The sequence below is a fragment of the Cherax quadricarinatus genome, chromosome 39 (assembly GCF_038502225.1).
Source record: "Cherax quadricarinatus isolate ZL_2023a chromosome 39, ASM3850222v1, whole genome shotgun sequence".
Classification (NCBI taxonomy): Eukaryota; Metazoa; Arthropoda; class Malacostraca; order Decapoda; family Parastacidae; genus Cherax; species Cherax quadricarinatus.
In genome coordinates, this window is record NC_091330.1 from 14624051 (window position 1) to 14758757 (window position 134707).

Consider the following 134707-nt stretch of genomic DNA (forward strand, 5'->3'; position numbering starts at 1 on the left):
TAAGACCTTGACAATAAAGCAACAGTAAAGAAGACTTACTGACCAATGCTAGGCAGGTTCTACTCACACTCAGTAATTCCTATTTCACGTATTTGTGAAATCCATTTTTAAGCTATTTAAATTATTAATTTCAATAATGCTACTTGGATTTTTTTGTAATCTCTGCAGACGGAGGACCGAACCTGCACAGCTCCTTGTACTGAAGGACCTGTACAGGTTAAGAATTTTACTTACAACTTCTATATTGTTCCAGTCACCTACAGATCTACAGGAAGAATTTATTTGTATTGAATCCATTACTGTAAGTCATGTCTTACCTAGAGTATACCTGGAGGGGGTTTCGGAGATCGCTGCGTCCACGGCCCGGTCTGTGACCAGGTCTCCTGGTGGATCAGGGTCTGATCAACCAGGCTGTTAGTGCTGGTCATGAAGACCAACGTACAAACCACAGCATGGCTTATCAGGCCTATCATGGCCTATCCTGTTTTGGTTTGATATTTACAGTATGTATTTAGTGTTCCATTATTTAATCGCATTTTTCCTTAGCATACTTCACTCATATCTCTCAGTTCTGTCTGTCTAGAGAATGTCAGTTCGGTGATGTGATTAACGTCAGTTAATTGACCAGTCTAGCACGGGCCAGTAGGCCTACTGCAGTGTTTCTGTATTCTTGGGTTTACTTTCCTTCCCAATATATATATATATATATATATATATATATATATATATATATATATATATATATATATATATATATATTACTTTAACGGTATATTAATTAGCCAAAAACCTTTTTTTTCAGCCTCCTTCCCCTGGCAGGATATTCCTTGATAATCCCTAATAAGAAGCACAACAATAAAATAATCTCCCTGGGTAGGTATTAAACTTGCGTGCAGCTGCAAGTCTTAATGACCTTACCTCTTTAGAGGTGTTGTGGCCCCTCCCACTCAAGCCTGGGTCAACGTGTGAACTTGTATCGTCGTGAGACGCCAAGCTGTCTGCCAGGTCTTCCTTTATCCTCACTGCCGCACCTCCCTTTCCCTCCTTCCCTCCTTTACCCGTCTTCCCCCTCTCCCTCCCTTCCATATCTTCCCACCAACCACCTTACCCCTCCATCCCTTCTACCCTCTCCCATCTATGACCTTTCAATTCCCCGCGGAATACCTCGCACAGCTGAAGTCACACTTGTAACCCCCTGAGCATAATGATAAGTGAGAAAAACATCTCAGTGTGAAATCAGCATGTGAGTGTATGGTGGTAGCGAGGAGGGAAGCAGTCAGTGGTGACACCACACACCACGAGCCTCACACTTCCAGTGTTGACACCATACACCACGAGCCTCACACTTCCAGTGTTGACACCACACACCACAAGACTCACACTTCCAGTGTTGACACCACACACCACGAGCCTCACACTTCCAGTGTTGACACCACACACCACGAGCCTCACACTTCCAGTGTTGACACCACACACCACGAGCCTCACACTTCCAGTGGTGACACCACACACCACGAGCCTCACACTTCGAGTGGTGACACCACACACCACGAGCCTCACACTTCCAGTGGTGACACCACACACCACGAGCCTCACACTTCCAGTGTTGACACCACACACCACGAGCCTCACACTTCCAGTGTTGACACCACACACCACGAGCCTCACACTTCCAGTGTTGACACCACACACCACGAGCCTCACACTTCCAGTGGTGACACCACACACCACGAGCCTCACACTTCCAGTGGTGACACCACACACCACGAGCCTCACACTTCCAGTGGTGACACCACACACCACGAGCCTCACACTTCCAGTGTTGACACCACACACCACGAGCCTCACACTTCGAGTGGTGACACCACACACCACGAGCCTCACACTTCCAGTGGTGACACCACACACCACGAGCCTCACACTTCCAGTGGTGACACCACACACCACGAGCCTCACACTTCCAACACATTATAAACTCCCGAGTATTTTAATGCTGTATTAATATTGGTAGAATTACCTAAAACAAGCTAAGTAAAAGGACACAAGTGCAACAATTGTAACATTTTATTGTGGCAACTTTTCGCTCTCCAGGAGCTTTATCAAGCCGTTACCTTGATAAAGCTCCTGGAGAGCGAAACATTACCACAATAAAATGTCACATTAGTTGCATTTGAGTCCTTTTACTTAACATATTTTAATACTGTAAATGAATAAGACACGTGTGCAACACTTAGGTATCTTGTCATTGCTCAATAATAACATATATGGAGACAGAAACTCAGATTTATCTGTATATTACGACCCTCTTTTGGGATCCTCTTCTGAGTTTCTGTCTTTGTGTGGGTTACTATTGAGAATTTAGGTATCTTGATTACTGAGAGCTTTAGCCTGCGCAGCGGGCTTCTTCAGTCAAATAGAGAGGTGACTAATATACTGGAGATCATTGATGAAGTGGAGATTTTGGGGTGTTTAGTCCCCCAAGCTAGAGAGAAAGTCTTCAGTTCCATAACTCAATGCTAGATACAAATAGATGGGTGGGAATAGTTGGTTTTGAGAAGGAACTGCCTTGTATGGGCCAGTAGGTTTGCTGTAGTGTTCCTTCATTTTTATGTTCCCAAGTGAACACACTATGCCAAGGGACTGAACACCTCAGGATGACTTCTCCACGGTGATAAATAAGACACATGTGCAACATTTGGGTATCATTATTCTGGAAGATGAGGAGTTTAAGGTAATTAGTCCCTCAGCCTCGAGTTGATGTAATCAGTCCAACAATCTTGAAAAGATTGATGGACTGATTACCTCAAACTCCTCCTGTTCTTCACCATTCTACTTTGTATAGACTGATGAAGCCACTGTGTGGCGAAACGTTTCCTCATTAAAGATACCCAAGTGTTGCACATGTGTCTAATTTGTCTTATTCATGTATTAGTCGATACTGTATATAACATCTGAGTGAACACTGTATATAACATCTGAGTGAACACTGTATATAACATCTGAGTGAACACTGTATATAACATCTGAGTGAACACTGTATATAACATCTGAGTGAACACTGTAATAATGTTTGAAGATCCAGCTGAATTACAGGGGTCAGGTGAGTTACAGGGGTCAGGTGAGTTACAGGGGTCAGGCTGATGCATGCAGGGGATGAGATGAAAAGCTGTAAGCCTTCTCCCTGAAAGCTGGCTGCCTTGGATCAAAGTCTAGCGCAAGCTGAACTCCAATGTGGGTAGATTGATAAAGCACTGCGTACATTATTCCAAGGTTCGTAGGTTCGAGTCTCCTTCAGCCAGAGATCAGTGTTTGTGTATATATATATATATATATATATATATATATATATATATATATATATATATATATATATATATATATATATATATATATATATATATATATATATATATATATATATATATATATATATATATATATATATATATATATATATATATATATTGGTGCTGCTGGCATCTTTCACGCGGTTCGAGCCAGGAGTGTTGTTAGCGACGCTTGTAGCTGTGTTGTCTAGACTTGTGTCTAACTAAACTAGTGGTTCTAACTGCTGCTGGATCTCCTTCCTAGTACTGAACGTTTAGAGGGTCTTACATGACAGTTCGAGAAGCTTGTGAACTACAGTTGTCTATGATAACTAAATATTGGCGCCAGAGTCACACTTGTCGCCACAACATTGTCTGCCACAACTTTCGATTAAGCTTTCGAGTGTCCTTGATGCTTAATAATGTACAATTTCTGAAGCACACGCCTGTACTCGCTTAATTTACCTTTGTCATATATATATATATATATATATATATATATATATATATATATATATATATGGTGTAGCCCATCTGGAAGTAATTTTGTATTATTAATGGAGTATGTAGGTGAAAATCTGGTAATTTTATATTTAAAATGGTTTTATTTTTGCAGTGGTGATGTGTGTAATTATGGGCTCGGTAGATGACAACTGTACTGAAGTCTTAGAAAAATTAAATACTGGCTATCATACGTTATTTACTCAATACTTCATGTTAATAATTTAAAGATTTCAAAGTCTATAACTTGATATTTCAATTTATAATCGCCTTCAAACAACTTAGTACTGGAGAATTATTGGTCTCTGTGCAATAGCTAGAGAATACCTCTTTCGATTGGCTTTAAACTTTCAAAACTTTTTAACCTTACTTACGGATGGTTTGAATTGCTTAAGGGATAAGTAGGTCATAATCTGCTATTTTCGTTGAAAAAAAATTATATATTAATTTCCATGTGTTAACTTGTGACTAGTTGGCTTCTAGTTGGCTATTTAACTGCATTAGAAATTTATGCCAGGATCTGCACCAATTCTATTGCGTGCTTTCAGGTAGAGGTGGCTAGGCTTATGGGACACGGGGATACTTTTTTTTCGGATCAATAACGTAGACAATTTGCCCCCCCCCCCTCCTCCATCGTGGCCTGGCTGGTGAAGCTGTCACTTCACACATGAACGGCCCAGGTTCGATTCCAGGCGGGGTGGAAACATTTCGAAGTGTTTCCTTACACCCGTTGTCCTGCTCACCTAGCAAGCAAGTAGGTACCTGGGTGTTACTCGACTGGTGTGGGTCGCATCCTGGGGGACAAGATTGCAGACCCCAATGGAAATAAGACACAGTCCTTGATGACGCACTACGTTATCCTTGGTGGCTAGCCCTCCGGGGTTAAAAATCCGAAGAAAATCTTATCTATCTTATCTTAGAGGGGGGGATGGCTGGGCTTATGGAATACGGGAGAAGCGTTTTTTTTTAAATCAAGCAGCGGCCGATACATATTTAATTTGTAATGTATAAACCTTGGTTATTAATACCGAGAAATTAATTTAAAACGATACATTAGCAAAAACCAAGATATATATATTAGAAAACGCTTCGGTCCCAGGACCTTCCTCGTAAGGGCCAGTAGGCCTTCTGCAGTGTTCCTCAGTTCTTATGTTCTTATATGATGTAGCAATTATTGCCGTAACTGCCCGGTTTTTACCGGATATCAATTTATCTGAACCATTTATCTACATCATTTCATCTCTCAGCAGTGGGTGTGACCTGGACCTGCCTATTATGGGCCAGTAGGCTTGTTGCAGTGCTCCTTCTTTCTTACGTTTCTATGTACTTACTCTATCTTAACAAAAATATATAGAATATATGTAAGAATATATATGAACCCTCCGCTAAAACTTCTCCTTTATAACTACAACAGAACACAGTCACAATACAAGGCAGAAGACACACTTTAACATCCCTCGTGTCACTCTCACAGTGTAAAAATGAAATGCACATAAAGGGCATCCTGTCACTTCAACTCCATATTGTTTCAGACTATGGAACAATACTCTTCTCCAGACTGAGGGACTGACTACCTCAAAACTTCAAGGGTGATGGACTGATTACATCGTCTTCAAGTATCTTCTGCTTCTATCAACTTTTCTGTACTCGACTGAAGAAGCCTACTGTGTAGGCGAAACGTTTCGAAATAAAGATACCTAACTGTTACATATGTGTCTTACCTAACAACCTGTCGGTATTTTATACCATTTTAATGTTCACACACATAAAGGACCCAAAGATCTGGAACTCACTACCTGAACCGGTAAAGGATCCCCTGACTACTTATAAATTTAGGGTTATGCTTAAAAATCATCTCATCTCTCAATACTAACCAAACCAACCAAAATAACTTCTAATCAGTTTGAAGCAACTCTCACAAATATTATATTATCTGTCAATCCATAAAATACTACTGTTTGAACCATTAATTATAATACTGTTGTTATGTGCGACTTCAAGATTACATTTACAAACCTCCACCTTGACTACCTCACATTAGTATTAAGATAAAATAACGATTTATTAAAGCGTTAAGCAGTTATTATGTACTAGGATTAGTCTGTTAGGTAAGACACATATGCAACAGTTAGACAACTTTATTCCGAAACGTTTCGCCTATACAGTAGGCTTCTTCAGTCGAATACAGAAAGTAGGCAGGAACAGTAGAGATGTGAAGACGATGTAATCAGTCCATCACCCTTGTAGTCGTAGAATTTGAGGTTGTCAGTCCCTCGGCCTGGAGAAGTTCAGTTCCATAGTCAGGAACTATCAGATAGTTCCTGACTATGGAACTGAACTTCTCCAGGCCGAAGGACTGACAACCTCAAATTCTACGACTACAAGGGTGATGGACTGATTACATCGTCTTCACATCTCTACTGTTCCTGCCTACTTTCTGTATTCGACTGAAGAAGCCTACTGTATAGGCGAAACGTTTCTGAATAAAGTTGTCTAACTGTTGCATATGTGTCTTACCTAACAACCTGTCGGTAATGTATACCATTTTGATAGGATTAGTCTGCCTGAAATGCCCCGGCGTGATAGTGACTTTCTTTGTATTTTAGAAATCAAAATTGTAATTACGCATTGTAACCTTTGGAAAGAAATAAAATCTTTATTCTTTATTTATTTATTCTTTATTCTTTAGGTTAGAAAAGGTTTGAACATAAATATATTGTAATACAAATATAATTATCGGATATTCAGAGGTTAGGTAAGGTTTGTTAGGAAACAGGACAAGTGTTTCCTGACGAGGGTCTTAGATGATGACCCTCCGTTGGAACTTTTGGTCATTTGACCGAGACATTCCGCTGGCTTACCGGTCCCCCCTTTAAAAATTATGGTAATGTTTATAACCATTTAGTTCATTTGTGGGAAATTCAGAGATATGTATTCCATATCAACCTCAGGTAGGCTAATATCGACTGGGATTAATTTAGGCCTAGTTACTGGGTCACACCTTCCCCCCAGCTAGCAGAAATCACATTTCCTGTGCCTAGTACATGCATCACCAAAACCTACGGAGAACAGGAACAGTAACGAAACTCTGGTAACGAATCTATACCCAGTTATAGAGCAGCTGGGAGACGAGAGACAGATGTGATCTGAGAAGATAAGATAAGATAAGATTTCGTTCGGATTTTTAACCCCGGAGGGTTAGCCACCCAGGATAACCTAAGAAAGTCAGTGCGTCATCGAGGACTGTCTAACTTATTTCCATTGGGGTCCTTAATCTTGTCCCCCAGGATGCGACCCACACCAGTCGACTAACACCCAGGTACCTATTTGCTGCTAGGTGAACAGGACAACAGGTGTAAGGAAACGTGTCGAAATGTTTCCACCCGCCGGGAATCGAACCCGGGCCCTCCGTGTGTGAAGCGGGAGCTTTAGCCACCAGGCCACCGGGCCACCTGAACGGGGAACGGTAGCTGCAGTTCTCTGAATCAAGAGTCCTTTGCAAGCATCACGGCACCTCTTGTGAAGGCTGTAAATATATATAAATGATTCAGAAACCGATAAGGTGATAGATTAGATACTTGGGTATCTTTATTGTAGAAACATTTCGCCAACCAGTGGCTTCCTCAGTGCAGTACAGAGGACGCCACTAGTTGGCGAAACGTTTTCACAGTAAAAATACTCAAGTGTTGCACGAGTATCTAATTCATTATCAAAGCTGTAAATGTTAATAATCTCCTGGTGGGAAGGTAGCAAGCGGAGACTATTATCTCAGCGGTGGGAAAGCAGCACCTGGGGAAGATTAAAAAAAAATAGAGAACCAAATCTGCACTGACAGCCACAAACAAATCCAACTGAGAACATAAACTCCAGCTGAGAAAAATTTCAGGGTGACATGTACTTAACTAGTTGATATATCAACCATCAACAGCTGCCTTCTTCGTTTCTCAAAACGCCGAACCTTGTTTTTTTTTTTTTTTTGGCTCTCGTTTATCTTAAAGAATGTCCCCTTACCACATACATTAACGAGCGTGGGAGAATATTGGCCAGTAGATTGTCTTCATCTTGCCAGAAGTTACTACCTGTCTTCTCTCCTCGGTCAGTTCATGTTAGTAACTTTACTTAGGTACAGAAATACATGATACAGTTACTCAAACTATCATGCATAGTAACATATGTGTGAATTACCTAGGATAACCCTCACCTACAAAAAAAAAGAAGTCAGGCAAGTGACGTATTTCCATTGGGGTCTGAAATTTAGTTGTAGATAGGTCGAGTGACTGTGTCTTACTCTTCTACATTACCACCACGTCAACTATAACAAATATGTGATTGACGTAATATACTATAATGTACTGCTACAGTATTCTCTATTAGTTAATTCGTGGGAACATCCGTAGTGTGCTGTTACACTATTCAGTGTGATTAGTTACAAAGTAGGAACACCAGCAGTGTGTTGCTGTATTATTCTATTTAATAGTTACACAGTGGCAACACCCACAGTCTGCTGCTACACTATTTTATGATAGTTATACAGTGGAAACAGATGTTTCATATAACATAGTGGAGACGGACAGGGCCGGATTACCGCATAGGCAAATTAGGCATTTGCCTAGGGCCCCACGGTCCAAGGGGTTCAGGGGCTCATCCAAGACTGCGCACATGGTGCAAGTGCAAAGGGGTCCCTACCTAAAAAGTTCAAGTGTTTGGAGAGTAAAATTGATTTTTAAAAATTAATCAAAACAAAAATAAATAATGAAATACTTCGTCATTCTGGATTCACTGATTACAGAATTGGTGAAAAGAAAAGAAATCTACCAGAATCTCAATGACAAGTTTGGATTTCTGTTCAAAATTACTATGCCAGATGCAGAATTGAGAGAAGCTGCATTAAAGTTGCAACAACACCTTTCAGCAGATGTTCAGGACACATTTGTTGAAGAAATAGTTCATTTTTCTGGGTATATGAATCAGATTAAAGCTCCACCTGAAAAATGTGCGCCCTCAGCTGCTTTGAAACATTTAAGAAATGCAGGTATCTCAGAAACCTTCCCTAATGTTGACATAGTGTATCGCCAGCTACTAACTGTGAAGGAGAACGTTCATTTTCTGTTTTGAAAAGAGTGAAAAACCAGCTCCGTTCAACAATGAGCCAAGACAAATTGTGTAACCTAGCCTTGTTGACCATTGAGTCTGATCTAACAAGAAATAGGCAAATTAGGCATTTGCCTAGGGCCCCACGGTCCAAGGGGTTCAGGGGCTCATCCAAGACTGCGCACATGGTGCAAGTGCAAAGGGGTCCCTACCTAAAAAGTTCAAGTGTTTGGAGAGTAAAATTGATTTTTAAAAATTAATCAAAACAAAAATAAATAATGAAATACTTCGTCATTCTGGATTCACTGATTACAGAATTGGTGAAAAGAAAAGAAATCTACCAGAATCTCAATGACAAGTTTGGATTTCTGTTCAAAATTACTATGCCAGATGCAGAATTGAGAGAAGCTGCATTAAAGTTGCAACAACACCTTTCAGCAGATGTTCAGGACACATTTGTTGAAGAAATAGTTCATTTTTCTGGGTATATGAATCAGATTAAAGCTCCACCTGAAAAATGTGCGCCCTCAGCTGCTTTGAAACATTTAAGAAATGCAGGTATCTCAGAAACCTTCCCTAATGTTGACATAGTGTATCGCCTTTACCTAACACTTCCAGCTACTAACTGTGAAGGAGAACGTTCATTTTCTGTTTTGAAAAGAGTGAAAAACCAGCTCCGTTCAACAATGAGCCAAGACAAATTGTGTAACCTAGCCTTGTTGACCATTGAGTCTGATCTAACAAGAAATATTAATTTTCAGAATATAATTGATGATTTTGCCAATATGAAATCCAGAAAAAAGTTTATTTAAGAAGTGCCTGTGAATATAAACAATTCTTTACTTTCTTGAGTTTATATGATTTGATAGTCTTATGCATGATGCAATGATAACAATAATGGTCAGTGATTTATAAAGGGAATAATAGTGCTGTAGTGGTTATGCTGAAAATAATAGGTAGGCTTTAATAGCCTAATCTAGTAATACTATGCTGTCTTGAGTTTATTCTCTTTAAAATGCATGATTTAATAAGATAGTTATAATGGCTGTTGGTAAATGGTTTTGGTTGTCTTGATGTATTTTCCCTATTAAATTTAATTTAAATAGCCAGAATGTATTTAATTAGACCTTAAACAGGCTCACACCGATCCCCCCCCCCACCCCCAAGCTGGAAGGGGTCGCTTCGCTTACCCGTAACTCAAAGGGGCCCCCCCAATCTGAATAGCCTAGGGCCCGGAGACTTCTTAATCTGGCCCTGGAGACGGATGTTTCCACTATGTTGTATGATAGTTACGTAGTGGGAACAACCACAGTGTGCTGCTACACTGCTTTGTGTGTGGACTGGGTGTTTACAGTGAAACTTATAAGTGAACAGTATTTAGATAAGGCTAAAGAGGTTTTTGTGACATTTATGGATTTGGAAAAGGCGTATGACAGGGTGGATAGGGGGGCAATGTGGAAGATGTTGCAGGTGTTTGGTATAGGAGGTAGGTTACTGACAGCAGTGAAGAGTTTTTACGAGGATAGTGAAGCTCAAGTTAGAGTAAGTAGGAAAGAGGGAGATTATTTCCCAGTAAAAGTAGGCCTTAGACAAGGATGTGTGATGTCACCGTGGTTGTTTAATATATTTATAGATGGGACTGTAAGAGAAGTAAATGCGAGGGTCTTGGCAAGAGGCGTGCAGTTAAAAGATAAAGAATCACACATAAAGTGAGAGTTGTCACAGTTGCTCTTTGCTGATGACACTGTGCTCTTGGGAGAGTCTGAAGAGCAGTTGCAGAGGTTGGTGGACGAATTTGGTAGGGTATGTAAAAGAAGAAAATTAAAAAATACAGGAAAGAGTAAGGTTATGAGGATAACAAAAAGATTAGGTGATGAAAGATTGGATATCAGATTGGAGGGAGAGAGTATAGAGGAGGTGAATGTATTCAGATATTTGGGAGTGGACGTGTCAGCAGATGGGTCTATGAAAGATGAGGTGAATCATAGAATTGATGAGGGGAAAAGGGTGAGTGGTGCACTTAGGAGTCTGTGGAGACAAACAACTTTGTCCTTGGAGGCAAAGAGGGGAATGTATGAGAGTATAGTTTTACCAACGCTCTTATATGGGTGTGAAGCATGGGTGATGAATGTTGCAACGAGGAGAAGGCTGGAGGCAGTGGAGATGTTTTGTCTGAGGGCAATGTGTGGTGTGAATATAATGCAGAGAATTCGTAGTTTGGAAGTTAGGAGGAGGTGCAGGATTGCTAAAACTGTTGTCCAGAGGGCTGAGGAAGGGTTGTTGAGGTGGTTTGGACATGTAGAGAGAATGGAACGAAACAGAATGACTTCAAGAGTGTATCAGTCTGTAGTGGAAGGAAGGCGGGGTAGGGGTCGGCCTAGGAAAGGTTGGAGGGAGGGGGTAAAGGAGGTTTTGTGTGCGAGGGGCTTGGACTTCCAGCGGGCATGCGTGAGCGTGTTTGATAGGAGTGAATGGAGACAAATGGTTTTTAATACTTGACGTGCTGTTGGAGTGTGAGCAAAGCAACATTTATGAAGGGATTCAGGGAAACCGGCAGGCCGGACTTGAGTCCTGGAGATGGGAAGTACAGTGCCTGCACTCTGAAGGAGGGGTGTTAATGTTGCAGTTTAAAAACTGTAGTGTAAAGCACCCTTCTGGCAAGACAGTGATGGAGTGAATGATGGTGAAAATTTTTCTTTTTTGGGCCACCCTGCCTTGGTGGGAATCGGCCAGTGTGTTAATAAAATAATAATAATAATAATAATAATAATAATAATAATAATAATAATAATAATAATAATAATAATAATAATAACTGTTAGAAGACAAAGATGAAGCTTAACAAGAAGATACATTATGTGGAAATTTTTTACATAATTTCCTAAATGTAAAACATATAAATGAATAATATAATAATTATATAATAAAATGTGATGCTATTTGGACCCTTCGAGAAATTTTAAGTGAAAGGGGATGTGGAAGATCTGGAGAGTGATGCGGACAGAGACGCCATATTGAATTTAATATGTGAACATTGGACCTCGTTGTGCAATGTGATCGGGTGTTCTCGAAGGTCAGTTGGGACAGGAAATTTGCGGGACCTCAAGAATTATGTGTGGATGGCAGAAGAATAGGGAAGTACACCATTAGTCCTTGCATTTAGATTTCTAGCTGGCCAATGTAAGGTCTACATTTTAGGCAGGTGTTGTGGTGTGATCCATTACAGTAATTAAATGGTAAGTGGTAATACCAATTATATTTTGTGTACCCAGCAAGCCAAATCACACACAGTCCACAACTTTAATTTACTAGAGTAGCTGGTTTTAGTATTGCAATTGTTAATTTAATGTCAGGTCTAGCTCTTTGTGAGAGTGATGAGGAAGTGGGCATCGAGGGAGTAACAGTTCAGTGTCCTGCTGTGACTAAAGTCCCACGTATCTCACCCAAATTATTTGCACGTAATAATTCAGGTAATGCCCTGTAAACCTCATCCAGGTAATTTGCTCACATAATATTTTTCACACATGTTCATAATTAGAATATTTGCATTTTTATCTCGCAAAACTCAGAAATTATAATTTTATATAACAGTCAAGCCATGCGGGTTATTTGTGTATCGTTCCAGTCACGGTATTGTGCCTTTTTGTTATCCATATAGCTCTAATAAACATATTTAACTAATTCGTGTATTTATTTTTTATTTATTCGCCGGTACTGTCCCGGCCCGGGTCTTTTCCAAGAGTGGTGACCCGGCCTTGGCTCCCTGTCTGGGGAGTATCTCGAGACCTAATTCGTGTATGTGTTTTTACTGGGTACAGACACATGACTGCACACAAGCTAAGGAAAATTACACAAAAATTTTGCTAGAGTCATCTTAAATCAGCCAAAATTTTATAAATAGCTGCCAGACGCACAATCGAAATAAAAAAAAAAAGAAATCTTTAGCTGATTTCTGAATTGATGGATCATTAGTGAGCATTAGTATGCAGGATTTAGTGTTCTTTATTCTTGTGTATATATTTTTAGGGGGTGAAACGTAGCGCATAATGTTATGTACGAGATGTATACGAGGTGTTGGGAGGCAGGTGGTGGCAGCGACAACAAGAGCAGCTGCGGGTGGAACTGCGTCTCCTCTCCTCAGGTATATATCACTTATTCTTTTTTATTACTATATGACAACAATGTTTTACCAACTCAGTGATGTTGTGACAATAGCTTTCATGATTACAATCAGTTTTCAAGATGTTTCATTAATGGGGCACGTAATTAATATTATATATATATATATATATATATATATATATATATATATATATATATATATATATATATATATATATATATATATATATATATATATTAACAACACTGCTCTAGCACACACCATTTTTTTTTTACCAATAGGTATATTTTATTACATAATATGGTACAAAAGATTTAAGGGGTATATTGTTGATGTGAAGATGGCATACACAGTACATGAGGTGTGAGAGATGCATGTCTAGTACATATTGTTACGTGTTTGTCACTGATTATATTGCGAAAATCTCATCCAGCTCCTCAGAGCTATGGTGCGTGCCCAAAATACAGCAGGCATTACCCCTCTGAACAGCAGAGCTGAGTCGCTGGAACAGATAACTAGCTGCCATGGCATCCCTAGTTACCCTGTTGAGTCTTTTGCCTAGTTCCTTGAGGAACTTAGATGCACTCTTTTCCCATGAGCCAGGGGTCTCTGAGCCTATGGGAACAAACATATAATGATGGGCAAGTTCTCTGTATTTTCTCTACTTTTGGGACTCCCAGAAGCTGGCAGCTGCCCCTCCTTCCTCCCTGGTGTATTGGAGATAGGTATCAGCCAAGGTAGATGCACATGTGTAGTCTCACACCACTTGCTTGCCATATGTCCAGGCTTGAAGGGTGATACCACCTGGATGCTTTGGGCTCCCATCAGATCTGCATAGTTGGGGTGACTCCCTTATTGCTGGGCATCTGGCTGTTGTGAGGCTCCTCTTGATAATGTTATTAACCTCTTCATGTCTTGCAATCTTTCCCTTGGATTTACGACACGCAAGACCATGGTACCCGAATCGGTCTGCAGTTTCACTGCCGCAAATACACCTGTGTTTGGCAAGCGTAGGGGCAGCAAGTCAAAGGGCATCACCAATGTAGATGGTCTGTGGGTTGAGGTGTGTGCTAAGGCTGGAGTTGGAAACAGCCAAGAGAAAGTCCCCTGCATGAGGACCTCTCACTGCCAGGAGGTGGGCTCTATACTTCCTTGACAGACCCTGAAGCATACTTGAGTCTATATTCTCCACTATTGGGCCATCCCAGTGTGACTGTTTGTAGTTGTTGGGGGGAAATAAGAAAAATATAGGGAGGTACCACCTCTGGAACTGGGCTGGGGACCCTCATCCTCAGAGAAAAGAATAAACTTACTTCAGGGAAAACGTAAGGTTCTCCATGGAGGTCTTTGAATATTGTTTTCTCCTACCACCCCCTATGTCCTGTATTCTATGTAGACTTTATTTAAAGACAAAATACATAGACAAAAATACAATAGGGAGTAGAACAACATAGATAGCATCTCAGAGCTACATCTCGAATACTTTGTCCAGCTCCCTGGCGGTGGGGTGAGAGCCCACAATGATGCAAGCATTTCCCCTCTGGATTGCAACACTGAGTCTCTGAAAGAGGAAGCTGGCTGCCCTGTGTTCCTTGTTTTCTATGATGAGTTTTTCACCCAGATAGGAGTGAATGGAGACGAATGGTACTTGGGACCTGACGATCTGTTGGAGTGTGAGCAGGGTAATATTTAGTGAAGGGATTCAGGGAAACCGGTTATTTTCATATAGTCGGACTTGAGTCCTGGAAATGGGAAGTACAATGCCTGCACTTTAAAGGAGGGGTTTGGGATATTGGCAGTTTGGAGGGATATGTTGTGTATCTTTATATGTGTATGCTTCTAGACTGTTGTATTCTGAGCACCTCTGCAAAAACAGTGATAATGTGCGAGTGTGGTGAAAGTGTTGAATGATGATGAAAGTATTTTCTTTTTGGGGATTTTCTTTCTTTTTTGGGTCACCCTGCCTCGGTGGGAGACGGCCGACTTGTTGAAAAATATATATATATATATATATATATATATATATATATATATATATATATATATATATAATTATTTATTAATTCTACATCTAAAAAGGACTTTGTGGACACTTCATATGCTGCAGTTCCTAATATCTATCAGTTAGTTTAATATGTTTATTATGCACCCCATACCCATCCTGTGGGTAATATCTATAGATACTGATAGATAATATCTATCAGATATGTTAATAAGACACAATATATTGTTTTATGATATTAAGATAGTTTCAACCTTCAGGTACTATTGTATTAATAGTCCCTAGTAGACAGAATGTCTTCTCAATAAAATGCCATAAATAGTAAACTATCATTGGAAATAAGTTACTTTGTCAAACTTTTTTTTTGGTTATCCTGGGTAATCTACACATATGCTACTATGTATGATAATTTATGTAACTGTATTTATGTGTACCTGTACCTGAATAAACTTACTTAATAATGTTAACTTACTGTTATCTATTGTCTGTCATTACAGTAATTGCCATACTGTACATTCAGGATTGTTTTCAAGTAAACTTAATTTTCTAATATTATGTAGCTTATCAATTACCTTTTCTCTAATAAATAAAGTAATCTTTTGTTCCATAGGATGGAGGTGCCTAAGCCAAAATGTCTGGAACATCCCATAAATGTTCCCACCAAACTGTTGATGGGTCCTGGTCCAGTCAATATGCCTCTGCGCGTTCATAATGCCATGATGAAGCCAATGCTAGGTCATCTACATCCAGAATTTACTCAGGTTCGTCTTTTTTTCTTTGGGATGGTTAAAAAGAAATTATATATACTATAATCACTGTTGTAGCTAATTTTTTTCTATTGTTGCAAATAAATTTTGCATTAGATTGGTTTGTCAAATAGTCATCATCAAGCTTATTGTCCATACAGTTTTACTCCTGATTAATAACTCGGGAAAAGTGCCACTATTAACTAATAAATTTTTTTTTCAGATATGGGTATTTTAACTTGTTTGTATACTACTAATAATAATGATAATAATCTTTATTTCTACAAGTACATATACAAGGTATACAGGCCTAGCTGATATCAGTGACATGCTATCATATACAAATCCCCTTCTTATGCAGAACATTTCGGGAAAATTAGATCACTTTTGTATCCAGGATACGACCCACACCAGTCGACTAACACCTAGGTATTTATTTTTTACCGATAGGTGAGCATGGGCAGCAGGTGTCTTAACCCTTTGACTGTTTCAGGCCCCTCTCTGAAACTGTCATTCTATGTCGCTCAATTTTTGAAAAAAAAAAATTATTTTTTCTTATGAAATGATAGAGAATCTTTTCCCGATGGTAATGACACCAAAAGTTCGAAATTTGGTCGAAAACTCGTGGAATTATGGTCCCGCGAAGTTAGCGGTCTCGGCGACATATGCGTATCGGCGATTTCGCCGACTTTGAGCCCAATTTTCAGCCAATTCCATTGTTCCAGTTGACCAAACTCATAGCTATTTCTTTAGAACTCCATTTTATCTATCAGCTGAGTACAAGAAACCTCCCATTTACTAATTTGGACTACCCAATATGGTGGTCAGAAATTGGCAATTTGGCCAATTTCACGCAAAATAAAAAAGATGCCAATTTCAAAATAGGGTCCAGAATAAACAAGGTAGACATTCGTGGCACTAAAATAACATATGCTCTGTTCATTAGTCACATCTCTAGGCCCCTCTTATATTATTATTGCTTTCTATTTTGATTTTTTATTCATACAAAAAAATACAAAATTTACTGTTATGCAGACGACTGCATTATTGTAAAAATGGTATAAATAATATCAGTGCACTAGTGAAAGAATATTAGACTCCCTAGTTGACGTGTATTGGACGTGTGGTGTGATTTATTTACTCTTCAACATTGGTAAAAATCGAACATTTTCGCTACTTTGAGCTTAGTTTCAAGGTCGTTTTCATCGTAAAAGTAATGAAAATCATCTCTATTTCTGTAATATGTTTTCCATTTTATCACCTAAGACCATGAAAACGCGAATACAATGATAAATACTATACGAAAATACACCTCAAAGTCGGCGTTTTATTCCAAAAAAACGATCAGAGTTTTTTTTTCTCATTACGCAATGTGTGCTGCAGGATTTTTTTTATGTGGTGCACACTGACCACACAGACCCATTCTCTCACATGTGGGCCTACCAGCTTTCTCCCACTTGATTTGAAGCCGCTAGAATTATTGAGTATATATACGTCAGAAACATTGGCTCGTAAGACGTATTTACACGTCGAAAACAGTCAAAGGGTTAAGGAAACACGTCCTAATATTTTTCACCCATACCGGGGATTGACCCCTGGACCTCAGTGTGTGAGCCGAGTGTGCTAGCAATCAACCTACAGAACACAACTTCATTGGCAGTCCTATGTCAGATTGAAAGTTTGTCTTGGTACCCAGTTAACGAAACTGTCTCGTCCAGTTCTTTTTACTGAAGGACAGCATGGAACAAAATAATAATGATTTAGCTGTTAATATCTATAACTTCACTGAGGAATTACCCAGAAGTATTTACATGCATTCATATTCCATGCTGCTCTAACACTGTAATAGTTACCAGTTTCCTTTCCAAATGTAAATTTGGATAATAAAAATTAATTTGTTTAAAGCTCTTTAATTTTATAACATAAGTAGTAATTAGCCATTTTATGCATGCATTGGCTATATCAATATGTAAATCTCCTATTGATACCTGGAAAATTGGTGCATAGTTGTCAACACTTCTAGGAATACAGCCTCTCCTCACTTAACGACAGAGTTCCGTTCCTAAGACCATATTGTTAAATGAATTCATCGCTAAGTGAGGAACATACTATAATGGTAGTGGGTTTGTGTCAACCATCTTTGATATTGTTTTAATGTCACCTTTGCACCATTTATGGAATATTTTTAAATGTTTATACAGTAGTGTATTGTATATTGAAATAAACAGAATAGAGAAAATCAGCTCTAATGTAAATTATTGAAGTATAAAGAGTGGTCAGAGAACCCGTCGTAAGTCCGAGGTGTCAGTAAACGAGGATGTCGCTAAGTGAGGAGAGGCTGTAATTCACACCAACCAAGTTGTTTATTGAGTATTGTTTTTACCATCCTCCTATCCAAGTAACATATTTTTACATGTCTCCTTTATCCTTTCTGCATCACTGTAGTTAGTGACCTATTTTTTTTATTTTGAGGGAACCCCCAGTTCAGTTAAAATAAGTTGTCTGACTCCAAGGAAAACATCAGTTATCTGGCCATGCAGAAGTCATGAGGTGGGAATCCCAATTGCTCTGTGATAGTTTAATGTATTGTCTGACTTAGCTGATCTGCCATACCTTATGTCCTATTGGGGTTAGATAATAAGTGAATGAGTGAATTTTTTTTTTTCTGGCTTGGTTTCTCTGAAATAATTGGCTTATATATACTAAGCAGTTACTTTACCTTTGGATCCTTGCCTACAGCCTTTTACCCTAGTTTTGTTTTCATTGTTTTCATAGGTGATGTGTATTTTTTTTATACTGTACATGAGCATTATTTGTTTGATTTAATATTAGATATGTATTACCAGATTCTGATTACAACACAACTGCATACAAATAAAAATATTTTATTTCTCTTCTGCAGTATACAGATAATGTAGGTTATATGTAATAAAATATTGTTAAGCACAAAAGAAAACCACTAGCATGTGGTGTATTTTGGGCAGTTGTCTACAATGGGTTTAATTTAATTTTACTCTTTTTCAGGTAATGGATGAAGTAAAAGAAGGCCTAAAGTATATTTTTCAAACTACTGCTGAAGTTGTGTGTTGTGTGAGTGGGACAGGACATGCTGGAATGGAGGCAACCATGTGTAATCTTTTGGAACCCAATGATGTCATTCTGATTGCACAGAATGGTATATGGGGTGAACGTGCTGCTGACATGGCTCGCAGACATGGTGAGTGGAGACTTCATTCATATGCAGTTGCACTCTTTGGTTGCTTCTATGCTGCATTATGCTGATTGTTTCTTTAATCTTTTTGTTGCATTTTTAAAGCAGTATTATGTCAAAGTATTATTTTACTACTTGGTTTATTTGATTTTTCTATTTTCCTTTTTAAATTTGAAACCAATTATAACTAAAGAAAAATTATGCTATCTCTTACAAAAGATGCTGATGTGCGCCTGATAAAGAAACCTCCAGGTGATGTCTGTAGTCTGAATGAGCTTGAGTCAGCATTATTAAAACACAGGCCAGCCGTTCTTTTCTTGGTTCAAGGAGAGTCATCCACAGGAGCATTACAACCTTTAGAAGGTGTTGGAGCTCTTTGTAGAAAGTAAGAAACTATTCTAATTTTTCACTTTCTTTTTCTTAAATCTAAATTGCTGAAGGTCCCCCCCATGATCTTTGTAAGGATCACATTCTCGACTAGGAATATAGCACAAGTCACACAGCTCTGTAACTCATTTCAGTAACTTGCAAGCCCAATTATAAGATTAATTGATATCACACGATTATCACTTCTCATTTCATAAGCCCTGATCTGTAGTAAGAATTCTGTATTTGTTCTATTTTTAAGTCTGACCTTTTTTTCTAATTCCCTATTGAGTGAACTGTACATTGTATGGGTAATACAGTCAAATAGCACACATTGAGTTACCCACATTACCCATACAGTGTATAGTTTACTCAGTGTGTGTAATTTGTGTATTGTTGAATAATTACTTATGTATGTAAAGTTAAAGCTTGTATACCACACAAATGCTTATCTTATTTTAGCTGTATTGTATAACAACTTTTAATCATTTACGTTATATTCTACAAATATGCCACATTATGTTGTTATAGCTACCTATCATAAATATTATTTTTTTAAGAAACCTTACTGTATTAACATCACCTTCCTTACAGATAAAACTGAAACTCTGTAAAACCTTTTTCATTCAGTTTTACTTTGAGTTTAGATCTACTCACAATGCTGTGCATAATAATGAATTTCCCTGTAACCAACAGTGCATACTTGAACCAGACTTGAGTCCTGGAGGTGGGAATACAGTGCCTGCACTCTAAAGGAGGGGTTTGGGATATAGTTCCTTTATATAAAGGGAAGGGGGACAAAAGAGATTGTAAATATTATAGGGGAATAAGTTTACTGAGTAAAACAAAAACCTGTGATTGTTTTACATGATGGTAGGATTGCTGGTGTCCTTTTTTCTGTCTCATAAACATGCAAGATTTCAGGTACGTCTTGCTACTTCTACTTATACATAGGTCACACTACACGTACATGTACAAGCATATATATACACACCCCTCTGGGTTTTCTTCTATTTTCTTTCTAGTTCTTGTTCTTGTTTATTTCCTCTTATCTCCATGGGGAAGTGGAACAGAATTCTTCTCCGTAAGCCATGCTTGTCGTAAGAGGCGACTGAAATGCCGAGGGCAAGGGGCTAGTAACCCCTTCTCTTGTATAAATTACTAAATTTAAAAAGAGAAACTTGCGTTTTTCTTTTTGGGCCACCCTGCCTTGGTGGGATACGGCCTGTTTGTTAAAAAAAAAAAAAAGTTTACTGAGTATACCAGGTAAAGTGTATGGTAGGGTTATTATTGAAAGAATTAGAGGTAAGACAGAGAGTAGGATTGCAGATGAGCAAGGAGGCTTTAGAGTGGGTAGGGGATGTGTAGATCAAGTGTTTACATTAAAGCACATATGTGAACAATATTTAGATAAAGGTAGGAAGTTTTCATTGCATTTATGGATTTAGAAAAGACATATGATAGAGTGGATAGGGGAGCAATGTGGCAGATGTTACAAGTGTATGGAGTAGGTAGTAAGTTACTAAATGCTGTAAAGAGTTTTTATGAGGATAGTGAAGCTCAGGTTAGGGTGTATAGGAGAGAGGGAGATACTTCCCTGTAAAAGTAGGTCTTAGACAGGGATGTGTAATGTCACCATGGTGGTTTAATATATTTATAGATGGGGTTGTGAAAGAAAAAAATGCTAGGGTGTTCAGGAGAGGGGTGGGATTAAATTATAGGGAATCAGGTACAAAATGGGAGTTGACACAGTTACTTTTTGCTGATGATACTGTGCTTATGGGAGATTCTAAAGAAAAGTTGCAAAGGTTAGTGAATGAGTTTGGGAGTGTGTGTAAAGGTAGAAAGTTGAAAGTGAACATGTATAAAAGTAAGGTGATGAGGATATCAAATGATTTAGATAAAGAAAAACTGATTATCACATTGGAGAGAGGGAGCATGGAAGATGTGATTGTTTTCAGATGTATGGGAGTTGACGTGTCAGCAGATGGGTTTATGAAGGTTGAGGTTAATCATAGAATTGATGAAGGAAACAAGGTGAGTGGTGCATTGAGGTACTTGTGGAGACAAAAAATGATATCCATGGAGGCAAAGAAGGGAATGTATGAAAGTATAGTGGCACCAACACTCTTATATGGGTGTGAAGCTTGGGTTGTAAATGCTGCAGCAAGGAGGATGCTGGAGGCAGTGGAGATGTCCTGTCTAAGGGCAATGTGTAATGTAAATATTATGCAGAGAATTCAGTGTGTGGAAATTAGGAGAAGGTGTGGAGTTAATAAAAGTATTAGTCAGAGGGCTGAAGAGGGGTTGTTGAGGTGGTTTTGTCATTTAGAGAGAATGGATCAAAGTAAAATGACTTAGCATATAAATCTGTAGGGGAAAGAAAGGTGGGGTAGGGGTCATCCTCAAAAAAGTTGGAGGGAGGGGGTAAAGGAGATTTTGTGGGCGAGGGGCTTGGATTTCCAGCAAGCATGTGTGAACATGTTAGATAGGAGTGAATGGAGACTAATGGTTTTTGGGACATGACGATCTGTTGGAGTGTGAGCAGGGAAATATTTAGTGAAGGGATTCAGGGAAACTGTTTTTTTTTGTATAGCCGTACTTGAGTACTGGAAATGGGAAGTATAATGCCTGCACTTTACAGGAGGGGTTTGGGATATTGGGAGCTTGGAGGGATATGTTATATATCTTTATATGTGCTTCTAAACTGTTGTATCTGGGTGCCTCTGCAAAGACAGTGATTATGTGTGAGTGAGGTGAAAGTGTTGAATGATGATGAAAGTACTTTCTTTTTGGGGATTTTCTTTCTTTTTGGGTCACCCTGCCTCGGTGGGAGATGGCCAACTTGTTGAAAAAAAAATATATTATATTTGGTTTCAGGCATGGAGTTTTGCTTGCAGTAGACACTGTGGCATCCCTTGGAGGTGTACCATTCTTCATGGATTCTTGGGAAATTGATGTTGTATATACAGGTTCTCAAAAAGTCATTTCTGCACCACCATCAGTGGCTCCAATTGCTTTCAATGACCGTGCCATGTGAGTAATGCTAACAATTTTTTTGCTTAGAAATAATGTTTGGTTCTAGTAATATTGTGTATTGTTTCACAACAAGCCCAAAAAGTAGAAGTGAAAACTGAGCATTGGTTTGACTTAGATCATTATTGGGCCCACAGTGGGTAGAAAAATAGTTTATAGTATGTGAATATTCTGCATACCTGATTGTCCATTAAAGTATCTTTGTTTCCTGTTACTGTGCTTCAGAGAGTGCAGTGCATTGAAACACATGTCAAATAATTCTCTTTATAGTGTAAGTAGTCGAGCAGCAGTGAAAAAAGTCAATCTTGTTGACTCAGTATTAGATTTCATTCAGGTGCATCAAGTACCGCAAGATGTTTACTTTATAAAATGGAACTTTACTGAAAAATAACAAATAAAAGCACTCCCTTTCCTGCAGTGATCATCGTTCTAAAATAACCCAGCATAAAGATTACTAAGGAACTGACATAATAGGGTTCGTGCCAGATCATATCTGAAAATAAGATTATATATAGAAAGTTCCACTACTTTTAATATCTGATAAATATGAGCTAAATATATGTAGATTTATCAATTGAAACAACTGACCATAATGTTTTGTCTTTTACAGGGAGAAAGTTCGCACTCGCAAAACACCCATACGAAGTTTCTACTTGGACATAACGTGGCTGGCAAACTACTGGGGGTGTGATGGATTGCCTCGCAAGTAAGTTTAGTAGAATTGATTAAGATATGATGTGCCTACTTTGTACAGTACCTAATGAAAATTCTATTTTTTTTTTCTCACCAGTATTTAGCTTATAAGATCCTGTCTAGTGTTGATATTTATATTGATGAGCTCTCACTCACATCTGTTCTCTTCTATATAAATTACGATACAAAAGTGTCCTTGAATTACATACAGCATGGATGTGATAAAACAGTATGCTTTGTAAGCTAATAATATACATATTGTTTTGAAGGCTTTATCTACCTGGGACAAGTAATAGATCTGATAGTAACAGTAAATAATTTCAGAGTATTTGGTTGGTGTGTGAAATCAATGTGAATAGAGGTGTTCAGTGGTGAAGTACAGAAATCTACTGTTGAGTTCAAATAAATACAGTATATGGGATGTGTTATTGATAAAGAAAGAATTTTTCCAAGAAAATCCAGTGCAGATAAGGCACAAAAAGAAAACGACTTTCAAAGTACATTGGCTATAATAAGATAGGACGGAAATCAACTAGAGGGCCGAATGGAATGATCAATCTATCTATAATATGTGAATGGAAAACAGTTAGTGTAACATGGACATGAAAAATATAAGAGTTAGAACAGTAGTAGTAGACAATGTGCATTACTGGTAGGTAACCAGATAAAATGAAGATTTGGACATGACGACCTGACTCATAATATTAGGGAGTGAACTCCATAATGGGAAGGTAAGAAAGTGTATATGAGTGAGTTTCAGGGCAGAGAGAGAGAGGAAGGCTGTTTTGAAGGGTGGCAAATATGGAGTTTGAATGAGTGTAATGTACATACTTTTATACGTACTGTAGTGTATATAGTGTATGAAGTGATTGCAATGCTTCTCTGGATATTTATCTATTGTATGTGGTGCTGTATCACCCATATGAGTTTAGTGCTTGTTTTGAAAATAATAATACAGTGGGCCCCCGGTTAACGATATTTTTTCATTTCAGAAGTATGTTCAGGTGCCAGTACTGACTGAATTTGTTCCCATAAGGAATATTGTGAAGTAGATTAGTCCATTTCAGACCCCCAAACATACACGTACAAATGCACTTACATAAATACACTTACATAATTGGTTGCATTGGGAGGTGATCATTAAGTGGGGGTCCACTGTATATGTAGGTAATAGTTTCCTGTGATACAAACTTTCCAAAATTCTATGATAGGTTGGTTGCCAATGTTTATTTTTTCCACAGATATCACCATACAGGACCTGTTAGCTCTGTATATGCATTGCGAGAAGCTTTGTCCATGGTGAGTGAGGAAGGCCTCCATGCCCTCTGGTCCCGCCACTCCTCTTGTGCCCAAAGACTGTACAGTGGTTTAGAAGCTCTTGGCTTGAGGTTGTTTATCGCTGATCCTGCCAAACGAACACCAACTGTTACCACTATTTGCATCCCAGAGGGTGTTGACTGGATGAAGGTGACCAAATACTTTATGTCCAAGTTAGTATGAAATCCTGTTTTTCATACTTGCATATTTTGGTTATCATACTTGTAATTTAAAGGCATTATGTATAGTATTATCAGCCTTCCCTTCTTCATACTTGCATATTTTGGTTATCATACTTGTAATTTAAAGGCATTATGTATAGTATTATCAGCCTTCCCTTCTGTTTTTCACTTATTAAATTAAATGTTTCTTTTCATTTTACCAATTTATTCTTCGAAGTAGGAATGTATGATGCATAGAAGAAATGGAACTAGCATGAAAAGTACATTCAAACAAAGTTGCCTTCAACCTATACTTTCATGGTCATTCCCTTCAATGGAGGTTTGTGAAACGAATGAGGCATTGGAGGTATAAAAACATTTGATCCCAGTAGTAATAGATTTGATTTATTAAGTCAGTGTGACTTCAGTTTGTAGATATTTCTTTGATGAATGATGGTACAGTGGACCCCTGCCCAACGGTGACATCAAGTAACGACAAATTCGTCTAACAGCGCTCTTTGGCGTAAAAAAATGGCTTTACCAACGGCAAAAAACTCGTCTAATGGCGTTCGGCCTGAGTGGGCCCAGCCACTCCAAGACTCAGTGTGCCATTGTTTTCAAGCCGTTGTGGTCGATTCCACGTGTACCTGCGATATATTTTGTTTATTCCAGTGTTTTCAGTGCTTGTAACTGCTAAATAAGCCACCATGGGCCCCAAGAAAGCTTCTAGTGCCAAGCCTGTGGTAAAAAGGGTGATAATTACGATGGAAATGAAGAAAGAAATCGTTGAAAAATACAAAAGTGGAGTGCGTATGTCCGAGTTGGAAAGGCTATACAACAAATCCCATTCAACCATCGGTACTATATTGGACCTGCAAGAGCCTCAGGTGCAACAGCAACAGATCACATCTCAGGAATGTTCTTCAGAGCAGGAGGAAGAGAGACAGAGGAAGATGACTTCGTCAAGGATTAGGGAAATGTGTACACTGTTTACAAAGGTGCAAGCATGTATCGATGAATTTTATCCTGTCATAACTGTTGCAAGTCATATTGGCAACATGTACAATGACACTCTTGTGTCCCATTTTAGGGAAATCCTAAGGGCACATGAGAAACAGAGCTCTCTGGACAGATTTTTGGTGCGACAGGGGTCCAGTGACTCTCAAGCTGGTCCTAGTGGCATTAAAACACCAAGAAGGGAGGTAACCCCACCAAAGGACTTAGTACAGTACTTGAAGTCTGCATCATCTGCGTCATCTGCCCTCCTACCGTCTCATCACTCATCAACAACTCCACAATAAAGGTAAGTGGCATTTAATTGTTTATTTTGCATGTCCCATTTGTTTTTGTGTAGGGAAATGTATATTTCATTTAAAAATTATTTTGTTTAATACTTTTGGGTGTCTGGAATGGATTAATTCTATTTCCATTATTTCTTATAGGGAAAATTAATTCGACTGATGGCAAGTTCGACTAACAGCTAGCTCTCTGGAACGGATTAATGCCGTTGGTCAATTCAATTCAATTCAATTCAATTCAGGTTTATTCTCTATAATGGTTACAATGTGGGGTTTACAGGTTTTGGGAATTTTGTGGTTTACATGTTATAAAATACTAATTACAGAGGGGGCCACTAGGACATCTAGCATGGCTAGGCATTTCGAACAGACTTAGATTAATTCTTAACATTAAATCCTTACAGATTATAGTATTAAGGCTAAGTGACTACATCATAATTTGTGAGTTTAGCAATGTGAATGCTTTTGTTTTGGCACAATACAAGGTGTCTATATTGGAGTATCATAGGTAAACTTACGACTAGTTAGGATTTATTATTTTTAGATTAAGATTAGTATTTCTGGGTTTATAGTCAGTGGGTGAGTGAGTGTAATTTTGAACCACCAGGTGGTTATCATGTAGTTAGTTGTCGGGGTGGATCAGGGAGATAAGATGTTTTCTAACTGTAGTTTTGAAAGTGATGAATGTGTCTGCAGTTCTAGAGTTTTCAGGTAGGGTGTTCCAGATTTTAGTTCCTTTGAAATACATAGAATTTTTGTAAAGGTTTAGTCGAACACAGGGAATATCATAGAGATGTTTGTGTCTGGTGTTATGCCTGTGGATCCTGTCACAACTATCAAGAAAGCATTTTAGGTCAAGGTTAATATTGGAATTGAAGGTCCTGTAGATATAGATTGCACAGTAGTAAGTGTGGATGTTCTGAACAGGGAGTAAGTTTAGATCTATGAAGAGTGGGGGGGGGGGGGTGTTGCCAGGGATGGGATTTAGTTATTATTCTTACTGTGGCTTTTTGTTGGGTTATTATTGGCTTTAGGTGTGTTGCTGCAGTTGAACCCCAAGCACAGATAGCATAGGTGAGGTATGGATATATAAGTGAATGGTATAGTGTGAGAAGGGCAGTTTGCGGTACGTAGTATCGTATCTTGCAGAGGATCCCCACCATTTTGGATACTTTTTTTGTTATGTGTTGGATATGGGTGCTGAAATTTAGGTTGTTGTCGAGGTATAGGCCAAGGAATTTGCCCTCATTATGTCTGGCAATTAGAGTGTTGTCGATCTTAATGCTAAGTTGCGCAACACCTGCTCTGCTACCAAACATAATATGTATAGTAGGGTTTGCCAGTGTTAAGTGTAAGTTTATTGGCTGTCATCCAAGTCGATATTTTGATCAGCTCCTTGTTAACAATGGTGTTGAGGGTGGCAAGATTAGGGTGGGAGATGACATAAGTCGTGTCGTCAGCAAAGAGAATGGGTTTCAGGTGTTGGGATATGTTTGGAAGATCATTGATGTAAATGAGGAAGAGCAGGGGTCCAAGGACACTTCCCTGCGGAACTCCAGTATCAAGTGGCCGTATTGATGAGGCTGTGTCTTTAATGGTGACATACTGATACCTATTAGAAAGGTAGGATTTAAAATATGCAAGTGCATGGCCTCTTATACCATAGTGGTCAAGTTTGTGGAGTAGGATGCCGTGGTCTGCTGTGTCAAACGCTTTTCTTAGGTCAATAAAAATTCCTAGTGGATATTCCTTATTTTCCAATGCTGTGTAAAGCAGGTCTAGCATTTTTATAATTGCATCATTAGTGCTTTTATTTTTCCTGAATCCAAATTGGCAGGGGTTGAGTATGTTTTGTGACGTTATAAATGAATATAGTCTCCTGTGCACAAGTTTCTCGAAGATTTTGGATAGCAATGGTAAGTTTGATATTTGCCTATAGTTGTTAACATCTGTAGGGTCACCACCTTTATGTATTGGTGTAACCCTTGCTGTCTTGAGTAGTGTCGGGAAAGTGCTAGTTTCTAGTGACTTGTTAAAAAGTAATGTATATGTCTTAAAGCATTAGTAATCAGTCAAGTATTTTCTTCTGCTTAAGTATTTTTCCCTAGGCAACTCTAAAGAACTGGGTAAATTGGAAGTTGATGGGAATGTTGTAAATCTATCCTTATTTTTTATTTTTATTATTAACGCACTGGCCGATTCCCACCAAGGCAGGGTGGCCCGAAAAAGAAAAAGTTTCACCATCATTCACTCCATCACTGTCTTGCCAGAAGGGTGCTTTACACTACAGTTTTTAAACTGCAACATTAACACCCCTCCTTCAGAGTGCAGGCACTGTACTTCCCATCTCCAGGACTCAAGTCCGGCCTGCCGGTTTCCCTGAATCCCTTCATAAATGTTACTTTGCTCACACTCCAACAGCACGTCAAGTATTAAAAACCATTTGTCTCCATTCACTCCTATCAAACACGCTCACGCATGCCTGCTGGAAGTCCAAGCCCCTCACACACAAAACCTCCTTTACCCCCTCCCTCCAACCTTTCCTAGGCTGACCCTTACCCCGCCTTCCTTCCACTACAGACTGATACACTCTTGAAGTCATTGTTTCGCTCCATTCTCTCTACATGTCCGAACCACTTCAACAACCCTTCCTCAGCCCTCTGGACAACAGTTTTGGTAATCCCACACCTCCTCCTAACTTCCAAACTACAAATTCTCTGCATTATATTCACACCACACATTGCCCTCAGACATGACATCTCCACTGCCTGCAGCCTTCTCCTCACTGCAACATTCATCACCCATGCTTCACACCCATATAAGAGCCTTGGTAAAACTATACTCTCATACATTCCCCTCTTTGCCTCCAAGGACAAAGTTCTTTGTCTCCACAGACTCCTAAGTGCACCGCTCACCCTTTTCCCTTCATCAATTCTATGATTCACCTCATCTTTCATAGACCCATCCGCTGACACGTCCACTCCCAAATATCTGAATACGTTCACCTCCTCTATACTCTCTCCCTCCAATCTGATAACCAATCTTTCATCACCTAATCTTTTTGTTATCCTCATAACCTTACTCTTTCCTATATTTACTTTTAATTTTCTTCTTTTACATACCCTACCAAATTCATCCACCAACCTCTGCAACTTCTCTTCAGAATCTCCCAAGAGCACAGTGTCATCAGCAAAGAGCAACTGTGACAACTCCCACTTTATGTGTGATTCTTTATCTTTTAACTCCATGCCTCTTGCCAAGACCCTTGCATTTACTTCTCTTACAACCCCATCTATAAATATATTTCTTATTTCTCTCCAAAAAATTCGATCTTGCAAAAATAAGAAAATACAGTAACTTCAAACTTTATTTTGAAGTCACTGGTGAAGTAATGTGGCATTGTAGATATGACCCTTAAAACTTTATGAAACTAACATTTTACTTATAATTTGCTTATGTATATTTGAATAACAAAATATTGTTTAGATTTTATTCTAATTAAAACTGTCTAACTTTACTGTTGGTCAGTATATGTTAGCACTTTTTAATATCTCATTTATCATTGCATGTCAACCTGCATAAACTGCATAGAATGATTTTTAAACTTTAATATATTTGTAATTAATGATTACTGTACAGTGGACCCCCGGTTAACGATTTTAATCCGTGCAAGAGGGATAATTGTTATGCGAAATAATCGTTATGCGAATGAATTTTCCCCATAAGAAATAATGGAAATAAAATTAATCCGTGCAAGACGCCCAAAAGTATGAAAAAATTTTTTTTTTACCACATGAAATGTTAATTTTAATACACACAAACTGAAAAAGGCATGCACAATTACACGACACTTACTTTTATTGAAGATCTGGTGATGATTGATGGGATGGGAGGAGGGGAGAGCATTATCTTCTTACTGTTTAGAAGGGGAATCCCCTTCCATTACGACTTGAGGTAGCAAGTCCTTTTCCGGGGTTACTTCCCTTCTTCTTTTAATGCCACTAGGACCAGCTTGAGAGTCACTGGACCTCTGTCGCACAACAAATCTGTCCATAGAGCTCTGTACCTCCCGTTCCTTTACGATTTGTCTAAAATGGGCCACAACATTGTCATTGAAATAGTCACCAGCACGGCTTGCAACAGCTGTGTCAGGGTGATTTTCATCTATAAAGGTTTGCAGTTCAACCCACTGTGCACACATTTCCTTAATCTTTGAAGTAAGCACAATGGATTCCACAACTGGCATAGGCTTCTCAGGGTTAGCCCCAAATCCTTCAAAATCTTTCTTAATTTCCATACTAATTCTCACCCTTTTTACCACAGGGTTGGCACTAGAAGCTTTCTTGGGGCCCATGGTCACTTATTTTCCAGAAACAGCACCGAAAACACTGTAATAATACGAAATATTCCGAGTGTATGCTTGGATGTTACCGCGGAGGCTGGCTGGTAAACAATGGGACGGCCGGCACATGTGAGGCTGGCTGAGGGCACATTGGACGCGTCTCGGACGAAAATCGGTAAGCGGGTTTTTAATCGGTATGCGCGGCAAAAATTTTGCGATAAAAGTAATCGGTATGCGGAAAAATCGCTATGTGATGCCATCGTTATGCGGGGGTCCACTGTATTTCCTTACTGTATATATTTCTGTAATGCACCTGAGAATGCACTTGTGGCAAGATCTGTATTGAAATGTTGCAGCAATTACTGTCTTTAGTAACATTAAATGAACCACATTATTCACACAGGTACCAGGTGGAAGTAAGTGGTGGTTTGGGACCTACTGCGGGCAAAGTGTGGAGAATTGGCCTCATGGGTTATAATTGCATCCCAGAAAATGTGGACAAGGTACTGAAGATTATGAAAGAAGCTTTAGCAAATGAACCATTATTAAAAAGCAATTTGTAATGTCAGGCTTTTAATTAGGATCATAAGGACTTTGTGGTGTTCCACAAAGGAACTGATGGTGTATGTTTCAAAGTGAATAATACATTTGCAGTAAATCAACAGATTCCCATAAAGATTATTTTTTTTTTTTTTTTACAGTAACTTGGACCAATATTTGGACAATATAATTTCTTCTGGCTGTCTGACCAGTCTTAATATATGCGATAATTAGATAACTAAAGATTATTTTAAACTTGGTTCATGCAATGATACTTTTCCTTGACTACACATATGTGTGGTACAGTGTGTTTAATTAAGTATAGAATGGAAGCTAGAAGGGGCAAGGGTTATTCCAGAATGGTTGGAAGGAAAGGGTGAGAAAAAGTGGCTTTTGAGTTTTAGGAACCTGGCCATCTGGCAGGCTTGTACGAGTATACTATATAGAAGTTTAATGGACTTGCTGTTGGTTTGAGAGCAAGGTAATTATTCTGAAGGTATTTAGGAAATGCCAGTTAACCAGACTTAAGGGTCCAGGAAATGGGAAGAGGAGTACCCGCACTCTGAAGGAGGGCTGATGATGTTGCAGTCAAAGGGAAATCGGAATTGTGACATCACACTTTTGGAAAGGGTGATTGAATGAATGATGGTGCATACATTTTCTTATTTGGGTCACACCACCTTGACAGAAAACAGCACTTGGGATAAAGAAAAAAAAAGCATATTTGTTTTCAGCTTAATGCAGCACTGTATGACCCTTATGGGTTTAGCTCTTAGTTATGATTATAATAATTTGAGGTTAATAATAGGGGTCTTTCATGTTTATTATTAGGTTATTATTATAGTTTTACATATTAAAACTTATACAATAGGTAAGTTGTCAAACTGCATTATTGTATAGAAATGTTAATTTTCTCATTTTACTACTTAAAATATATCCAGTTTCATATATTTAGTAAAATTTATGTATAACATTAAAAATCTAGTCACATTACTATTTACATAAAAAATTCTAATTATTTTAAAGATCTGAGTGATCAGAGTTAAAAACATCAGACTAATCAAATACTTTTAAAATTTTGATTCCTAAGCTTTCTATAACTACACTATTTATGGAGTTTCTTAAAGAGTGATACTTTACTAAAAATGTATTAAGCACTAACATGTAAGAATAGTGAACTAATTGGGTTTAAATCCCCATGGAAGCACACCCACAAAAGTAATGAAATGGCATTACAGTATTATTACAATGATTTTTTTTTTCAAGTCGGCCGTCTCCCACCGAAGCAGGGTGATAATAATAATACGTAATTAATAATATATAATCAATAATAATAATAATACATAATTAATAATATGTAATTAATAATAATCCGAGGGAAGCACTAAACTTTTAGGGTCGTACAGCACACAGGAAATCAGAGGCAATCAGGTTTGATTTAAGGGAGTATAGGTCCACTTCCATGGATCAAGAGCTCCCTCACTAGTATCAAGGCATCTCAAGGGAATAAAATGGCATAAAAAAAAGCATAGGTGTTCAAAATTTGGTACAAAGCAAGAGTGATGGGTCATTTAAAGGTGGTTTGATGTTAACAACTTTTGCCCTTAAAGGGCGGTATCTCGATATCAGTGATGACCCCTTGATGCAAAGAACTGGACCCCTCTTAAATTTCCTTGAATCAAACCTAATTCTCTCCTATTTCCCCAGGTGCTGTATGATCCCTAAGTAAAATAATAGTATAATTTAGAGTTTATACTATTTATAAATATATGGTTTAAACGTAATGTCTATGTGTCAAAAATTATTAGTAAAATATTTATATGACAATGAAGCTGGGAAATTTAAGAGAGGCTTAGTCTGTTAACATTAACACTTTGCCAAAGCTCAATAAATATTACATATCAAGAGGAAATAATTTCATACCAGGAATGATTAAGTTACTTACTGTATTATGAATTTTATTATATACTGCACTATATTATGTAAACTGTAACTAAGTAATGGTGAATTAATTAATTACCACATTGTGTAGTGTGCAATTTAATTACCTTGAGAACTACAAATTTCTAAGAACTTTTGTGATCTCTCAATTGCATTCTCAAGGACTATACTTGGAAAGCATGACTGAGGGAACATGAAAGTGCTTGGAATTTAATGCCTTTTCAACATGATTAAATTGCATATTAAAATATCACTTGTTTCTTGTGATTTGATTATATCATGTACAGTAAAAATTATGAAGTGCAATTACAATACAAGTTGATATAACCTATCAACAGTATTTTGGTCTGTATGTACACTGCAGATAAGCAGGAGTGGGATGGGAGATTTTATAGTCTTGATTCACCCCAGTATACATGAAAGAAAATACATAGTACACTATCAGCTGCAACTCATTTCAGTTACACACAATCATGTGAATAAAATCTATATTGTACTGTTGTATTTTTACACAAACATTCACAAGCAAATTAATAAAAATGTTTACCCTGCTTAACTGACTGATACTTCTATCCTTGTTCATGTGTCAATGAATCTTGCCTAGGTTAACTAGAAAAAAACAGATACACTATCAACCCTTGAAAGGTGGTGTGGTGCCTTCATGCTGGTGAAGGGCTCCTAATCTTTCCTTGGATCAAATCTGATTACCTCATTTTCCAGGCACTGTATGAACTTGTAGGTTTAGTACTTTCCCATTAGTATAATAATACAGTATCAATACTGTACCAAGAAACAGTTTAAAATTACTTAAAGGATGAATTCAAATTAGCATGTAAAAATTGGATGGAGGTGGCAATTCAATGTACAGTATACTAGACACCCAGCTAAAAAATATTAAGTTATTAATAATAATGCAAAAAGAGTATTGTGTCAGACTGTCACATTTATGAGAGAGGGTGAGAGAGAGTATTAGAGAAGGGAGTGAGACAAATAAATGTAGTAATCTGTGTATTATATATCAGAGCATTAAAAACAGAGTACAGTAAAATGAACTAGTAATACTGTATATTTAACCCTTTGACTGTTTTCGACGTATAAATACGTCTTACGAGCCAATGTTTCTGACGTATATATACTCAATAATTCTAGCGGCTTCAAATCAAGTGGGAGAAAGCTGGTAGGCCCACATGTGAGAGAATGGGTCTGTGTGGTCAGTGTGCACCACATAAAAAAAATCCTGCAGCACACATTGCGTAATGAGAAAAAAAAAACTGATCGTTTTTTTTTGGAATAAAACGCCGACTTTGAGGTATATTTTCGTATAGTATTTATCGTTGTATTCACGTTTTCATGGTCTTAGGTGATAAAATGGAAAACATATTACAGAAATAGAGATGATTTTCATTACTTTTATGATGAAAACGACCTTGAAACTGAGCTCAAAGTAGCAGAAATGTTCGATTTTTACCAATGTTCAAGAGTAAATAAATCACACCACACGTCAAATACACGTCAACTGGGGAGTCTAATATTCTTTCACTAGTGCACTGATATTATTTATACCATTTTTACAATAATGCAGTCGTCTGCATAACAGTAAATTTTGTATTTTTTTGTATGAATAAAAAATCAAAATAGAAAGCAATAATAATATAAGAGGGGCCTAGAGATGTGACTAATGAACAGAGCATATGTTATTTTAGTGCCACGAATGTCTACCTTGTTTATTCTGGACCCTATTTTCAAATTGGCATCTTTTTTATTTTGCGTGAAATTGGCCAAATTGCCAATTTCTGACCACCATATTGGGTAGTCCAAATTAGTAAATGGGAGGTTTCTTGTACTCAGCTGATAGATAAAATGGAGTTCTAAAGAAATAGCTATGAGTTTGGTCAACTGGAACAATGGAATTGGCTGAAAATTGGGCTCAAAGTCGGCGAAATCGCCGATACGCATATGTCGCCGAGACCGCTAACTTCGCGGGAGCATAATTCCACGAGTTTTCGACCAAATTTCGAACTTTTGGTGTCATTACCATCGGGAAAAGATTCTCTATCATTTCATAAGAAAAAATAATTTTTTTTTTTTTTCAAAAATTGAGCGACATAGAATGACAGTTTCAGAGAGGGGCCTGAAACAGTCAAAGGGTTAAAACCAGCTGGTGAGACTGATCCAGAAAATATTACACTTATGATTAAAAGTAAGATGTCATGGAAACAAAGTGAGGTAATCAAAATGGAATGTGAAATTACACAGTAATGGGTATCTGGTAATATTATGCCATTTCCAATAAGCTGGAAAAATACATCATGAGCTACATGGCTAACTAAATTAATGTAAGTGTGGCATTATAAAATCTTATTACCCCATGCACTAAGCTGAAAACCCTATGACCAAACCCTAAAAAATGATTGCTAGTACAAACAATTGCATTATAATTCAGATTTTCTCGTTTTCTCAGAGTCTCCTTTCTTCCTTTTGTCATTTCTTTTTGTCTCTTTGTGGCCTTCACTGGAATTGCTGTCAATGTCTTCCCCAAAGGGCTGAGAGAGACAATTCCTTTCTTCAAGAATTTTCAAACAAACAGCTTCTTGAAGACTGGTCTCTTGATCTCCAAAATACCAATCACTAATGTCTTCCTCGTAATCCTCAATGAAACCCTCACACTGAAAAAACAAACTGTTAAATGTCTAAAAAAAAAAAAAAAAAATGACATTCACAAAATAATGTATAGTTGTATGTACAACTGTATTAGTTTAAGTATACCTCATCTAACTGCTAAATTCTTATTTAACACTTGAACAAATGAGAGTATCCAACTGCTAATACTTCAGATGCTCACCTGAGTCTTCAAATGCGCTACTTCTGCTGAAGGTTCATCCCATAGCTCCTGAGGAATTCCAAGGTCAACTTTCACACCCTTGTTTCTGTAATATAAAAGTAGCAGTTCTGTATACAAACTACTGTTAATGTGCACTTTGTTAATGGATACGTTTATTTTAATCGGAAAAGTGCTAAACCAAAGGGGTCAAACCACCTGGGGTAAGGGAGATATCAGCTTTGATCCAAGAAGGAAAAAAAAAAAAAAAAAAAAAAAAAAAAAAAAAAAAAAAAAAAAAAAGAGTCCAGTTCCTTGAATCAACAGCCTCCTCACTGGCATCAGAATGTTCCCCTTGAAGGAATAAAAATGCATAAACTGTCAAAAATGGCATTATGTCAAGTCATAAAACTTTGACTTGCAAGAACTGATGATGACCAGTGAGGCAGGTTATGGCTATAGTATTCAATACAAGATGATAAATAAAAAATTGCAATTAATCACCATTATATTATGAACAAGCATGAAAATTAGTCAATAATTACACAAGACTGTGAAGTGTCTGGAAGGTTTGACTCATCTTCTTGGCCCAACGAGTGGAATCTTTCCGCTCCTTGTGAACCCGGTAATCGAGCATACCTTCGCACACCTCCTCTAGCGTTTCCACCAGCCTCAGCTCTCTGTGTATATAATTCCCAGTGTTAGCTTATGATACAGTAGTTCACGTGCGCTAAGTACAATAATTCAAAATTATAAGTACAGCCTCTTCTCACTTAACGACATAGTTCCGTTGCTAAAACCACATTGGTAAGTGAGGAGCATACTAATGGCAGTGGGTTTGTGTCAACTATCTTTGATATTGTTTTAGTGTCACCTTTGCACCATTTGTAACATTCTGGTATATTTTTAAATGTTTATACAGTAGTGTACTGTATATTGTAATTAACAGTATAGAAGAAATCAGCTCTAATATACATTATTTAGGCATGCATACTGGTCAGAGAGCCTGTCATAAGTCTGAGGAGTCAATAAACGAGTACATCGCTAAGTAAGGAGAGGCTGTATTTCCATTTCCATACATGCATACCATATTGTGCCAAAAGATACTGAAGTTTACCACAAGTGATGTGAGAGGAAAAAACAACTGAGTCATGTATGAGGAATTATTTCAACTTCATTCTCATGTGCACAAAGGTTATAATACTTACAGCGAAACCTCGGTACTTGAACTTAATTCATTCCAGAAGGCTGTTTGAGTTCTGAACAAATTTTTCCCACAAGGAATAATGTAAATTAGATTAATCCATTTCAGACCCTCAAAAATACACTTACAGCGATTTTGCAGTGTAGTTTTGTATGGTATTTATAATCGTATTCTCATTTTATTGGTCTCGTCTGATAGAATGAAAGATATATTACAGAAATATAGATGATTTTGAATGGTTTACAGAATAAAAGTACTTTCAAATTGAGCTCAAAGTAGTGGAAATGTTCGATTTTTGTTGATGTTCAAGAAATACAATGTTGTGTAATTATGCTAATATTAGTAATAGAGGTTATTTATCTATCAAATTTATTCCAACTTGATATCAAAAACACGATAGATAACCTAGAAGCACAATAAAGACACTGAAATTAATAATAAAAGCCATATATATGGAGAGGCGAAGGTGGTGTTTACATGAGGGTAAACATGCTCTAAGCAATATTATTTTTGGTTGGCTGTTATCACTAATCTTTTTAGGCCCCATGGTGACTTATTTATACAAATATAAAAGAACACCAAAAAATGCAAAGAAATACAAAATAGTTTACAGTGAAGTTCAGCAGAGTTTTGGACTGAGCGACAGCTGCAGGGAGATTGACGCACATGTTCTGGCAGGTCATGTTCATTTTGTTGTGTACCAAGCAAACAGTCGACTACTGAGCAATTTCTTTAACCAAACAAAGCGTTCGAGTACCAAATTGTTCAAGTACAGAGCTGTTTGAGTACCGAGGTTCCACTGTACACCCCCTCAAGGAAGGCTCCTTGACGCTGGTGAGGGGCTCTTGATCTAGGGAATTGGATCTGTGCTCCAGTTCCCTGAATTAAGCCTGAATGCCTTCCATCCCCCCATAGGCGCTGTATAATCCTACGGGTTTAGTGCTTCCCCCTTGATTATAATAATAATCCACTGTACACTGTGCTGAGTATTTTGCACTAAACACGTTATTTTATATTATCCAACTAGAAATAACATAACAGTATCCTGTAATAAAAAAAAATGTGGTCTTGACAAATAAAACTTATATAATCTGACATGCAAAGTAAATAAACAATTACCATTTCTATTTTTTGCTAAGCTGAGAAAAAATGCTCTGCAATAAACCCTTGATTTAGCAAACTTATAGGGAGGAGTTGGTGGCTGGTAATGACAACTGTGGTGGATAGATAAGTTTTATTATCATGACTTGAACAATAATGAAAATTTTTATAACCAACAAAGTCCACTGGTTAAAGAAGTCCAGAAAACAATGGACTTTGTTGTTTTCGAATTAGTTGACCCAGTGGATTTTGTGTATTTCCAAAGTCCATTAAACCAAGGTTCACTAAATCAGCAGATTACTGTACTTTGCTACCCTGTCAAGGAATATTCCTCGATCAAGGAATTCGACCTGACCTACATTTCCTTGGTTCAAACCTGATTGCTTCAATCATCACTGCTGATCAATGACATTCAACAGAGGAGATCTTCACTATGGCTGTCACATACAGTAGTTCCTATAAGTGTATTATTGGTACATTTGTTGCTTGAATCCCCCAGGTGCCGTATGACTCCTTACAAATTTAGTGCTAGCCCCCTCCATGAATGAATGATAGTATGCTTTACATAAAACAAAATATGCAAAATGTATATGGGAAGCTGACAAGGGACAATGTTTATATTTGAATAGGTCACAGTAAAGGCAAGGTTGTATTCTATATAAAACAATACTTTATCAACAAAAACTGAATATTATATTAGTTATTTGCCAAAGATAACTTGACAGATATTTCATTAGGTAATGAATATAAAATGTGATAAAGTATCGTAGTTTGCTTCATATAGCATAATGATTATGGAGTGAAAAATTAAACATGACAGCTACAAAGAGACTGAATGGAACTTATTAAATACACAATATACATGCTTCATGTGAAGGCTACTGTAAAATACTTTTATTGTATAATTCTGAAATCTCTCCGAATGTTTTTTATTAATCGGGAATAAAATTGAAAAATATGAAATTAGCACCATTGTAATAATGGTGCCCAGAGGAGATATGACTTTGATCACTGCAATACAAGCTTCATTAAATACAATACGATAATGGGCATAAACAATTAAATTATGTAAACAGTAAAACAAAAAAGAACCTGGAAAAAATTAAGGGTAAATTTTAACAAATATGAACCATAAAATAGATACTTTATATTACATCAGTGATACCTATTACAAGGAAAAAGTCATTATTGACACTACTGTACTTACGATTTGTTATATTTTGTTTTCTTTTTCTTGGCGTCTATATTATATCCTGTTTCTATAACCCCAGATGAGTCTTTAGCTTCCAGTCTCTCACCAACCTCCTTAGCCACCAGTTTACACACTGCAAAAATAATTATATGTAATGTATGATTTGTATGTACAGTTCACCAATTTTTTTAAACATAAGTACAATACAGTAAACCCTATCACAGCATGAAGTTTCCTATAAATTGATTGTACCATAAAACTGTTACCTGACATGAAGAAAATATGGGAAAAGTAGGGTGCATTACGGAAATATTGCTACAGTAGCACTTTGGCTCCTCAAGGAGGGCGCTGTATAGTCCTTGTGGCTTAGCGCTTCTTTTTTGATTATAATAATAATAATCCTCAAGGAGGGTTTCCTGGATGCTGGTGAGGGGGTCTTGATACAGGGAATTGGACTTGTCCTTCCGTTTCTTAGACCAAACTTGTCTCTCATTCCCCAGGTACTATATCCCCTGTGAGTTTAGCATTTCCCTATGAAATAATAACAATAATACTGTAATAATAATAATATAGTTTTTCTTGAAATGGAAGAGTGTGGAGGGGGTTGATATGAGTCTACTTGGTTAAGGTTCCTGTGTTAATGTGGATGCAGAATTGTCAGTAGTTAATGGTTAAATTGGATGCTCAAGTCTTATGTGATGCACCTCAGATATGTTTTACCCTGTTGCACTTTGTGGAGCTAGCAGGAAAGCTTAATGCTGTGAAGAAGACTATGCTTTTTAAAATCTTAAAAACATCCAGTACAAAACATACACTCTTGTAAAAGATGTCTTTCCTTCTCACACACACACACACACACACATACATACACACACACATAGTTGGACAGGACTTTGTTAAGTTTATTTAGGTACAGGTCCACATAAATAAAATTATCATACATAGTAACATATGTGTAAATTGCCTAGGATAACCCCCAAAAAAGTCAAAGTGACTTATTTCCATTGACAGCTAAACAAAATTCTTACAGTGCTAGACCATAAACTATATAAGGCCCAATCCAATTTTTTAATTAAGCAAATGAAATTGCTCAAATTAAAAACAAATGAATCCTGGAGTATACCTGGAGTACTAATTCAGTGAAATATCTGGGAATCCCCTTTGATCCAAGCCTGTCAGGAGAACTAATAGGGAACAGTGTCTACCTACTGAAGCTCGAAGGACCCTTTGTCTAGCTCTCATACAATGTATTATAGACTACTCTTCCTGTTCATGGTACTCTACCTTAGCAAATAAACTGAAAGATAAGCTACAAATCACCCAGAACAAAATGGTAAGATTCATTCTGGACCTGGATCCAAGACAACATTGAGGACAGAATGAATTACAACTGGATATGGTGAATGTTGAAGACAGTAAAATAACTGAAATTATATTACATTTATAAAATTGCTCACAACCAGTATCCCCAGTATCTTACTGCCGGGAACCAAAGCAATTATAGTACTAGGTTAAGTGAGAACAACTTTGTAGTACCCACAGTCAGTAGTCAGGCTTCAAGGACATTTTATTGTACAACAATAAAGGAATGGAATAGACTACCTGTACATGTTGAAGCCTCTCAGTATGAGCCAGTTCAAGACAGCCAAAATGTACCTAATGAATATGGCTACAGAAACAGAGGAGAGTGATTTCTTCTATATTTAACATACATGTATAATGATCTGATACTATATTTAATGTCAATGTAAGTATCTGATTTTTACCTTACCCCTACTGTTCACATCATTAAGAGACTTATCTTTTTTAACCTTTAAATACAATTAATACTTATCGCAAGGACCTCAATGGAAATAAGTCACCCTGTCTGACTTTCTTGGGTTATCCTAGATAATCTACACATATGCTGCTATGTATGATAATTTATTTAACTTCGTAGCTTAGGCTGGTTGGTGGCTTGGACCTGCCTAGCATGGGCCAGTAGGCCTGCTGCAGTGCTCCTTCCTTATGTTAATTTACGTGTACCTGTATCTGAATAAACTTACCTACAGTGCCTGGGGGAATTGGAGGCATTCAGGCTCGATCCAAGGAAGGAAAGAGCAGGTCCAATTCCTTGGATCAAGAGCCCCTTAACGGCATCAAGAAGCTTCCCGTGAAGGAACTAGAGCCCAGTCCTTGGGCACACCCACCTTCACAGTCGGTAGCAAATTTGACGCCATAATCCTCTTCCTCGATGTTCCTGCCACAGGAGGCCACCTGCACCAGTGCCACCAGTGCCACCATACACACTCTCACCTCCATCACTACCTTATCCACCTCGTTATTTTGTAATTTTTGCAAATGAGTGAAGGCGGGGACTATACAAAAGGACTACAATTAAAAAAATCGTATACAGGCTGCCGTCATAGCCTTGTTCTACAGTGGCTGGTATATCAGGCTTCAGCCTGCACGTGGACCTCAGACACAGGCATTGGAGACTATTTTTATAATCAGGGAAGCTGGGAACTGTTATTGTTGTTGTCGTTGGAGTGAAGGGTTGCGACGGTCTTAGAACCGTTAGTAAGTAAGTAAGTTTATTCAGGTATACACAAACACTGCCACCGCAGTATATAAGCCACCTCTCTGGCCCTGTGCTGCACTTCCTACAAGAGTGATGGACTGAACACATCGATTCCAGGTTGAAGGACTGATTACCTCAAACTTCTACTCTCCTTAGCCATTTCTACTTTGTATTGGACTGATGAAGCCACGGTGTGGCGAAACGTTTCTTCAATAAAGATTCCCATGTGTTGCATAAGTGTCTCAATTCTTCATAATGCTCCAGTGCATGACCCTGTTTCTGTCCACACACTTTGTATTTTATGTCATTGACATCGTCATACAAACCGAACTGTCAGGGATATTTATAACCTAGTCTTAGTCTAGCAGCAACATCTTGCAATTTACTGACTGTAAAGTTAGGATAGGTAAGGTTTGTCAGGAAACAGACAAGAGTTTCCTGACGCGGGTCTTTGTCATACGATGACCCGCCGCTGGAGCTTTTGGCCATCTGACTAAGGCCTTCCACTGGCTTACCGGTCCACCTCTTTAAAAATTAATAGTTATTATTATTATTATAACTACTTGCTACTTACTATATTACTTTCTCCGTATATATGTTTAACTTGACATATTTCATTATGATGGATAATGGACTACTGGTTAAGATCATAAGAAAGAACGCTGTAGCAAGCCTACTGGCCAATGAACATCAAAATGGTATACAATACCGACAGGTTGTTAGGTAAGACACATATGCAACAGTTAGACAACTTTATTCCGAAACGTTTCGCCTACACAGTAGGCTTCTTCAGTCGAATACAGAAAGTAGGCAGGAACAGTAGAGATGTGAAGACGATGTAATCAGTCCATCACCCTTAAAGTCGTAGAATTTGAGGTTGTCAGTCCCTCGGCCTGGAGAAGTTCAGTTCCTGACTATGGAACTGAACTTCTCCAGGCCGAGGGACTGACAACCTCAAATTCTACGACTTTAAGGGTGATGGACTGATTACATCGTCTTCACATCTCTACTGTTCCTGCCTACTTTCTGTATTCGACTGAAGAAGCCTACTGTGTAGGCGAAACGTTTCGGAATAAAGTTGTCTAACTGTTGCATATGTGTCTTACCTAACTACTGGCCAATGTGAAGCAGGTCCAAGTCATCTACTGGCATATGCCACTGACCCAACCTAGTCAGGTCCAGGTCACACCCACTTAAGGAAGAAGCACGGCATCATACCTACTAGCACAAGCTAGTCATGTCCAACTCACACCCACCCACACCCACTAACCTATTTTTAAAACTACACAATGTTTTAGCTTCTATGAGATGAGCTTTTATGAGAGAGCCACAGAATTTGGTTAACACAAGCCTATCTGATGTTATCCTGACGCCAAATGACTTCGAACAGGCGATAAATGACATGCCCATGCACTCTGCCCCAGGGCCAGACTCATGGAACTCCGCGTTCATCAAGAACTGCAAGAAGCCCCAGGGAGCATGGACACGGGGGTCGTCCCACAGTTACTAAAAACAACAGACATAGCCCCACTCCACAAAGGGGGCAGTAAAGCAATAGCAAAGAACCACAGACCGATAGCACTAACATCCCATATCATAAAAATCTTTGAAAGGGTCCTAAGAAGCAAGATCACCACCCATCTAGAAACCCATCAATTACACAACCCAGGGCAACATGGGTTTAGAACAGGTCGCTCCTGTCTGTCTCAACTATTGGATCACCACGACAAGGTCCTAGATGCACTAGAAGACAAAAAGAATGCAGATGTAATATATACAGACTTTGCAAAAGCCTTCGACAAGTGTGACCATGGCGTAATAGCGCACAAAATGCGTGCTAAAGGAATAACAGGAAAAGTTGGTCGATGGATCTATAATTTCCTCACTAACAGAACACAGAGAGTAGTAGTCAACAGAGTAAAGTCCTAGGCAGCTACGGTAAAAAGCTCTGTTCCACAAGACACAGTACTCGCTCCCATCTTGTTCCTCATCCTCATATCTGACATAGACAAGGATGTCAGCCACAGCACCGTGTCTTCCTTTGCAGATGACACCCGAATCTGCATGACAGTGTCTTCCATTGCAGACACTGCCAGGCTCCAGGCGGACATCAACCAAATCTTTCAGTGGGCTGCAGAAAACAATATGAAGTTCAACGATGAGAAATTTCAATTGCTCAGATATGGTAAACACGAGGAAATTAAATCTTCATCAGAGTACAAAACAAATTCTGGCCACAAAATAGAGCGAAACACCAACGTCAAAGACCTGGGAGTGATCATGTCGGAGGATCTCACCTTCAAGGACCATAACATTGTATCAATCGCATCTGCTAGAAAAATGACAGGGTGGATAATGAGAACCTTCAAAACTAGGGATGAACATTAAAATGGTATAAAATACCGACAGATTGTTAGGTAAGACACATATGCAACAGTTAGGTATCTTTATTCCGAAACGTTTCGCCTACACAGTAGGCTTCTTCAGTCGAGTACAGAAAAGTTGATAGAAGCAGAAGATACTTGAAGACGATGTAATCAGTCCATCACCCTTAAAGTTTTGAGGTGGTCAGTCCCTCAGTCTGGAGAAGAGCATTGTTCCGTTGTCTCAGACAACGGAGATAAAACACCTCAATTACTGGGAGCGCTTGAGGTTCCTGAACCTGTATTCCCTGGAATGCAGGCGGGAGAGATACATGATTATATACACCTGGAAAATCCTAGAGGGACTAGTACCGAACTTGCACACGAAAATCACTCACTACGAAAGCAAAAGACTTGGCAGACGATGCAACATCCCCTCAATGAAAAGCAGGGGTGTCACTAGCACGTTAAGAGACCATACAATAAGTGTCAGGGGCCCGAGACTGTTCAACTGCCTCCCAGCATACATAAGGGGGATTACCAACAGACCCCTGGCAGTCTTCAAGCTGGCACTGGACAAGCACCTAAAGTCGGTACCTGACCAGCCGGGCTGTGGCTCGTACGTTGATTTGCGTGCAGCCAGCAGTAACAGCCTGGTTGACCAGGCTCTGATCCACCAGGAGGCCTGGTCACAGACCGGGCCTCGGGGGCATTGACCCCCGGAACTCTCTCCAGGTAAACTCCAGGTACTGTATTATTCGACAAGCTCGTTTGCTAGTTGCTTTCTGACAATGCTTGTTATAATGCTTGTTTAGCTAATCCATCAGTTTGTGATGCTCCTGGGGGCTATGTGAGAGGGAATCCACAAAAGCTGTACTGTAATACAGAGGTGTCTTAGTATTAATAACTTGGCTTCCACCTTACTGAGCAGTAAGCCATACTTATTGCTCTCAAACTTGTGGAAACTACCAAATTAGTGTAATTGTAACTGGCTGTTTCTTCTCATTACTTGTTCTAAATAGCCTGAGACCAGAATGTTGCATGCTTGCGGGTGAAGCTAGGCACAGAGGTACATGAAATATTAAGAAAGGGATTACCGTTAATCATTGTGGCCAGGGTTTGTGTTTTCCTGCATTTTTGTCACTGCTATCACAAGTTATATACACTGATGGATCTAAATAGGAGTCTTCTGGCAGGGCTGCATCTGCTCTTGTTGCCACCTCCCTAGTTAAGAACGATAATAAATTTGTTGAGTTAGGCATAAGAATTAACAACTGGGCGTCTACACTGCAAACTGAATTGTTTGCAATCCTAATGGCGCTAAAGCTAACCTATGACACTGAGCTTGACTCTATCATCATTACTGATTCTATGTCATCATTGAAGGCTCTTGACTCATATAATGACTCCAACAACATGCTCATTGGAGAAGCCAGGTATAGATACTCAAAAATTAGGGACAAAGGAATTAATGTACAATTGCTATGGATCCCATCACACATTGGATTACTCCTTCATGACAAAGTTGATATGTTAGCCAAGAAGAGTACCCAGAAGGAGAATGTAGAATATAACTTTGGTATAACTGTGTCTAGCATTAGGAATAATATTAGGAGAGAAGTAAATAATGAAAATGATTGTTATAGGAATGCAGTTAGAAGCCTGAGTAGATCTATAACCCACTATGATAACATGAACATAGATAAGTATGTTTATGGAGCAACTTGCAATGTGAACAGACTGACTGATGTTGTAGTGGCTAGGCTTAGGCTTGGTTACAAGTACTTCTGGCAGTTTGGGAGACACGCAGATGATGATCACATTAAATGTAAATTATGTGATCAGGCATATGGTCACTCTCTTGAACACTATGTGCTTAATTGTCCACTTATTGAGGAATGCAGAGACAGACAGTATAATAACCTATGTGACATGTCAAGATATCTTATTAATGAAAATAAGATACCAGATATATTAAGCAAATTTCCTAAATTTGCTTGCAACAGATAAGTGAACTATAGATATGTAGATATAAATCTATATGTATTCCTGTTAACCCTTTGGGGCCTAGTTCCTAGGCCTTTTGTGTATCCATATGCTCTCGCGCTACCGTCCACAGGATGGATAAGGGGTGCACAGTAAACTAGCCACTTCGGTGGCAAAATCTAATCTAATCACAGGATGAGTTGTGGTTACTCAGTAAACTAGTTGGTGAGTATGCAGCACAAATTAGAAATAAATTCAGTCTCCAAATGTGACACAGAATGATAGGGGGAAACCATGGAGGTTGTAGAAGGATGGTAATCACAGATAAAGCTATCTGTTGAACAATGAATAATCAGGGCCTTTCCAAAAAATATATAATAATAATAATCCTTATTTCTACAAGTACATGTACAAAGTATACAGTCCTAGCTGACATCAATGTCATACTACGGTATAAAAAGCCGCTTGTTATGTAGAGCATTTCTGGCAAATTAGGTCAGTCGATTAACAAACAGGTAGCTATTCGACGGTCTGGAGTTTTGAGACTCTCTGACCGCGGGTTCAAATCCCGCCCGTGGTATGGTTTGACAGCAGGTATCTTAAGGAAACACGACCTAATGTTTCCATCCGTACCGGGGATCGACCCCCTGACCTCAGTGTGTGTGAGCTGACGGTGCTAGCAAACCTGGACTCCAATATAATGTAGTTGCCAGAATTGTTTTCTTTTATAAATTAAAATTAAAATTCTTTATTTCTCTATTGATATTACAATGTGGAGTTTACATCTTATAAAATATTATTGCATATTAAAAAATTATTTATCACAAAGGCCACTAGTATGCCTAGGTAGGTTCAGGCAGATTAATACTCTTTCTTACTCTATATTGACACAGGTTATGGATCATACTGGTATTAAAGTGAGGTAGTTGATAACTAGACAATGCCTTGTCCGATAGGGTTTGTATTTTCAGCATTGGTCTGTAATTAGGGGAAAGGTTATTGCAACTATTGCCATGTCCAGGTGAACACTGCTTAACCTTATGTAGATCCTTCTTGAATTGGTTTCGTGCTATAGCTTGAGACAGCATGTTGCACAAATATATTATCTCCATAATGATTTGCGTATTTCCTGCATAAACTTTATCTATTTTATCTTTAGGTAAACATTCTACTTTGGGTTCACTGGCTACTACTGTTGAACATGATGAAAAGTAGGTTAATTTTGATTTAAATTTCGTGCATACGTTATTTTTTCACATTGGTATTAAGATTTATTTTTCTTGGGCTTTTTATCCCCGAAGGTTAGCCACCCAGGATAATTTAATAAAGTTAATGCGTCAGTGGGAACTGTATCTTATTTCCACTGGTGTTTCCACTGGGGTATTAAATGGCCATCATGTAGAAATTAACCTAGGACAACCCAATAAAGTTAAACACAGCCATATTTATTTAAGTCAGCGATAACGACATGAACGGGAAACATTATTCAGGAACCAGGTTCTCCAAAGTACAAAAGATTCCACCGGATAATGGCCGCTGCTTCAAAAAAACGACAACAAAAGTTTTAACAGGATTTAAAGACCCGGAAGTATGTCAAGAATTGTGTGGCTGCCCTTTAAAAATGATCCACAAACCCGTTGTCACCTGCTTTATTTCCCACACTGAGCCTCTTATAGCCATCTTCGTGACACAGATTTATAGAATGACTTTAATAATATGTGTCGGGGTTTATCTAATTAAATATTTAGAGAGAGAAATAGGTGAAAATGTTCGATATTTACCATAAACGGCAACACAAAAGCGCGGGAAATCTTAGCGGTGAAGGTGGCGTGGAGGTACCTAAAGCTGCAGCTTATTTAGCTTTATTTAACTGCTATAGTGACTCTAAGCTTGGTAACCTTCGGTATTTAGGTTCCCTGTGAGCCAAGGTTTTATTCTGCAGTGACTGCTTGTACCAAGGTATGGCAGAGCAAGGTGTTTCTGGCAAGATATTAGAGACGGTGGAGGAGAGACTCCCGGGTGGAGAGGTGATGGAGGCGGCATCAGGACTTTAATTATTTTCTTTGCCCCTCCAGCGGGGTGCCTTGATGCCAGGGAATGACTTTTGATCCGAGGAATTGGAGTAGCCTTCCTCTAACTTGGATCAAAGTTGCTTACCTCTTATTCTCAGCGATAAACAACCTCCTGAAATACGAGAGCTTCTCAGTAATATAATTTATTTTGGTCAATAATCTGGGCTGAAAGATTAAGCTTTTTGAATAATTGAATTATGCATATTTATTCACAGCACAATATCAATATTTTCCTGGTATATAGCTGAGGCAGACAGGTGCTTTCTTGTGACTTTATATTTTAAGTCATATAAATAGAATTACTATAACTATATACCCCTCAAGGAAGGTTCCTTGATGTTGGTGAGGGGCTCTTGATTTAGGGAATTGGATCTGTGCTCCAGTTCCCCGAATTAAGCCTGAATGCCTTCCACATCCCCCCCCAGGCGCTGTATAATCCTCCGGGTTTAGCGCTTCCCCTTGATTAACATAACATATAACTATATAGCTTTATGAACCAAACATATTTAGTTTATAATGTGTAGACATAAAAAAAATTATATAGGCTCCCTACATAAAACCCAGACTAGTTTATAATAATAATAATAATAATAATAATAATAATAATAATAATAATAATAATAATTTATTTCAGCATGATACAATGTTTGTACAGAGATGGAGTAACATTTAGCTGTGCATGAAGAAAGCATAGGTTATACATAGGTTTTTATACAGTTGACTGTGATATTCCTACAGACTACTTCAAATCCTGTATAACTAAAGCACAACAGCACATTGTCAAAAGTGTCACTTCCTCAATTGCCTCACGAATTAATTTAGGTGTTCCCAAGGTGGGCTTGTGGGCCCCTCTTCACTTTGCCTGACTTTTATGGGTTATCCTAGATAATTTACATATATGTTACTATATATGATAATTGTACTGATATGGACCTGTACCTAAACTTACTTATATCAATGATTTGCTGAATCTTACCCATAAGCTTAGGTACCTATAAAAGTACCAGAACACAGGTATCACACCTGAAACAAATACTTCTTTGATATTCCTCATGTTCACCTTAATCTCTGTAGAAACTCTATGCCAGATACAAAGGGCATAAATGTGGAATAATTTGCCAAATGAATAAAATTATTGTAGCCCAGTAAATTCAAACAAAAGCCAAAAAAAAATTCTGTTTTGTGTATTTCCCTGAGATTACTTTTTATTGTAGGCAATTCCTGATGTGCCATTAAACTTTTACTTTCGGGTTAAAATTTACACCATGTTCATTCATTTGTTTAAACAAAATCTTATCTCTCTAACCATTTTGCAACAATACTTTTTTAATTTGATTTAAGTTAAATTTCAGTTAAATAATAACTTTTAATATTTCTTACCAAATGCTCAGTTTTCACTAAGATTTTGTTATTTATATATTTAGTGTGTGTTACATATATTTATTATTTAAATATGTCTAGCATATTTTTTAGTATTCTATTGTTAGTGTTTGTCATAGTTTAAGTCTTCAAAATACTATATAACTAATGCACAACAGCACATTGTCAAAAGTGTCACTTCCTCAATTGCCTCACGAATAAATTTAGGTGTTCCCAAGGTGGGCTTGTGGGGCCCTCTTCACTTTGTCTGACTTTTATGGGTTATCCTAGATAATTTACATGTATGTTACTATATATGATAATTGTACTGATATGGACCTGTACCTAAACCTACTTATATCAATGATTTGCTGAATCTTACCCAGAAGCTTAGGTACCTATGAAAGTACCAGAACACAGGTATCACACCTGAAACAAATACTTCTTTGGTATTTCTTGTAAGAAATATACACCTTCTATTAACTAATACTGTATATTCTCTTGGGAAATAAAGCAATCAATATTGTAACATATTAAAATAGGTATACATTTGTAGTAAATTATGTGTAATAATTTACCCGAGGATAACCCCTCCCCCCCCAAAAAAAAAAAAAACTGGTTGGTTAGATTAATTATCAGTGGCTGTGGTCAGTTACTGGATAGGTGATCATAGGTACACCATCACTTTAGGTCAGTGTGATTCTGATAATCCTTCGTCTTACTGATTCCAGCAGGGCTTTCCATGCCTTAAGTTTTTTTAGAGGCATTCATAACCATTACTTGAATGCATGCTTAAAATATTTGTTTATTATAATAATTTATACAAATGTTATTTTATAAAGGTATGTATGTTGTTGCTTCCTATATACACACTATGCACTGTGATTTATTTTTTTTTAATACGGTTAAGAACTCTTTATCCAAAATGCTTGGTGCGGAAGTGTTTTCGATCTCGGATTTTTTCGGATTTTGGAATACAGTGGAACCTCAAAAATCGAACTGCTCCCAACACGACCAATTATGTAAGTGTATTTTTGTAAGTGCTTTTATAAGTGTATTTTTGAGGGTCTGAAATGAACTAATCTAATTTACATTATTCTTGATGGGAATAAATTCATTCGGTAAAGGCACTCGAACAGCCTTCTGGACCGAAGAAAGTTCGATATTTGAGGTTCCACTGTAATTTTATATTTGTGAAACCAATTAGAAAAGATGTCCCTGGTGATCCAAGGCATTTTGTTAGCATAATATGGGCTGGTAAGTTATTCACATGTTTAAAACAGTGAGGACACAGGCTTTTGGAGTCAACAGCAAGTTAACACTTATACATACCTGCTGCATTAGTATATCCCAGCACAGTTAATCTCTCTTTGACATCCTTAACTCCTGTAGGAGCTCTCTCATCAGCTATAATTAATGTTTTTCTGGGGGTAATAATGCCAGAACAGTGATGTCTCATAAACATTGTAGATTTGTTCTACTGTTTTCATGAACTTCTGTTCATCACTTTCAGTATAGAACTTCAACAATTTGTCCTTCTGTTTCTTTAGGTTGAAGATAGTGGTTATTATAGTGCCAGACTCCTCAGTCAGATGCTCACACTTACACCACTGTCAAGTTTTTCCAGCAGCTTGACTTTCTGTGATATAGATAAACACAAATGCTTCCTCTGTTTTTTTGTCAATCTTACCCATAGGCCTTTTTAACATTTTCGACAATATCTTCATACTGCAGAGTACAAAACAGGCAGTAATTAGTGAGAAATTGCTGCTGCTCCACCAAGTCTTACTCCGAACGATCCATTTGTGGTGCATCATGCCAACCATCAATAGATTTTGGAGGTTTTCAGACTTTGGAATTTCAGATAAAGTGTTCTCTACTGTATCAACCGAGTGGATACCTGAAGGCTGTTTCCAGGGGTCAACACCCTCATGGTTTGGTCCTAGACCAAACTGGTGCCTTTTTTTTTATATTACAGCCTCTCCTCACTTAGCGACGTACTCGTTTACCGACACCTCGGACTTAAGATGGGGCTCTGATCAGTATTCATACCTAAATAATGTATATTAGAGCTGATTTCCTCTGTTCTGTTTATTTCAGTATACAGTACACTACTATATAAACATTTTAAAAATATACCAGAAATGTTATAAATGTTGCAAAGGTGACATTAAAACAATATCAGAGATGGTTGACACAAACTCGCTACCATTATAGTATGTTCCTCACTTAGTGACAAATTTGTTTAATGATGTGGTCTCGGGAACGGAACTCTGTCATTAAGTGAGGAGAGGCTGTATTCTTAAGGGATTAGCTCTTCCCCATGAATGTAATTCAAATAATCATTTGTTCTCTAGCACATCTGGTTTTAGGTACTGTACAGTGCATCACTTCAAAGCAGTGTAGGTATAAGTAATTAAAATAATTACATTTTGTTTTGTATGTAGTGTTGGAGAAAAACTCCCAGACGTGTCAAGATGCTGCGTGCTCAAGATTTGAGTGATTATGAGCTCCTACGTGAGAAGAATATTCAGGACAGGCAACAGATGGTGAGCCCATTAATAAACATGTGTCATTTAAAGTCTTCTAATAGTCATCTATGAAACAGTGTTCTCATTAGTGCCCCAGATGTTACAATAACAGATAATGTACAACTGCTGTACTGTTATCATAATGCATATACAAAAAAATTTATGCATTTTTAGTTTATTTCATATTTAATGATTTTTTATAGGGGCTTGAGGCACTGAGTATAAGCTTGTACATATTTGAATAGTTTGAGATATTAAATTTCAGGATTTTTACAAACTATTTCGGCACTGCAAAAATGCATGGAATTTGAAATTTTTGTTTTGATAAATGGCAGATATTGGAGATTCTCTATTTTGTGATGCCAGTTGCATATACATGTACAGTGGACCCTCGGTTATTGGCTGTAATCCATTCCAGAAGCTTGTCCTAAAACCGAAATGGCCAAAAACTGAAATATTTCCCATCAGAATTAATGTAAATACAATTAATCTGTTTCTGACAAAAATATTCACAAAAAATTATTTCTTTTTAACAATTAAATCAGTATTACATACCTTAATTGAAGACTAATGCTGGCTTTTGGAAGATTGGGCGGAGGAAAGAGGGAGTTAATGTTTGGAAGGGGAATCCCCCTCTATAAAGACTTCAGGTAGGAAAGCCATCTCTGGGGTTACTTTCCTCCTTTGTCTTTTAATGCCACTAGGACCAGCTTGAGTGTCACTGGACCCCTGTCGCACATCATATCTGTCCAGAGTGCTTTGTTTCTGGCATCTCTTTATGATTTCCCTGAAGTGAGACAAGATTTTGTCACTAAACATGTTGCAGATATTGCTTGTTTCAGCTTGGTCAGGGTGGTATTTTTCCATGAAACAAGTTCCAGCACCCTCATACCACTCATGTTTTTCAGTCATTTCTCGCTTAAATTTCATGGTGTTTCTCACTTTCTTTACCACAGGAACTTTACTAGGAACTTTCTTTGGAGCCAGGGTTACTTATTTCACAGTTGCACTGACAAAAAAACGCCAAAAACAATGGAAAACAAACGAAATGTTTTGATGAATGAGCAGAAGCTTCCTTATGCACTGAGAGAGAGAGCCAAACTGATGCGCAAGCGGCCCCAGCTGGCAGACAGACGCGTCCCATATGGCCCATAACCGAAATAATGGCTGATAACCGGTAGCCGAAAAACCGGCCGAGAACCAAGTTGGCCGATAACAGGAATGGCCCATAACCGAGGGTCCACTGTATTCACAGCTATACACTCACCTGTCTCAATGAAAGAATTAGTATGAACGTTATAAAAAACTCAAGATAGCAGAAGAGCCTTTTCTTTCATATAGAGGTACACCATATTTTGTTTACATTCTAAAGCGAGTCTTAAGAAATCAGAGACGTGCTCATATATGTAGTAGAGATGAGGGTAGTGAGTCAGGTGAGGGTGAAGTGGCCAGTGCATTTCAGCATGAAAGGGTGGGTAGGCCGTCTGCATGTGAGGATTCAGCTAGACAAGTGTGTTAGCCTGATGTTGCTCTTATTCTTGAGTATAATGTGGGTGAGGGGCAATACTGAATTGGAAACCCCTTTGCTTTGAGGAATTGTAGTTTGTAGTCATTAGTACTGCTTTTAACACTTGCATCTGGAGGATCATCTGAGCTGTGATGTCAGCACATTTCTGGCAGGATAGCAATCAAATGAGTGTTGCTTAACCCTTAAACGGTCCAAACAGATCAATGTTCAAATTCGTAGTGCTACAAAAGTAGATTACTTTTTTTTACATATTTTCAAATATAACAACAAAAAAAAGGTAGATAAAAGTTTTTTTACACGTTTTCAAATGTAAAACAAAAAAGATCTACATTTTTTACATACTTTCAGATGTTGAAAAAACGTATATGTACGTTTGGACCATTTAAGGGTTAATATGTTAACATATTTTTTGGGTCACTGTACCTTAGTAGGAGATGGCTGATAAGGTAAAAAATAAATAAATAAATAAATTAAATAAATATGCATGTATGTATATATATCTTTTTTTTAACACGTCGGCCATTTCCCATTTAGAGAGGATGGAATGAAATAGAATGACTTGGAGAGCATGGGTTGTAAATGCTGCAGCGAGGAGTCTGCTGGAGGCAGTGGACACGTCGTGTCGAAGGGCAATGTGTGGTGTAAATATTATGCAGAGAATTTGTAGTGTAGAAATTAGAAGATGTGGAGTTACTAAAAGTATTAGTCAGAGGGCTGAACAGGGGTTGTTTAGATGGTTTGGTCATTTAGAGAGAATTGAACAAAGTAGGATGACTTAAAGAGCATATAAACCTGGAGGGGAAGGAAGGCAGGGTAGGAGTCCTCCTTGAAAAGGTTGGAGGGAAGAAGTAAAGGAAGTTCTGTGGGAGAGGGGCTTGGATTTCCAGCAAGCATGTGTGAGTGTGTTAGATAAGAGTGAACGGAGATGAATGATTTTTGGGGCCTGACGAGCTGTGGAAGTGTGAGCAGGGTAATATTTTGTGAAGGGATTCAGGGAAACTGGTTAGCCAGATTTGAGTTCTGGAAATGGGAAGTACAATGCCTGCACTTTGAAGGAGGGGTTTGGAATATTGGCAGTTTGGTGGGATATCTAAACTGTTTTTTTCTTTCTTTTTGAGTCACCCTGCCTTGATGGGAAATGGCTGACATAAATATATATATACGGTGGGAGACGGCCGACTTGTTGAAAAAAAATATATATATATATATATATATAATATAATATTTATTTATTTTAGGAGTCTATAAAAGGTTAAAAAAGATGTGGTGGTTTCACCGAATATGTAGCTCTAAAATTTCTACTGTTGTTTTCCAAAGATTTTCATAATTTATTTTTTAAATACCATGTTGGCTGTGCTATGCAGTATGTGATTATTCTACTTATGATATTTTATATCAAATCCTTTGCCTCTTTTGTAGTTCTCGTTTGGAGAAAAAATGCATACGGAACTCTGAAGGACTAAGTATTGCAACGTATTTATAGATAACTGATGTACCATTGTGGTCTGTATATTATTAGAATGTGTATTTCAGATTGCTGCTCTTATGAAGGACTTTCAGGACTTCAAAGCCTCAGTAGTACCTACTAAATCTCCATTATATAAGCCAAAAGCTAAAAAGGCAGAAGTCAAAGATGACTGGTCGCCACCGAAGCGTGAATACAGGAGGAAAAACCGTTTCCAGCCATACCATTCCCCGCCCCGAACGAGGTATTGATTTTTTTTTAGGGCTTGATTTCTAGTCTGTGTGTTAGCTAATGAAACTGCCAAAGGAGATATTATTTTGCTTAATTGGTAAAATTGTTGTATTAATTTTGCAAAGTAATACCATACTCGGTCAGCTCAAGATGCATTAGAGAGCATCTAGCATCTTGGTTTCTCTGGGCTTTGATAAATCTATGGACCAGACTGTGTAGATAACTATGCTTAATTTTGTAACAAACAATTTAATCTATGTTTCAGGGACAATCATAATGAAAGGAAATGTTAAAATAAATAAATATAGGAAAGGATGGAGAGAGGGGGTAAAAGAGGTTTTGTGTGCAAGGCGCTTGGACATACAGCAGGCATGTGTGAGCATGTTAGATAGGAGTGAGTGGAGACGAATGATTTTTGGGACTTGATGAGCTGTTGGAGTGTCAGCAGGGTAATATTTTGTGAAGAAATTCAGGGAAACCAGTTAGCCAGATTTGAGCCCTGGAGGTGGGACGTATAATGCTAGCACTTTAAAGGAGGGGTTTGGGATATTTGCTGTTTGGAGGGACGTCTGAACTGTCATATTTGTACGCTTCTGCAAAGACAGTGATTGTGTGAATAATGGTGAAAGTGTTTTTCTTTTTGGGTCACCTTGCCTCAGTGGGAGATACCCAGTGTGTTAAAAAAAATAGAATTACCTCTTAATTCTTTCAGTAATAACTCTACCATACACGTTATCTGGTATACTCTGTAAACTTTTTTATTATTCTTGACAAGTCGGCCGTCTCCCACTGAAGCAGGGTGACCCAAAAAGAAAGAAAATCCCCTAAAAGAAAATACTTTCATAATCATTCAACACTTTCACCTTGCTCATACATAACTGTCTTTGTAGAGGCACCCAAATACAACAGTTTAGAAGCATATGTATAAAGATATATAACATATCCCTCCAAACTGCCAGTACATGTATCCCAAACCCCTCCTTTAACCCTTGAACTGTCCAAACGTAGATCTACATTCACTTGCGTAGCTCTCCGAACATAGATCTATGTTTTTTTTTACATATGAAAGCACGTAAAATAAAATGTAGATCTACGTTCGGAGTGCTACGCATGTGAACGTAGATCTACGTTTGGATAGTTTAAGGGTTAAAGTGCAGGTATTGTACTTTCCATAAACTTATTCCCGTATAATTTTTATTTATTTATTTTTTAACACGGGCATTTCCCACCGAGGCAGGGTGACCCAGAAAGAAAGAAGAAAAAAAAGTGGAACAGAATTCTTCCTTCGTAAGTCATGCGTGTCATAAGAGGTGACTAAAATGCGGGGAGCAAGGGGCTAGTAACTTGTGTTTTTCTTTTTGGGCCTCCCTGCCTCGGTGGGATACGGCCGGTTTGTTGAAAGAATAGACTTGAAGGAAAGCTTTAAAACTCTCAAAAGTAGGCTGTACTTTGATTGATTATGAATGTAATTTTTTTCATTTTACAACAGATCACGAAGAGTAAGTATTAGTTCATCTACTGTGAGTAGCCCACCATCTGACTGGCAACAGCTCGAGGATGATGAACAACTGGAATCCCGTCCAATATTTCTCAGGTTTCGCTTCAAAAAGGTTCAAGAGATTCTGAGTAGCCTTTCTGATGCAGAGGAATCTGATGAAGATGATGTTAAATGTTATGTTGAGGTGAGTATAAATATATTAAATACTATTTTTGTTGCTTAATGCAGTTTTCTTAAAACTGTGATTTAACAAAAAATTAAATATTGAATGTCATTATTGTCTCTACCTCACATCTAACTTTCATGGGCTTGGGAGATATGTATTTAGTACAATAAAAGTTACTACAGGTCAACCATCACTAATCCAGCATCATTTGGACCTGTAGTGTGCCAGATTAGTGAGTTTGCTGGATTACAGAGTGGTTAGGTTAGAATACACTTAATTAACCTATCAGTAGAGAGAGTTTCTGCTACATCTTCCTCATTTTCATCACTGCTTTCTCCTCCACTGGCTTGCTGCTGTGGATTTACAACCATCTGCACAATTTCTGAGTCGGTATAATGATGAAATTTGAAATTATGCTTGCCAAAATTAGTGCTGGATTACTGATGGAACTGGATAACTGATTGCCAGATTAGTAATAGACAACCTGAATACAGAAATGGTTAAAAGATATTCCATGACACTTGACATTACTTACTGTCTTGATAATCATTTGCATCCTGGAAAATTAGGACCACTGTACTAACAAAACATCTATTGCAGTATTTCTTATTTTGCAGATATGTGTAAAATTACACACTTGAATTGTCACAAAAAATTAATCGATCATACTAGTCTAGCAAATTGCTATTGCTGTCTTGTTTTTTGCACATGGGTACTGCAATTTCATTAATTTTTATATCTGCCCACTGTATAATTTGCTTTTCTCTCATCTTTCTACCCTCTAATTGCTTTGTACTGTATACTTCTTTTCATTGTTATTTATGTGAATATAAAAATTTTGTTGGTAGTTCTTAATATTTTTTTTTTTAACATGCTGGCTGTCTCTCAGTGATGCAGGGTGACCTTGGTAGTAGACAGCCAGAATGATAAAAAGAGAAATTGTATATTAGTGACATGTCGTTTACTATTTCTTACATTTCTAGGATATGGATGTGGAAAAAATGCAACGAATTACCCGCAATCTGTCATCCTCGTTTACTCTGTCCCCTGTCAAGCGTACAAGTACCGGGAGTGCTGATAATTCTGGGAGTGGGCGCAGAACTAATAGTATTTTTGATCCTAATGTAAACATCACAATGCCAGAGGACATTACCCAGGCGGATCTGAGAAATGTTGCTGATCGCAGTGGAGGAAAAATATATAATACTAGTATTGGAACCACATGTCATCAGTGCAGGTACAGTATATTAAACTATGGTAATGAATTATAGTACTGACACCTTAAAGCTAGGGTGTCAGTCTGTGGGGAAGTTTAAAAAATCATAAGTAATCATCTTTTAAAACCATAGGATTTTCAGTATATATACATGTGAAATTTCTTGCTCTTATGCTTTATTAGTACGTAGCTGGTTAACATAATGGTGAAATTAGACATTTGAAAAATAAAAAAGTATATTTGCGACTGGGGCTGTACCTCCCTTGGCTTTCCCTCCTCCATAGCTGTGCAATTGGAGGCATAGCCCTTAATTGAAAAATGAACTTGAGCAGTCGGTGAAAGAATCTCTGCCATTCATTGTAAGCGAAGATTACCCAAGAAAAGTGTAGGAAACAGCTTTGTTTGATCCATATTGCACCTTATGGATGGGGCTGGGTAAGTAATGCATCAGCTACTTGTCCATTTGTGTAATTATTGTTCATAGTGTAATGTACTTAAGGAATATAGTCTTCCTTGGGCTTTACTTCACTTATGTTCATTTACTAAAATTAAGTAATTCCATGATCATAAATTATTTATACTGTACAGTAAACCCTCAATATTATGGACCTCTGATATAACAGACTTTTTAAAATTATGGGCAAAATCCACTGGGTAAATTTTACTTTTAACTTATTTATTTTTAATGTTTATTGCAGTGTATCTGTAAATTGTATGTTAAGTATACATTAGAATGTAAATTGTATGTTAGGTATACATTGCAATACTTTAGTTCATTTTATTGCTCTTTTTTAACATTATTCTGATATTAACTGGCACCCCCATTAGTCTGTTACATCAAGGGTTTACTGGATTTGAGTATGTCTGCATCTTGTTAATAATTTTTCAATGCAATTCAACCCCATCATTCATGGAGGTTAGGTTCCTGGAGGTGCCTTAATTCCTGAACCTACTTATAATAGAAAATTTTATATATACTAGTTCTTTCTGTTTTTCAACGTACCAGCCATATCCCACTGAGGTGGGGGGGGGGGGCCCAAAAGGAAAAACAAAAGTTTCTCCTTTTAAATTTAATAATATATACAGGAGAAGGGATTACTAGCCCCTTGCTCCCGGCATTTTAGTCGCCTCTTATGACACACATGGCTTATGGAGGAAGAATTCTGTTCCACATTCCCATGGAGATAAGAGGAAATAAACAAGAACTAGAAAGAAACTAGAAGAAAACCCAGAGGGGTATGTATATATATGCATGTACGTGTATGTGTAGTATGACCTAAGTGTAAGTAGAAGTAGCAAGATGTACCTGAAATCTTGCATGTTTAAGAGACAGAAAAAAGGACACCAGCAATCCTACCATCATGTAAAACAATTACAGGCTTTCGTTTTACACTCACTTGGCAGGACGGTAGTACCTGCCTGGGCGGTTGCTGTCTACCAACCTACTACCTAGAATATATACTAGTTATTAAAAAAAAAAAAAAAGTCATACAATGGAACCTCTGCTTACAAATTTAATCCGTTTTGTGACCTTGTTTGTATCCTGATTTGTTTGTATGGTGGGTTAATTTTCCTCATTTAATTGAAATGCCATTAATTCGTTCCAGGGGAATTCCTGCTGTCAGGAGGCATGACAAAATAGTACTACGATATGACGCTAATATCAGCTCTATGGGTTATTTATCTATCACAATTCATCTAATATGACATAAACAATATAAATAACATAAAAACCTGATCTACACTCTAGAATGAATAAAATATGTATGCCATTACGTATGTGGTGGTGGGCATTCTCGCTCAGCTATGAAAACATCTTCCCATTCTTTCCTTCTTCACACATGTTAGTGTAAGAGAAAATGGAGTTTGTGAGACTAACTGCATTAGATCACTCCTTTCATAAGAAAACCATAACATAGAAATGAACTGGTGTATGTACACCATTTTCATACCTTGCAGAAGATAGGCAGAGTGGCATATGCTGTCAGGAGTTTATTTTGTTTTGTCCTTTTTCTATTGCTTAATTGCTACACTCATAATGCTGCATTTTATCACTGAGCTTAACTGGTTTATACTTCACATCTTGCACCTGTGCTGGCATGCAGGTACACATTAAAATCACTAAGAGTGTGTTATTAGTCTTGAAGATGCCACATTAATAATGATAATAATAACACAGTAACAATCACTGAGGGTCATGTATAAAACATTAATATGGACATTTTGCGTTAACCATCTATGATATTTTTTTCAAAATTATATAATAAACATGCTACATAACATATAAATTAACATAAGTATGAGATGTTTTTCCAGTCAATTTGATGGAGTGAACAAAAATCATTTGTGTCCGGGCTGGTAACAACAACTGGTTTGTTTAAAAAACTCACAAACCTACTACACTCTCATGTAACTCATTCTCTATCTCATTTAATCTTGTTTACACACCTCTCACTCTGCATTAAGACTACAGATATTTTAAGTAATGAGTGTACTGTATGTGCATTTTATTGCCCCAGGGCACTTTAAAAGCCTAGTATATAATGTGTGATTGGGGTAGCCAGATAGGGGTTACATACCTACCACACTTTGATACTTACCTTACCTGCCTTACTATTCACTTTGCACCCTGTATTAAGACTATGAAGATGACAAATGTTTTAAGGTAAATAATGAGTGTACACTACTATTATATTATGTGTGAGCAGGGTAATATTTAGTGAAGGGATTCAGGGAAACTGGTTATTTTTATATAGCCGGACTTGAGTCTGGTTTGGGATATTGGCAGTTTGGAGGGATGTGTTGCGTATCTTTATACATATATGCTTCTAAACTGTTGTATTCTAAGCACCTCTGCAAAAACATTGATTATGTGTGAGTGAGGTGAAAGTGTTTAGTGATGAAAGTATTTTCTTTCTGGGGACTTTCTTTTTGGGTCACCCTGCTTCGGTGGGAGACTGCTGACTTGTTAAAAAAAAAAAAAAATATTAGTAGTACATACATATTGTAATAATAATAATAATGGTTGCTTAATGTATTTATAGATGGGGTTGTAAAAGAAGTAAATGCTAGGATGCTGGGGAGAGGGGTGAGATTAAATTATGGGGAATCAAATGCAAAATGGGAGTTCACACAGTTACTTTTTTGCTGATGATACTGTGCTGATGGGAGATTCTTAAGAAAAGTTGCAAAGGTTAGTGGACGAGTTTGGGAGGGTGTGTAAAGGTAGAAAGTTGAAAGCGAACATAGGTAAGAGTAAGGTGATGAGGGTATCAAATGATTTAGATAAAAATTGGATATCACATTGGAGAGAAGGAGTATGGAAGAAGTGAATGTTTTCAGATATTTGGAGTTGACTTGTCAGCAGATGGGTTTATGAAGGATGAAGTTAACCATAGAATTGATGAAGGAAAAAAGATGAGTGGGGCATTGAGGTATCTGTGGAGACCAAAAACATTATCCAAGAAGGGAATGTACGATAGTATAGTGGTACCAACACTCTTATATGGGTGTGATGCTTGGGTTGTAAATACTGCAGCGAGGAGGCGGCTGGAGGCAGTGGAGATGCCCTGTCTAAGGGCAACATGTGGTGTAAATATTATGCAGAGAATTCGGAGTGTGGAAATTAGGAGGAGGTGTGGAGTTACTAAAAGTATTAGTCAGAGGGCTGAAGAGGGGTTGTTGAAGTGGTTTGGTCATTTAGAGAGAATGGATTGAAGTAGAATGACTTTGAGAGTGTATAAATCTGTAAGGGAAGGAAGGCAGGGTAGGGCTCATCCTCAAAAAGATTGGAGGGAGGGGGTAAAGGTGGTTTTGTGGGCAAGGGGCTTGGACTTTCCAGCAAGCATGTGTTAGCGTGTTAGATAGGAGTGAATGAAGATGAATGGCTTTTGGGACCTGAGGAGCTGTTGTAGTGTGAGCAGGGTAATATTTAGTGAAGGGATTCAGGGAAACAGGTTATTTTTATATAGCCATACTTGAGTACTGGAAATGGGAAGTACAGTGCCTGCACTTTGAAGGAAGGGTTTGGGATATTGGCAGTTTGGAGGGGTATGTTATATATACTTCTAAACTGTTGTACAGTGGACCCCCACCTTACGAACACATCGCCTTACGTTAAATCTGCCACACGAAGCATTTGAACGTAAAAATTTTGCCTCGCCTCACAATAAAAAACTTGCCTTACGTGATTCATCCGGGACGCGTCCCACGCGTGGCCTCAGCTGTCCCGTGAGTGCCAGTGTTTACAAGCCAGCCAGTGCGGTCACATCTAAGCATACATTTGGTACATTTCATATTATCACAGTGTTTTTAGTGCTTGTAGCTGCAAAATAAGTCACCATGGGCCCCAAGAAAGCTTCTAGTGCCAACCCTGTGGTAAAAAGGGTGAAAATTACTATGGAAATGAAGAGAGATAATTACTAAGTACGAAAGTGGAGTGTGTGTCTCGGAGCTGGCCAGGTTGTATACCAAACCCCAATCAACCATCGCTACTATCTTGGCCAACAAAACGGCAATCAAGGAAGCTGTTCTTGCAAAAGGTGCAAGTTTGTTTTCGAAACAGAGATCGCAAGTGATAGAAGATGTTGAGAGACTGTTATTGGTGTGGGTAAACGAGAAAACAGATAGCAGGAGATAGCATCTCTCAAGTGATCATATGTGAAAAGGCTAGGAAGTTGCATGACGATTTAATTAGAAAAATGCCTGCAACTATTGGTGATGTGAGTGAATTTAAGGCCAGCAAAGGTTGGTTTGAGAGATTTAAGAATCGTAGTAGCATACATAGTGTGATAAGGCATGGCGAGGCTGCCAGTATGGACCAAAAAGCAGCTGAAAAATATGTGAAGGAATTCAAGGAGTACATAGACAATGAAGAATTGAAACCTGAACAAGTGTTTAATTGCAATGAAACAGGCCTGTTTTGGAAGAAAACTCACCAAATTACTTTCACTAGACGCTCTGTTATCTCCGATCATCCTTTGTATCTCTATGGCTCCCGTATCCCCGAACGTGATACAGTCAGGTTTCTAGGCCTTCTCTTTGACCGTAGGTTATCCTGGAAACCTCACATTACCTCTCTGAAGGCAACTTGCCACAGCCGGCTAAACCTTCTTAAAACCCTTGCTCATCTTTCCTGGGGAGCTGATCGTCGAACTCTGCTTCGCCTACATTCAGCCCTCGTTTTATCGAAACTCGATTTTGGTGACCAGATTTATTCCGCGGCCTCTCCTGCTACTCTCTCTAGCCTTAACTCTATCCATCACCAAGGATTATGTTTGTGCCTTGGTGCTTTTCGCTCTTCCCCTGTTGAGAGCCTCTATGCAGAAGCGAATGTTCCATCCTTGTCTGATCGCCGTGATGCCCATTGCCTTCGCTACTATGTACGCTCTCACGATCTACACAATCCTTCCATTTATAGAATGGTCACCGATATTAGTAGACATTCTTTATTCGTTCGCCGCCCCTGTTTGCTCCGTCCCTTTTCTCTTCGCCTACATTCACTCTTGTCTTCCCTTCAGTTACCACCTTTATATGTTCATGTAGCATCTCACTTTTCCCTACCCCCCTGGGAAGTTCCAGCTGTTCGGGTCTGTTCTTTCTCACTCCCTTGCTCGAAAGCTCAACTGCCTACGGTGGCTTCCCGCTCTCTTTTTCTTGATCACTTCCACTCCCATTCTCATGCCACCGCTGTGTACACAGATGGCTCTAAGTCTTCAGACGGCGTCGGATTCACAGCAGTGTTTCTGGACAGCGTCGTGCAGGGGCATTTACTATCTTCAGCAAGCATTTTTACTGCTGAACTGTATGCCATTCTTGCAGCACTTATTCGTATCGCATCTATGCCTGTGTCATCATTTGTAGTAGTCTCAGACTCCCTTAGTGCTCTACAGGCTATACGAAAATTTGATACATCTCATCCCCTAGTTCTCCGTATCCAACTTTGGCTATGCCGTATCTCTACCAAACATAAAGATATTGTTGTTTGTTGGGTCCCTGGTCATGTCGACGTACAGGGCAATGAACAGGCAGACACTGCTGCGCGGTCAGCAGTACATGACCTACCAATTTCCTATAGAGGTGTTCCATTTCTGGACTATTTTGCTGCAATAGCTACCCACCTTCGCACCCGTTGGCAACAACGTTGGTCAACTCTGCTCGGTAACAAACTTCATTCTATTAAACCGAGCATAGGTTACTGGCCGTCTTCTTGTCATCAATGCCGAGGTTGGGAGACCACTCTCTCCCGCCTTCGCATTGACCACACTCATCTTACTCATGGGTATCTCATGGAGAGGCACCCTGTTCCTCTCTGTGAGCAGTGTCAAGTTCCAGTATCGATTAGCCACATTCTGTTAGACTGCCCTCTCTATCAACGAGCACGCAGAATTTACCTCCGTCGTCGTCTTCGTTCTACTACTCTCTCTTTACCTTCCCTTCTTGCTGATGGACCCTCCTTTAATCCTGACTCTCTCATTGACTTCTTGACAACGACTGATTTACTCCACAAACTCTGATGATACTTTTCGCACTCCCCTCAGCCCTTTCTAGTTCAGTCTCTTGCTGCCCTTTACCCTTTCACCATCCACTACCCCGCTGTTATCCGTAACCTATTACTCATCCATCTCCCTTTTGCCACCTGATGCCCTCGCTTCCTTCCTGCCCTGCAGCGCTGTATAGTCCTTGTGGCTTAGCGCTTCTTTTTGATTATAATAATAATAAATAATACCACTGCACATTTAAGTTAGGGCTACTGAAGCATATTGTTAAGGTCTTGGACAGAGATGGCAGTTGCTTCAAATACATTTGTAGATCATTCCCTATACTAAATATGGAAAAACAAAGCTGGAATCTTTGATAGTCCTCAAATTTGAAAGCTTCTCAAGGATTCTAATTTCACAAAATGTATGAATGGTGTTGAAGTTTCTTCATGGTGCAGTTATGTATCAGTTGTCAAGAACTTCTTGGGTAATCACAAAGCAGACATAAAGAACTGGTGCAAAGGATGCTCACGAGCTTTAAGAAATTAGGTACTAATATGAGCATAAAAGCACACTTTCTCCATAGCCACCTAGACAGATTTCCACATAATCTTGGTGAGGTCAGTGAGGAACAAGGGGAGAGGTTCCATCAAGATAAAAAGATGATGGAGGAAAGTATCAAGGCAGATGGGACACAATGATGACAGACTATTGCTGGAGCCTCCAGTGGGACTGTGCTGATGACCAAAATAAAAGAAAATAGTACAGACAATATTTTCATATGCAGTAATTAGTGGTATCTGAATTATCTTACTATGTTAATGTGTTGTTATATGTTATAAAATGCAGTATCCATAAAATATAGACATCTCCAGAGAATACTAGAAGGTCAACTTATTGATCCCCCTCTAGCATCAAGCCTGTTCCTAGTTTTGTAACAGTTTGTCAGAATAAGATCAAGTCCAGTTATCCCTTAAGTTGAGTGAAATATTAATATTGCTTTGAGATTCCAACTGGATGATAATAAACCAAAGAAAAGAAAATTTGAGATCTTTCAATATAAAAAGGTGTCTAGGTTGACATTATTAGAGAAATTTAATGTAATTTAGGATATAAGCTCCTACACTCCTGATATTATTTGTGTATTTATTAATTGCAATGTTAAATTGTACATATGGTACTACAGTGCTGAGTGCACATTTCGTATCAATATGACTCACAAGTACTGTCTGGTATATAGCTATGATGAGCTATACTCAAATGATAAATAACAATGTACAAGTGTGTGTGTGTGCTCAAAAGTGCTCATTATGTCTCAGTAAGACTAAACTCAACTTAGGCTTAAACAATGACTGAATAAACATCCACAAATAATCTAACTTCTTGACCAACAAGGCAATCAAAACAGCTGGCTTGAACAATATGACAAACCATTTGCTGAACAGCAAAAGCTTAAAAAGCAGCAGCATGGCATCAGGAACATAAGACAAAATAATGACCCCAACTGGGGACCATCAGGAGATCCTCCATAAAAGGCATAAATCTCCCTTAATGCTGGATCTAAGTTCAGCATAACCAAATCCCCGACCACAACAGTGCATAGATGCCACACAATGTAGGTCAGAAGCTTCAGCTTGGGACCAGGGTTGAATAGTGTGTCTCAGCAACACACAACCTCAGCAAAACGTCAAAAATAGCCAAGTCTGAACAATGCCCTGTGAACAGAGTTACAAGAAGTATGTTTTGACTCGCCAACAAAATCATACTCTACCAAAACAGTCTAAATCACGAACAAATGGCCAGAAATGAGAGACGAGCTTCTAGGACAAGAAGCAGATCTAGAGAGCAGTGCTTGTCATGTGATGACCAGCTATGGAAAGACTCCATGAGGTAGGGAGGGCAGTCTCCAACCTCAGGTGTGATCACTTGACTAGCCAGTGCTACTCCCACAACGCCACCAGGTAAACAAGCGAGCCAGTAGTTAGCAAGGCAGTATGCAGGAGTGGACAGCCAGTCACAACTCTCCAACAGCGAGCACAGTGAAGTGTAAATGTAACATCCTACCTAATGATATAGCTAAGATAATAAGTCTAATAATTATATAGTGTCGGCCAGGCTGTAAGATGGTCTGCTAAAATTGTTTTACCCTCGCCTTGGTGGCCAAGTTGGGTGGCAGCTTATTCTCGTCTAGCTGGCCTAATGTTTGCAGCTGTCTTGGTGGGTGTAATTACAGAACACAGTTTTCTGTGTATCCTCTCCTGTAATTACATATTATATATAAATACGTTTATACTACAGTATATAAATGAGAGAGTGGGTGAGATGTTATCAACAAATTTTGTTGAAAAAGTTTTGGAGTGAGATTAATAAGTTGAGGAAGCCTAGGGAACAAATGGATATGACAGTTAAAAATATGAGAGGAGAGTTATTAAATAGAGAGTTAGAGGTATCGGGAAGATGGAGGGAATATTTTGAGGAATTGTTAAATATTGATGAAGATAGGGAAGCTGTGGTTTCGTGTATAGGGCAAGGAAGAATAACATCTTGTAGGAGTGAGGAAGAGCTAGTTGTGAGTGTAGGGGAAGTTCATGAGGCAGTGGGAAGAAGGAAAGGGGGTAAGGCAGCTGGGATTGATGGGATAAAGATAGAAATGTTGAAAGCAGGTGGGGATACAGTTTTGGAGTGGTTTGTACTATTATTTAATAAATGTATGGAAGAAGGTAAAGTAACTAGGGATTGGCAGAGAGCATGCGTAGTTTCTTTGTATAAAGGCAAAGGGGATAAAAGAGTGCAAAAATTATAGGGGAATAAGTCTGTTGAGTATACCTGATAAAGTGTATGGTAGAGTTATTGAAAGAATTAACCCTTAGAGGGTCGACAGGCCCTCTCTGAGACTCGTTCTCAGGGTCGGCCAAATTTAAAAAAAAAAAAAAAAAAAATTCTGAAAAGATAGAGAATCTTTTCCCGATCATAATAACACCAAAAGTATGAAATTTGATGGAAAACTTACAGAATTATGCTCTCGCGAAGTTAGCGGTCTTGGCGATGTTTACGCATCGGCAATTTTGCCCACTTTGAGCCCCATTTTCGGCCAATTCCACTGTACTAGTCGACAAAAAACATAAATATTTCGCTAGAACTCCATTTTTTCTATCGAATGAGTGCAAGAAACCACCCATTTACCAATTTCAACTATCCAGTACAGTGGTCAGAATTTAGCAATTTTGCCAATTTCACACAAATTTCAAAAGATGCCAATTTCCGAATAGGGTCCAGAATAAACAAGAAAGACATTCCTGGCACTAAAATGACATTTCTTCTGTTCATTAATCACGTCTCAAGGCCCCTTTTACATTCTTTTGCTTTCCACTTTGAATTTTTATTCTCACAAAAAATAGAAGATTTACTGTTATGCAGACTACTGCATTAGTGTAAAAAATAGTATAAATAATATTGGCGCACTTGCAAAAGAATATTAGACTCACCAGTTGATGTGTATTGGACGCTTGGCATGATTTGTTTACTTTTGAACTTCGGTAAAAATCGAACATTTCTGCTACTTAGAGCTCAATTTCAAGGTACTTTTCATTGTAAAACCAGTCAAAATCATCTCAATTTCTGTAATAAGTCTTCCATTCTATAAAATGAGACCAAGAAAACTAGAATACAACAATAAATACCATACGAAAATACAGTGCAAAGTCGCTGTTTTATTCCAAAAAAACGGTCAAACTTTTTTTTTTTCTCATTATGCACTGTGTGCAGCAGGATTTTTTTTATACTGTGCACACTGACCACATAGACCCATTCTTTCATATGTAGGCCTACCAGCTTTTTCCCACTAGATTTGAGGGCACTAGAATTTAGGCGTACAAGTACGTCAAAAACCCTGGGACGTAAGCCGTACTAGTACGGCCGAAACCCTCAAAGGGTTAAGAGTAAGACAGAGAGTAGGATAGCAGATGAACAAGGAGGCTGTAGGAAAGGTAGGGGGTGTGTAGACCAAGTTTTTACAGTGAAACATATAGGTGAACAGTATTTAGATAAGGCTAAAGAGGTTTTTGTGGCATTTATGGATTTGGAAAAGGCATATGACAAGGTGGATAGGGGGGCAATGTGGCAGATGTTACAGGTGTATGGTATAGGAGGTACGTTACTGAAAGCAGTGAAGAGTTTTTACGAGGATAGTGAGGCTCAGGTTAGAGTATGTAGGAGATTATTTCCCAGTAAAAGTAGGCCTTAGACAAGGATGTGTGATGTCACCATGGCTGTTCAATATATTTATAGATGGGGTTGTAAGAGAAGTGAATGCGAAGGGCAAAAGGTGTGGAGTTAAAAGATAAAGAATCAAACATAAAGTGGGAGTTGTCACAGTTGCTCTTTGCTGATGACACTCTGCTTTTGGGAGATTTTGAGGAGAAGTTGCAGAGGTTGGTGGATGAATTTGGTAGGGTATGTAAAAGAAGAAAATTAAAAGTGAATATAGGAAAGAGTAAGGTAATGAGGATAACAAAAAGGTTAGGTGATGAAAAATTGGAGGGAGTGAGTATGGAGGAGGTGAATGTATTCAGATATTTAGGAGTGGACTTGTCAGCAGATGGGTCTATGAAGGATGAGGGGAAAAGGGTGAGTGGTGCACTTTGAAGTCTGTTGAGACAAAGAACTTTGTCCATGGTGGAGATGTCATGTCTGAGGGCAGTGTGTGGTGTGAATATAATGCAGAGAATTCGTAGCTTGGAAATTAGGAGAAAGTGCAGGATTACCAAAACTATTATCCAGAGGGCTGAGGAGGGGTTGTTGAGGTGGTTTGGACATGTAGAGAGAATGGAACAAAGCAGGATGATTTTGAGAGTGTATAAATCTGTAGTGGAGGGAAGGTGGGGTAGGGGTTGGCCTAGGAAGGATTGGAAGGAGGGGGTAAAGGAGGTTTTGTGTGCAAGGGGGTTGGACTTTCAGCAAGCATGTGTGAGCATATTTGATAGGAGTGAATGGAGTCAAATGGTGTGCTGTTGGAGTGTGAACAAAGTAACATTTACGAAGGGATTCAGGGAAACCAGCAGCCTGGGCTTGAGTCCTGGAGATGGGAAGTGCAGTGTCTGCACTCTGAAGGAGGGGTGTGTTAATGTTGCAGTTTCATAACTGTAGGGTAAAGCACCTCTCTGGCAAGACAGTGATGGAGTGAATGATGAAAGTTTTTCTTTTTCGGGCCACCTTGTCTTGGTGGGAATCGGCCAGTGTGTTAATAAAATAAAAATAAAAATATCATAGGTAGTAGGCTGGTAGACAGCAACCGTTCAGGGAGGTACTACCATTCTCTCAAGTGAGTGTAAAATGGACACCTATAATTGTTTTACATGATGGTAGGATTGCTGGTGTCTTTTTTCTGTCTCATAAACATGTAAGGCTTCAGGTATGTCTTGGTACTTCTACTTACACTTAGGTCTCACTACACATGCATGTACAAGCATATATATACACACCTCTCTGGATTTTCTCCTATTTTTCTTACTAGTTCTTGTCCTTGTTTATTTCCTCTTAATCTCTATGGAGAAGCAGAATAGAATTCTTCCTCTGTAAGCCATGCGTGTTTTAAGAGGCGACTAAAATACTGGGAGCAAGAGGCTAGTAACCCCTTCTTCTATATATATTACTAAAGTTAAGAGAAACTTTTGTTTTTCTTTTTTGGGCCACCTTGCCTTGGTAGAATACGGCCGGTGCGTTGAAAGAAGATTTTCATTTTAGCTATTAATGAAAATATCGGCAATATAAAATTATATGCAACATTATATATAATATAGTGCTAGTATGTATGACATGATTTGACTTTTGTATGATCTAAATAATAATTGCAATGTGATTTTTAAGCTAGCTCTGCCTGATTGATATATTTTTTGTCATGTTTTTCAATGGGATACCAAATATATTAAAAACTAGAGTCAGTCAAGCAAAACTGATGACATTCAGAATCAGCACCAAAAATTTGTCCTAAAATCGGTGTAATATCATTGACCAGAAAATGGGTGTCGATGAGTGAAAGCTATTCAGGGGTTCGACTCAGTGTGTCTATGTAAGTAATTATGTACAGGCAGGCCCCGCTTATGCAGCAGGTTAGGTTCTGGGCTGCTGCTGTAAAGCAAAAATTCACTGTAAAGTAAAACCACCTTTTTACACTTTCAAATGCATATAAAAGACTGATAATTTTTATCATATTAAGTTACCAGTAGAGCTAGGCCTAAAAAATGAATATACAGTACACACATTACTTGCCTTGAAATATTTTTATAGTTACCTTATAGTGAGTGGTGAATATATTTATTGTAGGAAGTCTGAATAAATGAAGAATGAGGATAACTGAAAACCACTGCATTAGTGAAATGCTGTAAAGCGGGGCCCTCCTTCATATAAATATTTTTCTTAACTATATCATTTAATCAGTATACAGAACCTGTTTATAAATTAGCATATTGAATTTTGCAAAATGTATGAGTGGATATCTTTAATTATATAGAATGTCTGGATCTAAAATGTTATTCTATAATTTCAAAATTTATATTCTAGACAGAAGACAATTGATACAAAGACCATTTGTCGGTCTGGTGAATGCTCAGGAGTACGTGGGATGTTCTGCGGGCCATGTCTCAAGAACAGATATGGAGAAGATGTTAGAGAAGCTCTTCTTAATGCTGTAAGTATATATTTTGCTACAATCGTATGGTTTACTGTTTGTGATTGTATTTGTTGAAATTCAGTTCATCTGCAAGGAACAATTTTTTTTTTTTTTAACATGTTGGCTGTTTCCCACTGAGGCAAGGTGACCCAAAAAGAAAGAAAAAAACTATCATCATTCAACACTTTCACCATCTTTCATACATAATCACTGTTTTTGCAGAGGAGCTCAGATCTGACAGTTTAGATGTCACTCCAAACAGCCAATATCCCAAAGCCCTTCTTTAAAGTGCAGGCATTGTACTTTCCACCTCCAGGACTCAGATCTGGCTAACCGGTTTCCCTGAATCCCTCCATAAAACATTACCCTGCTCACACTCCAACAGCTTGTCAGGTCCCAAAAACCATTCGTCACCATTCCCTCCTATCTAACATGCTCACGCACGCTTGCTGGAAGTCCAAGCCCCTCTCTCATGAAACCTCCTTTACCCCCTCCCTCCAACCTTTTCGAGGACGACCCCTACCCTTCCTTCCTTACCCTACAGATTTATATGCTTTCCAAGCCATTCTATTTTGTTCAAGCATCTCTAAATGGCCAAATCACCTCAACAACCCCTCTTCAGCCCTCTGACTAATAGATTTAGTAACTCCACACCTATTCCTGTTTTCCACACTATGAATTCTCTGCATAGTATTTGCACCACACATACTCTCGTATATTCCCTTCTTTGTCTCCATGGATAACATTTTTTTTTTGTCTCCACAGATACCTCAAAGCACCACTCATTTTTTTTCCTTCATCAATGCTATAGTTAACCTCATCCTTCATAAACCCATCTGTTGTCAAGTCAACTCCCAAATATCTGAACATGGTCACTTCTACCATACTCCCTCCCTCCAGTGTGATATCTAATTTTTCTTTATCAAAATTGTTTGATACCCTCATCTAAGTTCTCTTTAAACTTTCTACGTTTACACAGTTCTACCTTTACATAATTTCTACATAATTTTTACACAATTTCTACCCTTCTATAATTCTGGTAGTAAATTGTTTATTGTGGATGCGTATGGAAATGCTACCCTACTATGTCTTATGGTTTCAGGATCAGATATTAAGCACTAGCTAATATAGGTTTAGTAGGTTTGAACTGAATTGTATTGTATAATTTTTAAGGTTAGCTGAGGTTGCTGAATTAGTTTTAGTGCAAAATAAAAAAAAAATATATGTAATTCATGTGACTTTCCATAAGAAAATATATGCAGTAGTTTTAAGAAAATTTGGCTGGACTTCTCCATTAAACAAGTATTGTTATAATGAAATTGTTATAAAAGCTCTAAAAGGCAGGACTCAGCTTCAAGGTCATGCTGACTTGGCATACTACACACTGGTTTTTATCTTGACAAAATATTTTACTTTTAGCTTGATACCTCTGTTTTCATCCTTAGCTCATATTTTTATACTGTGCAGTATCTAGAGGATTTCTAATGAGGATTATTTCAGCTTCTATAAACAACACACAGTATTTGTTGGTTTACAGACATTCCTGTTGATTTATTCACTGAAAAAAGTTCTGAACAGTGGTTTTTCCTGCAATTTAAGCATATTTTTAAAATTTAAGATGCTCCAATTGAGAGTATAGTATAGTATATATTGTCAAATATTTGCAAACCTTGTACAGGCCATATAAATATCACATTATATTAAATTTGTAGAGGTTGTAATATGTTTTAGATAAAATTACAGTACTTTTTTTTTTCATGCAATCTCTGGAATGGGTGTTGGTTATATTGCAAAGCCTTCCACTTGTATTTAAAAAAAAATATGTAGAACAGCTTGCTCCCCTTAGCATTTAAAGGTAATGTAATATTTTTGGGAAGATTTCTGTTGGGTAACTACCTTAGGGATGGGGAGAGTTACCAGAGGAAACATGGCTTCACAGCTAGAGGAAAAACCTTGATGAAATGGACTTATCACAATATTTTTAATCTTCAGTGAGTATAGTCTTGTGATAGGCAGATAGAGAGGATCAAGCCTCTGGCACCTTTAGGTGAATAAGAACATAAGAAAGAAGGAACACTGCAACAGGCCTACTGACCCACGTGGAACAGGTCCATGTCCCCCCCCCCCCCCGGATTAGACCAATTACCCACCCCCCCAGATTATACCAATGACCCACCCAGTCTGGTCATCCTCACTCAAGGATGGAGCACTGTACCAGACCCAGCAGCAAAGCTAGTCAGGTCCAACTCACACCCACTCATGTATTTATCTAACTTATTTTTTGGTTATAGTTTATAATTGTTAGGTTCTCATTCTTTACCCTTTTTTTTTTTTTTTTTTTAATATTGCTTTATATAAAGATTATTTTCATAATCAGCTATCCTCTTTTAGAATTAGAAAAACTTGATTTTGAAAGCCTTGAATTATTACTCTAAAGTGCTGTACAAGATTTTAGTGTTGCCTTAATATTTTTTAATCTTTTTCTATGACAAAAGTACTTACCAATTTATTTGGCATAGGGATATTGACCCTTTATATACAAATTGTCTTCAGTCTAACTTGACTGTTTTTTTTTTTATGTTCAACAAATTTCAAGATTATCTAAGGCAAGAAGATGCCATTTTTCATATAGATGTCACCTTAATTTAAGTATGATGGTACTGGGTTTTTATCAAACAATTTTATACACTAAGGGATTAAAATTTCTTTAACTTTTATTAATTTTCTTATGTATACACGCATGTGTTTGTTTTAATTGTACAGTATTTCGTAACCTGTTTAATCTTTCGAGTAATCTATATTTTGTAATGAAGTTAAATGCTTTGAGCTTGCAAAGATCTTTGTTATATTTACAGAAGTGGATGTGTCCTCCATGTCGTGGTTTGTGCAACTGCTCCATATGCCGTAACAGGAGTGGGAAGAGTGCCACGGGAATCCTCATCAACATTGCTAAGGCTAGAGGATTTGACAACGTGAAAGATTATCTTGAAAGCTTGATTAAGTAGCAAAGTTTATTTTGTGAAGAAAGTAAATGAAAAAAAATTGATGGTAGTTTTTTAGATTTGCTTTTATATTTTCCAGTACAGTAATTGCATTTGGAAATATGTTTGCTGTTAGATATATGTTAATATATTGTACTTTCATCAAATTTTACAGTTTTCTTGCTAATTTCTCTTATGATGTTTTCCTTTTTCTGTTTTAATTCTTTTTGTATTGGTATTTTACTTTTTTTTTTTAAGACTTTATGGCAAATGATCTTATGACCAGTGATACTTTTGTTACTTTTTACCAGCTTTAGTTCTGCCAAAATTCTGCATTTCTCTAGCTGTGGTATTCTGCAGGGTTATGTTCTATTTTTAACATACAGTATTTTATTATTCATTTATGATCTTCAATACATTCATTGCTATTCATTCTTAAGCTGATGACTTCACTTTGCACTTTTTCCTCATACTTGACATGTTACTCCTGCAGCACTGTAGGGGGCACAAATAGCTTTTTTAAAATTAATATTTTTGTGCATTATATTGAAGCATACCTTATTTTATCTTAATTTTTTTTCCATTTCATTGAAGCACATCTTATTTTTGCAGAGAACAAGCATTACTTTAAATATTATCTCATTGTTTATTACTGGGTATTATAATCATTTAAAGAAAAAGTCACATTATCATGATAGGAACAACTTGTAACCAACCCAGAATTTGGAGAGGGAACTTGTTTCATCTCCAGTTTGAGAGTTAGTGGCGAGTTAAAATTATTTGTTTTGAAACCCTTGTATGTCTGCAGTTGCAATGAGTACCTCCAAACATTTGGGATTTCTGTTTAGATTCAGAATATATTTATTTGCCATTGCTACTTTTCAGTTACTCTAATCTTGTCTTCCACGAGTCTTATATTTTTGTTTCTTTAAACTGTAAATCGGAGTTCACTTCTGAACAATGGCTGATTTTCTTAAAAAAATTTCCATTTGCAAAGCATTAATAAGTGACTTCGCCTTTAGACTGGAAATCTGGTTAGTTTCATTTATCCTACCTCTTAAGATGGAAAATGACTAGTATTTCATAATGCTAAATTACCTTTTGACATGACAGGTGGATACAGTACTTACCTAAGTGGTTTATTATGTACTAAGTACTAGTGCCTGTCAGACCAGTATGTGGATGAGTTTGTAAAGTTTACAGTACTGTGTTATGAATGAACCAAAGAGTATTCAACACTGAAGATATTTTTCTTTAGATATTATCAGCATTAATTACTTTGAATAGACCTAAATTAATGTGGTTGGAAATATGTTGCATGTTTGTTACCCCGGCACACAAGGAACTAGTCAGTGTTTCACCTTGTGTTTGTAATGAGAATGATAAGTTCTGTGTCTGTCATCTGCATATGTTAGCTCATAAGACTTATCCTATGATAAAAATGCATGAGGAATGACAAGCATTAATGGTTAATTTGTGACAGATGTACATTACTTCATGCATACCAAAATAGGCCATGCTTATAGTATGTGTACTGCAAGTATTTTGAATGCATAAAGTACTATTGTTAATTTGTAGATAGTGGTTGATTTTTACCATATAGTTATAATAAGATAGTGCCATACAACCCTTAATGCTTATAAAGACTAGAATATTAGAGGCTAAGGTATATATGTAACTACTGTATATTTTTTTACTTGTACTGTAGGTTTTCATGGCCTAGCAACACTGCCATTATATGTTATCGTCACTAGTTAGTTAATTTCCATTCAAGTTAATGTATCATACTCATAAGAATTATTCTGAATACACTGTACAGTCTGCTGCGGTATTTGCACAATTCAATATTAACTACTGCTTGCTGTACTGTAGTATTTTCATTGAATTTTGATAAAAGCTGGCTTGTTTCTGCGTACTGTAGTATACTGAGGACACCATGACCTGCACAGAATTGTACAAAGGGCTCTGTGCTTGGTCTGTTAAATTCGCTTGTGAAACTCGCACCATTTCACCCTTACCCAAGTTCTGGAGTTCATCAAACCACTCCATTTTACTTTTAGTAATAAAACAAAACTCTACCACCTCTCCAGAATCTATTTCAAGAAATTTGAGAATGGCTCTTCCTCAAATGCTCCACGCTAAATAACGCCTACAACTGAGCTGCCTCTGTTGTTCCCACATGCAACCAAGTCTGCTCCAAGCTACCCAAGAATCAAGACTTCCTCCAACTAAGAACGATGCATTCTTGTCCTCAGACTACCCTTCCTGCTTCTCCAGTCCGCCCCACAAGCGCTTAACTGCTGGGTTAAGCCCTGGCACTATCTCTCCTACTCATAACCTTCCTCTCACCAATCTACTCTTTCCCTATCCCCACTTACCCTCTCACCCCACAAGGATCTTACCTATATTCTCTTGATCTTGATGTGTGTAAATATTGTTATTTTAAATCAAGGTCCTCTTCAAGGGGGCCTCCTTGGCATGGTGAAGAGGCTCTTGGTCTGAGGAATTAGACCTGTTGGTCTACTTCCTCAGACCGAACCTAATTACCCCCCAATCCCCCGTTCCCTATTCCATCCTCCCCTTTTTCCTTTCCTCCTCCTCCTCCCCACCCCTCCCTTTTGCCCTTCCTTTTTGGCCTTTTTTTTTTTTTTTTTTTTTTCCACAGGCACGCTAGTTCCTAGGTAGGGGAAAGGGTACCGGGGTCCATCCCATTCCGTTGAGGTTCTTGGCGGTGGCGTAGTTTGCCGTGGAATCTGGATTGCCTGGGGATGTCCTGATCCCTCTCCAGTATCCCGGAGGGTGGCTTTGGGTGTCTCTCGGGCGACGGGTGTATCTCTGGAAGCCACCTTTCGGATTCCGGGGGTGGTGGCCGAAGGAGGTATGCTTTGTGGCGGATTTCCGGCCGCCCTCTCTTTTGTCCACCGAGGTAGCTCGGCAGATGTGAGGTTGCTATCCCGGATTGCCGGTTTACTGGCATGATGGGTAGGGTATGGCACGGGTTCCATGCTGCATCTGCACTACTTGCAGTGCTGAGGTCCTCTTGGGCGCGGAGGGAAATTTCTGGCCCTTTCATTCCTCCTAGGAACTATCCCTCCCCGGTCCCCCCTTTTTTTATTCTTTTTTTTTATTTTATTTTCTTTCTTTTTTTTTTCTTAAAAACAAAAAGAAAGAAGTAACCTAACCATGGCAGCCCTAGTCCATGAACCTGCTACCCCCGGGCCCCTTCTTGATACCGCACCCCGTTCTGACCCCGCCTCGTCTTTGGACCACTCTTCGGACACTCCTCATGCCTCTGTACCTCTTGCCGGTGCTGTTTCACCCGCTTCAGGTACTGAGGCCTCGACTGACTCCTTCGATTTATCTGACCTTCGCTCTCCTCTGACTATGCTTCCGGCCTCTCCCTCTATGGTGCGGCAATTTTCGAATCGCCGGCCCGTTCCACGTCGGACCAACTCTGGTCCCACGCCTAAACGACAACGACAATTACCTGCTGATGATACTTCTCCACCTTCTCGTTCTTCTCAGAAAAGATCGACACATCCTTCACTACCTTTCCACGCTCAGTTTCAGACTGCACAATGGATTAAATTCTTCACTTTACGACCGACTTCCTCTACTGCCTATCTTTCTGACCACAGTATTGGCAAGGCACTCCTACGCCATGTTGGTAAAGATATTTCTTTTCATGCTCTTAAGAGCGGTACTCTCATCGTCACCGTACAGAATGCTACCCAGGCTCATGAGCTTTCTCGTCTTTCCCATATTGATACTGTTCCTGTAACTATTGAAAAGCATCATTCCCTCAATTCTTGTAGTGGTACCGTCATTCTGCCCCATACCATAGTTCAACAAAATTTCCAGACATGTGGCACTGACATTCTTGAACAGCTGGAACTCCAAGATCTCCCAATCCTCAAGGTAGACACTTACGTTCTTCCTGCCCGCGGGCGGAGACGATACCCTAGCAATGTGGCTCGTTTAACTTTTGACAGCCGTGAACTCCCATCCTCAGTTTGTGTAGCAGGACATCGGTTACAAGTTCGAAAGGTGATCCCTACACCGCAACAGTGTAGAAATTGCTGGCGATTTGGCCATCCAGCGAAATATTGCAGATCTATCGCCGAATGCCCAGTCTGTGGTGCCGATGACCATTCTAATACGTCTTGCAATCGACCTCCCTCTTGCCTTAATTGTCATGAGGCTCACCCTTCGTACTCTCGCCGTTGTCAAGTCTACTTAAACGAGCGGGAAATCCATTACCTCAAAGAGGCAGAAGGTCTCCCTTATGCCATGGCAGTTTCTCATCTCCGCCTCCAAGGGAGACTACCTTGTGTTTCTTATTCTCGTGTTTCAAAACGTCCCCCCACTTCTGGTATCCCATCTTCTGCACCCACCTCTGTGGTTACCTCTCCCATAGTCACTCCTGTAGCTAATTCTTTTGCTGTCCTCGGCTCAGATGTCCCTACTTCAACGTCTCAGTCTGATCCTGCTTCTTCGTGTTCTCTCTCACAAGCCTCAGTAGCGACGAGATCTCGTATGACACCTCCTCCCAATCGTCCCTCTACTTCTCAAAAGTCAAAAAAAGGTCCGTTAACACCTCCTACCCATCTTCCACCTCCTCATTTTCCCTTCCCTGTCTCTGTACCTGGTTCTCCCCCTCTCACTGGCTCTGTTACAAGTGTAGAGGTTCACCTTCCTCCTCGTACTGTACCTTCCTCCCCTGTTCCCTCCCAAGTTTCTTCCTCTTCTGCCACCTCCCAGGTTTCTGCCTCTTCTGTCCCCTTCCACGCTTCTCCAGTTCCCTCCACCCTTTCGCCCCCCCCCTACCTTGGTACAGTCCATTACAGTTCCAATCTTTACTCATCCTCCCCCTACCATTTCCAATATTGTCTCCCATACGACGTCTCTGAATTCTGAAACACTTGAAGCAATCTCTGAATATATTGCAGAGACCAAACCATCAATGGACACTGATCCACCCTCCGCTCCTTATCTCTCCTCTACTCCATCTGCACAACTCCTTTCTTCACAGCGCACCGTTCCTTCGCTGCTTGAACGTTTTCCACTGCCTCTACATGTGGACTTTTCTAACCCCTCTAGTCCGTAGGAACCCTTACCTGCGGATTTCAGGTATCTTTAATCATTGCCAATCATGGCCTATTTACAGTGGAATATACGCGGCCTCAGGGGTAATCGGGGTGAGCTTCAGATGTTACTCTCCCAGTTTTCCCCTGTTGGTGTTTGCTTACAGGAACCAAAATTACACTCTGCTGTTATCTCTCCCATCTCAGGCTATAATTTATTGTATTCTTCAGATCCTTTTCCTGATGGGACCTTTAATGAAAGTGCCCTTCTTCTACGCACTGATATTGCGTACCATCAGCTATTTGTTCGTACTTCGCTGCATTACACAGCAGCCCGTATCCACTTGCATAGGTGGTATACGCTCTGTTCTTTATATCTCTCTCCTTCTCGGGCATTATCTATTCCGGATATTGCCTTTCTTGTTTCATCATTACCACCACCGATTCTGTTACTTGGTGATTTTAATGCCCACCATTTCCTCTGGGGGGGGTCTCACTGTGATTCCCGTGGCATTCAGTTAGAGGCTTTTCTTGCCACCCACCCCGTCCATGTTTTAAATACAGGTACTCACACCCATTTTGATCCTCGGACTCACACTCTCTCTTGCATCGATCTCTCAGTCTGCTCTTCCTCTGCCGCATTAGACTTTACTTGGTCTGTTCTTCCGGACTTACATGACAGCGATCATTTCCCAATCATTCTTACTTCCCCTTCATATTCACCACCTCTTCGCATCCCACGCTGGCAATTTGATCAGGCAAATTGGAACCTTTACTCACACCTAACTGTTTTTAGAGAGGTTCCTTCTTCGTCCTCCATCGATGAGCTTTTACACCTCTTCTCGTCCTCCATTTTAACCGCAGCTTCTCATTCTATACCCCAAACTTCGGGCAGGCATTCTCAGAAATGCATGCCTTGGTGGTCTCCTGCTTGTGCTCGTGCAGTACGTTTGAAACGCGCTGCATGGGGCAGGTACTGGTACAATAGAACCATAGAGAGACTTCTTGATTTTAAGCAGAAGCGTGCGATCGCTCGCTGTGTCATCCGTGATGCTAAACACACTTGCTGGCGAGATTATGTCTCCACCATCACCTCTGCTTCCTCTATGAGTGCAGTCTGGAAAAAAGTACGAAAACTGAGTGGTAAATATTCTCCTGACCCGGCTCCTGTTCTGCGGGTTGCCGGTGTTGATATAGCAAACTCACTAGATGTTGCCAATGAAATTGGCAGTCATCTGGTCCGTATTTCTCAGGGACGCCATCTATGCCCCTCATTTCTTTCCTCAAAGTCTGCCAGAGAGTTAGCACCCTTGGACTTTTCTTCTCTCAGAGAAGAACAGTATAATGTGCCTTTTACACTTCAAGAACTGGAGGCAACACTCTCAGCTTGCCGATCATTGGCAGCTGGGCCTGACGACATTCGTATTCGTATGCTACAACATTTACATCAGTCAGCCCTTGCAGTCCTATTACGCCTTTACAATCTTATTTGGTCACAAGGAGTTCTTCCACAGCTGTGGAAATCCGCCATTGTTCTCCCTTTCCGCAAACCAGGCACTACGGGACATGAAACCTCCCACTATCGTCCCATTGCTCTTACCAGTGCAGTTTGCAAAGTGATGGAACGCCTAGTAAATAGACATTTAGTGTGGTATTTAGAGACACACAACAGTCTCTCCACTCGTCAATATGGCTTTCGTAAGGGACATTCTACCATAGACCCCTTACTACGCTTGGATATGTATGTTCCTAATGCCTTTGCGAATAACCACTCAGTTATTGCCATATTTTTTGACCTTGAGAAGGCATATGACACAACTTGGAGGTATAATATTTTAGCCCAAGCCCACTCCTTAGGCCTTCGAGGCAATCTACCATCCTTCCTTAAGAACTTTTTAACTGACAGGCATTTCCGTGTTCGGGTTAATAATGTGCTCTCCCCGGACTTTATCCAAGCTGAAGGTGTCCCCCAGGGATGTGTTCTGAGCACAACACTTTTTCTCCTTGCTATTAATGATTTGGCCTCTAGTCTTCCATCAAATATTTGGTCATCACTCTATGTTGATGACTTCGCTATTGCCTGTGCAGGTGCTGACTGTCACCTTATTACAGTTTCTCTCCAGCATGCAGTCGACCGTGTTTCCAATTGGGCCACCACACGTGGGTTTAAATTTTCCAGCACTAAAACCCACCAAATTACTTTCACTAGACGCTCTGTCATCTCCGATCATCCTTTGTACCTCTATGGCTCCCGTATCCCTGAACGTGATACAGTCAAGTTTCTGGGCCTCCTCTTTGATCGTAGGTTATCCTGGAAACCTCACATTACCTCTCTGAAGGCAACTTGTCACAGCCGGCTGAACCTTCTTAAAACCCTTGCTCATCTTTCATGGGGAGCTGATCGTCAAACCCTCCTTCGCCTACATTCCACCCTTATTTTATCGAAACTTGATTATGGTGACCAGATCTATTCAGCGACATCTCCTACTACTCTCTCTAGCCTTAACCCCATTCATCACCAAGGATTACGTTTATGCCTTGGTGCTTTTCGCTCTTTCCCTTTCGAGAGCCTCTATGCAGAAGCGAACGTTCCATCCTTATCCGATCGCCGTGATGCCCATTGCCTTCCCTACTATGTACGCTCTCGTGATCTCCGCAATCCTTCCATTTATAGAATGGTCACTGATATTAGTAGACATTCTTTATTTGTTCTCCACCCCTGTTTACTCCGTCCCTTCTCTCTTCGCCTTCATTCGCTCTTGTCTTCTCTTCAATTACCACCTTTCTATGTACATGTAGCATCTCACTTTTCCCTACCCCCCTGGGAAGTTCCAGCTGTTCGAGTCTGTTCTTTCTCTCTCGCTTGCTTGAAAGCCCAACTGTCTACGGTCGCTTCCTGCTCTCTTTTTCTTGACCACTTTCACTCTCATTCTCATGCCATTGCTGTGTACACAGATGGCTCTAAGTCTTCTGACGGCGTAGGATTCGCAGCATTGTTTCCGGACAGCATCGTACAAGGGCATTTACTATCTTCGGCTAGTATTTTTACTGCTGAATTGTATGCCATCCTTACAGCACTTACCCGTATTGCATCTCTGCCTGTGTCATCATTTGTGGTTGTCTTCTTCTTCTGATGACCAGAGCTTTGGTAAGATGGGTAAGGAAGAAGGATGGGTAAGGATGGAAATATTGGAAAAGGGTGGGAGGGGGGGAGAGGTAGGATATAAAAGGTAAGTGGCCCAACCACTTTGGTGTAATTTAAAAAGTGTATGTGAATTGATAAGATATTCTTTAAGGGGTATAATACTAACCCATCAGAGTCACATAGATATAATAGGTATATAAGTACATGACTCTGAATTGGTAGTAATTATACAAGTTGCAATTGCTTTTTTTTTTTTTTCGCGATTGCACAACGGATATTTATACAACAAGAAAGGCAATAATTTTCTGGCCAGTTTATAAGTTCGTGACAATAGCTTCTTAATGGTGGTGTCCAACGATAGTCAATAGCATAATTTTACATTAGAAAGTTATTTAAGATGTCTCCCTAAATGGGGGCGATGATTTTCTCAGTATACATAGAAGGGTTCTGGTGGCATCCAATCTTCTTCATCAGGTAAGTTGCTCAAAATCATGGGTCGAGGGTAATCATCTTTATGAATAAAACGACAAACCCTCTGTGGGAGAGTCATTCTTTGAGTCCTATGAGGCGGAGTATTGATGGTGTAATCGGTGGTATTTATCACTTGTATAGGATGTTCTCTATCTGGCATGTATAGTTCTTGCATTGTATAAAGTTGTTTCTTTTTTAGGGTGTCAAGGCGTACATTTATGGCAGTAATATCTTATTGTGTATGTAAATCTGCCATTTTAACTCTGTCTCTCCTCCTGGTATCGGTAATAAAGCGAAGAGCCCCATTCTGGACCCTTTGTAACCGTAGCATGTTGGTCTTTGTTGTTAATGACATTGGGACACAAGGGTATTCGAGTATAGGTCTTATTATCATTTTATACAGATGTTTTTTGACATGTTGAGGGGCTTGATTGAATCGAAAGAGTCTGCTAAGACCGGCTTTGGCTGTGTTGATCTTTTTAGTTACATGAGATGTTGAGTGGAGCAGCCTGTCTATTTCATATCCCAAGATCTTGTTAGGGTTTCTAATAGCTACAGGTGTACCTCTGATGGAGATACCCCCTTTATCTTCGATGGTTGATGCAAAACATCCTATCGTGCTAACAAGGACCTTGTCAGGATTAGTCGTAATTCTCCATTTCTTCTCCCAATTAGATGTACGACGAAGTTCAATATTCATTTTTTCTATGACTCTCTCATACTTGTATTTTCCTGTTACTGGAGTTGATGAGACGACATGAATAACATCATCTGCAAACTGTGTCACAATTGTGTCATTAAACTCTGGTTGAGGAAGGTCATTCACATAAATGTTAAACAGAAGTGGACTGAGACAAGAACCTTGTGGGACACCAGCCGTCGGTATAAAAGGTTCTGTCGACTTGCCATGAAAGGTGGGAATGATTTTTCTTTGAGTTAAGAAATTATAAATTACTCTGAGAAAAGTCCAGTTATGGTCTGGTAGGTCAATGAGTTTGTATACAAGGCCATCATGCCATAAGCTATCAAAAGCTTTATGAACATCTCTGGTGGCAATTAAGGCAAGATTGCCCTGCTGTTTTAGACTTGCTACAGTGTCAAAAATAACATTTATTGCATGATTGGTACCTCTATGTGTTCTAAAGCCAAATTGTTTTTCAGTAAACAAGTGATTAAACTCCATATAGTAATTCAATCTGTTGGAAATGACTTTCTCAAGAACTTTTCCAGTGACTTCAAGTAAAGATATAGGTCTATAGTTCCCAGGTTGGTGGATGTCTTTATTGGGCTTAGCAAGAAAGATCATCCTAGCAGTCTTAAAAACAACTGGAAAATGTCCTGAGGCTAAGATGGCATTAAAGATATTTACCAAGGACTGTTTGCAATTTCTAGGTAGGTACTTTATTTGTTTCATTGTTATTCCAGAGAGGCCAGGGGCTCTATTTCTCATTCTTCCAATAACCTGACTTATCTCTAGTAATGTAATAGGTCTAGTAAGCGGGTGGGTATCTTCAAGAGTTGAAGTATCGATGGTAGGTAGTGGTTGTAGATCATCCAAGTTCTCATCTCTCCATTCATTTACTAACTGATAATGATTATTATTAAATTGACGACTGTTATTGTGAGAGAGAATTTTCTCCCATACATCACCCATCAAATTAGCCTGGTCCTGTGGATCGTCAAGTTTAATTTCAACATCTTCATCATCCTCATCAGTGAAGGTATGAACTAGGTAGTTAGGAGCCTTGTGCTTTGCCCCTAAAAGTTGTCGGATCTTACTCCAAAATTTTGCTGGTTCACGTTTATATTGATTAGCTTGAAGAACTAGAAATTTCCATATGTCTCGTTTGTGTTGACTAATCATGTTAATTAATTCGTGCCTTAATCGGTGCAGTGTAGCTGTTGGTGGTTGTCGTGTTTGAAGATTCCTTCGACATTCTGCTTGATAATTTCTTAAAGTGTCTCTAATTTCTCTAGTAGGTTTATATTGTTGGTATATTTTTGTGGAAGCTAATTGGCAAGTTGCATTGGTAGCTTCAATTATTCGATTGTGCAGGGACCTGATTGCTTCATCAATTGCACTGGAAGGTAGATTTTCCAAAGACACAATTTCATCCTCACCCAGATATGCCCTGAAGGGGTCAAATCCTAGGGTGTTAAGATTGGGTTTAGGAGGTACAGGTATTCTAAATGGAGAAGTTTGTAGTTGTATTATAACAGGGATATGGTCAGATCCTACATTTCCACCAGGAGATATACGACAGTGAAAGATGTCACAGCCTCTGTTTGTCAGTACTATATCTGGTGTTCCTGGATGAGGTCCAATGTACGATTTGAAGAATGGGCCTTGAAATGACAAGTTTCTAGCTGTCATGATATTAAAGAGTTGTTTTCCTTTTAAGTCACCCAGTGGAACACCAGCTCCACAATTGAAGAGGGCAGGGTGATGAGCATTAAAATCACCAGCTAGAATTGTTGGAATATTTCTGCTTAATATCCTTTGTAGAGGAATTGACTCTATATATGGCTGTCTCGGGGGAAAATATCCAGTTCCTATCACTAGTTGTCCATGTGACGTTGTTAGTTCTATTGCAAGAATGTTATCTTCATCAACATGAATATTTTTAAATGTATATCCTAATTTAACCAAGATGGCTACACCACTAAAGGGTCCTCTCGATTTCTTCACAGTACAGTATCCACGTAATTTAACCCTTTCAGGGTCCAAGGCCCAAATCTGGAGTCACGCACCAGTGTCCAAGAATTTTCAAAAAAAAAAATTATTTTTTCTTATGAAATCGTAGAGAATCTTTTTGTGAAGGTAATAAAACAAAAAGTACGAAATTTGGTGGAAAATTGACGAAATTATGCTCTCGCGAATTTTGATGTGTCAGCGATATTTACGAATCGGCGATTTTGCCGACTTTGACTCCCATTTTAGGCCAATTACATTATTCCAGTCAACCAAATTCTTAGCTATTTCACTAGTATTACTTCTATTCTATCGATTGAGCACAAGAAATCGCCAAGTCAACTGTTTCAACTACAAAATAAAGTGATCGGAAATTGTTAATTTGGCCAATTTAACACAAAGTTCAAAATATTCCAATTTCAAAATAGGGTCCAGAATGAACAATGTAGGCATTCCTGGCACTAAACTAACATTTCCTCTGTTCATTAGTTATGTTTTGAGGCTTTACAAATAAATTCCATTTTGATTTTTTATTCACATAATGAATTTTTATTCACACCAAAAAATAGAAGATTTACTGTTATGCAATACTGTAATAATTGTATAAATATCATCACCATATTTGTGAATGTATATTAGACCCACCAGCTGATGTGTATTAGACGTGTGAGGTCGTTTGTTTACTCTTGAATATCGGCAAAAATTTAACATTTCTGCTACTTTGAGCTCAGTTTCAAGCCATTTCCAGTGCTAAAACCAATCAAAATCATCTCTATTTCTGTAATATGTCTTCCATTCTATCAAATGAGACCAAGAAATCGCAAATACAACTATAAAAAACATACGAAAAAACACTGCAAAGTTGCTGTTTTAATCGAAAAATCATGATTTCATTTTTTTTCTCATTATACACAGCGTGCTGCAGGATCTGTTTTATGTGGTGCACACATACCACATAGATGTATTCTCTCATATCTAGGCCCAAATGTACCACTCACAGTTTATCAGAGTGAGCTGAGCTCATGGCGTAGATCTACGGTTTGGACCCTGAACGTAAAGCCGTAGATCTACGGGACGGACCCTGAAAGGGTTAATATGTTGATCAACTCTTGCAGCTGTCTCGTTCAAAAGTATAACATCGGGATTGTAATTATGTAGTTCAACCTCAAGAAGGTAACGGTTATTAAAGAAATGTTGAACATTAAGTTGGAAAATTGTAATCCCCATTATTTCTTTTTCTTCGCTCGTACACTGCGTTCTGAACGCCTGCAAGTAATGTCATGTGTTGTATCTACACTATCCCTGCTGTACTCGTCAAGGGAAGGAGGGAACTTTTGCGTGGATGCTTGTGTATTAAAAATGCCATCATCTTCACTACATGTAGTAATATTAACAGACTCATTAGAATCGTTAGAGTCGTTAGAGTCATCATCATAAAACTGAGGTATGATATTCTCAGTTTCAGGAAGCAGAGGCTCGTGAGAGTTAATGGGAGACTGTGTAGGCTCCAAGGGAATATTAGATAGGGAAGGTGAGTTACCTTGGGAAAGTTCCTGTTCAACAGGATCAGCTATGATAGCGAGAGAGTAGGCACCACTTTCTGGGGCATTGTTATGTTCAGGTGTTGACTTATCGGGTTGAGAGGAGTTGACAACCTGGGTCTGCGAGGAGGGCGATCCCTGGGCCAGGGATGACTTAGGCTTATTTTTAGATGTAGAGTATGGTACATACTTCTTGTTATGAGAAGGCTGGGTCATAATAGCCTTCACATTTTCAGGGATAGTGATGGGAGTGATCCCATTAGCCATTAACAGATCATTTAAAACCTGAGAGCAGAGTTGAATGTCACCACCTGCTATGTCTTTGGCCAACAAGTACATTAGTTGTGCTCTCGTTATATCCCCGTCTGTGGATACGTGAGACATATGAGATGCGACTGAACCTTGTTGTTGTGTCTGTTGTAAGTGAGGGTTAGATTGGGGCACTCCAAGAGGGGCAGAATTCCAAACATTGGAACCATTGGTAGAGACCTGAGGAGTCCCACTTGATCCAGGCAGAGCTGGGAAGGAAGCTTGGGACATGGTTGGCGGTGCCTTGGGAGTGGTCTTCTTAGAAGTGGATAGTTTCTTGGCGTCAAGAATTTTCTGCATTTCCTTTTTTCTTTCAGGACAAATAGCAGAAACAGCATGATGTTTTCCATTACAGAGGACACATTTAGGTGTATTTTTATTGGTACAATCACGATAGGAATGTTGGCCAGAGCAAATGCTACAAATTTGCCCTTGTGTACTGCATTTGTTGTTGTTATGACCAAAGGCATAACACTTGAAACATTGTGTCACACTGACAAAGCGTTCCATAGAAATTTGGTCAGATGTACATCTGGTGCTAAAACATTTGAAGCCATTTTGACACACAAGTTTGGCCTGCTCAGGTGTCTCGAGTATTAATTTTAAAGTTACCTTATTGTTGTTGGGATTCGAGAATTTATGTGCTTCTACAGCCCTAAGATCAGAATTCTCGGTATTAATGTTATCAACAATTTCATTAACAGTGCTGTGTTTCATAAAACTGTTGATTCTGGCCACAAACACAGTCCTCTGAGCTTGATAGCTGTCAGGTGCAACTGGGATAGCACCAGAAGTCTTCAGTTTATCCAAGACATCATGCTTTAGTAGTTGAAGTAACTCTTCTTCTGAAGAGAGGAGAAGTACTGCTCCAGTGTGGGTTTGAAAAACATCCACTGGAGCAACAGTTGAGTTGGAGCAAATACATTTGAGAATGTCTTTCATGGACATTTGATTTCCATCAATGCGTAATCTTACACGAATCCTCGCCATGATGCCTGGGAAGGTGCATCTGGCAGAGGAGTTGCTTAACAAAAAGGTATCTTTCCTTAATGTTAGCCTAACATCCTATTTCAGCTGACTTATGAAGGTCAGCCCCTAAGATAGCCTACCCTCGAGTAGTGAGGGGAAAGGGCCCAAGGCAAAGATCGGCTGGATTTTAAAAAACCACACGGGCTACCAGATGGTCAAAATGCCTTGTGTTAACTCGCCAAAGCAAAGTTGCCGAAAAAGAAGAAGATAGGACAGTCAGAAGAATAGCAATGTATGTAGTGTGTTAAGTGTGTGGGCCAGTGTTGATGTATGGGTGAGGGGAGGATGGGGAAGGATGGGGGGATGGGGATGGGGATGAGAGGGGTGAACAAGCAAGCAAGTCACCGCCTTACCCTCTTGATGGGATGGGGCTCGAAGTGACTGCAAACAAGTCTCCTCTCAGCTCTGGTGAAGAACTACTCAGGATAACCCAAGTAAATTCTCGAGCAACAGTGTTCAGAGTTGCTCAGCTGAAGAGCAGGAACGACGACGTCTTCTCTCCACGGTGGCTGGGCTGCAACCTTCGTATTTGTCATTTCTCATTTGTCTGTGGTTGTCTCAGACTCCCTTAGTGCTTTACAGGCTATACAGAAATTTGATACACCTCACCCCTTAGTCCTCCGTATCCAACTTTGGCTACGCCGCATCTTTACCAAGCATAAAGATATTGTTTTTTGTTGGGTCCCTGGTCATGTTGACGTACAGGGCAATCAACAGGCAGACACTGCTGCGCGGTCAGCAGTACATGACCTACCAGTTTTATGTAGAGGTATTCCATTTACGGACTATTTTGCTGCAATATCTTCCCAACTTCACACCCGTTGGCAACAACGTTGGTCTACTATGCTCGGCAACAAACTTCAATCTATTAAACCGAGTATAGGTTACTGGCTGTCTTCTTATCACCAGTGTAGAGGTTGGGAGACTACTCTCTCCCATCTTCGCATTGGCCATACTTGTCTTACTCATGGATATCTCATGGAGAGGCGCCCTGCTCCTCTCTGTGAGAATTGCCAAGTTCCATTATCAGTCAGCCACATTCTGTTGGACTGCCCACTTTATCAACGAGCACGCAGAATTTACCTCCGTCGTCGTCTTTGCTCTGCTGCTCTCTCTCTATCTTCCCTTCTCGCTGATGGACCCACCTTTCATCCAGACTCTCTCATTGACTTTTTGACAACAACTGACTTACTTCACAAATTCTGATACCTTCAGCCCTTTCTACTTCAATCTCTTGCTACCCTCTACCCCCGTACTATCCCCTGCCCCGCTGTTTTCTGTAACCTACTGATCATCCCTCCTCCCTTCTGCCATCCAATACCCTCGCTTCCTTCCCTACCCTGCAGCGCTGTATAGCCCTTGTGGCTTAGCTCTTCTTTTTGATTATAATAATAATTTAAATCAAGGTTATTGTTGAAGTACAAGGGGTGTCCTAATTTCTATTTTAGTACTACCTGCATGCACTAATTCCCTAGGTAATTCTGTAAGGATTTTATAAAATATTTTTGTAATTCATAGGTCAGGAACACTGTACTAAAGAATTATTGTGCAGTTTGAGCTACAACTTTTATTACTGGAATGTGAGTGGCTAACACATCTCATTAATATAAGGCAGAGTGAAAATCACAGTACTGTAGCTGGTACAATTCACATATAACTTGAATTTGGAGAGGAAACCTGAAGGCAACATTGCAGTCCATCCTGAACTACTGTCAAGTCAGTTAACTTGCAAAGCATCATCTTAAGTGCGAGTTATTTGTAAATTAACATAAGGAATTACCATAGGTTAATATTGCACTTGCTTTTAATAGAGCTTACCAATGGCTTGCAGTAATGTAAATGAGAAGGGGGGCATTTTGTAGGTTGCTGACTGTTGACCTGTTTGTCCAATTCTTCCCTTCTTGTATTGCTATACTTAAAGAGATTTCAGTTATTAGTATGTGTTCTAGATGCTGGATATTATTTTAATGATGCTGTGATTATCCATTTTTATTTGACGACTTTATATTTGGTAGATAAAAAAAAATCCTTGTCGATTAATATACTGCACTGTATATTGAATATTGATAAATACAGAGATTTGTTATTAAAAACTGTAAATATTCAAATATTGTGTTTATGTTTGGTATTACCTTTTTTTATTATTTTATGATCATATTTTCCACTGATGCAAGTTGAAGTAAACTTGTTTAGTAGTGATGTGAGAATAAGCATGTAAATAAAATGCACATGTTATGGAACCTCTTCATAGACTTGTTGGAGGCTGGTCCTTACAGCAACATCATGCCTTGACTATTGAAGAGGGGTTCTTTGATGCAATTGAAGTGTCTCTTGATCCAAGAAATTCTAATCTACTCATTTAGATCAGACTTGATTCCCTCCGATTCCCCAGGTGCTGTACAACTCCTTGGGGTTTAGCGATTTCCTATTACTATAATAATGGTAAAGTAGTTTACTTTGCCATTATTATAGTAAATGGCAAAGTAGTTTACTTTGCCTTGTAAAGATTGAAATTTAGTTTACATAGATGACCTCTCTCAAACTGAGACTAAAAGTTAAGAGACTGTCTAAAAGACCCTAACTTTAAATTAGTAAGGTACTGACCAATTTTTTTTTAAATCTTTTTACTTAATTTAGGGCCATAAGATGATCTTTTAATACCAGATTTTATTATGAGCTAAGATTTTTATTACCAAAAAATTTACCCTTTTACATTTATGGAAGAAACAAATATCTTGTGCAGCAAAATCCTGATGTATTCTTAGAATTAAAATTAAATATGAAAATTGCTGTTTGTGTACTCTTTTAATATAATAAAGTTGTAAAATCATTATATCAGGGATGAAAATGCTGCTTTATATATTCAATACTGTATTGTGAATTCCCATTCCTAATTTGTATGATTTATTTGGCAGGGGATGGAAAAAGAATGATTGGTGTCACTAGCTTTTGTATACAGAAATTAAAGAGTAATAAAATAGCACCACCATCGCATTTTTTTTATATTTACATTCCTAAAACTGCTAAGCAGATGACTTACCTGAAAATATATTTGAACAACTGACAGTAGTAATTCTTGAGGAACAAACTGGAACCTACATTTTCACACCATGGCTTGGGAGAAAGCAGCATTCATTGTTAGACGAGATGAAAGATAATTTAAGATGTATGCTGTATGACCTTCGTGGATTTAGTGCTTATTTCTGATTGTAGTACTAATACTAATAATCTTTCTTCTTTCAACAAACCAGCCATATCCCACCGAGGCAAGGTGACCTAAAAAGAAAAACAGTTTCTCTTTAAATTTAGTAATGTATACAGAAAGGGTTACTAGCCCCTTGCTCCCGGCATTTGAGTTGCCTCTTATGACATGCATGGCTTATGGAGGAAGGATATTCTCCACTTCCCCATGGAGTGAAAAATAAAAATATAATATACATAATAATAACTCAAAAACAGGACTAGAATTTTTTTTTACCTTGATAAAAAGACACAGCAAAAAGATAACCCCATCAGTAAGGCATTTCACCTTGAAGCTTTATCAAGTATGCCCCTCAAGGAAGGTTCCTTGATGTTGGTGAGGGGCTCTTGATTTAGGGAATTGGATCTGTGCTCCAGTTCCCCGAATTAAGCCTGAATGCCTTCCACATCCCCCCCCCCCAGGCGCTGTATAATCCTCCGGGTTTAGCGCTTCCCCCTTGATTATAATAATAATAATAATTTATCAAGTATGTACTTGATAGTCTATATGGGTGAAACATCAGACTAGCAAAGGTCTCCGTTTGCTGTGTGTGCCATTATTATCATTATATTTAGTGGGGAGTTGGGCACACAGCATCTAGGGAAGTGGGAAATAATAAGATTCAATCCAATGAATGCTGTATAGTCCTTGCCCCTCAGGGAAGGTTCCTTGATGTTGGTGAGGGGCTCTTGATTTAGGGAATTGGATCTGTGCTCCAGTTCCCCGAATTATGCCTGAATGCCTTCCACATCCCTCCCAGGCGCTGTATAATCCTACGGGTTTAGCGCTTCCCCTTGATTATAATAATAATAATGTATAGTCCTTGTGGCTTAGTGCTTCTTTTTGATTATAATAATAATAATAATAATATTAATCCAATGAAAGAGGGTAATTCTAAAATTTTGGATCCAGAGCCCCTCACCAGCTTCAGGGCACCTTCTTGAAGGGCAGTATGGGTATAACACTTCATTTTGAATATAGTGATGCATCTATTTGACTCTAAAAAGGGAAGGGGGTGCTATAATGATTGAATGCTCTTGATCCAAGGAACTGGAGCTACCCTCCCTTTCCTCAAACCAAACCTAATTACCTTCCATTCTACTGCCACTGTGACCTCCCTTACGGCTCTAGTACCCCTCAAGCGAGGCTCCTTGATGCTGAAGGGCCCTTGATATAAGAAATTGAATCTGTGCTTCAGTTCCTTGAATCAAATCTGAATGCCTTCCGTTCTCCCTGGTGCTGTGTGACCCCTACTCTTCGAGGGAAGTTCCTTGGTGCTGGTGAAGGGTTCCTGATCTAGGGAATTGGATCTGTACTCTAATTCCTTGAATTAAACCTGAATGTCTTCATCCCCACAGGCACTATAATTCCTATGGGTTTAGTGCTCCCTCATAATAATAATGTGGCTCCTACAGGTTTAGTGTTCCCCACGAATATAATAATAATGTGGGTTTTGTATTCTTATGAATATAATAAAAATACATGTACTTCAGAAGTGACCACACCTGAGAATCCTGCCACACAACATTACTTCCTTACCCTGACCTTCCCCATAAATAAAACTGGCGTAACCTGCCCCAATCATAGACTGAACACATGGACTCCAGGCTGAGGTGCTGATTATCTCTACTATTCTTCTTCCATCGTTCTTCTTTGTACTAGACATTATCCTCGTGGGTTTAAGGCTTGGTTCTGATGATTTGTACTGGACTGATGCTGCATAATCCAATGGGTTTAGTGCTCCTCCATGATTATAATAATTATGTACTGAAGAAGCATTGTAATTATTATAATTATGGGGAGCGCCAAACCCGCAGGATTATACAGAACATGTTGGGGGGGGGGATGGAAGGTATTCAGGCTAATTCAGGGAACCGGAGCACAGATTAAATTCCTTAGATCAAAAGCCCCTCACCAGCATCAAGGAACCTCCTCTGAGGGGACTGAGGAAGCAACTGGCTTGCCCTGTCTGGCCTTCACTCTGATGATCCCATTTTTTATCCAAATTCTCTGATTTCTTAGCCAACACCTGTTGCTGTGTTGACTAACTCTTCCTTAATGACACTAATTTACTTTGTCTTTATCTTTTCTCTAGTACTGTGCTATTACTATCTTTTTGATTATAATAATAATAAAATGTGCTATTACTATATACTGGAGACGGGAGTTCTGAAGGTGTGGAGATGCTGCAGTCAAGAGAATAATCAGAACTGTGATGTCAGCACAATTCTGGAAAAAGAGCAGCTGAGTGAATGATGGTGACTCTGTTTTCTTTGGGTCACCTTGCCACAGTATGAGAAGAAAGATGTGGGCAAAATAAATACAAGAAAATGACATTAAAAAACCTAAAGGCCAACCATGCAAAACAATTGTGTTCAATTCACAGAATTATTAGCGGTTATGAGACAAAAAAAAAAAGTTTCTTTTTTTGAACATACAGAGAAAAACGACTTTGGTCAGATTTGCTTCGTTGCCTTTCAGCATAAGTAAGTAACCAAAAAATATAATGGATTTTTTTTATAAGTACCTGCTTTATCCCGTAAGTAGAACCGGACCTGACCAGTGTGAATATATCCCGTGGCTTGGTGGCTAAAGCTCTGGCTTCACACGGCAAGGTCCGGGTTCGATTTCCTGAGAGGGCAGAAACATTGGACGTGTTTCCTTACACTGGTTGTCTATGTTCACCCATCAGTAAAATGGGTACCTGGGTGTTAGTCGACTGGTGTGGGTCGCATCCTGGGACAAAACTGGCCTAATTTGCCTGAAATGCTCAGCATAACAAGCGACTTTCTATATAGTAGTATGTCACTGATGTCAGCTAGGACTGTATACCTTGTACTTGTACTTGTAGTAATAAAGATAATATTGTAAGATCAACACTACATGTATATGATGGGTAAGCAAGATTTTATTCAGGCTTCATGCATATACTTTCTATTCAGAGTAGATCTCTTGATCCAAGGAAATAGTCCCAACTCTCTATATCCCTATATCAAACTGATTACCTTCCGTTCTCAAGTGCTGTATAACCCCTTTGTGTTTAACGCTCTCCTTGAATATATTACCCTTTTCAATGTGCAATAAAAAAGAAAAAAAATATTATGTCCTTACCCAAACAGGTTTAGTGTTTTTTTTTAATGTGAAAATAAGAATTTTAGTTCTTTCCGCCTCATTGACAGCAAAACCAAAATGCATAATTATTTTATCCGCATTTTTTTACATGTGCAAAACCTTAATGATACTGGAGATGTCTGGATATGTACAAATTTGTACCAAAAACAAACAGGACCTTCCCATGTAAGGAGTAGGTGGTAAATTTATGTCTCGTGTCCTGAATATTGCTTTTGTTAAGACAGGTTTGAAACACGAGCGGGACATGGTTGAAACACGAGCGAGACATGGGTGAAACACGAGCGGGACATGGTTGAAACACGAGCGAGACATGGGTGAAACACGAGCGAGACATGGTTGAAATACGAGCGAAACATGGGTGAAACACGAGCGAGACATGGGTGAAACACGAGCGAGACAGTTCAAACACGAGCGAGACATGGGTGAAACACGAGCGAGACATGGGTGAAACACGAGCGAGACATGGGTGAAACACGAGCGGGACATGGGTGAAACACGAGCGAGACATGGGTGAAACACGAGCGAGACATGGTTGAAACACGAGCGAGACATTGGTAAAACACGAGTGAGACATGGTTGAAACACGAGCGAGACATGGTTGAAACACGAGCTAGACATGGGTGAAACACGAGCGAGACATGGTTGAAACACGAGCGAGACATGGGTGAAACACGAGCGAGACATGGGTGAAACACGAGCGAGACATGGTTGAAACACGAGCGAGACATGGTTGAAACATGATCAAGATAGTGTTGAAAATTGGTCGGAACATGGTTCAAACATGAGCAAGATATGGGTGAAACATGAGAAATAAGGCTGAAACTTGGTTGAAAGATGAGCGAGATATAGTTGATAATAATAATAATAATAATAATAATAATAATAATAATAATAATAATTATAATAATAATAATATCTTTATTTCTACAAGTACATGTACAAGGTATACAGTCCTAGCTGACATCAGTGACATACTACTATATAGAAAGCCGCTTGTTATGCTGAGCATTTCGGGCAAATTAGGTCAGTGTTATCCCAGGATGCGACCCACACCAGTCGACTAACACCCAGATACCTAGTTTACTGATGGGGAACATAGACAACCGGTGTAAGAAAATGCGCCCAATGTTTCTACCCTCGCCGGGAATCGAACCCGGACTTTGCCGTGTGAAGCGAGAACTTTAGCCACCAGGCCACGGGGTACCCGAGACGGGAAGGTGAACTGGGGAAATAAAGGAAAGCATTGTTTGTGCGATGAGATTTTTGTGTCAAAGTTCTTTTTCGTATGGCTAAATTGTTACTCTGCCAGAGTTTAATATACCGAGACCGTTCAAGGCGGGGTACCTTTGATGCTGGCCAAGGATTCTGGACTAAAGGAACTGAAGTTACCCTTTACTGCGTGTGATCAAACCTGATTCTTTACCATTAGGCTAAATGTTGCCGCTTGAATATGAGGGCAGACATATATATTTTACCTAACCTCGTTACAAAGCCTAGTCCTCTCTCAAAGTTATACTAACCCCTTCCTCTCTCCCAACATACTGCTAACACCCAGGTACCCACCCAGGGGAATTGGGGCAGGTGTTAGGAAATAGCCCTTATGTTTATCCCCTCCCGGGGATCGATCCCGAAACGTTTCACTGCAGTACTGCTCCGCACACTGACCACTGAGCTACATGCCACCTTGATTGTGTCATCTGGCAACCCGCCAGGTGACGGCAATTTTCATATTTATTAAATATTTTATTGGGGGTAAATTATGAGCGCGCGTGTGTGTGTGTGAGGGGGTGTACTCGCCTAATTGTGGTTGCAGGGGTCGATTCACAGTTCCTGGCCCCGCCTCCTCACTGGTCGCTACTGGGTCCACTCTCTCCCTGCTTCATGAGCGTTATCATACCTTTTCTTAAAGCTATGTATGGATTCTGCCTCCACTACATCACTTTCCAGACTTTTCCCACTTCCTGACAACTCTACGACTGAAGAAATACTTCCTGACATCCCTGTGACTCATCTGAGTCTTCAACTTCCGGTTGTGACCCAGTGTTGCTGTGTCCCATCTCTGGAACATCCTGTCTCTGTTTACCCTGTCAATTCTCCTCAGTATTTTATATGTCGTTATCATGTAGTCCCTATCTGTCTTGTCCTCCAGTGTTGTCAGGTCGATTTCCCTTCACCTCACTTTTAGGACATGCTCCTTAGCTCCGGGACCAGTCTCGTTGGAAACCTTTGCGCTTTCTCTTAATTTCTTGACATGCTTGACTAGGTGTGGGTTCCAAAATGGTGCTGCATACGCCAATATGGGCCTGATGTACACGGTGTACAGAGTCCTGAATGATTCCATACTGAGGTATCGGAACGCAATTCTTAGGTTTGCTAGTCGCTCACATGCTGCAGCACTTATTTAGCTGATGTGTACCTCAGTATCCTTTTCCTTGAGTGAGGTTTGCAGTCTTTGGCCTCCTAGACTGTACTCTGTGGTGTTCTTTGCCCTTCCCCGATCTTCTTGGTTGGATTAAACTCCAGGAGCCAGTTGCTGGACCAGGCTTGTAGCCTCTCCAGATCCCTTTCTATTCCTGCCTGATTCTCATCCGATTGAATTCTCTTCATTAGCTTCACTTCGTCTGCAAATAGGGACACTTCTGAGTCTGTCCCTTCCGTCATGTCATTCACATATTCTAGAAACAGCACCGGATCTAGGAACCCCACTCGATACATTCACCCATTCTGACACCTCGTCATATACCAACACCTTGTATTTCCTTCCTGTCAGGTATTCCCTGATCCACTGCGGTGTTTTCCCTGCTATTCCTGCCTTCTCCTCTAGCTTTTCAACCAGTCACTTGTGTGGTACTGTATCGAAAGCCTTCTTACAGTCCAAGAAGATGCAGTCTACCCATCGCTCTCTTTCTTGTCTTACTTCTGTTACCATATCGTAGAACTCCAGTAGGTTTGTGATGAAGGATTTTCCTTCCCTGAAGCCGTGCTGGCTGTCATTTAAATATTCTATGGAGAGGAAGCATAGACAGTGGGGGTCATCCCACAGTCACTAAAAAACAACATATATAGCCCCACTCCACAAAAGTGGCAGTACAGCAATTGCAAAGAGTTACAGACCGACAGCACTAATGTTCCACATCATAAAAATCCTTGAAAGGGTTTTAAGAAGCAAGATCGCCAACCACCCAGGCACCCAACAATTGCACAACCCAGCGCAGCATGGGTTTAGAGCACGTCGATCCTGCTCTCACAACTACTGGACCCCTATGACATGGTCTTGGATGCACTGGAGGACAAACAAAATGCAGATGTAGTATACAAAGACTTTGCAAAAGCCTTCGATAAGTGCGATCATGGTGTAATAGCACACACAATGTGTGACTAAGGAATAGCAGGAAAAGTAGGTAGATAAATCTATAACTTCCTAACAGAACACACAGAGTAATAATAAACAGAGTAAAGTCTGAGGCGGCTTCAGTGAAAAGCTCTGCTCCACAAGGCACAGTACTCGCTCCCATCCTTTTCCTCCTCATATCTGACAGATACGTAAGCCGCAGCACAGTATCCTTTTTTGCTGATGATGCAAGAATTTGCATGACAGTGTCATCCGTTGAGGACACTACAAATCTCCAAGCGGACATTAAACCAAGTCTTTAAATGGGCCTCAGAAAACAATGAAGTTCAATGAAAACATATTTAAATACTCTGCTATGGAAAACTCGAGGAAATAAAAACTGGATTGGAGTATAAAACAAATTCCAACCACACAATAGAGCGAAAAACTAATATGAAGGACCTGGGAGTGATAATGTCAGTGAATCTCACTTTCAAAGATCACAACAATATCTCTAACACACCTGCTACGAAAATGATAGGATGAATAATGAGAACTTTCAAAACTAGGGATGCCATGCAATGATGATTCTCTTCAAATCGTTTGTTCTCTCTGTACACTAACGGCCCTTTTCAAGGCAGGCGAAACTGCAGACCTGGAGAATATACGGAGAACATTCATTGTAAGTATAAGTACAACACACCTAAATTACTGGGAACGGTTGAAATCCCTTGACCTGCACTTCTTGGAACGCAGACGAGAAAGATACATGATAATATACACTTGGAAATTCATAGAGGGACTAGCCCCAAATTTACACGCGGAAATCACTCCCCTACGAAAGCAAAAGACTCGGCAGGTGGTGCAACATTCTCCCTAAAGTCGGTTCCTGACCAGCCGGGCTGTGGCTCGTACGTTGGTTTGCGTGCAGCCAGCAGCAACAGCCTGGTTGATCAGGCTCTGATCCACCAGGAGGCCTGGTCACAGACCGGGCCGCGGGGGCGTTGACCCCCGGAACTCTCTCCAGGTAAACTCCAGACAATGAAAAGTAGGGGAGTCATGAGTACAGTAAGACACACAGGAAGTATCAGAGGCCCAAGACTGTTCAACTGCCTCCAAGCATACATAAGGGAGATTACTAATAGATCCCTGGCTGTCATCAAGAGGGAGCTGGACAGACACCTAAAGTCAGTACCTGACCAGTCGGGCTGTGGTTCGTACGTAGGTTTGCGTACTGTCAGCAGTAACAGCGGTTGATCAGACCCTGATCCTCCGCGAGGCCTAATCATGCCCCAGGCTGCTGGGGCGTTGACCTTCAAAATACCCTTCAGGTATATGCAACCTTCGAGGCGTGGGCAGTGTAAGAAACACCGACTACTTAAGATAACACATGAGGGAGAATGAGAGGGAAGATAATTTTTTTTTGTATCAAGCCTGGCTAGCACCTATTATCAGTCGTTGTGAACCTATTGACTTCTAGGTTAGTTATCGAATAACTTTTAAATTAGTTATAAAACTCAGTTTCTAAGCTAGTTATCAAACCAACTTCTAAATTACAAATTAACTACTAAATTAGTTATCAAACTAACCTCTAGTTATTAAAGTAACTCCTAAACCAGTTTTCATTAGTCTCGATCCGGTTATCTAGCAGTTATCTTTAGTTTCCCACCAGTTATCTAGCAGTTATCTTTAGTTTCCCACCAGTTATCTAGCAGTTATCTTTAGTTTCCCACCAGTTATCTAGCAGTTATCTTTAGTTTCCCACAGGTTATCTAGCAGTTAACTTTAGTTCCCACCAGTTATCTTTAGTTCCTACCAGTTATCTAGCAGTTATCTTTAGTTCCCACCGGTTATCTAGCAGTTATCTTTAGTTTCCCACAGGTTATCTAACAGTTATCTTTAGTTCCCACCGGTTATCTAGCAGTTAACTTTAGTTCCCACCAGTTATCTAGCAGTTATCTTTAGTTTCCCACCAGTTATCTAGCAGTTATCTTTAGTTTCCCACAGGTTATCTAGCAGTTATCTTTAGTTCCCACCGGTTATCTAGCAGTTAACTTTAGTTCCCACCAGTTATCTTTAGTTCCCACCAGTTATCTAGCAGTTATCTTTAGTTCCCACCGGTTATCTAGCAGTTATCTTTAGTTTCCCACCGGTTATCTAGCAGTTATCTTTAGTTCCCACAAGTTATCTAGCAGTTATCTTTAGTTTCCCACCAGTTATCTAGCAGTTATCTTTAGTTCCCACCGGTTATCTAGCAGTTATCTTTAGTTCCCACTGGTTATCTAGCAGTTATCTTTAGTTTCCCACTGGTTATCTAGCAGTTATCTTTAGTTTCCCACCGGTTATCTAGCAGTTATCTTTAGTTCCCACCCGTTATCTAGCAGTTATCTTTAGTTCCCACCAGTTATCTAGCAGTTATCTTTAGTTTCCCACCAGTTATCTAGCAGTTATCTTTAGTTCCCACCAATTATCTAGCAGTTATCTTTAGTTCCCACCCGTTATCTAGCAGTTATCTTTAGTTCCCACCAGTTATCTAGCAGTTATCTTTAGTTCCCACCCGTTATCTAGAAGTTATCTTTAGTTCCCACCAGTTATCTAGCAGTTATCTTTAGTTTCCCACCAGTTATCTAGCAGTTATCTTTAGTTCCCACCAGTTATCTAGCAGTTATCTTTAGTTTCCCACCAGTTATCTAGCAGTTATCTTTAGTTTCCCACCAGTTATCTAGCAGTTATCTTTAGTTCCCACCGGTTATCTAGCAGTTATCTTTAGTTCCCACCGGTTATCTAGCAGTTATCTTTAGTTCCCACCGGTTATCTAGCAGTTATTTTTAGTTCCCACCAGTTATCTAGCAGTTATCTTTAGTTTCCCACCAGTTATCTAGCAGTTATCTTTAGTTCCCACCAGTTATTTAGCAGTTATCTTTAGTTTCCCACCAGTTATCTAGCAGTTATCTTTAGTTTCCCACCGGTTATCTAGCAGTTATCTTTAGTTTCCCACCGGTTATCTAGCAGTTATCTTTAGTTTCCCACCAGTTATCTAGCAGTTATCTTTAGTTTCCCACCAGTTATCTAGCAGTTATCTTTAGTTTCCCACCGGTTATCTAGCAGTTATCTTTAGTTTCCCACCAGTTATCTAGCAGTTATCTTTAGTTCCCACCAGTTATCTAGCAGTTATCTTTAGTTTCCCACCAGTTATCTAGCAGTTATCTTTAGTTTCCCACCAGTTATCTAGCAGTTATCTTTAGTTTCCCACCAGTTATCTAGCAGTTATCTTTAGTTCCCACCGGTTATCTAGCAGTTAACCTTAGTTCCCACCAGTTGTCTTTAGTTCCCACCAGTTATCTAGCAGTTATCTTTAGTTTCCCACCGGTTATCTAGCAGTTATCTTTAGTTTCCCACCAGTTATCTAGCAGTTATCTTTAGTTCCCTCCAGTTATCTAGCAGTTATCTTTAGTTTCCCACCAGTTATCTAGCAGTTATCTTTAGTTTCCCACCAGTTATCTAGCAGTTATCTTTAGTTTCCCACCAGTTATCTAGCAGTTATCTTTAGTTCCCACCGGTTATCTAGCAGTTAACCTTAGTTCCCACCAGTTGTCTTTAGTTCCCACCAGTTATCTAGCAGTTATCTTTAGTTTCCCACCGGTTATCTAGCAGTTATCTTTAGTTTCCCACCAGTTATCTAGCAGTTATCTTTAGTTCCCACCAGTTATCTAGCAGTTATCTTTAGTTTCCCACCAGTTATCTAGCAGTTATCTTTAGTTTCCCACCAGTTATCTAGCAGTTATCTTTAGTTTCCCACCAGTTATCTAGCAGTTATCTTTAGTTCCCACCAGTTGTCTAGCAGTTATCTTTAGTTTCCCACCAGTTATCTAGCAGTTATCTTTAGTTTCCCACCAGTTATCTAGCAGTTATCTTTAGTTTCCCACCAGTTATCCAGCAGTTATCTTTAGTTTCCCACCAGTTATCTAGCAGTTATCTTTAGTTTCCCACCAGTTATCTAGCAGTTATCTTTAGTTCCCACCAGTTATCTAGCAGTTATCTTTAGTTTCCCACCGGTTATCTAGCAGTTATCTTTAGTTCCCACCGGTTATCTAGCAGTTATTTTTAGTTCCCACCAGTTATCTAGCAGTTATCTTTAGTTTCCCACCAGTTATCTAGCAGTTATCTTTAGTTCCCACCAGTTATTTAGCAGTTATCTTTAGTTTCCCACCAGTTATCTAGCAGTTATCTTTAGTTTCCCACCGGTTATCTAGCAGTTATCTTTAGTTTCCCACCGGTTATCTAGCAGTTATCTTTAGTTTCCCACCAGTTATCTAGCAGTTATCTTTAGTTTCCCACCAGTTATCTAGCAGTTATCTTTAGTTTCCCACCGGTTATCTAGCAGTTATCTTTAGTTTCCCACCAGTTATCTAGCAGTTATCTTTAGTTCCCACCAGTTATCTAGCAGTTATCTTTAGTTTCCCACCAGTTATCTAGCAGTTATCTTTAGTTTCCCACCAGTTATCTAGCAGTTATCTTTAGTTTCCCACCAGTTATCTAGCAGTTATCTTTAGTTCCCACCGGTTATCTAGCAGTTAACCTTAGTTCCCACCAGTTGTCTTTAGTTCCCACCAGTTATCTAGCAGTTATCTTTAGTTTCCCACCGGTTATCTAGCAGTTATCTTTAGTTTCCCACCAGTTATCTAGCAGTTATCTTTAGTTCCCTCCAGTTATCTAGCAGTTATCTTTAGTTTCCCACCAGTTATCTAGCAGTTATCTTTAGTTTCCCACCAGTTATCTAGCAGTTATCTTTAGTTTCCCACCAGTTATCTAGCAGTTATCTTTAGTTCCCACCGGTTATCTAGCAGTTAACCTTAGTTCCCACCAGTTGTCTTTAGTTCCCACCAGTTATCTAGCAGTTATCTTTAGTTTCCCACCGGTTATCTAGCAGTTATCTTTAGTTTCCCACCAGTTATCTAGCAGTTATCTTTAGTTCCCACCAGTTATCTAGCAGTTATCTTTAGTTTCCCACCAGTTATCTAGCAGTTATCTTTAGTTTCCCACCAGTTATCTAGCAGTTATCTTTAGTTTCCCACCAGTTATCTAGCAGTTATCTTTAGTTCCCACCAGTTGTCTAGCAGTTATCTTTAGTTTCCCACCAGTTATCTAGCAGTTATCTTTAGTTTCCCACCAGTTATCTAGCAGTTATCTTTAGTTTCCCACCAGTTATCCAGCAGTTATCTTTAGTTTCCCACCAGTTATCTAGCAGTTATCTTTAGTTTCCCACCAGTTATCTAGCAGTTATCTTTAGTTCCCACCAGTTATCTAGCAGTTATCTTTAGTTTCCCACCGGTTATCTAGCAGTTATCTTTAGTTTTGATCCGGCTTCCTGACAACCTCCGCCCACGCTTACCTCTGCCGACTAATATATTTTAAAAGAAAATTTTTTATTCCAAGCTCGTTTATCCATTGTTTGAAGCGGATATATAATTGTTTTTATTAAGTAAAATGGCATGCATTAGCTTTGTTCTGCTACGTTATTTGACGTTTCTCTGTCATATTCCATGACACGATGGAGGAAGAGTGCACAGGTAGGGAGGGAGAGTGCGCAGGTAGGGAGGGAAGGAGAGTGCACAGGTAGGGAGGGTAGGTGAGTGCACAGGTAGGGAGGGAAGGAGAGTGCACAGGTAGGGTGGGAAGGAGAGTGTGCAGGTAGGGAGGGAAGGTGAGTGCACAGGTAGGGTGGGAAGGAGAGTGTGCAGGTAGGGAGGGTAGGTGAGTGCACCGGTAGGGAAGGAGGGAGAGTGCACACGTATCTCTGTACATTGTATCATGCTGGAATAAAATATTATTATTAGGTAGGGAGGGATGGGAGTGCTCAGGTAGAGGTGGTAGGTACGTATGTATTGTAGCCTGATGGAGGAGGGGACATTATTACCCGGCTTCACCCACTTGTTTTTTATCGGCTGAAGTCACCATCCTGATCAGCGAGTACTCCAGAAACTGGATTTTATAAGAAGCAAATCAAAATATGATCAATCATGAGGATGTCTTCACAAAATTCAGCTTCAATAACAAAAACATTCATTGGGAATAAGTTAACCATGTCCTAAATGACACAAAACACCAATATGAAAAACAGTACAGAATGGGTCACATAACCAGAGACCAAACAAAACGTTACTCGTCAATCCTAACCAGCCTGATAAGAAGGGCAAAAAAATTGTATTATGAGAACAGATTATCCAACTTACGAGGTGATATAAAAAAGACCTGGAAAACCCTATCAGAAATTCTGGGAACAAAAAAGATATCACGAAATAGCGAAATAAAATTAGCAAAAACAGATGAACCCCAACTCCCACCAACAGAAACAGCAAACAGACTCAATGATTTCTTCTCCACTATAGGACAAAACCTTGCCAATAAAATCCCAAGCTCAGATACCCCACCAAATGACTACCTCACCGGCAACTACCCGAACACACTGTTCCTAGCTCCGACTAACCCATACGAAGTCTCCCTTATTATCAACGCACTAAAAAACAAGGCAGGAGATTTAAATACCTTACCACCCCTTATATACAAAAAAGTGTCACAAGTGCTATCACCAATCATTGCAACACTCTTTAACAAATCCATTGACTCCTCCACCTTCCCTACAGTACTCAAAATAGCAAGGGTCACCCCGATCCACAAAGGAGGAGACCAAACAGAGTTGAATAACTATAGGCCAATATCCAACTTACACCCTCTCTCAAAAATCTTCGAAAAATTAATTCATAAACGAATCTACTCCTACCTTATCTCCCAAAACATACTCAACCCCTGCTAATTTGGATTCAGGCCTAATAAAAATACTAATGATGCTATTATACACATGCTAGAACATATATACACTGCAATAGAGAAAAAAAGAAGTCCCACTGGGGATCTTCATTGACTTACGTAAAGCTTTTGATACAGTTGACCATGACTTGCTCCACGTAAAATTGTCACACTATGGTATAAGAGGGCACTCCCTCAACTACCTCAAGTCTTACCTCAGCAACAGAAGCCAATATGTGTACGCAAATGGGGCAAACTCCTCTGCACAACCAATTACAGTTGGTGTCCCACAGGGAAGTGTCCTTGGCCCTCTTCTCTTTCTCCTATACATAAATGACCTTCCAAATGCTTCGCAATTACTCAAACCCACACTATTTGCAGATGACACTACATACGTCTTCTCTCACCCGAGCCCAGTCACGCTAGCCAATACTGTAAATACCGAATTACAGAAAATATCTACCTGGATGAGGACTAACAAACTTACACTAAACATTGACAAAACCTACTTCATTCAGTTTGGTAACAGAGCTACAGATGTCCCTCTTAACATAATGATAAATGGATCACCTATCACAAAACTAACAGAGGGAAAATTCTTAGGAATCCACCTTGATAATAGACTCAAATTTCATACACATATACATCAAATTTCTAAGAAAATTTCCAAGACTGTAGGCATACTATCGAAGATACGGTACTATGTTCCACAGTCAGCCCTCCTGGCCCTATATCACTCTCTTATTTACCCCTATCTCACCTATGGAATTTGTGCATGGGGCTCAACAACAATTAACCATCTCAGACCACTAATTACCCAACAAAAGGCTGCAGTTAGAATGATAACAAATTCTCACTACAGGCAGCACACTCCACCAATATTCAATACACTAAACCTACTCACCATACAAAACATCCATACTTATTACTGCACCTATTACATACATAGAACACTTAACTCTGATATTAACCCTCCCCTCAAACATCTTGCCAACCTCAACAGAACACATGACCATAACACAAGGCACAGATCACTCTTTGATGTTCCTCGTGTCCATCTCACACTATGCAAAAACTCAATGCACATAAAAGGCCCTAAAATCTGGAATTCATTACCTGTAAATATAAAAGAAACACAACCTGTTTATAAATTCAAGTCTCTTCTCAAAGATTACTTACTCACCCAAAACCAAATAAATACTGAATAACTGAACATTATAAATTGTATATCTTAAATGTTTCTCACAATTATATCACATAAATGTTAAACCTAAAACCCAATCTAACTTTATTATTTTTTAAATACACTACCTAACAGAATCACTACCTAACTGAATGCAACCATATGACCTGTCTTTGTAATACTCACTTGTGCTTTATAGTTATCTGTTTACATTAATGTTTTATCACTGATTTCATCATTGCTTAGTAGCAGCGCTGTATAGTCCTTGTGGCTTAGCGCTTCTTTTTGATTATAATAATAATAATAATCATTGCTTAGTTAATCTTAAGTTAATTTTAAGCCAGCCCGTAATGCTATGCATAGTATAAGTGGCTTTGGCATACTGCTCTTATCTGTATTTTTTGTACCTCTGTATGTGTGCACAAATTGGAAAATAAATAAATAAATAAATAAAATAAATATTGTAAACAACACGGATCCGAACCGTTGCCTAGAAAAAAATAAACTCTGTGGGTTTTGAGATCTGCTCAAGGCACATTCCATTAAGAAAAAGAAAGAGGAAATGTAAACTTGAAAGAGAGACACGCTCCCTATAGAGACAAAGGCGAAGAATCACAAAATTGCTGAGACGGGCAAATATATCTGAAATACGAAGGGAGACACTGGTCAATGAAATTGCAAATATCGAACTTAAGCTGAAGGAATCTTACAGGAGAAAATAGCAGGAAGAACTAAAAGCCATAAAGGAAATTGAAAAAAAAAATACTTCTTCTCTTATGCAAAATCTAAGGAAAAACAGCATCAAGTATTGGGCCCCTGCTTAGGTGAGATGGGACATAGAGATGACAGCCAAGAAATGAGTGAGATACTAAAGTTCCAATACGACTCAGTGTTCAGCGAGCCGCTACCAAGACTAAGGGTCGACAATCCAAATTAATTCTTTATGAACGAGACCCAAAATTTGGTCATCTCAAAAATCTCAGATATTATCCTAACACCACAAGACTTTGAAAAGGCAATAAATGACATGCCCATGTTCTCTGCCCCAGGCCCAGACTCATGGAACTCCGTGTTCATCAAGAACTGCAAGAAGCCCCTGTCACGTGCCTTCAACATTCTATGGAGAGGTAGCATGGACACAGGGGTCATCCCACACTCACTAAAAACAACAGACATAGCCCCACTCCACAAAGGTGGCAGTAAAGCAATTGCAAAGAACTACAGACCGTTAACATTAACATCCCATATTATAAAAATCTTTGAAATGGTTCTATGAAGCAAGATCGCCAACCACCTAGATACCCATCAGTTACACAGCCCAGGGCAATACGGGTTTAGAGCAGGTCGCTCCTGCCTGTTCCAGCTACTGGGACACTATGGCAAGGTCCTGGATGTTGTAGAGGATAAACGATATACAGATGTATTATACACAGACTTTGCAAAAGCCTTCGACAAGTGTGACCATGGTGTAACAGCTCACAAAATGCGTGATAAAGGAATAACAGGAAAACTTGGTAGATGGATCTATAACTTTCTGACAAATAGAACACAAAGAGTAATCATAAACATAGTATAAAGTCCGAGGCAGCTACAGTGAAAAGTTCTGTTCCACAAGGCACAGTACTCACTCCCATCCTATTCTTCATCCTCAGAGATGTCTTCCTCTGCGGATGACACCTGAATTACCATGACAGTGGCCTCCATGAAGACACCGCAAGACTAAGGGGACATCAGTCAAATCTTCAAATGGGCCACTCAAACAATATGAAGTTTAATGAAGAGAAATTTCAACTACTCATATATGGAAAGCTTAAGGAAAATAAAACTGTATCAGGGTATACAACAAATTCTAACCATACAATAGAGCGAGAAAGTAATGTGAAGGACCTGGGAGTGATAATATCAGAGGATCTCGCTTTTAAAGACCACAACAGTGTATCTACCGCATCTGCTAGGATGGATAATGAGAACCTTCAAAATTAGGGACACCAAGCCCATGATGATTCTCTTCAAATAGCTTGTTCTCTCTAGGGTGGAATACTGCTGTACACTAACTGCCCCCTTCAAGGCAGGCGAAATTGCTGACCTGGAGAGTGTACAAAGAACTTTCATGGCACACATAAGTACGATAAGCACCTAAATTACTGGGAACGGTTGAAGACCCTTGATTTATATTCCCTGGAACGCAGGCGAGAGAGATACATGATAATATACACTTGGAAAATCCTAGACGGATTAGTACTAAACTTGCACACGAAAATCACTCCCTATGAAAACAAAAGACTCGACAGGAGATGCAACGAGTACACAGAGAAAACACAATAAGTGTCAGGGGCCCAAGACTGTTCAACTTCCTCCCAGCATTACATAAGGGGGATTACCAATAGACCCCTGGCTGTTTTCAAGAGGGCACTGGACAGGCATCTAAAGTTAGTACCTGACCAGCCGGGCTGCGGTTCGTACGTCAGCTTGGGTGCGGCCACCAGTAACAGCCTGGTTGATCAGACCCTGATCTACCACAAGGCCTGGTCTCAGACCAAGCCGCGTGAGCGTTGACCCCCGAAACCCTCTCCAGGTATACTCCAGGTATGGTTGCGACATAACCTGTCGACAGAATCGGGCAAAAAGACACTCTGGGTAGACAGTGTTTTTCGCTCAGAGTTATCAAGTCTTGATAAGCTCTACTGAGAATGAAACTTCGTCTATAATTAAGACGATCTACACCAAGTGTCTTCCTATAATGGCTGAGTCTCTTATTGCTGGTTAATAGAGTATAATATCAGCTGCTCTTACAGCAGTGTTATAGGTTATCAACTACACGAGGGTCATTAAGGCTGAATACAAACTTTTCACCACTAGACAAGAATACTTTAATCCCTGAAATAGGAATTAAATTATACTCTCAGTATGTATTCGCTGAGAGAAATACGCATCTGGGTGCGTTATCCTCCACCACGCTGAGAGAAATAGGCATCTGGGTACGTTATACTCCACCACGCTGAGAGAAATACGCATCTGGGTGCGTTATCCTCCACCACGCTGAGAGAAATACGCATCTGGGTGCGTTATCCTCCTCCACGCTGAGAGAAATACGCATCTGGGTGCGTTATCCTCCACCACGCTGAGAGAAATACGCATCTGGGTGCGTTATCCTCCTCCACGCTGAGAGAAATACGCATCTGGGTGCGTTATCCTCCACCACGCTGAGAGAAATACGCATCTGGGTGCGTTATCCTCCTTCACGCTGAGAGAAATACGCATCTGGGTGCGTTATCCTCCTCCACGCTGAGAGAAATACGCATCTGGGTGCGTTATCCTCCACCACGCTGAGAGAAATACGCATCTGGGTGCGTTATCCTCCTCCACGCTGAGAGAATAATTTTCTTTCATTTTATAAGCGTGGCATCTAATATTTTTTTCCAGTATCAGAATATATTGTAACTTATGGCAGTATTCTTCTGCGTAACTCTAAACCACGTGAAATATATTTAGCAAAAAATTTTATTTCAATCGTTTGCTTGATTAGGTTAGGTAACATTTTTCAGGAAACAGGACAAGTGTTTCCTGACGCGGGTCTTAGTCAGATGACCGGCCGCTGGAGCTTTTGGTCATCTGACCGAGGCCTTCCACTGGCTTACCGTTCCACCCCCTTTAAAAATTATGGTTATGATTATAACCATTTTTATTTTGGGGCATGATCTGAGTGCGTCGAGCAGCGCCTGAAGAAGAGTAATGCGTTTTAATCCGAGGAAAGGGAAGGTAGTTCCATTTCTTTGGATCACGATCCTTTCACGGGCATCAAAGCACATGGTAAACTAGGTGATAGAAATCTTGAAGGTGGCTACATTGGGGAAAAAAAAAAAAACAGGGCCGGGACAACACCGGCAAACCACATCATGTCATTATAAATTAGGAAACAGCTACAATAAACTCAAACTTTAAAAACCCGTTGTCTTTTGGATAAACAGAAAAATGGACTGGGATTCGAGCCGTGGTCCTGGCATATATCAGGTCCAACGCTATAATATACCAGGACCACGGTTCCACTCCCGGTCTATTCTTCTGTTTATTCATTGACAACATTACCTGTACCACTACTTCTCCACTTCTTTCTTTCTCTCTTTGTCCCGTCCCTGTCATCCTCTCCTGTACATACTGGCTCCCTCATCTTCGTGTGTTAGTGTGTCCAGTCAATAGTTCATGTCGGAGCGAAACGTCGTCATATGCATCTTTCTCCTATATGCGGATTATATGTGTATTGTTTACTGACAGTCGTTCATTACGACTTGAGTTCACTATCTCTTGTTCTCTGATCTTGTCTGAAATAGCCACTAGTGGACAAAATGTATCGTTAATAAATGTCTTAGTACTGGCAAACGTGTCTCTCAAACAGAAACTGATACTTTACGCAGAGGTGGAAGACGACGAAGAACACTTCATCACCCTCCACATTGTATCCTTCTGCTTTATGACGATATTTGTATTTTACCCATAAGTTTCTAGCACTCGTGATGACCCCAGAAGTTTTCGTGCGCTGTCACTCTTGTTGTGTTGGTTCTAAACTGTTTTGTAAGCACTTGTGACTTTGACCTTGAAGTATTCGTAGGGAGTCTCCTGCTATGTATTTTTTGTGTTGTCGTAAGTAATGGGGTGACTTGTGTTTTTCCTTGTCCAGTGTTGTACCGCAGGTTTTTGTGTTGATTTTTATTGGTATACAACATTTTGCTGCTTTTTATTTTTCTTCTAGCCATTTGTTATGAATCGATGCTTTGTGTTTTATATTTGTTTAATTTACATCGTTATTTGTATCTAGAAAAAAATTAATAGGACTTTTTGTAGAGGTATCACGAAAAAAAATAATTATACCTAGCTTCTTCCTACGAGCCCCGTGAGGGCGGGGACTGTGGCTAGGCCTGGGGACAGTTGGTCCCAAAGATGAGGGGGTACTTGTACCTCCTCCCATGGGAGACTTAGGTCTCGAGATACTCCCCGGATAGGGAGCCAAGCCCGGGTCAACACTACTTGGAAAAGACCCGGGCCGGGAGAATACCGGCGAATAAGAAAAAAAATAATTATACGTTGGGAACTCTGGGCATGAACAATATATACTATGATTTTTATTAATCTAGGTAAAAGGAGATAATTCTTCTTAGCAGATTGTCTCTCCTGTGTACTTCCATAGTTTACGACGAGGTCACTTTTACTGTGTATAACACGAAGGAATAGTTGGTTATAATCATAACCGGTAAGTTAGCGGAAGGCCTCGGTCAGATGACCAAAAGCTTCAGCCGTAGATAATATGACTAAGACCCGCGTCAGGAAACAACTGTCTTGTTTCCTGACAAACATAATACCTACCTACCTTTACTGTCACAACATATTCTGTGCGTCAATGAGGATTGCTAAGTGTGAATCAATATTAATAGGCTACTGCTGTGGCCCCCAAATAACATGTCAGAGGGACACTGCATCACGCCTGTTCTCTGATAATGTAGTGGAAGCGCCTTTGGCTCACAATCGAAAGTACCTGAGTTGAACCCTGGGCAAGTTGTGAAGCATGGGCACGTCTGCTAACACCTGTCTTCCCTGTTCTCTACCAGTAAGTAAATACCTGACGCGTTTGTAAACTCTCGTGGGCTGCTCTGGGACGGCCTAAAAATAAAAGGATCCAAACAGAAATAAGCCATATTACTAGGTTTTCATTGTTTATCCTGCAATTTCAGGGTGTGGTTCTTCCTTGTGAGCGTCAGATGTGTTCTTTGGCATGGTCCTGGACTGGCCCTTATGAAGAAGCTTAAAATATGTACTGCGGGCACTGCTTAGCTATAGTTTTTTTGTGCTACTCCATGCTTATTAAGTTTGGCTGCCAAGTCCACTTCTCATACTGGCATTTTCTGGTGTATACTATTTTCCTAGTCTTCACTTGAGGTTCATTTATTTTTTTTTTTTTTTTGACGGATATTTCCAACGTCCGACCTCTGTGTTGAGCCTGGGGGCCTAACCAGCCTCTGCTGGATATACCCCAGGAGCTGAACCTGCGTTAGTTGTTTCTGGTTTGGTGACTTTGTTCACTGCTGCCGTAAGGCAAGGAGGGAACTACCTGTTCTTGGTTGTTTTGCTATCCTGGTTTGTTTTCCATGGTCTGGGTGATCTGTATCATGTCCCCTTTAGATGGTGTGCCTGTCAGTAAGCGTTGTGGACTGAAGAGTGACATTTCCAGGTGAAATAAATTACAAGAAGAGTTGCATTCTCCTGTTGTCATGTAGGTGCGGCATTTTTGGGGGATTGTCAAAACTGCACGTCTCAGATATTCCATGCCTGCAGATACCCAAGGCATAAAATCTGCATAGATTAGATTTCTGTTTGTCAGAATATGAAAACATCCTTGGCAAATGCTTTCGCAGTAGTTCGTCTTGCGACGGTCCAAGAATTTCACCTCTAGCGTCGCAATAGGAATGCCCCCGCTTGTCACGATTAGTCATTACCTCAAGCTCCGAAAACCAACAAAACAGAACCGAGGTCCTATTTCATTATTCCATGCACAACACCATTCAGGCCCTTAGCTTAGCCTGCTCTGAGCACCCTAATTTTTTTCAAAGTAATTGTGCCGGCCACTCGGGACACTCGGTGAAAATCACCCCTTGCAAGCCGGCGGCCGGCTTTAGCTAAAGCCGTTCATAGCGTGACGGTAAGCACTATCGGCGGAGAACCGTCAGTCCAGGACTGAAATCCAACTACGAGCTTTTTTCTGTGGCTTCGTTCTGACTCCCTGTTATCTACAGTACCTGTACTAACAGCAGTGCCTCTACCAATTTTTACTGGTAATGTATCAGCAATGTTTCCCGAAGCATCATCCCTTTTATTCCATATCCAACATTATTGCTACTTTGCAACTCTGGAATTCGTATATCTTTTGTCTTTACCTGTTTCGTCACCAGGACCACTATCTCCATCTGGTGCACTGTCCTCCAAGACAGCACCAGCACCATCTGGTGTACTGTCCTCCAAGACAGCACCAGCACCATCTGGTGCACCGTCCTCCAAGACAGCACCAGCACCATCTGGTGCACTGTCCTCCAAGACAGCACAGCACCATCTGGTGCACTGTCCTCCAAGACAGCACCAGCACCATCTGGTGCACTGTCCTTCAAGACAGCACAAGCACCATCTGGTGTACTGTCCTCCAAGATAGCACCAGCACCATCTGGTGCACTGTCTTCCAAGACAGCACCAGCACCATCTGGTGCACTGTCTTCCAAGACAGTACCAGCACCATCTGGTGAACTGTCCTCCAAGACAGCACCAGCACCATCTGGTGCACTGTCCTCCAAGACAGCACCAGCACCATCTGGTGCACTGTCCTCCAAGACAGCACCAGCACCATCTGGTGCACTGTCCTCCAAGACAGCACCAGCACCATCTGGTGCACTGTCCTCCAAGAGAGCACCAGCACCATCTGGTGCACTGTCCTCCAAGACAGCACCAGCACCATCTGGTGCACTGTCCTCCAAGACAGCACCAGCACCATCTGGTGCACTGTCCTCCAAGAAAGCACCAGCACCATCTGGTGCACTGTCCTCCAAGACAGCACCAGCACCATCTGGTGCACTGTCCTCCAAGACAGCACCAGCACCATCTGGTGCACTGTCCTCCAAGACAGCACCAGCACCATCTGGTGTACTGTCCTCCAAGACAGCACCAGCACCATCTGGTGTACTGTCCTCCAAGATAGCACCAGCACCATCTGGTGAACTGTCCTCCAAGACAGCACAGCACCATCTGGTGCACTGTCTTCCAAGACAGCACAGGACCATCTGGTGCACTGTCTTCCAAGACAGCACAGGACCATCTGGTGCACTGTCCTCCAAGACAGCACCAGCACCATCTGATGCACTGTCCTCCAAGACAGCACAGCACCATCTGATGCACTGTCCTCCAAGACAGCACAGCACCATCTGATGCACTGTCCTCCAAGACAGCACAGCACCATCTGGTGCACTGTCCTCCAAGACAGCACCAACACCATCTGGTGCACTGTCCTCCAAGACAGCACCAACACCATCTGATGCACTGTCCTCCAAGACAGCACAGCACCATCTGGTGCACTGTCCTCCAAGACAGCACCAGCACCATCTGGTGCACTGTCCTCCAAGACAGCACCAGCACCATCTGGTGCACTGTCCTCCAAGACAGCACCAGCACCATCTGGTGCACTGTCCTCCAAGACAGCACCAGCACCATCTGGTGCACTGTCCTCCAAGACAGCACCAGCACCATCTGGTGCACTGTCCTCCAAGACAGCACCAGCACCATCTGGTGCACTGTCCTCCAAGACAGCACCAGCACCATCTGGTGCACTGTCCTCCAAGACAGCACCAGCTCCATCTGGTGCACTGTCCTCCAAGACAGCACCAGCACCATCTGGTGTACTGTCCTCCAAGACAGCACCAGCACCATCTGGTGCACTGTCCTCCAAGACAGCACAGCACCATCTGGTGCACTGTCCTCCAAGACAGCATTGCACCATCTGGTGCACTGTCCTCCAAGACAGCATTGCACCATCTGGTGCACTGTCCTCCAAGATAGCACCAGCACCATCTGGTGCATTGTCTTCCAAGACAGCACCAGCACCATCTGGTGCACTGTCCTCCAAGATAGCACAGCACCATCTGGTGAACTGTCCTCCAAGACAGCACAGCACCATCTGGTGCACTGTCTTCCAAGACAGCACAGCACCATCTGGTGCACTGTCTTCCAAGACAGCACCAGCACCATCTGGTGCACTGTCCTCCAAGATAGCACAGCACCATCTGGTGAACTGTCCTCCAAGACAGCACAGCACCATCTGGTGCACTGTCTTCCAAGACAGCACCAGCACCATCTGGTGCACTGTCCTCCAAGATAGCACAGCACCATCTGGTGAACTGTCCTCCAAGACAGCACAGCACCATCTGGTGAACTGTCCTCCAAGACAGCACAGCACCATCTGGTGCACTGTCTTCCAAGACAGCACAGCACCATCTGGTGCACTGTCCTCCAAGATAGCACAGCACCATCTGGTGCACTGTCCTCCAAGACAGCACAGCACCATCTGGTGCACTGTCCTCCAAGACAGCACCAGCACCATCTGATGCACTGTCCTCCAAGACAGCACAGCACCATCTGGTGCACTGTCCTCCAAGACAGCACCAGTACCATCTGGTGCACTGTCCTCCAAGACAGCACCAGCACCATCTGGTGCACTGTCCTCCAAGACAGCACCAGCACCATCTGGTGCACTGTCCTCCAAGACAGCACCAGCACCATTTGGTGCACTGTCCTCCAAGACAGCACCAGCACCATCTGGTGTACTGTCCTCCAAGACAGCACAGCACCATCTGGTGCACTGTCTTCCAAGACAGCACAGGACCATCTGGTGCACTGTCCTCCAAGACAGCACAGCACCATCTGGTGCACTGTCCTCCAAGACAGATCAGCACCATCTGGTGCACTGTCCTCCAAGACAGCACCAGCACCATCTGGTGCACTGTCCTCCAAGACAGCACCAGCACCATCTGGTGCACTGTCCTCCAAGACAGCACCAGCACCATCTGGTGCACTGTCCTCCAAGACAGCACCAGCACCATCTGGTGTACTGTCCTCCAAGACAGCACCAGCACCATCTGGTGCACTGTCCTCCAAGACAGCACCAGCACCATCTGGTGTACTGTCCTCCAAGACAGCACCAGCACCATCTGGTGTACTGTCCTCCAAGACAGCACCAGCACCATCTGGTGAACTGTCCTCCAAGACAGCACAGCACCATCTGGTGCACTGTCCTCCAAGACAGCATTGCACCATCTGGTGCACTGTCCTCCAAGACAGCATTGCACCATCTGGTGCACTGTCCTCCAAGATAGCACCAGCACCATCTGGTGCACTGTCTTCCAAGACAGCACCAGCACCATCTGGTGCACTGTCTTCCAAGACAGCACCAGCACCATCTGGTGAACTGTCCTCCAAGACAGCACAGCACCATCTGGTGCACTGTCCTCCAAGACAGCACAGCACCATCTGGTGCACTGTCCTCCAAGACAGCACCAGCACCATCTGGTGTACTGTCCTCCAAGACAGCACCAGCACCATCTGGTGCACTGTCCTCCAAGACAGCACAGCACCATCTGGTGCACTGTCCTCCAAGACAGCACAGCACCATCTGGTGCACTGTCCTCCAAGACAGCACCAGCACCATCTGATGCACTGTCCTCCAAGACAGCACAGCACTATCTGATGCACTGTCCTCCAAGACAGCACAGCACTATCTGATGCACTGTCCTCCAAGACAGCACAGCACCATCTGATGCACTGTCCTCCAAGACAGCACAGCACTATCTGATGCACTGTCCTCCAAGACAGCACCAGCACCATCTGATGCACTGTCCTCCAAGACAGCACCAGCACCATCTGATGCACTGTCCTCCAAGACAGCACAGCACCATCTGGTGCACTGTCCTCCAAGACAGCACAGCACCATCTGATGCACTGTCCTCCAAGACAGCACAGCACTATCTGATGCACTGTCCTCCAAGACAGCACAGCACCATCTGGTGCACTGTCCTCCAAGACAGCACAGCACCATCTGATGCACTGTCCTCCAAGACAGCACAGCACTATCTGATGCACTGTCCTCCAAGACAGCACAGCACCATCTGATGCACTGTCCTCCAAGACAGCACCAGCACCATCTGATGCACTGTCCTCCAAGACAGCACAGCACTATCTGATGCACTGTCCTCCAAGACAGCACAGCACTATCTGATGCACTGTCCTCCAAGACAGCACAGCACCATCTGATGCACTGTCCTCCAAGACAGCACAGCACTATCTGATGCACTGTCCTCCAAGACAGCACAGCACCATCTGGTGCACTGTCCTCCAAGACAGCACAGCACCATCTGGTGCACTGTCCTCCAAGACAGCACAGCACCATCTGGTGCACTGTCCTCCAAGACAGCACAGCACCATCTGATGCACTGTCCTCCAAGACAGCACAGCACTATCTGATGCACTGTCCTCCAAGACAGCACAGCACCATCTGGTGCACTGTCCTCCAAGACAGCACAGCACTATCTGATGCACTGTCCTCCAAGACAGCACCAGCACCATCTGATGCACTGTCCTCCAAGACAGCACAGCACTATCTGATGCACTGTCCTCCAAGACAGCACAGCACCATCCGGTGCACTGTCCTCCAAGACAGCACAGCACCATCTGGTGCACTGTCCTCCAAGACAGCACAGCACCATCTGGTGCACTGTCCTCCAAGACAGCACATGTTGAGAATTTTTGGCCTTACCTGCCGTGTTTATTATGACATATAATGAACACTTAGCTGATAAATGACTGCAAATCGTCTACACAGCCGCCCCTGCAGACGAGGTCTAGAAGCTGTCGAAACCATCACAACAGTGGGCTGTCAAGAGATACAATTTGTAAGTATAAATTACCCCTAGGGGGTGTTATGTCAGCATATTTCATTCGATGATGGCTGACGAAATACTTACTTGTTTGGACTCAAAAGTCCACACCTTACTGCCGATTATAGGTTGATTACAAACTCCTTGTGACTCAAGAATTGCGCAATCCCCCGATCTACAAGAAATTCGTAACATACCTTGCTCTTTGTAACGTGAGCTATGGTGTTCTCAACACCTTCGACAGATATCGGTGACTTGATAGAAGCTGAAGTGTCCTTGGATGTCCACGTCTTCCATTGTCTAGGAAACGCACACTGGTACACTATGTTCCACAAGATTTGTCTTTATTGTTCACAATGTATCACAAGAGAAGCTGATCACACTTCTCCTATGTTTATCGTGTTTTGTGAGACACTTTATTCACACTAACGCACAGATCAGTGTCCTTTGCTGGTTATCCTGGCGTCAGTGTCTCGTAGTAGAGTCAAAGTTAGTCTGGCGTCGTCACACCGCTCCATGCCGTCACTGCCCTAATACACAAAAAAAAAAAACGCTGACCTAGTACCTTGCATCCTTGTCACCTCCTCGATGAAGCAAAGCAGAATGTTTGTTTCTTGCTGTCTTAATCATAGACAACAATGTACACTAGTTTTACTATGGTAATAAAGTGGGAGCAGGATTTTCCTTAATTGTCCTGCTAAGTAAGAATGTATTGTCTCTTATAAAAATACACGTTGCAACACCGCTGCAAGGAGCAGAGGTCACTTTATTACATGGCATAGCATCTGTGATCAATTACTCACTCTAGCAGTAAACAAGACGCTCGCCCCTTCTGAGTGGCCCCTCAGGGCTGAGAGGGCGTGGCCCCTCAGGGCTGAAAGGGCTGAAGGGGGCTGATACCCCCCTCCTGGAGAAAATTTCTCCACACTGGGGGGCGGCGGAGGTTCGCTGCAGGTGAACTATTCATCACTTAACATTAATTTAATTTTCTCACTCGCCACCACTGCTGCTTGTCTTTTCTGGACAGCTTTAGTCTGTGTGGTTTCTGGAGAATCACTAATTTTGTTTTCAACACTGTGTAATTCTAACGGCACTAGTTTATTTATTGTCCGCTTATTCACTACACCTTTGCTCAAAACATCAACTGTCCTGATGATTCCATTTGCATCAGGATATATGGTCACAATTTTTCCAAGTGGCCATTGGGACCTCGGACCATCATTGTCGATAATCACTATGTCACCAGGTCTTAAGGACTTATGATTTTCAGGAACACCAGCTCCATAGAAGTGTTCTCTCAATGAGGTGAGATAGTCTTCTCGCCAAATTTTCTCCCAACGTTCAATCACTTTATTAAGGTGTTTGAATTTACGTCTGAGTTGCTCAGGTTCGAAATAAGTAGGATCCTCTATGATTTCTTTATCATTCATGGGAGGAACAGGTTCGAGCCTTCTGCCATGGAGTAAATGAGATGGACTTAACACTTCTAAATTGTCCAGATCATCGGTAACATAAGTTAGAGGTCTGTTGTTGACTCTATTTTCTATTTCAGTCACAACTGTACGGAATTCTTCTAAGTCTATTCTCTGACGATGAAGAGTCTTCCTTAAACAACGTTTTACAATGCCGATCATTCTTTCATAAAATCCGCCGTGCCATGGAGATTTAGGAGGAATGTATCTCCAACGACATCTGCGTTGATTCAGCATCTGTTGTACTTCTGGTTGATCAAAGATCTTGCTTATATAAGCAGTACCAGCAACAAAGTTCGTTGCATTATCTGAAATCATCAGTCTGGGACATGCCCTTCTGGCTGCAAACCTTCTGAATAATTTGATAAAGGTTTCAGCAGACATGTCAGTGGCTACTTCTAGTTGTACTGCTCTAGTTGTAGCACAAGTGAACAAACAGATGTACACCTTGATGGGAACTTTGTCAACTGTTTTGGTTAAAATTATTGGTCCAGTGTAATCTACACCTGTCACCTCAAATGGAGTGACATGACAAACTCTTTCAGAGGGATATGGAGGTGGACCTGGATACTGACATACTCGCATATCGTAGTGACGACAAGTAATACAGTCCTTTATTTGTTTTTTCACACTTTGTCGACCTTGAGGTATCCAGTAGGATTGTCGTATATGACAAAGTGTGTCAGCTACCCCACCATGTAACACGTTACTGTGGGCGTTTTGCACAATCAGTTTTGTTAGCCAATGATTCTTGGGGATCAATATTGGATGTATGGCTTCTTTAGGTAGTGAAGAATTATGAATTCTTCCTCGACATCTTATAATCTTTTCTGAGTCGAGATAAAGTCCTAAAGAATTAATCATAACAGGTTTCTTTGGGGATTTATCTTGTGTTTCTAGAAATTTATATTCTGTAGAGAAAACGTCTTTCTGTATTAGTTTCACCCAGTATTTAATGGGTTCAAGACATTCATAATCAGGTTTAATTCCTTTAATGAATTTAAAGACAAGAGCTGTAACTCTTAAGAGTTTACCCAAAGATGAGTATTTAGATCCATCAATGACTATTTCTGTTGTGTCTGCAGTATTTACACAACTTATTTCTGCTGTGTTCAAGCAGACTGTTTCTTCTGGCATAATGTGAGCTTTTTGCTGATGCCAGTTATTTTCATCAGAGAGCCAGTTCGGTCCGTGGAGCCATAATTTATTATCCACAAATTTCTTGAGTGGGACACCACGTGACAACATGTCAGCTGGATTCTCTTGGGTAGAGACGTGGAGAAAGAGATAATCTCTCTGCATCTCTTTTATTTCTGCTACTCTGTTCTGTACATAGACCAGCTTACTCTTATTATTTCTTAACCACTGGAGAACTGCCTCATTATCACTCCAGATCACGGGTTTCTCAATAGTGAGATGATCAAGTACTTTGTTGAGATAGACAGCTAATTTTGTACCTACATAGAGTGCTGTCAGTTCCAATTGTGGTACTGTTCTGACCTTCAAGGGTGCTACCCTGGCCTTTGAAGTAATTAGTGTACTTCCTTCAGCATTACTCATGTAAGCTACAGCGCCATAACCTCTGGTTGACGCATCACAGAACACATGTAATGTGTACTTGTTTCCCTCTTGACCTATTTGTCTGGGAAATTTAATTTGATGAAGTTGTTTAAACTCCCTGGATATTTCATCCCATGCTTGACTCATTTCTAGAGGCAAGTTCTCATCCCATCCAATTTTGAGCTTCCATGCATCTTGCATAAGCATTTTACCCTTTATGGTAATTGGCGAGACGAGTCCTAGAGGATCAAAACATTGTGATACCTCTGACAGTAAACTACGTTTAGTGAGTGTACTGCATGATTTATTGTTTATCCTTTTGAGACTCAGAGTATCTTCCTGTGTGTTCCAATTAAGTCCCAGCATATTGTTGCAATCAGGAATTTCAGTTTCAGGGAAATCTTCTTTGATAAGTTCCCTTAATTGCTTTGAATTTGTATTCCACATCCTTAGAGGCATATTTGCTTCTTTCATCTCCTTGTTAGCTTCTCTGTATAAGGATTTCAAATCCTCCTCTTTATTCACAGTACCTTGAAGATTGTCCACATAGAAACTTTTCTTTAAGACTTCTTTGAAGGGACTTTCAGATTTCTTCAAATGTGTATTTAGAGTAGCTTTTAGTAAGAATGGAGAGGATGTTGCACCAAATAATACTGATTTAAAACGATAAGTTTTCACAGGACTTTGAGGATCATGTGGATTTTCAGGCCACAAGAATCGAGTATAATCTCTATCTATTTCTTGTAGTCCTACTCTTAAGAAAGCTTTGGAAATATCAGCCGTGTAGGCATATGGGTTTGTGCGAAATTTCATAAGCACGTCTCCAAGCTTCTCAGTTAGTGAGGGTCCGGTCATCAGACAGTCATTAAGACTTGCTACATCTTTATTTGCACGTGCGCTGCAATTATATACAACACGTAGTGGAGTGGTTTCAGAATCTTTTCTGACTCCATGGTGCGGGAGATAATGAGCGTTTGTCTTCAACTTATCTTCGACTATTTCCTCAATGAATTTATTGTCCAACTGTTCTTGTATGATATTATCATAGACAGTCAGTAGCTCCGGATTCTTCCTGAGCTCATGTATTTGTGCTTTCATCTGTCCGAAAGCCATGCGATAATTGCTAGGCAGATGTGGTGGATTTAATTTCCATGGTAACCTAACCCAATACTGTCCATCTTTATATTTGACAGTCTCCAAATATTGGTTATAAGTCTGAGACTCTTGTGGGCTTGGTTTATTTACATCAATACCTATCGCATCTAAATCCCACAACTTATCAACTGGTTCATTCATTTCTTCCAGTAATGACAATTTTTGCTGTGGTACATGATCAGCGGTTATTCTCGTAACTAGTACATTTTCCACTGAATCAATATCAGCTTCTTTCCCACTTTGAGAGGGAATGGGACCACATATCATGTGGCCTCCTGCTGTTTTCAGCAAGTGAACATCATGTTTACTTACTATATTTTGCACAAAACAGTGATAATAATCACTTCCAATGATTAAATCAATTGGACTAATTGTGTCCGTCTGTATGTCAGGACAGGCTAACTTGACCTTAGCTGCTTTCAGTGCTGCAACTGTTTCTTTTAATCCCTGGATCTGCACAGACTTAGGCAAATCATCTACTACCACAGCTTCTACTGTCTTTTTCCTGTTTCCTAGACCAACAGTGATTCTGGCTAGGTCATATGTCTGTTTACCAGAATTGTGGAAAAAACCAGCTATATCTAACTGTATTTTGGCATAGGGTTGTTTATTCAGTTTCTGCAACACTGATCTTCTTATGAAGGACCTTTGTGAGCCTTGATCAAATAGTGTTAGCACATTGGTTTTGTGTAATTTATTAGATAACTCAACTCGAGCTATCGGGAGAGCAGTTGCTTTAAACTTATCTCTCACATTTAATGCTGTTGCTTGTTGACTTCCTGATTCTGTGGAAGTCTGCTGCTGTTCAGCAAAAGTATTTGGGCATAATGCGGTATGATGCATACCCTTGCATTTAAAACACTTCTTCAGTGAGCATTTTCCTCCCTTGTGTTCACCTAAACACTTGATGCATCTTTTCAGCTGATGAACACGTTGTTTACGTGCCTCCATTGATGTGTATTGACTACAATACTGTGCCCAATGTGTTCCATCACAAAGTACACATTTTGGAGTACGTTTATGTGTGACAGTTTGTTTACTGTCTGTTGTATTCACAGCTTGATAAATGCCTATATGGGATTTCCCATTATGTGGTTTAGTGGGAGTAGGTATACTCTTTTTATACTGAGTTGAAGGTTTATTATCCACTGGATTTGTGGATTTTTCATCTTGTCTCGTTGCTTGCATGCATGAAACTATTGTTTGTAAACCATTGCTAATTTCCTCACAAGTGAAATAGCGTTTATTGAACATAATATTTAATCGTTCAATAGTCTGTGGTGACAGCTTATCCTGTACAATACCACTGATAAACCAATCACATTGTCTTAGGTCATATTTAGCATCTAGAGATCTGAGACTATTGTCTAATGTAATTCTAAATGCCTGTAAGTCTGAAAAACAATGTTTGGGTGGCTTCAAGCTTGATATTAAGACTGCATGTCTAACTCTAGCCTTGTCAGCATCGAAGTAATTGTCTGCTAAGACACGTAAGGCTATTTGATAATTACCTTTAACCACCGGAAATGACTTAATCAGTTCATAGGGTTCTCCCTTCACAAGACATTTAAGGTAATTGAACTTAGCAATCTCATCTATGTCAGTTCGTGAATTTACTATGGATTGAAAACCACTAATGAATTCTTCATAATTATGACCTTGGAAAATAGGTAATGACAATGTAGGTAAGCTTGGTAATGGGACACTTGTTGTTGTTACAGGTGTAACAGGTGTTTGACCACTACTTACAGTAGGTCTCTGTGACAGAGTTTTACGGCAGATAGCCTGTACTCCTGTCCACCTTAATTGTTGATCACTAAAAGTATCCAAAACATTTTTAATTTCATCTTCAGATGGATCTGATTCAAGAAATTTATTTTCATAATGTGTATAGTCTGAATTAATTATTTTCATACGTTGTGTAAATAATCCAAACTTGACCTCAAGATCATCAAAATCTATGTTTGTATCTTGAGTTAATCCTATACAGACTGAAATTAGATTTTCTAATTGTGTAATCTTAGTCTGTAAAGACTGAAACTGAGTTTTCAAACAAGCCATTTTAATGGTATACTGAAAATTCCAGCACCACACTTAGAGTGTTTAAAAAACACTGTACTGCTATAAACAGCTGAGTTTTTGTTATGCTTAAGTCAGCAATAATCGAGACAGACACTACTGACCCACTAAGCTTAACCTCAGGGTCAATGACCATGAAGGGTACAGGGTACATGTGTCTGGTGTTTATGGCTTGTGTGCTGTGTCAGCCTGACCATGATGATTAATCGTAAATAACGATGTTATACACTTCATTCACTATACACTATAAATGTCACTGTATAACTGTAATCACACGTGAATATTACTTACACATATATAAATTTCACTGTTAATATATATTTGAAAGTTTACACTTTATATATAAGTTCCTTTAATATAACAGGTAAATCTATAAGAAACAAACTTTAACACAATCTTGTCTCTTAATTTCTGTCTATAAACATTATAAACACTATGTGTATATATATACACTCAGACAAACAACATCACTTGGGTGTTGTCTTATTCAGCGATTTCTCCAGATTGGAGCAGTTGATGGAGGGTGCAGGATACCATCCCCCGTCTTCTTGTTGGGTGAGTCACCCAGCTCCCGTTTTCGTTGGGTGAACGCTGGGTGAGCGCCCGTTTTCTTTTGGCTGCCCATTTTCTGTGATTGAGTCTGGAGGGACTCATTTATACTGATTTATATTGTAAAACACTAGTTTTACAGCTTTTTTCGAAGGACCTTGGCTCATAGGTTATTTGTACACTGTAGTACAACATATTTGGACCACAGTGTGGTCTTCATCCGGTTCGAAGGACCAAAACTCTGTTGAGAATTTTTGGCTTTACCTGCCGTGTTTATTATGACATATAATGAACACTTAGCTGATAAATGACAGCAAATCGTCTACACAGCCGCCCCTGCAGACGAGGTCTAGAAGCTGTCGAAACCATCACAACAGTGGGCTGTCAAGAGATACAATTTGTAAGTATAAATTACCCCTAGGGGGTGTTATGTCAGCATATTTCATTCGATGATGGCTGACGAAATACTTACTTGTTTGGACTCAAAAGTCCACACCTTACTGCCGATTATAGGTTGATTACAAACTCCTTGTGACTCAAGAATTGCGCAATCCCCCGATCTACAAGAAATTCGTAACATACCTTGCTCTTTGTAACGTGAGCTATGGTGTTCTCAACACCTTCGACAGATATCGGTGACTTGATAGAAGCTGAAGTGTCCTTGGATGTCCACGTTTTCCATTGTCTAGGAAACGCACACTGGTACACTATGTTCCACAAGATTTGTCTTTATTGTTCACAATGTATCACAAGAGAAGCTGATCACACTTCTCCTATGTTTATCGTGTTTTGTGAGACACTTTATTCACACTAACGCACAGATCAGTGTCCTTTGCTGGTTATCCTGGCGTCAGTGTCTCGTAGTAGAGTCAAAGTTAGTCTGGCGTCGTCACACCGCTCCATGCCGTCACTGCCCTAATACACAAAAAAAAAACGCTGACCTAGTACCTTGCATCCTTGTCACCTCCTCGATGAAGCAAAGCAGAATGTTTGTTTCTTGCTGTCTTAATCATAGACAACAATGTACACTAGTTTTACTATGGTAATAAAGTGGGAGCAGGATTTTCCTTAATTGTCCTGCTAAGTAAGAATGTATTGTCTCTTATAAAAATACACGTTGCAACACCGCTGCAAGGAGCAGAGGTCACTTGATTACATGGCATAGCATCTGTGATCAATTACTCACTCTAGCAGTAAACAAGACGCTCGCCCCTTCTGAGTGGCCCCTCAGGGCTGAGAGGGCGTGGCCCCTCAGGGCTGAAAGGGCTGAAGGGGGCTGATACCCCCCTCCTGGAGAAAATTTCTCCACAGCACAGCACCATCTGATGCACTGTCCTCCAAGACAGCACAGCACTATCTGATGCACTGTCCTCCAAGACAGCACAGCACCATCTGGTGCACTGTCCTCCAAGACAGCACAGCACCATCTGGTGCACTGTCCTCCAAGACAGCACAGCACCATCTGGTGCACTGTCCTCCAAGACAGCACCAGCACCATCTGATGCACTGTCCTCCAAGACAGCACAGCACCATCTGATGCACTGTCCTCCAAGACAGCACAGCACCATCTGATGCACTGTCCTCCAAGACAGCACAGCACTATCTGGTGCACTGGACAGTAGATTATACACAATACCAGTCCCCGTATTGTGCCTTTTTGTTATTTATGGACAGTAGATTTGTTGGCTAATATTTGCACCTTTCTCTTTTCTCTGCTAGTTCTTTGCATACAAGAAATTTAAACTTTAGTTAGATAACCCAAAATTATATTAGAAATTTTCTTCACTTTGACGTTAGAATATCCAAGGAATCGGCTTTGTAATGTTCACGGAAGCCTATGTGACTCGGCATCCACGAAAGTTTGCGCCTACTGTGTCTGACGTCAAGAGAATATTACATTCTATACCTAAGCATTGTATACCTGGCAAGTAATTCGGATAGCTGTTGTTACGCGTCTTGCAGTTGCTCACTTGAAGGTCAAATCATCTTCCTGCCCCTTCCATCACAGTAAGTTGATAATTTTCAAGTACCCAATGCCCACTGTGCGCACCACCCTTACTCGCCTTCAAGCTACGAAGTTACAAACGTCACTACATCCCTCTCTCCAGCACCCCTCCTCAGTGTGTGTGTAGTTACTCGTTGTCAAAAGTACTTGTCGATAGACACTTGGCCTGTTTACTGTGGTATGTGTGTGTGTGTGTGTGTCACTAGACATGGTCCTAGGATTATTATCCGTAGCCAGACCTATTTCATACTTAATATTTAAGATGGCAGTTTAATAATAATAATAATAATAATAATAATAATAATAATAATAATAATAATAATAATAATAATAATAATAATAATAATAGTGGCACTAAATGATTGAACATCACTTCGGTTGAGCAATTAGAGTACTTGAAGCCAATTCAGTTAAGATCCGCCTGAGTTTCCCTGTTTCCTAACATCACGTTTATTCTCCCCCTGTAATCCACCTCGTAGATAATTACTATCGCATTTTCTTTGTTTTGTAAGGTGAAGTCCAGGATCTTTCCTTAATTCATGGTATAACTTAAGAAATCTTTGATGACAATTTTGTTGCAGAGGTGTGAGCAGATAAAGCGATAGTATTTATGGACAAGGTAGATTAAAGGGAAGAAAATAACATATTGTTAGAAGACAGGGTAACTTATGTGCCCCTTAAGGTTTATAATCTGACCTTTATGTTGAAAAGAGCCATTATTTGCGAGATTCGATCCTTGAACGAATGAATTATTACAATTATAAATAAGAGCTAAACCCACAAGTACGAATGAAATAGACACTTAACACTGAACAACAGACGAATGTTGATGTTTTGGTCACTTCCTGCCAGTGTTTCTCTACGGTTAACCTGTGACAGGAAGCTTAGTAGATTCAACTCAGATTTCTTCAGCATCCATTATAAATTTCTCCAGTTTTGTCGAAAGTGGTTCAGTTAGCTGATAAATGAGACATTTCTGCAATATTTGGGTATCTTTATACTGGAAACGTTTCGTCACACAGTGGCTTCTGCAGTCCAATGCAGAGAAAGGTGGAATAAGAGGAAGGCTTTGAGGTAATCAGTCCCGCAGTCCATCAACCTTGCAGCATATTCACGTAGATGCGGATTATGTACTGATGAAAGGTGATGTGGAGCAGTGATAATAATAATAATAATAATAATAATAATAATAATAATAATAATATCTTTGTTTCTACAAGTACATGTACAAGGTATACAGTCCTAGCTGACATCAATGACATACTACTATATAAAAAGCCGCTTGTTATGCAGAGCATTTCGGGCAAATTAGGTCAGTTTTGTCCCAGGATGCGACCCACACCAGTCGACTAACACCCAGCTACCCATTTTATACTGATGGGTGAACATGGACGGCAGGTGTCTTATGGAAAGACGTCCTAATGTTTTCCAGCCGTACTGGAGATTCAAACTCCGGACCTGAGTGTGTGAGTACGCTAGCGATCGAGCTACGGGACACCGTAGACAGTCATCAGCGAACTAAGGCACTAGATGATAATCCAAATCGGACCGAAACGTCGTGGTAAGCTTCTCCTATGTGCGGGTTACTGTGTATTGTTCCAGTCACGGTATTGTGACTTTTTATTCTTTAAATGCTAAGATTTTAATGCGATTTGCCATGCAAGTTCACGTTACTTGTGTCCCATCAGAGACCTTAACCAGACGAACATTTTCAGGGTAGAAGATTGAGACACTTAGGCAACATATGGGATTCTTTATTCCTTAATAAAGATTCCCATATGTTGCATAAGTGTCTCAATCTTCAACTTGTCGGGTTTCAAAAAAATTTATCACTTTTTCAGAGTAAGAAAAGAGGGCAAATTTTGCGTTGTATTACAACGTAGATAATATTTTTTATTTTATATATCAACGTCATGCGCGTCTTTAACACTGGTGTCTACCACTGTTGTAGACACCAACACTGGTGTCTACCACTGTTGTAGTCACCAACACTGGTGTCTACCACTGTTGTAGTCACCAACACTGGTGTCTACCACTGTTGTAGTCACCAACACTGGTGTCTACCACTGTTGTAGTCACCAACACTGGTGTCTACCACTGTTGTAGTCACCAACACTGGTGTCTACCACTGTTGTAGACACCAACACTGGTGTCTACCACTGTTGTAGACACCAACACTGGTGTCTACCACTGTTGTAGTCACCAACACTGGTGTCTACCACTGTTGTAGTCACCAACACTGGTGTCTACCACTGTTGCAGTCACCAACACTGGTGTCTACCACTGTTGCAGTCACCAACACTGGTGTCTACCACTGTTGCAGTCACCAACACTGGTGTCTACCACTGTTGCAGTCACCAACACTGGTGTCTACCACTGTTGCAGTCACCAACACTGGTGTCTACCACTGTTGCAGTCACCAACACTGGTGTCTACCACTGTTGCAGTCACCAACACTGGTGTCTACCACTGTTGCAGTCACCAACACTGGTGTCTACCACTGTTGCAGTCACCAACACTGGTGTCTACCACTGTTGCAGTCACCAACACTGGTGTCTACCACTGTTGCAGTCACCAACACTGGTGTCTACCACTGTTGCAGTGACCAACACTGGTGTCTACCACTGTTGCAGTCACCAACACTGGTGTCTACCACTGTTATAGTCACCAACACTGGTGTCTACCACTGTTGTAGTCACCAACACTGGTGTCTACCACTGTTGTAGTCACCAACACTGGTGTCTACCACTGTTGTAGTCACCAACACTGGTGTCTACCACTGTTGTAGTCACCAACACTGGTGTCTACCACTGTTGTAGTCACCAACACTGGTGTCTACCACTGTTGTAGTCACCAACACTGGTGTCTACCACTGTTTTAGTCACCAACACTGGTGTCTACCACTGTTGTAGTCACCAACACTGGTGTCTACCACTGTTATAGTCACCAACACTGGTGTCTACCACTGTTATAGTTACCAACACTGGTGTCTACCACTGTTGTAGTCACCAACACTGGTGTCTACCACTGTTATAGTCACCAACACTGGTGTCTACCATTGTTACAGCCACCAACACTGGTGTCTACCACTGTTATAGTCACCAACACTGGTATCTACCACTGTTACAGCCACCAACACTGGTGTCTACCACTGTTATAGTCACCAACACTGGTATCTACCACTGTTACAGCCACCAACACTGGTGTCTACCACTGTTATAGTCACCAACACTGGTATCTACCACTGTTACAGCCACCAACACTGGTGTCTACCACTGTTATAGTCAGTACTTATACTTTGTTGTTGTTAGATCACAACATCCAGCGTTCAGACGCAATACTTGGTTGGCAGTTCTTAAATAACGTGTAGCGTCAGCACTCCTCTGGCAAGACAGTGATGGAGTGAGTTGTGGTGAAAGTATTTCTTCTTTTTCCGGGTCACTGTCTCGGTGGGAGACACCAGATGTGTTAATAAAAAAAATAATAAAAAGTTATTCACTTTTAAGTGCACCATTTTACCAGGATTTTGAAAGCCAGATTTAATGGATATATACCAGTGCTAATGGTTGGTGAATTAGGTACAAATAATTCTGGTCTGTGGTAAAAATCACTGGTGACAACTGGCAGTGCTTCAGCCTAGAATTTATTAAATTTAATACCGGGATATTTTCTCCATGTTAGTCTGTCTCACGCTCGAGGACCTTCAGTGTGGAAATTTATTTGGTCCAAATAGTTCCACAGCTCAGATCCATCATGGCCGTTGGGTCGGCTGCGCCGGGCGGCCCTTAAACCCTCCCAAACAAAGCATTCTCTGGTTGGCGGTTGTTGGTAAGCTTATTTAATTTATAGATTTACTCTTCAGGGAAGGAGTAGGTAGTTTACTGATAGTATATTAATATTAGGATTATTGAGGCATCTGTAGATAATAATAGTGTAGACCTTAACATAGGTAGTAATAGGCCGATAATGTAGGCAAACACTAGGATAAGTTAGCTAGGGAGAACTGGCAGCCCTAGCTTGAATTACGAGGCGCAGGTCACAAGACAGAATAGCATCCTTCTTACGACAGACTCCAACTGGACAAGACGTGCCGTGATCAGCAGACGACACCCCCACGTGTCTTCACATCTGAGACCTGGGGAAATCTGGTAGAGGCACCTCGATGTACCGTAGATGACCTCCTCCATCAGCCCATACAGTAAGACAAGATCTTCACTTTTTCCCGTGGGTTCTGGCCAGTGTCTTGGGAGATCGTGGGTGAGTTTTAACTGTGGGCCCGGTGTGCAACAGAGAGAGCATGCCCAGTAAGTACCAGTGTCTCAGAGCCGTCTGAAGCTAGTGTCTGAGTCTGCATAGTTATACTAGGGGATACATACCCTCTTGGATATAGGAATTTCTGAGGTGCAGGCAGGACACTAATTACGATTGAATATTGCAGGAATTAATGCTCCCGGTTGCACGTGGTTTCTGAGGGGGAGTCCAAAGGGGCTACGACTAGCTTAGGGAAGTGAAGATCAGGATATATGCTGCAACACCAAGTAAGTTAGTCCTTTATACGTGCATGCAGGCGAGGTTTCTTGCAATACCAATCATTTGTGAAAATCTGTCCTATAAGCCACTTGTGAGGCTGAGGTACCCACCTCAGAGCTCGGTGTCAACAGAGTTTGCCAGGGTAGGCGACTCACTTGGAGACAGACCAAACAAATTTTCACAAAAGTGGTCCTTCGAAAACCGTGATGTTTAATAGCTAGGTTAAGCTATCATAGCTAGGCCACAGTTAGGAACCAGTTTAACAGAGTTAGGTTAAGCTATCATACCTAGGCCACAGTTAGGAACCAGTTTAACAGAGTTAGGTTAAGCTATCATAGCTAGGTCACAGTTAGGAACCAGTTTAAAAAAGTTAGGTTAAGTTAGTACACCTAGGTCAAAGTTACATAGAGGCTAGGCCAAGCTGACTATACACAGAAGTTGTTATTTGCAGTAATTTACAGACAGGCCAGGTAGGCTAGAGAAGCTTGTGAATTTAATTATTTACAGTGATTACAAGTAATCCAGAGTAGGAGACTTGTGTGTTGATTACTTACAGTGGATTTGCAAGGTAGCCACAGTTAGGCTAGGCTTGTGCAAATTTTTACAAAGGTTATAGTAGCTAGGACAGATTTAACCTAGTTATTATTTACAGGGAGTTATAAAGCCAGGTTTAAGTTATAGCACACTAGCTAGGTTAGGATTTACCTTATCCAACCATCCACGCTAGACAGAGTAAGCTGGGCACAGGCCAAGCTGTTTACATACATTATTTATTTACTGTTTCACAAGTTGAATTGTTGAATTTACGTGTGTTAACCAAGTGATTTTAATTTGTATACTGCACTTTTATTGTGATTTTCATTGTCTTCGATTCATGTTAATGTGGGATTTGTGAATTATACCTGAGACTAGGTTAAGCCCTGTAATTGTTTGCTGGCATTGTACAGTTAAGTGCTAGGTTAAGCTTTCACATCGATACACATCTTTGATTGGGATTTGAGAGCTAACAGTGTACATTTTTGATTCATAGTAGAGTCAATATAACAAAGGGAATTGTTAAGCTTGTTGAGAAGCCTTAAGACTCGTTCATTCTTGCCTAATACCGTTCGTGCTGTGAGGTGGGCTAATTGAAGTACAAATTAGTACCGTGATCTTAACTAAACCGCAACTATGGTAGGTGAAGATGCAGTACCAGCTGTCCCAGCTCTAAGTCAATTAAAGCGGTCTATGGGAGCCTATAAGGGGCGCCTGAGCAAAGCATGTGAGGAGTGTCGTACAGTCAGGCAAGATCCAGACGTAGACTGGGAGGAACTGGAGAGTTGCCTGAAACCTTTGGAGCAAAGACTGGAGGCCTTTGAGAAATCATTTATCCTTTATGAGACAGAGGCCTATACTACAGGTGAGGCTGAATATACAGTCGAAGTAGCACGGACGGACTATGACGAACGAAGGGCAGAGTGTAAAGCAGAGTTGAGACTCTGCAGGCAGTTAATAAAGACTTTGAAGGCCGGTACAGCAGGGGCAGCAAATGTTTCAAGGAACACGAACAACAGCACGCCTGTTAATGTGTTGCCCAGATTGCCCCAGTTGAATTTACCAACGTTTGACGGAACCTTAACAGAGTACATTGCTTTCTGGGATCAGTTTAAAGCCCAGATAGATGACAGAGATGATTTGTCAGATGCCGTCAAGTTACAATATTTACGTTCACAGCTCAAGGGTAAAGCCTTGGACTTGGTCCGGCATTACCAAACCACCGACACCAATTACCAACATGCCAAAGACCAATTAAAGGACGCGTTTGGCAACACTGAGGAGATAAAGGTAGCTATACTTTATCGGTTGTTGGATCTAGAGGCTTGTCGCCATGATCGTCAGAGCCTAGAGAAGTTCCGAATCGAAGTTATGAGTTTGACGAATAGTCTTAAAGATTTACATGATTGGGGTAAGTCGGAATGGTTCATCAGTCAGGTGATTCAGAGGAAACTGGCTGGCACTACAGTGCATGAGTTACACTTGAAATATCAGATGAATAGGTTCACGATAAAACAAATTATTGAAGGGTTAGGGGATCTCATATCTCACCTGAGCGTAGGTCAGGGGGAGAAATTACCTACCAAGGAGAAGTCGGTCAACTTCCCCAGACATTCGAGAGATAGACCTAAACCACCTCCTACTAAGGTAGGCACGTATTATGCCCAGGAAAGGATTACATGGACGAGTTCGTGTCTACGAGAAGGGTTATCAAGGAGGGTGTGGGCCTGTACAGGACTCTGGGGAAAACACCCATTATCTTCCACACATGGCAGTCACCAAGGAGTCGGTAACCACTCCCATCAGAGTAGTCTTCAACTGCAGCTCGCAGGCGAGTCCCCGAGAGCCATCGTTGAACGACTGTCTGCTCACAGGGCCCTCCCTGACGCAGAAATTAGCAGATGTGTTGTTGAGATTCAGGACAGAACAGTACGCCTAAGCGGCATACATTAGCAAAGCCTTCCTACGTATTGGGTTGCAGCCACAAGACAGGGACTACACAAGGTTCTTGTGGTTGGCTGACAGGGAGGTGCCCAAGCAAGGGTATGATACCTACAGATTCAGGGCAGTGTTGTTTGGTGCCACTAGTTCACCATTCTTATTACAAGCTACCATAGACTACCACCTTGTGAACTGTAATAGCCCGCTTAAAGAATTACTGAAGACCCTATTTTATGTAGACAACATGCAAGGTACCACCTCAGATGAAAGGTTGTTGATGGACATTTACCGAGAGTCTAATCAGGAGATGCTCTCGGCTAACATGCCATTGAAAGAATGGGTGACAAACAATCCAACGTTGCGGGGCACGGTGGAACGTGACTATGCTGGTTACTCAGTACCTGAGGTAACATCGGTGTTGGGACTGGAGTGGGAAATCAAGGAAGACAGACTTAGGCTAAAGAGGAAGCCTGATGGGGAAGGGAAGCTGACCAGGAGGTCTTTGCTGAGCAAAGTGCAGACTGCCTTCGATCCTTTGGGTTTATTGACACCCATCACCATTCGAGGGAGGATGCTAGTGCAACAGACCAGGGAGCTGAACCTAGGTTGGGACGACCCCCTGCCAGAAACAGTCTGCCAGGAGTGGGATCTGGTTAGCAAAGACCTAGCGGAATTGCATGAGTTCACATTCCCCAGGGCCATCGGGTGCACCGGGCGGGATTATGACTTGCACGTCTTCTGTGATGCCTCCTCCAGGGCCTATGGGGCAGTAGCGTATTTGGTGGCCGGTGACCAAGTCAATCTGGTCACCAGTCGTGCGCGGGTGACACCCCTGAAGGATTGCTCGATCCCAAAGCTAGAGCTCACGGCGATGTTGCTGGGAGCAAGACTGGGTAAATACGTAGAGGAGGTGTTGAGTAATCTGAGGGTGACACACACCTATGTATGGACAGACTCGGAGGTGGCCTTACAGTGGGTCCAGAATGACAGGTCTAAGCTCCCCTATGTCAGGAATCGGGTAAAGGAGATACGGGAACTACAGTCAACGTCAACAATTCTGTATGTGCCTACAGATCAAAACCCAGCCGACCTGATAAGCCGAGGGGTGACACACAGAAAGCTGAGTAAAAGCGAGATTTGGTTCAAAGGCCCAGACTGGTTACTGGCAAGGGATTGCTGGCCGGAGCAGAAATTTGTGGAGACAACCAGCAGCATAGTACACTTTACGGGGGAACCCGACACTGAATTATTTGACCCCAGGCGCTACTCCTCTTGGAGGAAACTTATGAGTCACGGAAATGGTATTTCGATTTGTGAGGAAGCTGCATGACAAGGTAAGCCAAGGTCGAC

At 40.1% G+C, this 134707-nt stretch overlaps 3 protein-coding genes across 7 annotated transcripts; 2 read left to right on the forward strand and 1 right to left on the reverse strand.

Moving 5' to 3' along the window:
* Positions 1 to 7873: 7873 nt before the first annotated feature.
* On the forward strand, positions 7874 to 33250 carry Agxt (Alanine-glyoxylate aminotransferase). Of its 3 annotated transcripts, none has more exons than XM_070092433.1 (9): positions 7874 to 7922; positions 12945 to 13059; positions 15654 to 15804; positions 18814 to 19006; positions 19220 to 19385; positions 22247 to 22402; positions 23013 to 23108; positions 24337 to 24562; positions 30617 to 33250. In XM_070092433.1, exons 2-9 carry the CDS (start codon positions 12965 to 12967, stop codon positions 30689 to 30691), a joined length of 1158 nt encoding a protein of 385 aa, XP_069948534.1. In that variant the 5' UTR covers positions 7874 to 7922; positions 12945 to 12964; the 3' UTR covers positions 30692 to 33250. The 3 variants fall into 3 exon arrangements, with proteins under 3 accessions (XP_069948534.1, XP_069948532.1, XP_069948533.1); XM_070092431.1 differs by having other exon boundaries at positions 7876 to 7922; positions 24337 to 24585; XM_070092432.1 differs by having other exon boundaries at positions 7888 to 7932; positions 24337 to 24585.
* On the reverse strand, positions 31567 to 41572 carry CNPYb (protein canopy b). The gene is made up of 5 exons (XM_053787569.2): positions 41199 to 41572; positions 39025 to 39142; positions 36058 to 36192; positions 35537 to 35621; positions 31567 to 35360 (listed from the first exon to the last, which is right to left on the reverse strand). The coding sequence occupies exons 1-5, from the start codon at positions 41308 to 41310 to the stop codon at positions 35127 to 35129; spliced, it is 684 nt and encodes a 227-aa protein (XP_053643544.1). The 5' UTR covers positions 41311 to 41572; the 3' UTR covers positions 31567 to 35126.
* Positions 41573 to 47709: 6137 nt separating this feature from the next.
* Positions 47710 to 75141, forward strand: LOC128696344 (cell division cycle-associated protein 7-like). Of its 3 annotated transcripts, none has more exons than XM_053787566.2 (7): positions 47710 to 47945; positions 51797 to 51898; positions 54942 to 55117; positions 56594 to 56786; positions 57752 to 58005; positions 71022 to 71148; positions 73986 to 75141. In XM_053787566.2, exons 1-7 carry the CDS (start codon positions 47880 to 47882, stop codon positions 74133 to 74135), a joined length of 1068 nt encoding a protein of 355 aa, XP_053643541.1. In that variant the 5' UTR covers positions 47710 to 47879; the 3' UTR covers positions 74136 to 75141. The 3 variants fall into 3 exon arrangements, with proteins under 3 accessions (XP_053643541.1, XP_053643543.1, XP_069948535.1); XM_053787568.2 differs by having other exon boundaries at positions 47712 to 47877; XM_070092434.1 differs by having other exon boundaries at positions 47728 to 47753.
* The last annotated feature ends 59566 nt before the right edge of the window (positions 75142 to 134707 follow it).

Bases quoted from the DNA above. Each gene is read 5' to 3' on its own strand.
- Agxt (XM_070092431.1), top strand. From the start codon at position 12,965: ATGTTATGTACGAGATGTATACGAGGTGTTGGGAGGCAGGTGGTGGCA. The intron at 15,805-18,813 runs GTTCGTCTTTTT...ACTCTTTTTCAG, and splicing joins TACATCCAGAATTTACTCAG to GTAATGGATGAAGTAAAAGA. The intron at 24,586-30,616 runs GTTAGTATGAAA...TTATTCACACAG, and splicing joins ACCAAATACTTTATGTCCAA to GTACCAGGTGGAAGTAAGTG.
- CNPYb (XM_053787569.2), bottom strand. From the start codon at position 41,310: ATGGAGGTGAGAGTGTGTATGGTGGCACTGGTGGCACTGGTGCAGGTG. The intron at 39,143-41,198 runs GTGGGTGTGCCC...TTATTTTTGCAG, and splicing joins ATTTGCTACCGACTGTGAAG to TGTGTAAACTGGTGGCTAAG. The intron at 36,193-39,024 runs GTAAGTACAGTA...TTATATACACAG, and splicing joins AAAACAAAATATAACAAATC to AGAGCTGAGGCTGGTGGAAA.
- LOC128696344 (XM_053787566.2), top strand. From the start codon at position 47,880: ATGGCAGAGCAAGGTGTTTCTGGCAAGATATTAGAGACGGTGGAGGAG. The intron at 47,946-51,796 runs GTGATGGAGGCG...TTTTGTATGTAG, and splicing joins AGAGACTCCCGGGTGGAGAG to TGTTGGAGAAAAACTCCCAG. The intron at 51,899-54,941 runs GTGAGCCCATTA...TGTGTATTTCAG, and splicing joins TTCAGGACAGGCAACAGATG to ATTGCTGCTCTTATGAAGGA.